Source organism: Heterodontus francisci, chromosome 11 (assembly GCF_036365525.1).
Source record: "Heterodontus francisci isolate sHetFra1 chromosome 11, sHetFra1.hap1, whole genome shotgun sequence".
In the NCBI taxonomy this organism is placed as follows: Eukaryota; Metazoa; Chordata; class Chondrichthyes; order Heterodontiformes; family Heterodontidae; genus Heterodontus; species Heterodontus francisci.
Window position 1 is genome coordinate 93,294,608 of NC_090381.1, and position 119,705 is coordinate 93,414,312.

At 42.7% G+C, this 119,705-nt stretch overlaps 1 protein-coding gene across 10 annotated transcripts; it reads right to left on the minus strand.

Moving 5' to 3' along the window:
- Positions 1-2,506: 2,506 nt before the first annotated feature.
- LOC137374927 (uncharacterized) lies at positions 2,507-114,786 on the minus strand. 10 transcript variants are annotated; one of them, XM_068041523.1, is made up of 12 exons: positions 114,522-114,786; positions 91,343-91,529; positions 81,745-81,897; positions 76,641-76,789; positions 75,009-75,107; positions 55,226-55,366; positions 32,256-32,401; positions 31,090-31,209; positions 19,166-19,295; positions 14,913-15,019; positions 12,121-12,230; positions 3,255-3,338 (listed from the first exon to the last, which is right to left on the minus strand). In XM_068041523.1, the coding sequence occupies exons 2-12, from the start codon at positions 91,502-91,504 to the stop codon at positions 3,327-3,329; spliced, it is 1,329 nt and encodes a 442-aa protein (XP_067897624.1). In that variant the 5' UTR covers positions 91,505-91,529; positions 114,522-114,786; the 3' UTR covers positions 3,255-3,326. The 10 variants fall into 10 exon arrangements, with proteins under 10 accessions (XP_067897621.1, XP_067897623.1, XP_067897620.1 ...); XM_068041524.1 differs by lacking the exon at positions 12,121-12,230 and adding an exon at positions 14,049-14,150 and having other exon boundaries at positions 3,257-3,338; XM_068041520.1 differs by lacking the exon at positions 12,121-12,230 and having other exon boundaries at positions 2,507-3,338; positions 114,570-114,786.
- Between the last annotated feature and the right edge of the window lie 4,919 nt (positions 114,787-119,705).

Below are 119,705 nucleotides of genomic sequence, written 5' to 3' on the forward strand. Positions count from 1 at the left end.
CAGGAGGACATAGACTTGTGAAATGGGAAGACACATGGCAGCTTAAATTTATCATGGAGAAGTGTGAAGTGCTACATTTGGTAGGAATAATGAGGAGAGACAATATGAACTAAATGATACAATTTTAAAGGGCTTGCAGGGACAGAGAGACCTGGGGCTATACATTTACAAGTCTTTGAAGGTGCCAGGGCAAGTAGAGAAGGCTGTTAAAACAGAATCCTTCGCTGTATTAACAGAGGAAGAGAGTATGAAAGCATGGAAGTTCTGCTAAACCTTTATAAAACACGGGTTGGACCCTGTGTTGTGTTCAATTCTGGGCACCACACTTATGCAGGTGTGTCAAGGCCTTACAGAGAATGCTGAAGAGACTTAAGAAAATGAATGGGACCAGGGATGAAGGATTTCAGTTATGTGGTGCGACAGGAGAAGGTGGATTGTTCTCCTTAGAGCAGAGTAGGTTAAGAGGAGATTTGATACAGGTGTTCAAAATCATGAATGGTTTTGATTGAGTAAAAAAGGAGAAACTATTTCAGTGGCAGAAAGGTTGCACAGATTTAAGATGATTGCCAAAAGAACCAGAAGTGACAGGAGGAAACCACAACGAGTTGTGATCTGGAATGCACTGCCTGAAACGCAGTGGAAGCAGATTCAATAGTAACATTCAAAAGAGAAGTGGATAAATACTTGAATGGAAAATATATACAGGGCTATGGGAAAAGAGCAGGAATTGGGACTAATTGGATAGCTTTACCAAAGAGCCAGCACAGGCATGATGGGCCAAATGGTCTCCTTCTGTGTTGTATGATTCTACCATATAAAAGTTAAGCATCCTGTAGTTGAGATGGGTTCAATTTTAAATTATCAGTAAGGACGCAAAAAGAGAGGTTCATCCAAATTTCTTTGTACAGCGAGTTGTTAGAGCATGGAATGCTTTGTCACAGGGAGCAGTCAAGTCAACTTTCAAAATAAATGTTAGATGAACATTTGAAACAGAGGCAAATATGGAACAATGGAGAAAGACCACAGCAGCAGGACTAGTTTTGTTCTTCTATCAATTCCCCAACCACTATAGTCTCCAAGTCTAAGCTATCAGTATGCTTTCTGGAAACCTAACAATATAAATTTAATTGAAAAACATTTTACTGAAAGTTTAACTGATCAAAAAATAACATGGGTATTTTGGGCTTATTTCAGACCCAGCTTTGTCTTTTTGTTGGCATTCAAAAGAAGGAATACAAACTATAATTGCAAAATCTACAGTATAAAGTCCTTGGAGAGTGGAAAAGAATGAAAGAGAGATCCTTTAAATTGCATTAAGATGCCAGTTTATATTATGGGCACATTTTAGAGCTCGTTTAATTAGGCTTTATTAAACTGCAGGAGTAGGCAAAGTTGCTGACAATGTCTCTAATGAAAGCATTTAACAGGGCATAAAATTGGCTTCATACAGCAATTTTGATGCTTGCACCAATGAACATAGCAAGTATACAAATAGCTAATAGTAGCATTTCCAATTGGTGAACTTCACATAGCCATTTAAAACAAACAGGTTAATGCCTGTGTAAAGCCAGCACACAGCAATATAAAGGGTGACCTGCCATCCTGGGTGAACTGCACTCACAGGGAATGTGGGCATGAGAGGGGACAACAACATTATAGTTGATTTTTCACATCACATGCCCAGTGAGCACGGTCCCTTGCATTCGTATATTAAATTTGCTGTTCAGAATTTCTACCCTTACATTTTCTTTGAAAGTGTTTGCAATTTCTTTCCCATACTTTCATCCATCTCATGAACTTACAATACCCCATGTGTTATATACAATAGAAAATGTATAAGAAACCCACAATAGTTTTAATGTATATACTTGGCATTCCCAAATTTAGATTTAACATTATTCTTTTCTTGTGATTATGTATAGGGAAGGGGTGGGGGCATGGCCTGCTTCAAATGTGCCTACATTTTTAACTAGCATAAAATGTATTTCATTATTTTGAGATCCAGAACAAATTCTCCACAAGTCTATATCGGGAAAATGCTTCAGCAATAATTGTATAGGAAGCTTTTTCTCACTACAGGATGTAGTGACAAATTTCATTTGTGCATGGCAATCCTGTGATGAAATTGACAAATGCATCTTCAATGATTTTCATACACTTCTTCAGGAAGACAAGTTCTCCTTTAAAGCACCCATTATCTGGTTTGACTTTAGATGAAAAAAATAATTAAAACTGTCTTATTTCCTAACTTCTCATTCGTTATGTAAAATTAAAGTGTGACCTCTCTAAGCTGAATAAAATGACATGTTAAATGATAAATCGTTTCATTCACTATTGTGAAAAACGTTGTTCTGGCGGAAGTCCAGTATTCTCAATTGAGAATTGAGTCCCTCTGCCCTTTGACACCACCTTACTTCCTACACTATTAAATATTGTTCTAAAATCAAGGAGAACTGCCCTACCAAAACCTATGAATTAATTCAAAAATTCATATTGTAGTTCCTATATACTTGCTTTTTATTTTGAGTGGTTTACAAAAATCGTGAAATATTTTTAATATTTCCTGTGGAAATGAAAAAGAAAACAAAAACATCAGTTTGTCTCAGTAAAACATTGAAAATCTCCTTTTGAAAGCTATGTGAATAATGAAGTGAGCCTATTGAAAAAATTGGTTCCATATTTGAAAAATCAGTCCTTTACCAATTTGGTTACATTATTCAGAGTAACTTACATAGTATGAACAGTTAATAAGAACAGTCAAAAGTGAATCGCTGTCTGTGGTAATAATCTCCAAAAGGTTTAATCCTTTCTTTCACAATTCTTTCTTTCACTTCTTGCATTAGAGTTTTTAGTCCACTTGGAAATGAGTTCTGAATGATTTGTTAAATTTGCTGTTACATGTAGCTCTCATAACCATCAGATGTTATTTGAGTATTTTATAAGCTAATATGGACTGCTTGTTAAATATACCGTATGATAATAGCACAAAAGGATTATTTACTTGGTCGTGGTCTAATTTTCTCCAGCATCGAACCAACATTGATCTGCTGCAAAAGGAATGCAAAATGTATCTAATGAACATCAGTTTTTTTTAAAAATGGGAACAGTGCTTCATTACCCCTATTCAAATATTTGTCACCAGTGTACAGAAACTTTCTGGAAACATTATGAAGGCCATGCACCATCCTACTAATGAGATCGAAGTATGTTTTCAAGATTGTGAGAATGTGTTTCGTCCACAAATTGAAAAAGAAACTGGACCTTGAAGCTCTGTGTAAAACTGGACCTGGTACTTCTGGAAGTCACTGATCCGTCAATCCATTTTATCACTTCTTTTTCTGTAAAACAAATTAGATAATCATTGAGATTTTTTTCTTACAATTTTCTCCCTTCCCCTCCTAAAAATATGGGATCCTTGTTGCAGTAAGTTTCCATGGGTGCTGGTTACCCTCTAGTCACCATTATTCAAGCATCACCCTTCAGTAAGTGATGGCATACTATTTAAAGCTGCCCCCAATCTTGTCCTCATCCAACATTCACACACGAGCACATCCAGGAAAGGTAACTAGAGTGTGAAGATTGGTCACTTTTTCCTCTTAATCCAGGGGTTCTGAGGCCAGTTGTAGCCATCCTGATTGTAGGGAAAAGAAAACCCATTCAGCCCCATTTTCCAGGTCCATTTCAGGACATCATGTAACCTTAAAATAAAACTATTTTACAAACTCAAATCCATACCCCTTCTTTGGTAAATCACAAACAATTTTTTGTGTAAATGTTTGAATGGAGGCTGTGTTGCGGTAGGTGGCAGTCATCTCCATAAAGTGATGAGCTAAAATAACTCCACAGATGCTAAGTTTGCAGTTTCCTCTTCATGTTCTCTGGTTCAAAAATCATGGTTTTACAAAATCACTGCTCTCCACTACCTTATCTATTCCCTTCATCACTTTAAAAATTTAGAGGATAGCCTCTTAAGCTTTTTTCTAAGGAGAATAGAATTAATTCCTTTAGCTACTTTTCAGGAATGGGGAGGCAGTTGTGTAGTGGTAATGTCACTGGACTAGCAATGCAGAGACCCAGGCTAATGCTCTAGCTGGTGGAATTTAAATTCAATTAATAAATCTGGAATGTTAAAAAAAGCTAGTCTCAGTAATGGTGACCATGAAACTATCATCAATTATCATAAAAACCCAACAGGTTCACTAATGTCCTTTAGGGAAGGAAGTCTGCTGTCCTTACCTGGTCTGGCCTACATGTGACTCCAGACCCACAGCAATATGGTTGACTCTTAAATGCCCTCTGAAATGGCTTAGCAAGCCACTCAGTTGTACCAAACTGCTAGAGAAAAGTCGGAAAGGAATGAAACTGGACATACCACCCAGCATCGACCTAGGCACCGGAAACGACAATGGCAAATTCTTCCTTGCCAACACCTGAGAACTTGTTCCAAAATTGGAACAGCTGTCCCACAGACTGGTCAAGCAACAGCCTGACATAGTCATACTCATGGAATCAGTGTCCCAGACACTGCCATCACCTTCCCTGGGTATGTCTGGTCTCGCCGACAGGACAGACACACCAGAGGTGCTGGCACAATGGTGTACAGTCAGGAGGCAGTTGCCCTGGGAGTCCTTAACATTGACTCTGGACCCCATGATGTCTCATGGCATCAGGTCAAACATGGGCACAGAAGCCTCCTGCTGATTACTACCCACCGCTCCCACCCTCAGCTGATGAATCAGTACACCTCCATGTTGAACACCATTTGGAAGAAGCACAGAGGGTAGCAAGGGCACAGAATGTACTCTGGGTGGGCGACTTCAATGTCAATCACCAAGAGTGGCTCGGTAGCACCACTACTGACTGAGCTGGCTGAGTCCTAAAGGACATAGCTGCCAGACTAGATCCGCAGCAGGTGGTGAGGGCACCAACAAGAGGGAAAAACCTACTTGAACTCGACCTCACTAATCGACCTGTCGCAGATGCATCTGTCCATGACTGTATTGGTAGGTATGACCACCACACAGCATTGTGTAGGCGAAGTCTCGTCTTCACATTGAGGATACAAACCATTCTGTTGTGTGGCACTACTACCGTGCTAAATGGGATAGATTTCGAACAGATCTAGAGACTCAAAACTGGGCATCCAAGAGGTGCTGTGGGCTAACAGCAACAGAATTGTATTCAACCACAATCTGTGACCTCATGACCCGGCATATCCCCCACTCTATCATTACCATAAAGACGGTGAATCAACTCTGGTTCAATGAAGAGTGCAGGAGGGCATGCCAGGAGCAGCAGCAGGCATACCTAAAAATTAGGTGTCAACCTAGTGAAGCTACAACATCGGACTACTTGCATGCCAAAACAGCTGAAGCAGCATGCAAAAGCCAGAGCTTAGCCAGCCCACAACCAATAGATCGAATCTAAGCTCTGCAGTCCTGCCACATCCAGTCATGAATGGTGGTGGACAAATAAACAACTAACAGGAGGAGGAGGCTCCACAATGATGGGGGAGCCCAGCACATCAGTGCAAAAGACAAGGCTGAAGCATGTGCATCCGTCTTCAGCCAGAAATGCCAAGTGGATGATTCATCTCACCTCCTCCTGAAGTCCCCAGTATCACAGATGCCAGTCTTCAGCCAATCCAATTCACTCAACGTGATATCAAGAAACAGCTGAAGACACTGGATACTGCAAAGGCTACGGGCCCCAACAACATTCCGGCAACAGTACGGAAGACGCTCCAAAACTTGCTGCGACCCTAGCCAAGCTGTTCCAGTGCAGCTACAACATTGGCATCAACTCAATGATGTGGAGCATTGCCCAGGTATGTCCTGTACACAAAAAGCAGGACAAATCCAACCCGGCCAACTATTGCCCCATCAGTCTCTCTCGATCATCAGCAAACTGATGGAAGGTGTTGTCGACAGTGCTATCAAGCTGCACTTGCTCAGCAATAACCTGCTCACTGATGCTCAGTTTGGGTTCCGCCAGGGCCACTTAGCTCCTGGCCTCATTACAGTCTTGGTCCAAACATGGACAAAAGAGCTGAACTCAAGAGGTGAGATGAGAGTGACTGCCCTTGGCATCAAGGCAGCATTTGACCAAGTTTGGCATCAAGGAGCCCCAGCAAAACTGAAGTCAATGGGAATAAGGGGGAAAACTCTCCACTGCTTGGAGTCATACCTAGCACAAAGGAAGAGGAAGAAGGTCATGGTTGTTGGTGGTCAATCATCTCAGTCCCAGGACATCTTCAGCTGCTTCATCAATGACCTTCCCCCCATCATAAGATCAGAAGTGGGGATGGATGTTCACTGATGATTGCACAATGTTCAGCATCATTCGTGACTCCTCAGATACTGAAGCAGTCCGTGTCCATATGCAGCAAGACCTGGACAACATCCAGGCTTGGGCTGATAAGTGGCAAGTTACATTCGCGCCACACAAGTGCCAGGCAATGACCATCTCCAACAAGACAGAATCCAATCCTCTGCTCTTGACATTCAATGGCATAACCATCGCTGAATCCCCCACTATCAACATCAGTGGGGGGGTTACCATCGACCAGGAACTGAACTTGACCAGCCATATATGTACTGTAGCTACAAGAGCAGGTGTTTTTTTTTCAGGAAGAATGCGGTGTGCCTTTAAGGCTGAAAAAGGAGCAGTACTGCTTTAAGAACCAGCAAGCCTCAGGAGTTATAGAAAGTGCATTTTGGTTGCCGTTAGATACAAGCATACGGAGAAGGGACCAACCAACTTCAAAGAATGCATCCTGGTTACCCGCAACAGCCATTCAGAGACCAAGGACCAGATGTACAATGTTGCAATTATCTTTTGAACTGGCTTTTTAGTTGAGACAGACTGTTCTAACTGAGAAACAGACAGACAGCTGTGTGTTAACACCTGAAAGGAGGGCTCTCAGACCATTTCAATTGAAGGAAGAGAATTTAGTCTGTTTATTTATTATTCTCTCTCAAAATTCTATAAAGTCAAGCCAAAACAGAGATCTCTGATAATTTAAACTGAAAGAAGGGAAGTTAGACCTTTTATCCCTCAAAAGATTCTAAAGCCAAATTGATTCATTAAAACGTGTTTGTAAGTTTTTAATTGTTGAAATTCATCGCTGGAGAAGGAGCAACAATTTTGACTTCTGAATTAGACTACGGACTGTTCTACTGTTGAAGAACCTTTTTTTCTCCATCGGACGGCTGTGAGGACTTCAAGCAACCTTGGACTGTTGCACATTCGGCAGGAGCATAAATCTGCAAGGACTCTAATTTTTTTTTCTATTTTAAATATTGTTTATATCATAGTAGTGTTTAAGAATTTCAGTTTTTCTAATTAAACAGTTAATTTGTTGATTTAAAGACACATGGTTTGGTTAGCCTCATTCAGGGGTTAATAGATGGTACAATTTGGCTGGGTCTTTCTTTAATTTGGAAAGTTTAAAATGATATGTTAGGCGATCTGTGGAGGGACGGGATTGAATTAACAGTGCGTTTCTCCCACCACAATCAGAATCGTATATTTTGATTAGGGGCTTTGACTGGAGCGGTGGGTTGTGGCATATCAATTGCGTTTCTCATCTGGGATTTAAATCATATCTTAATTGGGGGCTTGCTCAAGGTTGAATCATATTTAATTTGGTGGCTTGTGTCTGGGATCAGAATCAGACTAATTTGGAGGGCTCACATTTGGAATCATATTAATTACTTGTTTCTGAGATAACATATTTAAATTGGGGTCTTGCATTTGGCATCATATTTAATTTCTCTTGAGTCTAGGATCATAGCAATTGGAAACTTTATTGTTGGGATCTAAATCTAACGCCAATTACAAAGAAATTAAAAGAACCAATTCTCTTGTATAATAAGGTACCGTCTATATCATTGTTATGGCATTCGTGGTTGCAGCAGAGTTTTTGGGAAAGCAGAATGTTTCCCTGAGTGACTTGATTACTTTAACGAAGAACAAATTAAAAGAATTGGCAGCAATATTGGGGTTGGAATTGAAATCAGCGATAATTGACATAATAGCTGAACATCTGGAATTAGTAGAAGATGAATATGATGATGATATAGATGAAGAGCAATATGAGGAACAAGAAAGGGAATCCGAGAGACATGAAGGTAGTAGGTCCGAGAGTGATGCAGTGGTATTGGCTAGGATTCAGTTAGAAATGAAAAAACTTGAATTGGAGGAAAGGGAAAAAGAAAAAGCAATAGAATTAAGAAAACTTGAACTTGAACTTCAAAGAGAAAGTGAAAGAGAAGAGAGGTAATTTAGGCTAAAAGAGGCCAAAGCCTGTCCACCATCTACAAGGCACAAATCAGAAGTGTGATGGAATATTCCCCACTTGCCTTGTCACGTCCAAGGAGGGAGGAATGCACTGTTAATTCAGTCCCACTTCTCCACAGGTCACAACGTATATTTTAAATTTTCCCACTTACTAATACAGGCAATCTATTTTTCCCAGAATAGAACACACTAACCAGGTTTCTTTAATGAACAAAATTATCAGTTTATTATAAAGCAAGTCTTAACTAGTAATAAAGTAAAACACAGAGATTAAAACTTTTAATGTCCCAACATTAAATTTGAAAAGTTATTTTTTTTACCTTAGTCTCTTCACACTCACACACAGACACACATATACATACACTGGTTAACTGAAAAAATAAATGGGATTTCTATAAATTCAGAGCTCTGTTACAGACAAAAAAAACAGGCAGATTACTTGCTCATTTTTTGAAGAAAACAGCAGATCAGATATGTTGTTCCAAAACTGGCATACAGTCTAACTTCTGAGTACACGAAGACAGGTCACTAGGATCTTCCAGAACAGTTCTTTTCAGACGGTGTTAAAAAGTAATTTAGCAGGCTTTCTTCAAAGACAGGAAACAAGATGAATTGACAAAGTGGATTTCTCAGGGTCCTTCAGAGATATTGGAAAATGAAGCTGGGTTGTGGTCTTCTCTTCTTTCTTGACTTCTTCTTCAGACTTGACTTTATCGCACACACACACACACACACACTGACACACAACCTGAAAGCTTGTCAGTTTTCTGCCCTTCGAGGTGCTCTGCTGCTGCTGGGCGTGTCCAAACAAAAGGGCACTTGTCACTTCTCTGCCCCTGTTACCAGGGTTTCTGTTCCATTCCTAACCTGAGCCATGTGACAACCAACAACACTGTTGCCAATCCGGTGCCCTCAGCATCCACTTGATGGCTCTCTTTAAAAAAAAAACCTGTCCAACATTTATTCAGCTTAATCATAAATTAATTTAAAAATATTTTTTAACAAAACAGAATCACTTTCATAACAGCATGGATGAGTGTAGCTCCAACAACACTCAAGAAGCTTGACTCCATCCCGTACAAAGCAGTCCACTTGATTGGCACCCCATCCACCACCTTCAACATTCAATCCTACCACCACTAATGCACAGTGGGATCAGTGTGTCCCACCTACAAGATGCACAGCACCAACTCACCAAGGCTCCTTTGACAGCACCTTCCAAACCCACGATTTCTATCACCTGGGAAGAACAAGTGGAGCAGATACATGGGAACAACACCACTTGCAAGTTCCCCTCCAAGCCACACACCATCCTGACTTGGAACTATATTGTCGTTTCTTCACTGTACCTGGGTCAAAATCATGGATCTCCCTTCCTAATTGTACTTTGGGTGTACCTACACCACGTGGACTGCAGTGGTTCAAAGCAGCAGCTCACTACCACTTTCTGAAGGGCAATTAGGGATCGACAATAAATGCTGGCCTAGCCAGCGATGCCTCCATCCCGTGAATGATTTTTTAAAAATTCTTTCACTCTATAATTTTGAATCTTCATCATCCTTCTCCAAATTATTCCTCTGCCTCTCGCATTCTTTAAAGATAGAGCACACTGTGTTCCAAGCTTTCTTTGTATGGGCAGGGAGATTAGTAGAGTTGTTCTTTCACTAAAATAAAATAGATTTCTCATTGAAGGTAGTCTTCACTTTGTGAATTCTCCTTCATATGATGAAATATAAGTGAAGCTCATGTGGGTAATGTTCAAAATTTGAATAGTATACTGCAACATCCATGAAATGACAATCCCCTTTACACATTGTGCACCCCTCTTGTCTCCTTTTGACTCGTATTGTGGAAGTGAGCAGAAAGGCATGGCACTATGCTTAATGGGAAATATAGCCAAGTTAGGAATAGTAGCTTTGCTGAGCTTTGATTTTAAGTGGCAGAAACCACAATGAAATAGTTAAAAGTAAAGGCAGAGCGTGTGAGACTGTAAAGACTAGCCGACACTGGTAATTGCAAGGACATCTGTTCTTTATGGCCTGATTGTGTGACTCCCTGTGGTTTGGAACAAATGGACTCCTGTGAATCAAATGATGTCCATCCCTGTGTGAGTGATAAGGAGTGCTAGGCCCCTCTTATCTTCGTGAGCTGCCACTACTTGTAGCTGCAGACTGCACTCAGGAATGTAAACCTAATAGAGATAGCAGGATGCAGAACTCATGATCCATGTAGGGAGTGAGACCTGAATGGTTATTGATGATTCCTATGTTCTTGCTAATTAGCTTGCTTGTCCGCTTTGTTTTATCTTGCTGGTACAAAACAATATTTTATTAGTAACAAGTATGTATTGAGAATGGAGTGTATTGTAACCTCAGTAACAGATGTACTGCATGTCACCACGTGGGTGAAGTCGAATTGTACCGCACTGATTGGTTAAACAAGGGGGTGTAGCATGAATCGTAATGTATAAACAGTAGTACCTGTATCACAAACTTCACTTACTCTAGTGGACCAGACAGACTCTGGGTGGAGTCAGTGTCGTTGTATTGGAGTAAGTCAGCCGGCTAAATGCGCAAATAAAGTAATTGATTTTACCTACACATCCGACTCGGTATATTTACTGAACCAGACTGAAGGCAAAAAGAACTCAGATTTACAGTATTACCAAGTTAGCTCCCCTTCAATAATTATAGATATGACCCATGTATTTTTAAATTCTATGTTTTGTTCCTCAATGCTTCCTTTTTTTTGAGCTTCAAGGGAGCCCCAAACTTAAGATTTGTAGTCATGCACATTCATGCTGGAATACTACTAATATCCTTCAATCCCCTATTCAAGGCATCACAAGTGTTTCAGTACTGAAGTTTGGCTGTTTCCATACATATATTTTGATATATAATACATCTTGACCGTGGTTAACCCTAAATAGTTTTCTAGTAATTGAATAATAGTGTAACAGAAATTGAAGCATACTTTTTGAAATTGGCAACTGCATCTATATTTCTGTAAATTGTTGAACTGCGATTCTTTAATTGCCTTTGGATAATTACTTATTAGATAGAGGGCTAACAGACCAATCAGAAGGTAGACAAAGGTTTGATCAGTTAACTAAGGGGCTAAGGTGGTCAAAAAGCAAAATATATACAGTAAAAACTAAAGTGATTACAACAACAAAACAATAGTGTCCAATGACAAAGTTCGCTCAAATATTTAGAGAATATGACCTCCCTATCTGCAACAACTAAGCTGTTGCCAAGGTGTATGTAGTGGTGCCAGGGGCAGAAAACTGATGCAAATTAGTATTGAATGACAGAGCAGGTTCGAGGGGCTGTATGGCATACTCCTGCTCCTATTTCTTATGTTCTTGTATAGATTCAGGTACCTCCATAATGGAATGGTATAGGGCTATAGGTCCTGGAAGATGGAATAAATGTTGAGGGATGTGGTGATCCTCTGGTAGTACAGCATAGATGGTTGACTGTCTCTGCAGTTTTTCATGGATCACGTGGTATACCACAGACACAGCCTTCCTCGTTCACTGCAATTTGGTATGCTCAAATAGCTGACAATTGTCAGGATAGTACCAGCTACAAGCCATGCACTCCATACCTTCTGCACCCCAGAAAGCCCATTCCTCCTGCTGCTTCACTATGTCATGCCTGTCACTGACTACACTTATGCTCTCAGACAAAAGTTCCTATGTTTGTTTTTTTTACTGCTCTGATGATACTTTGTTTTTTTCTGTTAAGCTCACTAACTCTGGGTCTAAACTAGAATGAAATACTCAGCTGTATGCAGCTGTAACTTGCTTTGGTTTACCTTCTTTTTCTTTTTTGCTTTCTCGACCTTTTTAGAGTGTTTCAAAATGTTGCTAAAAGTTTCTGCATTCATTTGCGCTGTTACTTTGATTTTCAAACTCTGCAGCTTCGCTGGAAAGAAAAATTCACAAGTCACTCTCCCAAATAGTGTGATGACTATTCCGTGCCTTTAACTGTTGATTAATAAATAGGATGTTAGTGTCATAGAATCACAAAAAGTTTAAGGCACAGAAAGAGGCCACTTGGCCCATCATGTCTGTGCTAGCTGAAAAACAATTCACCTATTCTAACCCCAACTTCCAGCATTTGGTCTGTAGCCCTGCAGATTACGGCACTTGTGGTGCATATCCAAACTCCTTTTGAATGAGTTGAGGGTTTCTGCCTCTACTATCCTTTCAGCCCCCCACCACCCTCTGGGTGAAGAAGATTTTCGTCATCTCCCCTCTAATTTTTCTACCAATCACTTTAAATCTATGCCCCCTCATCACTGACTTCTCTGCTAAGGTGAATAGACCCTTCACATTCACGCCATCCAAATTTGTACAAAATTTTGTACATTTCAATCAGATCTCCCCACAGCCTGCTCTGTTCCAAGGAGAACAATCTTTCCTCATAGCTGCATTTTTCCAGTCCTGCCAACATCCTGGTAAATCTCCTCTGTACCCTCTCTAGTGCAATTACATCCTTTCTGTATTGAGGTGACCAGAACTTCACAGTACTCAAGCTGTGGCCTAACCAAAGAGTTCCAGCATAACCTCCCTGCTCTTATATTCTATACCTCAGCTAATAAAGGGAAGGATTCCAGATGCCTTCTTAACCACCTCATTGACCTGTCCTGCTACCTTCAGGGATCTGTGGGCATTCACTCCAAGGTCCCTCACTTCCTCTACACTTGTCAGTATTTTCCCATTAATCGTATATTCCCTTACCTTGTTTGACCTCCCCAAATGCATCACCTCACACTTCTCCAAATTGAATTCCATTTGCCACTTTTCTGCCCATCTGACCAGACCAGTAATATCTTTCTGCAGCCTAAGTTTTGTTAATGGATGTTAAATACCTAGTAGTTGAAGGTAATAGGGTGAACAGGTATTGGGTGTTGATTAGTTAATTGTACTCATGTGTACATATAAAGAGCTAGCCACTATTGGCTGGGAATTATTAGGAGTGGAGCAGTAAGCTCTGTGGCAAGCAATAAACAGTCTCCACCAAAGCATCCTAGTTACAGTGTCTTCTTCACAAACAGGCTTGGAAGTTTCTCTAACATAGCATGCAGGTTTATTCACAACTTCAACTGACAATGTTTCTTTCTGTTTTATTGACGGGCAATGTTGTATTGTGATTTGTTGGAATGTTAGGCATGTGAAATTCTACCAGAGTACTGCAGGCAAAAGCGTTAACCACTAAGAAATCCAATCTTCAGGGACGCCAAAGCAGAATAAATCGACTGCCTCAGTCACTATTTATAGAATCATACAGGTGGTGACCATTTGGCCATTGTGTCTATGCTGGCTCTTTGAAAGGGCAATTCATTAGTCCCACACCCTTGCTCCTCTCCCCATCCCGCCCCGTTAAAAGCAGAATTAGGTGGGTTGGGGTTGTGTTTGAAAGTTTTTAAATGTTATCTTCTCCCCTGACCCAAACAAAACCTGTTTTTGGTGTTAAAATTATTCCTATGTGTCTGTGGTGACCAGAATCTACAGAAAAGAGCCCCATCCTGATAGTAACATTCAAAAAAATCCTTTTAAATTGGTTACACTTGTCTTTAACAAATTTGTGCTGACTGTCTTTAATTAACCATACCTTTCTAAATGCTTACTATTTTCATCTCAAATACAGTATTCTAAGGGTTTTCCCACAGTAGCTCGACACTGACCCTGTAATAAAGATTAGCGTACCACCACAGTAGAAGAGCACCTATTCACCCACCAGGTAGTTGTGGGCACTGAACTCGTGGTACCCATCACCCAAGCCCAGCTACCACTGCTGAGAAAAATTTTGTTCTCTGAGTCCGTGACAATGCACTATATCCTGTGAACCAAGGAAGAATTGACATTACCAACTCATACTACTGCAAAAAAACTGTTTGCTGTATTAACATAACAGTTAAGGAGTTTATGATCTTGTGATCTTCAGCTACAGGAAACTACAGTGGTTGACAAATACTTTGAAAAAGAAAAAGAGAGAAAAGTGGCAATTTTAAGACTTATTAATTTTTTTTTAAAAAAGGATCATTGGAGTTCTGTGGAGAGACTAGAGGTGGGAGCAGATGACCAATGCACTCTCAGGAGGCCTGTTATTTGGTAAAAGATTTTAAGAAGACTAGGTGCCTCCATTTTTACAAGCTTTTGATATTTAACCCATTTTAGTCGGGTTTCCTGTGCCATAGGAAACCCAACAGGTGAAAGGAAGCAAAATGGGCCAGATCCATAAGGCAAGTTCATTTACAGCACTGCTTGTGGGCCAGTAGGAGCATGAGTGTTTCCACCCTCCAAATCACAACCCTCACCACCCACCCTCCCCCCACCCCCCACCATTCCACCACATCACCACCCACAACCAACACCCCCCAACCCCAACTGGCCCAACAAGTTAATATCTGCAGGATGTCTTGGAACCCCATGCTTCCGTGACTCCTGTCCAGAACTCGTTCCTCCAACCTCCCTCCTCGCTCTGCTATAAATATCGGGGCCAATATTCCAAATGACAGCCTCCTATGCTTTAAACTTCTATGTAGTGAATTTCTAAGTTGCAGATAAACCGATTAGCCAACAAAATAAATTTTGGAAGTACCTTCTTTCCTTTCTCTTAAGGCATCGAGTATCTCTTTTCCACACAGCTCACCTAGGCAATTATCATCTAAATCCAGCTCAGTCAAATGATCTGAAAACTTGATCAACCTGTGGGAAAAATTCCATTTAGAAGGCATAGAGAAAAAGGTGATAAATAGGATGGTTCAATCCTGAATATTAGGGGGATAAAAGGAACTGGCCCATAATTTGCTGTCGCATGGCAATAAATGGCATCCTCTGTTAATTAGACAGGCCTTTGCTTGTTTAATCTCGACAATAGTTTGTGCCACAAATTGCTGAAAGTGTGAGGTGATAACGTCGCAGCGAAGGAAACCAGGCATCCGGGAAGAGGGTAAGCAATGTGCACTACTTTTATCAATCAGATTAAAGGATTGTGAAATAAACAGCACAAGAACTGAGAAGGAAAGTGTAAATTAGAATGGGTGAATTCAAGGAAAATTCAGATACAGAACGAAAGATTGGATTGAGGGAGAGGAAAAAGCAACTGAAAGGAAAAGTTAAAAAAAAGTTTGAGTTTTAAATTTTTAAAATATATAACAATTAAAACCTAAAGGAATGAGACTCCACACTTGTAATTGTTAATTTTCAAACAGAAATGTTCGTTGGCAGTAATTAACATTTAGTGGATTGTTAAAAGAATCTATGACAGATAATCCAGGCTTAATTAAATATGCACGGACCTTAAATTGCTCCAAGACAAGCTCATGGCATCATGTCAGATCAGCTATTACTTTCTGTGCCGAAACAGCAACTTTATGACGTTTGATATATTTCAATGGTGAACCAGACAGCAAGATTCTGTTTTTGCGAAGTTAGTGACAGAGCAACACATTTCATAAAGCAACTTTTGGATTTCCATGTTTAATTGCGCATCTGCCCTCACCTGAAGTTGCTGTAGCATTTGTACATAAATAATATTCAGCACTACTGGTATCACTATTATTTTGACAGCAAATTATGGGCCATTATTATTTTATTCCAGTGTAATCCATATAAAATCAATGCAATAAACATTTCTGTCCTATCCTTCAACAAGTATTGTTCTTGCTTCATTCAAGTCAATAATAACTCAACATCACTTTTTGTCAAATCTCCTGGTTTGATAGTGGAGTTGCCATCTGCACCAATCTATACTGAGAAGAACCATAGTAAGGTTAAGAACTTCCAGAATCCTGAAGTGTGAAAGCTGTGAGAATAGCACACTATGGAAGGCATTCCAAAATAGTTACATGCCTCAGTCTTTCCTCACTTGGTTTATGATACCATCTCCTTGAGGTTATTACTATCTGCAAACATAATGGAAATTGCATGTTATTTAGCATATACCTCCAGTCAACTTCTAATGAATACATTTGTCTTCTACTTGTCATGTGGCTGAAGTTGCAGGCTCCAGCTATATGCACACAATATCAGGTACAGATGCTCTGTTGCAACATTGGATGTGTATGCGCGGCTCCGGTGGGGGATGGGGGAGGTAGGCTTGGCTCAGCCCTCATATAACTGTACATGAACAGAATTACTCAAACTTCTTCGTAGCAACAATCACTCCCCTCTACTTATAGCTCCATGCATTCTCCCACAAAGACCACTTGTCTTATCCCAACTGCAGGCAGCATTGTAGAATTTTAATAGTAGGCTGCTCATCAATAAATGCTTACACTTTCCAATTCAATTGCACAATTCTGAATCATGCAGAAGCTAGCATGTGCTCAGAGGCTTCGCCGTAACATCGAAGTGGTTTGAATATTGAAAAAGGTACAGTAAAAATTGTGATAACAAATAATCCAAATGTTTTTTTACAGCTAACCAAGCTTAAAGTCTTCGATCCAAGAACAATAAGTAATTTCCTCTGATACTTTCGTCTACGAGAGATGAATACCAAAACAATGAGTACCAAAACATGTCTTCAATGAGAATTTCAGGTCAAAGGTGCCTATGAACTCAAAGGAAGGGTGCATCAGTTTGTAAATCAGATGTAGGTAAGGAATGGAGACTTGATGCACTTAGTTCATTTCATAAATAAGAAGCAGGTCACTCCTATCTAGCGGAAGATGAGAAATATAGATAGCAGCAGTGCTAGCCAGAGCAGTCTATTCTGGATCAGTTCTCTAACTAGATGTTTGATCCGCATTAAGATTCGATGCAGCTGGCATATCCACATCAGTCTCTTTCTTATAAAATCTTCACTGCTGATATAGATGTAAAACAGCAACTATAATTTTACATTCAGGTGGTTAAGCCAGATACTTGCATCAGAAGTAGCAGAGTGTATCGTTGTGATGCCTCCTTCACATATGTGAATTGGGCATTGAATCGTTATATATTCCTTGGACTGTTCTGGGTGACCACAGTCGCACACAGGAGAGTTTTAATTTCCATTTGTGCATTAAGTATCTGCATCTGCCACGGTTTGTGCGGATGCAGTTGCCCATGAACTTTGTGGGAGATCGAAGCCAGGGATCTTCTATGTCGGGTCTTTCACGAGGTGTTTGTGACTTCTTGTGAGCTTCACTTGACTTTCCAAGCTTTATCAGGGTTTAAGTCGCACTGTCAAAGATTAAGTGCATGTGTCCAAAAAGACTTGTGGTGTTGAGGGACATTGTTGTGGTCCGGGTGGATGAGAAGGTCATTCATTTTCCTTAATATACTGGACTTCCTGGAGGGTTGTGGCATCTCAGTGAATGGATGGGGGAGTGATGTGCGACTGTTTGGGCAGCCAGGTGTTGGGGTTGACTTGAGGGTTTCAGTGATATACCACATTGCAGTTGGACATCAACAAGTCGAGTATGGCTACTTCTGGTCCATACCAGCGCACAGTACTTGACTATGGAATACACAAGGGCCATCACATTAGAGATGGCACCAAAGCGACCCTGGAGAGAAGAAACATCTAAATGATGGGTGTCTTTAGTTGGAAAAAGATGTCATTAGTAGAGATATGGTTTAATATTTTTAATCAAATACTTTGAAGAGAAAGCACTCCCACCAAACATTTCTTCTTTAACGATCTACAAGAGGCCTATGTCAGATGTCATGTACTCTAGAACATTTAAGTGCAAGGAAGAAAATAAGCAAAGTGTTCTTTAATATTTTAAAGGAGCTGTGCCTGGAGAAAAGCAAATGTTATAGTAATACTCAAAAATTGGTGAGGCACAAATGTGAAATTTATCGACCAATTGCCCTAACATCAGCAGTGGTAGAAAATCGAGAGCTTTATACAGAATGCTATAAATGCTCAGTTAGAGAAAACAAAGGTTATAAGAAACTAGAAGTACAAGATATACATCACTTAGCTGGAATTCTTTAAAGGGGTAACATTGGTTGATGAGGGTTATTCATTGAATACTAGGATTTTCAACAAAATTGCCAATAAGAAACTTAAATGTTTACAGAACTTTTTTACTATTCATTTATATATTAGCATCAATGGTAATGGCAGTAATTATTGCCCATCACTAACTGCCCTTCAGAATGTGGTAGTGAGCCACCTTCTTGAACCATTGCAGTCCATGTGCTGTAGGAACACCCACAGTGCTTTTAGGAAGGGAGTTCCAGGATTTGTACTGAGCAACAGTGAATGAATGGTGATATAGTTCCAAGTCAGGATCGTGTGCAACTTGGAGGGGAACTTGCAGGCGGTGGTGTTCCCAGGTGCATGCTGCACTTGTTCTTCCAGCTGGAAGAGGTTGTGGGTTTGGAAGGTGCTGTCAAGGGAGGCTTGGTGGGCTACTGCAGTGCATCTTGTATACAGTATACACTGCTGCCACCGTGCGCCAGAGGTGGAGGGAGTGAACGTTTAGGTGGTGGATGAGGTGCCGATCAAACGGGCTGCTTTGTCCTGGATGGTGTTGAGCCTTTTCAGTGTTGTTGGACCTCCACTCATCCAGACAAGTGGGGAGTATTCTACCACATACTTAACTTGTATCTTGTAGATGGTGGACAGGTTTTGGGGAGCTAGGAGTGAGTCAGTCACTGCAGAACTCCCAGCCTCTGACCTGCTCTTGTAGCTGCAGTATTTATGTGGCTAGTCCAATTAAGTTTCTGGTCAATGGTAACCCCCAAGATGTTGATAATTAATAGGAAAGTGAATCAATGGCCTCAAAATTGGCTTGGCAGTAAGAAGCAGAAGGTGTTGATAGGTGGGGGGAAGAAGTTGTTAAAACAGATTAAATACTTCCATGGATATGGTTAACATGTTCAGGCAGATTACAGGTAATTTTTAAAGATACTTACTGACACAACATTTCAGTAAACATCATTGGACCCATTCTGCTTTCGTTTCCTTTTCCATCTATGCCATTATCTGCAAGGTGCAATTTGGATAACCAGGGAGCAATTTGCGGGAGGTCCTTCTTTTTTTTCCCTTCAAACATTGAGAAGAAACATTTTGAAGACTGGTATAATTTCTCAGGCATCTTTATTACAATATTCCATATTGACAAATATTCCCAACATTCTTAGATTCGGTTGATTAGTTTGCTTGGGAAAAGATAAAATCACCCAGCCTGCTGGTAGCCTGTCTATGCTCCCCACAAGTCTCTGGCTTGGCTTAGTGTACTGTATCAGGAGTCACCAGAATTCCTGCCCCTGCCCCTGTCACACAAGATCAGAAAGCTACCGTTAACACTGGAACAGCATTCACAGTTCACAAGTCTAATATAAGTCAGACCCAGCCATCAAAATGGCTCAGTCCTTACACCAATAAAGTATGATGCCCTGGGATTAAAATGGACCCCACTGCAGTGTGCCATGTAGAATTAAACACTGGGATAATGGATTGTAATATTTGTGATTAAATGCACTGTGATTGATCCAGGGAAAGTCTCATATAAAACGTGGGCATTTGTTTGTTTTTTTCCTGAAAACGTTTTTGGAATTATAATGTCTATTTATATTTGCCACAGAATTTTTGTGTTCTTTTCCTTGGTGATAACCTAGTTTTTCTCTGTCTCATTTATTTCTGCAAGTGTTACACATTTTGACTCAAGTTGGGGACTATCCCCCCACCCCCAAGTGCAACTAGAAAAATAAATACCATAGACCAGTCAACCTGTTGTTCCTGAGGGTTGGCACACCAGGTACACACAATCGGCCCCTACTGAATAACATTGTATTCCATTCCATAAATAGTGTATGGCTGCTGACGCCTTTGTTGCTCTTTTTCAAGCAACATTTGGTCTGATTTTTTGAGGATTACAATCATCTTTGGACAGACTTTGTTTTTGCTTACCTCGATTTTTGCATCTTCATTCCATAGATTTCAGCTTTTTGTTGCTTTAATATTTTACAGCAGACTGTTTTTGGTAACATTTTTCTGGCGTGGTTTGATTTTTAAATGCTTGATTTTCACAGAGTAGGAGTTTTTTAATGATCTTTAAAACAAAAATCTCCATTTCTGTTTGAGTCCTCTTTTCCACACCCTTTCCCAGTACGGTGCGTTGCTTGTATCCTTAATGGGTTTAAGCTGCTTACTTTAGATTTCTATCGTCATGTTCTTTGGCCTTTTAGATCTGTGCTGTTGCATCCTGTGCATCAAAAAACTGTTCAGAAACAAATCCTTTTATGTTTACATGCTCTGGTGTATTGCTTGAAATGACCTCGGTAATTACATCAGGAGCAATGTTTTTGGTTCTGATGAAGGGTCATTGACCTGAAACGTTAACTCTGTTTCTCCCTCCACAGATACTGCCAGACCTGCTGAGTATTTTCAGCATTTTCTGTTCTGTTTTTCAGATTTCCAGCATCTGCAGTATTTTATTTTTGTTATGTTTTTGGAGTACCTTCATGTTACACAGGGTAGGCTTAAATTTTTTTATTCGTTCGGGGGATGTGGGAGGTCGCTGGTTAGGCCAGCATTTATTGCCCATCCCTAATTGCCCTTAAGAAGGTGGTGGCGGTGCTGCAGTCCATGGGGTGCATGGCAAGGTATGGTTTAAAAAAATACACAGACACCATCTACTTGTGAACTCTTCCAAGAAAGTCTAAAGTAATGGGAAAGAGCAAATTTCTTCCTCTGATTCCAGCACATTCAGAACAGTTAACAAGGCCCTTGCCCCTACCAATAAGCCTTACCTATAAAGACTGGACCAATAAAGCATTCCCAAAATGTAAAACCTAACCAGCAGCTTGATTCTGTAAATAACTATACTGTTCCTTTTTTAAATGAATGCACTGAAGGCCTAAAGGCTGACAGTCTCTAAGAAACATTTTAGATATACCAACCCATAGAAGAACCAATCATAGAACATCATGGTGACATCAATGTGAACTCAAACTACTCTGACCTTATCAAAGCAAACTGTGCTCCTTCAGGCGATTAGCAAAATGTACAAAAATCAAAGATCAGTTTATTGAGCATTTCTTACATTTTGACTCTGATCCGAGTAAAATTAAACATTTCTGTTAGTTTTAATTAAGGAAACTCCTTTTAGCTTCCAAGGTGAAGCTAGATATAGGAAGTCTGCAAAAAGTGAATAGGGTACTACCACTGACATGAACAAGATTAAGCTGCAACTTTAATCAGGGTTCATATGAGAGATTCAAGTAAGGCAGAAATTAATTATCGTTATCTGTTGATTTTCGTGCAGAGAAACCTGGCAGAGAAAGAAACACCAGGGACTGGATTTTACCGGCCCCTCGACGCTGCGTGTCACGGTGCAAGGGCCGGTAAAATGCTGTGGGGAGGGGCCCGTCTCAACCCATGAGGTCGAGAAGGGCTCGTTGCATATTATCGGCGGTGGCAGGACCTTGGTGTGGCCCCCCCCGCCACACGGCAGCAGCACCGCAGTTAGCATAAGGTAAGGAGTATTTACCTGTGCTGATTATGCAGCCTGCCGCCTCTCCACTGACACTTCCGGATTTTTTGCTGAAAGGGTGGCCATCATGAGCCATCCCGTTCACGATCTGAAAACCCAGCGGGTCTTCAGAAGCAGAAGTTGTCTGCAGCGAAGGTAAGCTATGTTATTCAGGGGTCTCACTCTGCATTCTGGAAGGGAGGGTGGATATGCAGGGGTCTAACTCTGCATTGGAAAGGAGGAGGGAGGGGGGATATGCAGGGGTCTCACTCTGCATTCTGAAAGGGAGGGTGTCTGGGATTACTGGAGGGAAAGCAGTGCTGGCACGAAGGGAGGTACCGTGTACCATCCCTCCGTTAACAGTGTACGCTCTGTGTTTGTGAAGGAGCAATGGTACACTAGGCACCCTGTGTGTGGGGAGGGTGCCAGAAAGGGCAGGAGCATTAAGGTTTTATGGATGGTGGGGGCAATCGATTCAGTTGGTAGGATCTTGATGTGATCATCCTCTGCCACTCTGAGTGTTGGTCAAGGTGGGCAATGCCATGGCACACCACATAGTTGATCCAGGAAAGCAGCTGATGTACCCGTCAACACCAATCGCTGCCCTGTTAGGAACCTTCGAATACATGCAGGGTTCAACTTCATTTAACATGGAAATAGGTATGGCTCATCCTACATTGTGTGATCCTCTGCACGTGAGGATCCGTAAGCGCCAGAGGCAATATCAACAGGCAGGTGCGATCCACATAGAGGCCCCCGTTCGTGAGCAGCAGTCCCCAAGGGGAGCCCGCCATTACGTTTGCCGAGCATCTACAGGCCCCACATGACATGCCATCGGATTGTCAGAGTACCAGTGTCAACGGAATTGTGCATATAGAGAGGGTGGTGACACGTCTCTGTGCCCTGCTCAAGGATGACTTGCAGCCCATGGGCTCCGGTGGACATCCCATGCCTTTGTTCCTCATAGTGGCAGCGGTTCTCAAGCCTGACGCCTTTGCAGCCTTTTAGGGGCCCACCAGAGACCTTTGTGGGGTCACACAGTCAGCAGTGCACCGCTGCATCAGGGAGATCAATGATGTCCTGCACTGGAGTGGGCCAGTGAGTTATGTCCACTTCAGGACAGACTCTCACAGCCAGGCCCAGAGGGCCATTGGTTCTGGCACCATTGCCAAAGAACCATAGGTTGTAATGTTCATAGACTGCACTCATGTGGCCATCAGGCCTACTGCCAGGCTACCACCTGCAGACATCACCATTAAAGGAGCCCTCTCAATCTAGGTGAAGCTGGTATGTGAACACCGCAGATGCTTCCTTCGAATGTGTGACCGCTTCTCAGGCAGCTGCAATGACACCTGGATCTTGCGCCAGTCCCGGCTGCCACCGCTGTTCACTGAACTGGCTCAGATGGAGGGGTGGCTTCTTGGAGATAAGGGCTATCCTTTGCAGACATGGCTCCTGACACCAGTGAGAGACTCCACCACTGCTGCAGAGGAGAGATACAACACCAGCCACTGAGCAACATGAGCCACCATTGAGCAGGAGATCGGCATGCTGAAAGGGCACCTCCAATGCCTGGATGGATAGGGTAATGCCCTGTACTACGGGCCGAAAAGGCCAGCTCCTTTCTTTGCTGCTCTGCACAATTACACACCCAAAAGGGGCCAGGCCTGGCATGATAAGGAGAGACGTCAGCAGGATTCCACCTCGGACTATGAGGACGCTGAGGACCTACAACATGAAAGATGCATGGGAGGGCAGATGGCACCCAGGCTCTGCACGCAGGGCTAGCAGTGAGGTAGGGATGTACTGAAGTGGCTTATCAGAGAAAGGCAGCCTGCTCCATAGGAATCGATATGAGCTCTGCAAGCCACACATCACCCTCGCTCACCTGCTCTGCACCAGTCCACATCTGCAGCATCCCTATGTAAACCATCAGAGGCAGCAGCTGACTGAGCCGATGTCCACGTCACTGAGTCTGGTGGAGACGCTCATGAGTAATGGTGGCATGGCAATGATGTTATTGCATACGTTGGCTCTCCTGAAGGGCCAATGGTGCAAAGGGATGTGACATTGGCGCTACATGCTGGCACACATCATTCACACAGAGAAAAGGATACACATGTTTGTGAGGAACATTTAGTGAAAGATGTATTTACATTGCTGTGACACCCATGCATTCTCATTTTTGTCAGTGTGTTCCCTGTAAACCTCTAATATCTCATGGTGTATTTACGTCTCACGTCCTGGAATGTGCAAAATTAAGATTATTCACCCAGGTGCAGCAAGTCTACAAGAAGGAATGTTACACTGGAGTGGGAGAAGAGGATTGCAACTTCACAGGACACTGGGACACAGCAGGGTAAGTATGTGGCAGCAAAGCAGAAAGTGCTGGGGAAACTCAGCAGGTCAGGCAGCATTTGTGGAGAGAGAAGCAGAGTTAACTTTCAGGTCTGTGAACTTGGACAAGTCAACATTGCTTCTCTCGCCACAGATGTTGCCTGACCTGCTGGATTTCTGCAGCACTTTCTGCTTTGCTGCCAGATTGACATCAGCCCCACTCTTCAGCAGTCAGGTAAGTATTTCTTTGACAGCTGTCAGGAAGCAGGTGCTGGAGCGCTTAAAATAGGGCCCTGGCACCTGCTGCACAGCTGTCAAAAACTCTCTCACTGCACCGAATGTCCCACCTCTCCCCACGTAATATTGGGAGGGCGGCTCGGTGCTGTGATTCTAATGAGCCTCCGCGATTAATATCGTGGGGGCTCGGTGGTGGCCGGCGAATAGCGGGCACCCCCAATAAAATTCAGCCCAGAAATATGAGCCAAAGGGTCTTGTTATCAGAAACTGCTGCTTTTGCTTCATTTAAAGGCAATTTTACATGTCAGCCAAGTTAATATTCTGAAAGAAGCTTGCAGAACTATAATGACTGAAGAGTGAAAACACTGAACTGTAGCAGTAATGGGATTCAACTTTGCTTTAAATGCTGAAGAGAGCACTAAATTTCTGCTGCACAGTAGGCTCTTTCAAAGTTCATGGAAACTAAACTATATTAAAAGTAAACATGAACTGTAAGCGTGAGATTTATTTTCGCCTTTTTTAAAATTTATTATTTCCTTTAGTTCATCTGTCTTTCATAACAGCTTGGCTCCATGCTGTTCTCTGATACTGAAGATCAGGTTACCATCTAGGCTTTACAAGTTTCTGTGAACTGCTGAAAACCTCTGTTCTCATAGGCATAGCCCCAAGATGGAGCACAGGAATGTACAACAACAACAACTTATAATTACATAGCACCATTACTGTAATAAACATTCCAAGGCACTTCACAGGAACACTGTAAAGCAAAATATGACACAGAGCCACATAAGGAGATATTAGGTCAGATGGCCAAAAGCTTGGTCTTAGAGGTAGGTTTTAAGGAGGAAAGTGAGATAGAGAGGCAGAGAGGTGTAGGGACAGAAGTGCAGGGCTTAGGGCCGAGACAATTGAAGGCACGACCACCAATAGTGGAGTGAATAAAACTGGGGATGCTCAAAAGGCCAGAATTAGAGGAGCGCAGATTAAAGGCCTGCTCCAGTCTGCAAAAAAAACCCCGACCCAAGCCCGACAGAACCACATCCGACGCGAGCCCGACCCGGCCCAAGTCCTTCCATTTCTTCCTGCACCTGACCCGACCATCAGTTAGCTTACCTTGCGTTTTTCACTTTCTTGCTGATCTGCACAAACTTAAAATAACTGTAACAAAGCCAACTTTCTAGTCCAAAAATTAAATTAACATTGGAGCCATTTACCTGTGATAGAGCGCGCCCGACCCGAGCCCGACCGCTGGACCTGGAAGTGCAACCCGACCCGACCCGAACCCAACACATGATGTTGGGTCCCGTCGGGTTCGGGTCGGGTAGCAGGCCTTTAGCGCAGATGTCTTGGAGGGTTGTGGGACTGGAGGAGATTACAGAGATCGGGAGGGGTGAGGCCAAGGAGGGATGTGAAAGCAAGGATGAGAATTTTAAAATCAAGACATTGCTTGACCAGGAACCAACAGAAGTCAGCAAACACAGGGGTGATGGGCGAACGGGACTTGGTGCGAGTTAAGACACGGGTGGTAGAGTTTTGGATGGCCTCAAGTTTATGGAGGGTAGAATGTGGGAGACCAAGAAGAAGTGCATTGAAATAGTCAAGTGTAGAGGTAACTAAGGCATGAATAAAGTTGTCAGCAGCAGTTGAGAGAGATGGTTATGAAGTAGCGCTGAGTGTCGTCAGCGTGCCTGGCAAAACTAAACACTGTGCTTTCAGATGATGTCACTGGGGGCGGTATGTAGATAGAACATAGAACATAGAACAGTACAGCACAGTACAGGCCCTTCGGCCCATGATGTTGTGCCGAACCTTTAACCTACTCTAAGATCAAACTAACTACCTACCCTTCATTCTACTATCATCCATGTACCTATCCAAGAGTCGCTTAAATGCCCCTAATGTATCTGCTTCTACTACCACCGCTGGCAGCGCATTCCACGCACCCACCACTCTCTGTGTAAGTAACCTACCTCTGACATCTCCCCGAAACGTTCCTCCAATCACCTTAAAATTATGCCCCCTGGTGATAGCCCTTTCCACCCTGGGAAAAAGTCTCTGACTATCCACTCTATCTATGCCTCTCATCATCTTGTACCCCTCTATCAAGTCACCTCTCATCCTTCTTCGCTCCAACGAGAAAAGCCCTAGCTCCCTCAATCTTTCTTCGTAGGACATGCCCTCCAGTCCAGGCAGCATCCTGGTAAATCTCCTCTGCACCCTCTCTAAAGCTTCCACATCCTTCCTATAATGAGGCGACCAGAACGAACACAATAATCCAAGTGTGGTCTAACCGGGGCCTTATAGAGCTGCAGCATAACCTCGCGGCTCTTAAACTCAATCCCCCTGTAAATGAAAGCGAACACACCATACGCCTTCTTAACAACCCTATCAACTTGGGTGGCAACTTTGAACGATCTATGGACATGGACCCCAAGATCCCTCTGTTCCTCCACACTACCAAGAATCCTGTCTTTAAGCCTGTATTCCACATTCAAATTCGACCTTCCAAAATGAATCACTTCACACTTTTCCAGGTTGAACTCCATCTGCCACTTCTCAGCACAGCTCTGCATCCTGTCAATGTCCCGTTGCAACCTACAACAGTCTTCCACACTATCCACAACTCCAGCAACCTTCGTGTCATCAGCAAACTTGCTAACCCAGCCTTCCACTTCCTCATCCAAGTCATTTATAAAAATCACAAAGAGCAGAGGTCCCAGAACAGATCCTTGTGGAACACCACTGGTCACCGAGCTCCATGCTGAATACTTTCCATCTACTACCACCCTCTGACTTCTATGGGCTAGCCAATTTTGTATCCAGACAGCCAACTTTCCCTGAATCCCATGCCTCCTTACTTTCTGAATGAGCCTACCATGGGGAACCTTATCAAATGCCTTGCTAAAATCCATATACACCACATCCACTGCTCTTCCTTCATCAATGTGTTTTGTCACATCTTCAAAGAATTCAATAAGGCTTGTGAGGCATGACCTGCCCCTCACAAAGCCATGCTGACTGTCTCTAATCAGACCATGCTTTTCCAAATAATCATAAATCCTGTCTCTCAGAATCCTCTCCAATAATTTGCCCACTACCGACGTAAGACTGACTGGTCTATAATTCCCAGGGTTATCCCTGGGGGGTGGCACAGTGGTGCAGTGGTTAGCACCGCAGCCTCACAGCTCCAGCGACCCAGGTTCAATTCTGGGTACTGCCTGTGTGGAGTTTGCAAGTTCTCCCTGTGTCTGCGTGGGTTTCCTTCGGGTGCTCCGGTTTCCTCCCACAGCCAAAAGACTTGCAGGTTGATAGGTAAATTGGCCATTATAAATTGCCCCTAGTATAGGTAGGTGGTAGGGGAATATCGAGACAGGTGAGGATGTGGTAGGAATATGGGATTAGTGTAGGATTAGTATAAATGGGTGGTTAATGGTCGGCACAGACTCGGTGGGCCGAAGGGCCTGTTTCAGTGCTGTATCTCTAAATCTAAAAAAAAATCCCTATTCTCTTTCTTGAACAAGGGAACAACATTTGCCACCCTCCAATCATCCGGTACTACTCCAGTGGACAGTGAAGACGCAAAGATCATCGCCAAAGGCGCAGCAATCTCGTCCCTCGCTTCCCGTAATATCCTTGGGTATATCCCGTCTGGTCCCGGGGACTTATCTGTCCTCATATCATTCAAAATTTCCAGCACATCCTCCCTCTTAACATCAACCTGTTCGAGCATATCAGCCTGTTCCACGCTGTCCTCACAAACGACCAGGTCCCTCTCACTAGTGAATACTGAAGCAAAGTATTCATTTAGGACCTCCCCTACCTCCACCGACTCCAGGCACAAGTTCCCTCCACTATCCCTGATCGGCCCTACCCTCACTCTGGCCATCCTCTTGTTCCTCACCTAAGTGTAGAACGCCTTGGGATTTTCCTTAATCCTACCTGCCAAGACTTTTTCATGTCCCCTTCTAGCTCTCCTAAGTCCATTCTTCAGTTCCTTCCTGGCTACCTTGTAACCCTCTAGAGCCCTGCCTGATCCTTGTTTCCTCAACCTTAAGTAAGCTTCCTTCTTCCTCTTGACTAGCTGTTCCACATCTCTTGTCAACCAAGGTTCCTTCACCCTACCATCCCTTCCCTGCCTCATCGGGACAAACCTATCCAGCAGTCGCAGCAAGTGCTCCCTAAACAACCTCCACATTTCTGTCATGCATTTCCCTGAGAACATCTGTTCCCAATTTATGCTCCCCAGTTCCTGCCTAATAGCATTGTAATTCCCCCTCCCCCAATTAAATATTTTCCCATCCCGTCTGCTCCTGTCCCTTTCCATGACTATAGTAAAGGTCAGGGAGTTGTGATCACTATCACCGAAATGCTCTTCCACCGGAAGATCTGCCACCTGGCTTGGTTCGTTGCCAAGCACCAAGTCCAACATAGTCTCCCCTCTTGTCGGCCTATCTACATATTGAGTCAGGAAACCTTCCTGGACACACCTGACAAAAACTGCTCCATCCAAACTATTTGCACTGAGGTTCCAATCAATATTAGGGAAGTTGAACTCACCCATGACAACAACCCTGTTACTTCTGCACCTTTCCAAAATCTGCCTCCCAATCTGTTCCTCCATGTCTCTGTTGCTATTGGGGGGTCTATAGAAAACTCCCAACAAAGTGACTGCTCCTTTCCTGTTTCTGACTTCCACCCATAATGACTCAGTAGACAAACCCTCCTCGACGACCTCCCTTTCTGCAGCTGTGATACTATCCCTGATTAACAATGCCACTCTCCCACCTCTTTTACCTCCCTCCCTATTCCTTTTGAAACATCTAAACCCCGGAACATCTAACATCCATTCCTGCCCCTGTGATATCCACGTCTCCGTAATGGCCACAACACAACCTTCCTCACAGACTCTCTGCACTCGGTATCTGCCTGTTCAACAGCTACCCCATCCACTGATCCGTGGCTCCGGTTCCCATTCCCCTGCCAAACTAGTTTAAATGATATACATCAATGAATATTTTTAATCTAAAGAAAAAAATACTTTCTATTACGATGACCGATTGACCTGTTTGATGGAAGATTTTACATTTGCGATTTAAGTTTGGATGTAAATCCGAACCATAATTTCACTTGTCATGGTCCTGTAGTTTTTTTCTCCGGGGAATATGTGGTTTGTCTTTAAGGTTTGCTGAGGATCAGTATTGCTTTAAGAACTGGCAACCGTCAGGAGTTATGGAAAGGTGCATTTTCAGTTGCCATTTGAAACAGCCATTTGGAGACTGCGATTCAAAGGGTGCATTCTCATTACCATAGATATAGCCACTGGGAGTGAGTCTGATGCGATACATTTGTTACAATTCAGTTTTGAACTGGCTGTTAGTGGAGACAGTTTGTTCTAACAGATCACTGAGACGCAGGACACAGCTGTGATGACAGCACCTGGAAAAAGAGCTCTCAACCATGAAGGAAGAGGATTTTAGTCTGTTTAATTATTATCTCCCAAACTTCTAAAAAAAAAAGTCAATCCAAAACAGAGATCTCTGGTAATTTAAATTGAAGAAAGGGTAATTAGATTATATTAGATTAGAGATACAGCACTGAAACAGGCCCTTCGGCCCACCGAGTCTGTGCCGAACATCAACCACCCATTTATACTAATCCTACACTAATCCCATATTCCTACCAAACATCCCCACCTGTTCCTATATTTCCCTACCACCTACCTATACTAGTGACAATTTATAATGGCCAATTTACCTATCAACCTGCAAGTCTTTTGGCTTGTGGGAGGAAATTAGACTGTGACAATCTTTTATCCCTCAAAAACTCGAAAGTCAGATTGATTCTGTTGAAAGTGTTTGCAAGTCATTAATTGTTGAAATTCGCTGCAGAAGGAAAGCAACATTCTGTGAGGACTTCAAGCAACATTGGACTGTAAATTTGCAAGGACTCTAATTTTTCTATTTGAAATGTTGTTTATATCTTCATAGTGTTTAAGAACTTAGTTCTTCTAATTAAAGAGTTAATTTATTGATTTAAAGATATCTGGTTTGGTTAGCCTCATTCGGGGGTTAATAGATGGTACAATCAGGTTGGGTTTTTCTTTAATTTGGAAAGTTTTTTTAAAATGATATGTGAGGCGATCTGTGGAGCGACGGGATTAAATTAACAGTGCATCTCTCCCACCACAAACAGAATCATATATTTTGAATGGGGGCTTTGACAGGAGCGGTTGGTCGTAACACACTTTGAAAAAACAGCGCAATTTACATCTGGATTTCCAATTGCTCCCAAAGTGGAAACTCTACCCCCTGATGTATACATTTAATTTGTGGTGGGGAACAGTGGAAGGCCAAATCTTATTCCACTCAGAAGGACGAACGTCATAATTGACTTGTGTAAGAGAATGCCATTAGGTATTGCTCACTTCTGGAATAAGATGGGAGTTCTATTCTTCCCCACTCAGTAAACTTTATTAACTATTGTTGCATCATTGCCTTGAAACAGTGATATCCCTTTAAGATCTTAGTATGCTAATGAGCTAAATACCAGGATGTAGTCATGTGACTCAAAGCCAGAGTAAGGTTCTGTAAATAGTTTGCTCTGTACTGTATATAATTGTTTAGCTGTAATAAAACTGTTTGAGATCTTCAACCAACTGGACTCCACACATCTCATTTATGTTGCATTTGACAACATAAAGAACTCATTCCAACTATTATCTTGTGTTATTCTTGACATCAGATTTTTTAAAAAGTGTGGCCTCTCTTTGCAAGATATTAGGATGATTACCTTTCTTTTTTTTCTTTGATTGAGTAACGTTACTGTTCATGACATCCTCACCATCAATGGCAACATTGTGTCCAATGCCCTGGCTCGACATGATTGACTGCAAAGCAGATGTTTCAGTTGCTGGTAAACCAGAAGGAAAAGCAAAGCAATAAATAATCAGAACACAGCTAAAGGTTGTGGAGAACTGTTGAAAACAAATAAAATAAACATCTTTCATAAAATTCTAAAACATTGATTTCCAGTCCTTTCTGTCTTGGTCCTAGTTATGTTTTTTATCTCTGGGGGAAATGTGGGAATATACCTTGATACAATCATAAACTTTACACGTGATATATTTATAAGTCGCTGTTATTATCCAGCTGATTGAACTGCATGCTTCTTGAATGTTGTTCTATTTAATTCTAAACGTATACTGACCACTAATAGCACAATAATTGGTAGCCCAAGAGAAGAATGAAATCAAAAATCATAATCTAATCAAAGTCAATACATTTTAAAATCTTTACTGCTAAATCTGTCGTATAAAACTTTTGAATACAAGACACTCCAAAAAATGTTTTCCTTTCACTTTGCATTTAACTCATTTGATTTGAAAACACAGCATTTTTGTACAGATTCAGAATTAAAGATGATACATGTATCTGTGACTGCTGTTGTATTCTTTGAATGTTCCCAACATACAGCGCAAGCAATTTATCCAATACGGCAGGTGGTGCACTTCCGGCCAAAATGTGCACACATTTCCTACCCACCACATTGGAGGCTTAGAAGGCCATTTAGCACCCCAAAAATGGGCACTGTGCAGCTGTATTTCTCGGCCATTGTTCCTTTCAGTTTATTCATAGAGCATATGGAATATAAAAATATGCTCTGACACTTCTTCGATGCAGAAAAGGCATAAAGGGAAGTAGCTGTCCTGGACTTGAGAGATATGATATAGAAGTAGTTGCAAGCAGATACAGGTATTAACTACCATTCTGTATCAGCTTTCCTCATAGTCTTCTTTCATTCCCATTTGAGAGACAGTATTTGTTCTTTAGCTAATTCTTCAGTTTGAATTGTTAATCATCCCTTTTCCTAAGTGATACCTTAGAGTCAGCAGGTATATGCTCGTTGTTGTAGTCATGATGCACTGTATAAGACATTTATATAATATCCTACTGCACCTTCCAGAAAGTTTGATGGGTCCTCCTCAGAATGTAAAGATGCACCAAATTTCTTCCTGGCTACGTTTTCTGCATAATCTGCAATAAACTTGATAAGCTCACAAGCTCCTTCACATTGTAAGTTGTTGCCATCCAAAAACAGATTTCTGCAATAAGGATAACTATATAATTTATCTTGCATGACCTATGTCATAAGTCAATAATCATACAATATCTTAGTACTAAATTTATATTGTTAACAATCCAATACATTATTCCCTGCCTGAGCAATGTTTGATCTTGAATTATATACTTCAAACCTGGAATAAGTTAGGTTTTATGATTTCACTTTGCCACAACATACATCAGCTGCAGATTCTAACCAATGTCCCCAGCTGTCTATAACTATTGTTACCACTGAGGCGGGAGCAACACAATTCAGTCCCATCACTCCAAAGGTCGCAGCATATTATCAAACTTTTCCCATCCAACTTGAAAAGCAGCCAAATTAAACCCTCTCGTAACCCCTAGAATAAAACAGAACAAACCAGGTATCTTTAGACAACAACAAATTAACTATATATTAAACAGTAAATCTTAAACACTATTAAGATAAACCTATGTCTAAAGACCTTATAACTTCTTATTTTAACCTAACTCCCACATTCACACACGTACACTCAAAAATCATGGTTAACCGGTTTCTTTTTTAAAAAAAATGTTTTTAAAAATTAGCTATTTCTTAAGAATAAATAACTAAGCAAGTCTTTGTGGGTTACATTCATGATGGGTGAGGTATCCTATTTTAAAAATAATCAAATGCTACTCGAAGTCTACAAAGGTATGTGATGACATTTTTAAAAATTCATTCATGGGATGTGGGCATTGCTGACTAGGACAGCATTTATTGCCCATCCCTAATTGCCTTTCAGAAGGTGGTGGTGAGCTACCTTCTTGAACCGCTGCAGTCCATGTAGTGTAGTTACACCCACAGTGCAGTGAGGAAGGGAGTTCCAGGATTTTGGCCTAGTGACAGTGAAGGAACAGTGATATAGTTCCAAGTCAGGATGGTGTGTGGCTTGGAGGGGAACTTGCAGATGACGGTCATAGAGAGATACAGCACTGAAACAGGCCCTTCAGCCCAACAAGTCCATGCCAACCGTCAACCATCCATTTATCATAATCCTACATTAATCCCATTTTTCCTCTCACATCCCCACCTTCCCTCAATTCTCCTACCACCTACCTACACTAGGGGCAATTTTTACAATGGCCAATTTACCTGTCAACCCACAAGTCTTTTGGCATGTGGGAGGAAACCTGATCACCCGGAGGAAACCCAGGCAATCACAGGGAGAACTTGCAAACTCCACACAGGCAGTACCCAGAACCAAACCCAAGTCGCTGAAGCTGTGAGGCTGCGGTGCCAGCCGCTGCGCCATTGTTCCGCCATGGTGTTCCTATGCATTCGCTGCCCATGTCTTTCTAGGTGATAGAGGTCACGGGTTTGGAAGGTGCTGTCTAAGGGGCTTTGGTGTGTTGCTGCAGTGCATCTTGGCAGACATATACTTCGAAATGTTTGACAGCCAGCAAAATTTCTAATGTCTCTTTTCCCACAGTCGAATACTTTTTTTTGATGGCAATTTAGTTTTCTTGAAAAGTACCCTACTGGCATCTCTATGCCCAATTCATCATCCTGTAATAGGACTGCACCAACCCCCAGGTCGCTAGCATCGATCGCTATTTTAAAGGGTTTAGTAAAATTTGGAGCAGCCAACACTGGTTCATTAGTTAAGATTGGCTTTAGCTTTTCAAAAGCTGCCTGGCATTCATCTGACCATACTACTTTGTTTTTATTTTTTAGTAGCAAATTGCTTAATGGAGCAGCCACAGTACTAAAATTCCGTACAAATTCCCTGTAAACACCGCATATCCCTAAAAACCTCATTATTTCCCATTTAGATTTAGGGATAGGGAACTCTACTAAGGCTTATACCTTTGCCATTTTTGGCAATACCTGTCCTTGCCCCACTCTGTGTCCGAGATAATTTGCTCTAGCCTTTCCAGTTCGCTTTTTGCCAGATTTATCACTAAGTCTACTGATTGTAATTTTTTGAACAGAATTTTTAGCTGCTTTAAGTGTTCTTGCCACGTGTTACTGTATATTAGTACATAATCGAGATACACTACACAGTTGGGAACACTGGCTACCACCTGATTCATTAATCTTTGAAAAGTGGCTGGAGCATTTATTAGCCCGAATGGCATCACCTGGCATTGATAAAGACCGTCCGCTGTTACAAAAGCTGATATCTCTTTGGCACGAGGAGTCAAAGGAACTTGCCAGTATCCCTTTAACAAGTCGATCTTGGTAAGAAACCTAGCATTGCCCACTCCATCGATACAGTCTTCTAAACACGGAATTGGGTTGGAGTCTGCCTTCGTTACTGCATTGACTTTTCTGTAGTCTCTATAAAATCGAGTTGACCCGTCAGGTTTAGGTATTAGAACTACTGGTGAACTCCAGCTACTTTGACTAGGTTTGATCAAATTGTTTTTCAGCATGTATTAGATTTCTGCTTTCACTTGGGCCTGTTTGTCCGGACTCAAGTGGTAAGGACGGTGTTTTAAAGGAACGGTTCCCCCTATATCCACATCATGTGTAGCTAAGGTTGTGCATCCCAGCTTATCCCTACAAACTGTTTTAAATGTTGTGTAAAGCCTGGTTAGGTCTTCATGTTGTTTTGCCTCTAATTGCAATAAGAACAAAGAACAAAGAACAGTACAGCACAGGAACAGGCCATTCGGCCCTCCAAGCCTGCGCCGATCTTGTTGCCTGTCTCAACTAAAACCTTCTGCACTTCCGGGGACCGTATCCCTCTATTCCCATCCTATTCATGTATTTGTCAAGATGCCTCTTAAACGTTGCCATCGTACCTGCTTCCACCACCTCCCCCGGCAGCAAGTTCCAGGCACTCACCACCCTCTGTGTAAAGAACTTGCCTCGCACATCCCCTCTAAACTTTGCCCCTCGCACTTTAAACCTATGTCCCCTAGTAACTGACTCTTCCACCCTGGGAAAAAGCTTCTGACTATCCATTCTGTCCATGCCACTCATAACTTTGTAAACCTCTATCATGTCGCCCCTCCACCTCCGTCGTTCCAGTGAAAACAATCCGAGTTTATCCAACCTCTCCTCATAGCTAATGCCCTCCAGACCAGGCAACATCCTGGTAAACCTCTTCTGTACCCTCTCCAAAGCCTCCACATCCTTCTGGTAGTGTGGCGACCAGAATTGCACGCAATATTCTAAGTGTGGCCGAACTAAAGTTCTGTACAGCTGCAGCATGACTTGCCAATTTTTATACTCTATGCCCCGACTGATGAAGGCAAGCATGCCGTATGCCTTCTTGACTACCTTATCCACCTGCGGTGCCACTTTCAGTGACCTGTGGACCTTTATGCCCAGATCTCTCTGCCTGTCAATACTCCTAAGGGTTCTGCCATTTACTGTATACTTCCCAACTGTATTACATCTTCCAAAATGCATTACCTCACATTTGTCCGGATTAAACTCCATCTGCCATTTCTCCACCTAAGTCTCCAACCGATCTATATCCTGCTGTATCCTCTGACAATCCTCATCACTATCTGCAACTCCACCAACCTTCGTGTTGTCCGCAAACTTACTAATCAGACCAGCTACATTTTCCTCCAAATCATTTATATATAATGCAAACAGCAAAGGTCCCAGCACTGATCCCTGTGGAATACCACTAGTCACAGCCGTCCATTCAGATAAGCACCCTTCCACTGCTACCCTCTGCTTCTATGACCGAGCCAGTTCTGTATCCATCTTGTCAACTCACCTCTGATCCCGTGTGACTTCACCTTTTGTACCAGTCTGCCATGAGGGACCTTGTCAAAGGCTTTACTGAAGTCCATATAGACAACATCCACTGCCCTTCCTTCATCAATCATCTTCGTCATTTCCTCAAAAAACTCAATCAAGTTAGTGAGACACGACCTCCCCTTCACAAAACCATGCTGCCTCTCGCTAACAAGTTCATTTGTTTCCAAATGGGAGTAAATCCTGTCCTGAAGAATCCTCTCTAATAATTTCCCTACCACTGACGTAAGGCTCACCGGCCTATAATTTCCTGGATTATCCTTGCTACCCTTCTTAAACAAAGGAACAACATTGGCTATTCTCCAGTCCTCTGGGACCTCACCTGTAGCCAATGAGGATACACAGATTTCTGTCAAGGCCCCAACAATTTCTTCCCTTGCCTCCCTCAGTATTCTGGGGTAGATCCCATCAGGCCCTGGGGACTTATCTACCTTAATTCTTTGCAAGACGCCCAACACCTCCTCCTTTTTGGTAACGACATGACCCAGACTATCTACACTCCCTTCCCTAGCCAATGTTCCTAGCCATTCTGTATTTGCTAATCTGATAGTTGGAGGTTCAATCTGAGAATTGTCTAGGCCCCTTTCTGCCTCATTCTCTCTATATTTTTCCTTCTCAACAGTCCCGATTACCTGACATACTTGTACTGGCTTATCCTCCTCCCTGCGATAATATTGCTTTAACGTATTGATGTGACACAACTGGTTCTTTTTCCAGCTATTGGGGTGTCAATCAAGTAATCTATCTTACCCACTCTTTTGATCACTCTGTATGGACCATTGAACTGTGCTTTCAATAGTTCCCCTTGTGACGGTAACAACACCAATACTTCATCCCATGGTTGAAAATTATGGGTTTTTGCATTCTTGTCAGCCCATTTTTCCATATTGGCCTGGGATGCTTTAAGGTGTTCCTGGGCCACACCACAAGCATTTGTGAGCCTCTCCCAGACCACAGATACATAATTCAGTATCGAAGATTTGTTCTTTTGTCCCAAAAATTTGTCTTTTATGAGTTTTGGAGGACCTCTTCATGTCGATAAACCAATTAGAAAGGACTAAAACCTGTAGACTCATTCGGTGAGTCTCTGGTGGCAAATAAAAGAAAGTCTAGCTCTTTATCCCAGTCATGCGGATATTCGTGACGGTACGTTCTAATCACTGTTTTGAGAGTCTGGTGGTATCGCTCTAAAGCTCTCTGTGACTGTGGGTGATATGCTGAAGAGTTCAACTGTCTAATGCCCAAATTTCCCATGACTTCTTGAAATATCTTAGATGTGAAATTAGAACCTTGATCTGATTGAACTTCAATGGGTAACCCATATCATGTAAAGAATTGGGTTAACTTTTCTACGACTATTTTAGCAGTAATTGTCCTCAAAGGAATGGCCTCTGGAAATCGAGTAGCCATATCCATGATAGTAAGTATATATTGATGCCCCGCTTTTGTTTTTGGCAAGCGTCCTACACAGTCTACCAATACCCTGCTAAATGGCTCCTCAATCACTGGTAAGGGAACAATTGGTGCCAGTTTTATGGTAGATTGTTGTTTTCCCACCATTTGGCATGTATGGCATGTCCTACAAAATTGTCTCATATCCTTTGTAAGACCTGGCCAGTAATAATGTTGGCTTATAAGTGATTTGGTCTTCCGAATTCCCCGTGTCCTGCAAAAGGAATGCCATGTTGTCTTAATAATCCCTGGCAATATTTAGGTGGTACCACTATCTGTTCAACAACTGTCCAGTCTTTGTCTGCAGGTCTATGAGGCGGTCTCCATTTCCTCCCCCAAATCCCATTTGCCATATGACAGCCTTCTGGAACTCCTTTCGCTTCGCTTCAGCTTCTGTCAGAGCCATCTGTGCTATTCAGTATAACTCTGGATCAGCTTGTGGTGCTGCAATTATAGAAGATCTGTTAAACGTTTCATTTGGATTATCTAAATCCCCAAATAAGGTTTCAGATACTTGGTTAACTGTTAGTGGTGCCACTTTTATCTCCGATAAAGGATTCTGTCTACCATTGCTCAGGTGACTACACACGCAAGAAATATTCCCGGGACTTGTTCCTGCAATTGTTCCGTTTCCCTAACTTCACTTGGTTCCTCTGTAATTATAGGAGAAACTGATACTTTTGATCCAGCCAAATCATTTCCTAGGAGTAGATCAATTCCCTCTACTGGCAAACTGTGGACAACTCCTACAGTTACAATCCCAGATATTAAGTCACTCTCTAGGCATACTTTATATAAAGGTACAGGTATATACTTCCTGCCAACTCCATTAACTAAAACTTTAGCGTTCAAGGCACTCTCTGCTGGAAACATTATATCTTTCCCCAGCAACAGTGTTTGGGTTGCTCCTGTATCCCTGAGTATAACAATAGGTTTTCCTGCCTCACTTACAGAATATGGAGTTACTTTCCCCTTGGATAAAAATTCATTATAACTTTCAGGTATTTTATTTTTAACCTCTACACTCACTTTATTTTTTGTATTTGGTTTTATAGCTGCCGTTAAAACGATAGCCTGGTCTGCTATACTCTCAGTCAGAGGCTTTTCCTCTGCACTATCTTTGTGTACCCCAACAGGTCCTATGGGTTTACCTTGCAATTTCCAGCGTTCCAAATGAAGATGACCCGTTTTGTGGCAATGTTAACATTTCAGCTTGTGAACCTCACTTTTACCCTCAGCACCTTCCTTTCTGGCCTGAGGAAGTGATCCTAGGGCATTCCCACCTGTTCCTTCTCATCCCCGGCTATTTGTCTTCCTTTCACCCTCCCACTTTCTATCCTTCTTGGGTTTATGGGGGTGACAAGACAAAAGGTTTTGGCTTTAGATTAGAGATACAGCACTGAAACAGGCCCTTCGGCCCACCGAGTCTGTGCCGAACATCAACCACCCATTTATACCAATCCTACACTAATCCCATATTCCTACCAAACATCCCCACCTGTCCCTATATTTCCCTACCACCTACCTATACTAGTGACAATTTATAATGGCCAATTTACCTATCAACCTGCAAGTCTTTTGGCTTGTGGGAGGAAACCGGAGCACCCGGAGAAAACCCACGCAGACACAGGGAGAACTTGCAAACTCCACACAGGCAGTACCCGGTACCCGGAATCGAACCCGGGTCCCTGGAGCTGTGAGGCTGCGGTGCTAACCACTGCGCCACTGTGCCGCCCTTATTCACAAGCTCAAAATCATCAGTAATTTCCACTGCTTGCCTAGCTTTCAAAACTTTCAGGTTATCAACATGAGTTATCACTACGGAAGGAACGGAGTTTTTAAACTCTTCCAAGAGAACCAATTCTCAAAGGTTCTCATATGGGATTTCCATCTTTAATGCCCATATCCAACGGTCAAACCTAATTTGCTTCACCTTCTCAAATTCTACATAAGTCTGCCCAACCAATCTCCATAAGTTCCCAAACTTCTGACTGTAAGCTTCAGGGACAAACTCATATGCAGCAAAAGTAGCCTTTTTTGCCTCCTCATAACCTGCAGAAGTCTCTTCAGGAAGCATAGTATAAACTCATAAGCTCTGCCTATCAACCTTCTTTGCATAAGCAGTGTCCAACTTTCCTTTAGCCATTTCATCTGTTTGGTTGTTTTCTCAAAAGATATGAAAAATGCCTCTACATCCCTTTCCTCAAACTTAGGAAGAGCTTATATAAATTTAAATAGCTTTTCGCTGGGTCCTGGGCTGAATTCAGATTGTTCCTGATCCATATTTTCCCTGGTGTCAAAACTACCCCTTTGTCTTAGTTCCATCTTGCTTAATCTAAATTCCCTCTTTCTCCCTTTCCTCTTTTTCAAGTTCAAGTTTTCTTAATTCTTTTTCAGCCTCAAGTTTTCTTATTGCTATTTCTTTTTTTGTTCAAGTTCCAGTTTTTTCATTTCTACCTGAATCTTAGCCAATTCCACTGCATTCCACTCTCTGACTTACTAACTTCTTGTTCCTCGGCTTCTTCTTCTAATTTGAAATGTTGGACTATTACATCAATTATCACTGCTTTTTTGGCACCTGATTTCAATTCTAACACCAATTGTGCCACCAATTCTTTCAGTTTATTCTTAGTTAAAGTTATCATGTCACTGAGTGAAACATTCTCCTTTCCCAGAAACTCTGCTGCAACTGTTAATGCTATTCTGATACCTTATTGCACATGAAACCTGATTTCTTTTTTCGTAATTGGTGTTCCTACACTCGAGTCTCTAATTAATATGATCCCAAATGCGAGAGCAATTAATATGATGCCAGACACAAGACACTAATCTATGTGTTCTCCCAGAGATGAGCAATGAATATGATGCCAAACGTGAGCCCCCCAATTAATTGGATCCCGGACGAGATGCCCAAATAAAATATGTTAATACTGAGGCGGGAGCAGCACACTGTCAATTCAGTCCCATCACTCCACAGGTCGCAGCATATTATTAAAGTTTTCCCACCCAACTGGAAAAACAGCCAAATTAAACCCTCTAATAACCCCTAGAATAAAACAGAACAAACCAGGTATCTATAGACAACAACACATTAACTATTTATTAAACACTAAATCTTAAACACTATTAAAATAAACTTATGTCTAAAGACCTTATAACTTCTTATTTTAACCTAACTCCCCCATTCACATACATACACTCAAAAATCATGGTTAATTGGTTTCTTTTTTTAAATAATGTTTTTTTAAAAATTAGCTGTTTCTTAAGAATAAATAAATATGTAAATCTTTGGAGTTACATTCCTGATGGGTGAGGTATCCTAGTGTGAAAATAATCAAATGCTACTCGAAGTCTTCACATGGAATTGATGAAATAGTCTGTTCTTGATAGGCACTCAAAACACTTTGGCTGCAGCAGGCATCAAACAGTTCCTTCAACAATGAGCACAGCAATAAATCAACTTGAATTTCAAAACCGACAGTCTCTCGGTTGAAACGTTACTTCAGTCATATAAACGGTCTCTTCAAAGGGTTATTTCCTCCTTAGGCAATTAACTTGGCCTGTAGCTCCTTGTAGGATTTTTGCAAAGAGAAAACAGACAGCTCTCCTCTTCAGTAGCACGCTTTGCTGGTGAGTCTCAAAACTGGTTTCAGTCAGTTTTACACACAGTCAAATCAAAACATTATATCATGTGACCTCTCTCTCCTGCTGTGACCTAGGTAACAGGTGCAGCTGGCATACTGAGCCTCAGAAATCCAAAAGTTTCTCTCTCTGTCTTAAAGGTGCACTGTTTTTAATCCGAGGAGAAAATAAATACAGATTTGTGACACCAACTCTAGAGGTAATTCCGCAAACCTCTCACTGGAGGTATTTTCAAATTAGATTGGGAACAAAATGTATGTATTTAAATAACAGGAAGAACTTGAATTTGAATTTAAGGCTGATATCAAATGATTTAATGCTAGTCTAGTTGGGAAGAACATTTCAGATCTGGAACTGCTTAAAGTCCACAACACTGGAAGCAGCCTTGTCATTGTACATCTGGTGGAATCACTTTCCCTTCTCCTATTCTATGCTCCAAGGTTCCTTGACACAGCACTGGAGGCCTTGGTGTAGAAGATCGACAGGAGAAGAGAGCTCCTATTTTCTGCAGAGGGCCAGGAAGCTCTCCAGACAGGTGCTACAATACAGTGGCAGCAAACAGCCATTGTGGAGAATGCCAGCAGTCTAGCCACGAGGACATGGAAGCAGTGTTGCAAGAAGTTTAATAACCTCACATGAGTTGTCAAGTTCAGTGAATACATCTTCAAATGCCATATCCTTACAAATGAACCACCAGCCTCACACACTTCTCAATTCAACATGCCCTCATCATTCACAAGAACACCAGAAATAGGAGCCGGAGTAGACCATATGGCCCATCAAGGCTGTTCCGCCATTCAATACGATCATGGCTGATCATAGGCTTCAACTCCACTTTCCCACCTGCTCGCCATATCCCTTGACTCCGAGAGACCAAAAATCTTTCTATCCCAGCCTTAAATATATTCAACGATGGACCATCCACAAACCTTTGAGTTAGAGAATTCCAAAGATTCACAACCCTTTGTGTGAAGTAATTTTTCCTCACCTCAGTCCGAAATGATCGGCCCCTTATACTGAGACTGTGCCCCTGTGTTTTAGATTCCCTGACCAGTGGAAACAATGTCTCAGTGTCTACCCTATCCAGCCCCTTCAGAATCGTGTATGTTTCAATGAGTTTGCCTCTCATTCTTCTAAACTCCAGAGAATATGGGCTCAATTTACTCAGCCTCTCATTATGGGACAATCCACTCATCCCAGGAAACAATTTAGTGAACCTTTGCTGCACTGCCTCCAGTTCAAGTACATCCTTTTTAAATGTCGAGACCAAAACTGCACACAGTACTCCAGATGTGGTCTCTCCAAAACCCTGTACAACTGTAGCAAGACATCTGTATTCCTGTTCTCCAATCCCCTTGCAATGAAGGCCAACATGCCATTTGTCTTCCTAATTGCTTCCTGCACCTGCATGCTAACTTTCTGCGTTCCTTGTACAAGCACACCCAAATCTCTTTGAACAGCAACACTTACAAGTTTCACACTTTTAAAAAAATATTCTACTTTTCTATTCTTATGGCCAAAGTGAATAACTTCACACTTCCCTACATTATACTCCATCTGCCATCTTGTTGTCCACTCACTTAACCTGTCTACATTTCTTTGCAACTTCTGTGTCCTCCCCACAATTTTTAACAACCATGACTCGTACCTCACATTCATAGCTTGCCCTCAATCTTACAAACATAAGACTCTTGCAAACCTCACAACCACATCTTGCAGCTTGCACACAGTGCCAGCTATTCAACTATGACAGGCATGACACTCTATGACACAATTCTCTCTCTTTTGCAGGACAAGGTGGTGCAGAATCTAACCAGCAGGAGACAGGCACTGCTGCTATGTTCTCATCTCCATGGAAGAGACAGTGCTGACCATCATAGGAATGACCACCTGTGAAGCCGTGGCCAGTGACACAGTTGGAATCATTGAAGATGATGTTCCTACCTAACCCACCTTCTCACATCCCATTTCTTCCACATCCCACTATTTCTTCTGATTTATAAGCTGAAGACAGTGTAAACAGGCTCCTATAGCCTTCCCCAGACTCCACCCCCAGCCATCCTTCCCTCCCCACAATCTTACCCTTATGCCTTTCTCCTTTCAGATACCTGAGAACTGCCACCTGGCCAGGCATTGATGCAGGAGGGCCAGGCACAAGAAGAGACTGATGATGATGAAACACCGCCACTTTATCTCTCACTCTCAGCCACCAGCTCAGATACTGCCAGTGCACGTACTTCAGAAGATAGTACAGAGGCAGGATCTACACAAGGTTAGTCACCGGCATGAGTGGGTTGCAGCCTGGGCAAAAAGGGTAGTGCAGGTGCCAACCCTCCGGAGGGCGAGCTCGTACATGAGTTCTGCTGCAGCGGATTCAGAAGAGTACTTTGATAGGACAATGTTTAGAAAAAGGCTGATGGGCATGCACAATAAAATGCTTAGTGTATTGGCAGGCCTGCCAGAAAGCCTGCTGTCACTGCCACAGAGCATAGAGGAATTCAGCTCCAACTTGACACAGGGCTTTACACAAAGCTTGGAGCCCATCCTCTCCAGCGTAGAAGTGGTGACCAACTCCATGAAAATATTTGCCGACCCAACTGTGATGCAACTTTTGAAAGGCAATGTCTCAGCTTCCATTGCAGCGCAGGCAGAAGCTGCCCAATATTTGAGTACTGCAGTGGAAGCTCAGACTGAAGTCATGCAAACTCAGCTTGTTGCCATGAAAGTACAGCTTTCTGCCATGCAGGTTTAGACTGCTGCCTCACGGCTGCGGATATCAGTGTTCAAAGGGGCTTGCAGGGTGTCACAGCAGTCCAGCAATCTGTCCTCCAACACATTTCTAGGATTGCTCAGGCGCACCTGGGGGAGCTGCAGTGGCTCCATGTAGCATGAACCTGCTGTCCTCTCTCAGAATGACAGCATTCGTCCTCCCACTACTGCCACTGCACTAGTGCCCCTGCTGTTGTCTATCAACCAGCCAACCCAGACTGCTGCCGCTCATGCCAAGATGCCATGATCGGTTTGGGTGGAGATGAGGAATAATAGGGGATAGAGGTCACTAGTGGGAGTGGTCTACAGGCCCCCTAACAGTAACCATAACGTAGGACGTAGTATACAAGAAGAAATATTGGGTGCTTGTGATAATGGGATGGCAGTAATCATGGGTGATTTTAATCTACATATAAACTGGAAAAATCGGATCAGCAATAGTAGCCTGGATGAGGAGTTCATAGAATTCTTTTGAGAGAGTTTCTTAGAGCAGTGCGTTCTGGAACCAACCAGACAGCATGTTATATAAGACTTGTGTTACAACCGAGGTGGGAGAAATGCACCATCAATTCGGTCCCATCACTCCACAGGTCACAGCATATTATTAAAGTTTTCCCACCCAACTGGAAAACAGCCAAAAACGATACGATTCGTGACACTTGGTATTGTGTAATGTGACAGAATTAATTAATGACCTCAGAGTAAAGGCACCTCTAGGTAGCAGCGACCACAATATGATTGAATTTTACATCCAGTTTGAAAGAGAGAAGAGCGAGTCTAATACTAGTATTTTAAACTTAAATAAGGGCAACTATGTGGGAATGAAAGCTGAGCTAGCTGAAGTGAACTGGGTTACTTGGCTAGGAGATAGATCAATAGAGAAGAAGTGGCAGACATTTAAGGGGATATTTCAGAATACTCAGGATAAGTATATTCCTACTATAAACAAAAATTCTAAGGGGAGGACCCACCATCCGTGGTTAACTAAAGAAGTTAAGGAAAGCATAAAACTTAAGGAAAAAGCATATCATTGCGCAAAGATGAGTGGCAGGTCAGATGATTGGTCAGAATGTAAAGAATGGCAGAGAATGACTAAAAGTTAATCAGGAGAAAGAAATTAGAGTATGATAGGAAGCTAGCTAGAAATGTAAAAACAGACGGCAAGAGTTTCGACAGGTATTTAAAAAGGAAAAGAGTAAGTGAAGTAAGTGTTGGTCCTCTGGAGAGTGAGAATGGGGAGTTAATAGTAGATAATAAGGAAATGGCGGATGAAATTAAATATTTTGCTTCTATCTTCACTATAGAGGATACAAAAATAATTCCCGTAATAGCTATAAATCAGGAGGTGGAAGGAAGAGAGGAATCTGGTGAAATTACAATCACCAGGGAAGCAGTACTGACCAAACTGATGGAACTGTGGACTGACACGTCCCCGAGTCCTGATGGAATTCATCCTAGGGTCGTAAAAGATGTGGCTAATGAGGTAGTAGATATGTTGGTGTTAATTTTTCAAAACGCGCTAGCTTCTGGAAAGGTTTCATCAGACTGGAAAATAGCAAATATAACCCCTCTATTCAAAAAGGGGTGGGGGGAGACAGAAAACAGGTAACTATAGGCCAGTTAGCTTGATGTCTGTCATGGGGAAGGTGTTAGAATTGATCATTAAGGAGGCGATAGCTGGCATTTAGAAAAACTCAAGGTAATCAGGAATAGTCATTTGTGAAAGGGAGATCGTGTTTAACCAATTTATTGGACTTCTTTGAAGGAGTAACGTGCCGTGAATAAAGGGGAGCCCGTTGACGTACTGTACTTGAATTTCCAGAAGGCATTTGACAAGGTGCCATATAAAAAGTTATTGCGCACAGTAGGAGCTCATGGGGTAGGGGGTAACATATTAGCATGGACAGAAGATTGGCTGCCTGGCAAAAAACAGAGAGTATGCATAAATGGGTCTTTTTTTGATTGGCAGGATGTGACAAGTGGAGTCCCGCAGGGGTCTGTGCTGGGGCTTCGACTTTTTACAATTTATATCAATGACTTAGATAAGGGGAGTGAATGCGTGGTAGCTAAATTTGCAGATGACACAAAGATAGGTAGGAAAGTATATTGTGAAAAAGACATAAGGAGGTTGCAGACCGATGTAGTTAGGTTGAGTGAGTGGGCAAAAATCTGACAGATGTGAAGTTGTTCACTTTGGCAGGAAGAATAAAAAAGCACAGTATTACTTAAACGGAGAACGACTGTACAACTCCGAGTTGCAGAGGGATCTAAGTATTCTTGTGCATGAGTCACAAAAAGTTAGTACGCAGGTACAGCAAGTAATAAAGAAGGCTAATGGAATGCTATCCTTTATTACAAGAGGAATTGAAAATAAAAGTAAGGATGTTATGTTTCAGTTATACAGGGCATTGGTGAGACCACATCTCGAATACTGTGTGCAGTTTTGGTCTCCTTATTTCAGGAAGGATGTGAATGCATTGGAGGTGGTTCAGAGGAGGTTTACTAGATTGTTACCTGGAATGAGCGGGATGTCGCATAAGGAAAGGTTGGACAGACCGGGCTTGTTTTCACTGGAGTTTAGAAGAGTGAGGGGAGACTTGATTGAAGTACATAGGATTCTGAATGGTCTTGACAAGTTGGATGTGGAAAGGATGGTTCCTTTTGTGGGGGAGTTCAGAACTAGGGGGCACTGCTTTAAAATTAGGGGTCACCCTTTTAGGACAGAGACAAGGAGAAATTTTTTCTCTCAGAGGGTTGTGCGACTTTGGAACTCTCAGCCTCAGAAGGTGGTGGTTATTGAATATTTTTAAGGCAGAGGTAGATAGATTCTTGTTAGGCACGTAATCAAAGGTTATCGGGGGTAGATGGGAGTGTGGAATTCGAGCCACAAACAGATCAGCCATGATCTTGTTGAATGGCAGAGCAGGCTAGAGAGGCCGAATGGCCTACTTCTGCTGCTAATTCCTAGCTCGTATGTTAGTATGACAGTGCAGTCTGAAGCCGGGCCTTTTAGAACCAGAGCTAATCAAGGGTGTCCTGCAAGGATATCTGCAGACTCCATTATGCAGTCAGCAGCCTTGTACCACCATGCTGCAGCTACTGGGGTAGTTCAGCATTGTTCTACTAGGACAGGAAAAGGCACCACACAACAGACACAAAGGTGATTATTTGACTTTTGTATGGAATATTGGATGATTTGTTTGACAAAGTTGGTTTATAATGGTTGTTTTGTGTGGCTTTTATTTTTGCATTGTGGCCAAGAGGGCATTGCGGTGATCAGTGACAAAGGGAGGGGAAGGGAAAGACTGCTGTAGAATGGGGAATTGTGGTAGTGTTCACTGGAACTGTAAGCGGATGAGCTGATCACAGACAGCCTGGTCAGAAAGGGGATGTGTTGGTTGCCTGCTCCTCAGCTGCTCTCTATATACCTGTGGCAAGGGATGTGCCCTCATGATGGCGCAGTTACACAGAATACAGCAGACCATGATGAATCATGACACACGCTCTGGCGAGTACAACAGGGCTTCTCCAGAGCATTCTAGGCAGCAGAAGTGTTGCTTCAGCACCCCAATGGACTGCTCAATGATGTTTCATGTGACAGCCGGCATATTGGCTATTGTGCGTATGCGGTTGGATTATGCAGTGCAGCTATGAGCCAGGTGCAAAGCAGCTGGACCTTGTCCCTCAACAGCCACCCTCTGGTTTGATGTGGTGGCTAAAATAGTGATGGAACAGGAGGGATCATGACTGCCACCAGGATACTGTACATGGTCGCACAACAACTGTACATTCAGAGAGCGGAAGCCTTTGCAGTCGTGGTACCTCTCTGCATTGAGCTGCGGTGCCTGCAAAGCCACATGTGCAGTCATTGGCACCCTACACCACAGGGAAGCCCACTGTCCTGGGAAAGCCACATGCACGCTCCGGCTGCTTCTTTTTGGCCAGAAAGAACATGATGTACTGTCCTCTCCTGGCATAAACAGCTTCAGTCATCTCCCTTAGGCAATGGTGAATGACAAAAAGCATATGTTACAGAAGTCTCCTGCTCCAGCTTGGAAGGACCTGACGCAAAGACTACAGTGACCTTACAGTCACTGGCAGTGAGTTCTTGCCCTGCTGTGAGGGTGTAAGTCTGCCTGCAAGAGGTGGCAGATTTCAGTGAGGACCTTCTGCATAAATTACAGATATCGCAAACACTGCTCCTAACTCAGGTTGAGGCAAGAGAATTGCTCATGGAAGATTCTAGGAGGATAAGGCCTCCTGCTGAGAGCCCATATCACTCCTCCTCCTTCTCCCTTTATGAGCAGCTTGTCCTCCTCAGTGTTGCCTTTGCTCCATCTCCTTGTTATACTGAAGGCCCAAGGGGATGGTCACTGCAGTGCCCATGACTACTATCAAGTGGTCTGACCAAAAGCTTTCAGTTGAAAAGCAAGTCCTCACCATGTACAACTGCACTCCTTGTTGAATTCACCAACTTTAAATAGCACTAGAAAATTCACAACACTTCTACAAACTGACAGAGTTAATCGAAGTCAAATCATCAACTAACCTGAAAGTAATTGATGATTGCTTTAAATAGCACTGATGGGAAGGGCTTTCCAGCTGCTGAATGCACGTTCAACTGTGTGTGTTTAAGAGAGGGCATTATCTGGAGACACAAGGTCAAAAATGGCAGCACTGGTGTCAAATCAGTATTACATGCTGAGTTGCATCACAATCTGCCTACTCTACATTCTTGCAGCACATGCTCCTAAGCTAAGACTAAATCAATTACTTATTCCAAATTTTCCCAACCATTTTTGTTCTTTTATGACAATCGTAGTTAATGCCAAGAATAAAATATTTGCAAATGCTTTTATATAATGCAGCCACTGATTATTGTTCTTCAGGTTCTGCCAAAAAAGCCCACATTTCCCATTAACAGTTTACTGTTGACAAATGCCTCCAGATGTTCTATGGTAGAATCTTATCAAAATAATATATTCCCAAGAGAGCCCATGAAATGATGGAGCACAAACAATTCCACAAGTGAAGTGTAACTTGCATGTGCTGGTGAGCATAGATATTGAAAAACAGACATTGTTATATCTCATAGCTGTAATGAAACTATCGGCTGTACTTTTACGAAACAGGACTATTTAAATCAACCATCATCCAGCTACGTGGTGCACAAACAAGGAACATTGCAGAGTTTAAAAGGTGAACTGAAATATCTATGGCATTCAATAATATATTCAGAATAGATTCAAACAACTGAAGCAATTCACTTTTTTTGGCAGTCATAAAGGTTAATGCCTCATATCTAACAACAGCATAGCATCACAATGGAAGCAAAATGAGCATTCTGACAACAGCGGGACCGATTCAGCAATTTTACTGGAGACCGCCTCCTAATTGGCCGCCTCCGAGCTCGCTGTCCACTTAAGGACAGTGGGTGGGATGCAGATGCTGCTGGCCCACTCAATGGCTGGTAGCTCTTGAGCCTCAGTAGCCCCACCAGGAGAGGTGAGACAGGTGGGAGATCTGGAGGTGGGAAAGACAAGTTTTAAATTAAAATTCCAAGGGGTCAATAAGGCAGGCCCCTCCAGATGGCCCATTGGGGCGTGGGAGGTGGTGAGGGGGGTGCGTGGCCGGTGGCCTTCCCGGCCCGCAGCCCCTCTTTCAGCCATGACACATCCAGCTCTGATGGTCCTCCGCAGGGAAGCTGCCTCCATGAAGCAGGACGCCGGCGGGCCTGAGGTATTGACTCTAAGTGTTAATTATTTAAATTGGCCACCCACTGAACACAGGCGGGCAGCCACTTCCACATCTGGTCCCACCGCTGGGAAACTTCTCCTGTGGCAGGACTGCGTCAGGGAGCTATCCTGATGTGGCTCTATTCTATTTTCCTGGTGCCGCACCCCCACTCCCCCCCACCCCCACTCTGTCCGCCACCCCGAGTCAGGAAAATCCTGCCGCTGATCCTTACAAATTGGACAATAAAACATCGTGTACCATAGGAATGGAACTGTTCAACGGCAATGGCTGAAGATGTACAACTGATAGAAACAAACAGTTCATTTGCAAAGTGCCATGTTTTCTTAAGGAGGAAAATATGGTAAATTAAATGTAAGGACCTCTCTTTTTAAGTAAGAGATATCATTTCCTGCTATCTTGGCCAACATTTATCCCTCAAACAACACATAAACCAATTAATTTGGTCATTTATTTGTGTGCTGTTTGTGTGACCTTGCTGTGTGCAAATTGGCTGCAGTGTTTCCTAAACAGTGGCTCCACCGCAAAAGTAGTTCATTGGTTGTAAAATGCTTTAGGATGTCCTGAGGTCATGAAAGGCACTACATATATGCAAATCTTTTTATCTTTATGACTTTCTCTAGTTGCAACTGGTCAAAGTTGATAGTGGGATGAAAGGTATTTTGGAAGTGGGTGGACATACCTTCCCTCCACTTGACTTTCACAGAAGTGGTTGGTTAGTTGGCTCCCTCCAGAGAGTGGATGCATAGGACAGATTCTACAATAGAACTAATTATACATCATCTGTGGAGTGTTACGGCCGAGGTGAGAGGAGTAAACTGTCTTTCCCAGTTCCACTTCTCCACAGGTCACAACATATATTTTTTAAATTGTTTACCCAGTTACCGAAGTGGTCAATCATATACTCTACTCTTTATCCCAGAATAAAATACACCAAGCAGGTTTCTTTAATAAACAACTAAATTATCAGTTTATTATAAAACAAGACTTAACCAGTAATGAAGCACAGATTGAAATATGCAAGTTCCCCTTTTTAAATTCCCCAAACACAAACTCACACACACGGAGAAAATACAGAAATTCACTCTGCGGAGGTCTTTTACAAAAAAAAAAGAATACTTTGGCCAAATACTTGCTAATTCTTGAGAAAAAAAGAGAATATATGGAAAGATGTCAGTTGTCCCTTTTTGCTCTGGCACCCCAAGTATGCATTTTTATGCTTCACTTGATTTTTCCGTGACTACTGGAGAAGCTACTACCTTCGCTTCAGCCAAATCATTCCCCAGGAGTAGTTCAACTCCGTCTTCTGGCAAACTATGGACAACTCCGACAGTTACCATTCCAGACATCTGGTCACACTCTAGGTGCACCCAATACAAAGGTACAAGCATATACTTCCTGCCAATACCATTCATTAATTCCTTGACATTCAGTGTATTCTCTAGTGAAGGTAGAGGTCCTACTAAGTCTACCAACACCCTACTAAATGGTTCCCTAAAAACTGGCATGAGAATTAGAGGTGCCAGTTTTATGACAGGTTGTGGTTTTCCCCCAATCTGATATGTATGGCACATTTTACAAATCTGCACCACGTCCTTGGAAAGACCTGGCCAGTAAAAATGTTCACCTATACATGGTCGGGTCTTCTGGATCCCCACATGTCCCTTTATAGGAATTTCATGGGCTATCCTTAATATTTCCTGGCGATACTTGGGCGGTACCATTATCTGATGAACAACCATCCATTCTTTATCCGCAGGTCTGTGAGGAGGTCTCCACTTCCTCATCAGAATTCCATTTTTAATATACTAGCTTTCTGGAACTCCCTTTGCTTCAGCTTCAGTTAGAGTCGGTTGTGCCACTTTATTTAACTCTGGATCGGCTTGCTGAGCCTTGATCAGAGAAGAATTACTGAACATTTCCTTTGGATTATCCAAATCCCCAAAGAGAGTTTCATATATTCGGCTATCTGTCCTCAGTGCCAATTTTTCCTCCAACGCTGGAACTTGTTTAGCCATTGCTCAAGTCACTACACATGAAGGAAAATTTCCTGGAATCTTTTCCTGCAACTGTTCTATCTCTTTAACTTCACTTGATTTTTCCGTGACTACTGGAGAAGCTACTACCTTCGCTCCAGCCAAATCATTCCCCAGGAGTAGGTCAACTCCGTCTTCTGGCAAACTATGGACAATTCTTACAGTTAACAGACATTTGGTCACACTCTAGGTGCACCCGATACAAAGGTACAGGCATATACTTCCCGCCAATACCATTCACTAATTCCTTGGCATTCAGTGTGCGCTCTGGTGAGAAGGTTATGCCTTTTCCCACCAAAAGAGTTTGGGTGGCTCCTGTATCCCTCAGTATAACTATAGGTTTACCTACCACACTTGAGGGATAAGGAGTTATTTTTCCTTTTGACAATAATTCCCCAGAACCCTTAGGTACCTTGTTCATGTCCCCCGCACTCACAGTAGTTTTTGTAATTGGCCTTACAGCTGCAATCAGAGCTACAGCCTGATCTGTTGTACATTGGCCTTGTGTACCCCAATACGTCCCATGGGTTTTTCCTGCAATTTCCTGCATTCTGCACAAAGGTGTCCCACCTTGTGACAATGGTAACACTTAAGCTTGTGGGCCTCACTTCCACCCTCAGCACCTTCCTTTTGGCCTGAGGAGGAGTTCCCAACTGTCCCTTCTTGTCTCCGGCTAGTTGCCTTCCTTTCACCCTTCCACCTTCTATCCTTCTCGGGTTTGTGGGGGACACAAGGTTTGGGATTGTAAACAAGCTCGTAATCATCAGAGATTTCCACTGCCTGTCTCTCTGTTGAAATCTTTTGGTTCTCGACATGGGTTGTTACAAAAGGAGAGAGTAAATTCATCCAGGAGAATTAGTTCCCTAAAGTTCTCAAACGTGGCCTCTACCTTTAGTGCCCGCATCCAACAATCAAAATTATTTTGCCTTACCCTCTCAAATTCTATATAAGTCGGCCCAGGCTGTCTCCAGAGGTTCCGAAATTTCTGACGGTATGCTTCAGGGTCCAACCCATAAGCAGTGAGAATAAACTTTTTTGCCACCTCATAATCTGCAGAAGCTCCGCCAGAAAGCATGGTGTAAACATCATGAGCTCTGCTCATCAACCTGCTATACATAAGCAGTGTCCAGCTTTCCTTTGGCCACTTCATCTGTTTGGCTATCTTTTCAAAAGAAATGAAAAATGCCTCTACGTCCCTTTCCTCAAACATCGGGAGGGCTTTTACAAATTTAAACAGCTCTTCACTAGGGCCTGTGCTGGAGTCGGATCTTTCCTCGCCAGAGCTTTTACTGGAGTTAAGATCACCCCTTTTTCTTAGTTCCATCTTTTTAAATTCGCATTCCCTTCCTTCTCTTTCTCTTTGAAATTGTAGTTCAAGTTTTTCATCTCTTTTTCTTGTCCAAGCTTAAGCTGCTTCATCCGTAACTGAATTTTAGCTAATTCAACTACACTATCACTGGGTTCGCCTTTTTCTTCTTCCAATTTCAAATGGTGTGCTATTACTGCAATTATGTCTGCTTTCTTAGCCCCTGGTTTTAACTGTAACACCAAAGTTCTGCCAAATCCTTTAGCTTAGCCTTGGCTAAGTTTCTCAAATCACTCAGGGATGCATCCTCCTTCCCCAGAAAGGTCATAGCAACCGACAAAGTTCCAGTAGTGTAAACTTTACTCTAATGCACAAAAAACTTGGTTTTTCTACTGTTTCTCTTTTCAATTATTATTATGCCACTTACAATTATATGTCATCAGTGTTGGGTTATCCCGCACAGAGCCCCCAACTATATGTTACGACCGATACGGGAGGAGTGCACTGTCTTTTCTAGTTCCACTTCTCCACAGGTCACAACATATAGTTTTTAAATTGTTTACCCAGTTACCGAGGCGGTCAATCATATACTCTACTCTTTATCCCAGAATAAAATACACCAAGCAGGTTTCTTTAATAAATAACAAAATTATCAGATTATTATAAAACAAGACTTAACCAGTAATGAAGCAAAGCACTAACACACAGATTGAAATATGCAAGTTCCCCTTTTTAAATTCCCCACACACAAACACACACACACAGAAAAATACAGACATTCTCTCTGCAGAGGTCTGTTACAAAAAAAGACAAAAAAGAATACTTTGGCCAAATACTTGCTAATTCTTGAAGAAAAAAAGAAAACATATGCAAAGAGTCCGTTGTCCCTTTTTACTTTGGCATTCCAAATATGCATAGACGGCTGTCACTGGGATCTTTCTCGAGTAGTTCTTTTCAGGTGACATTGAGGATCAGTTTGGCAGGATTTACAAGAAAAATACAGCTTCAGGATTTTCTGGCAGGCTTTTCAGGAGAAATGCAGCATTAGTTTGTCTATTTCTTACACTTGATTCTCAGGAAGTTCTCAAAGAGATGCAAGAGGGTGAACTGATGGTGGCTGCTCTCTTGGCTGGTTTACTCTAACTGTCTTAAAAGCAATTCAAACCCCAACACACTGTCCAAAGCAAAACCAAAAACAATATTTCAACAGTCAAGCTTCCTGACCCCTATACATCTTGACCAGTCACTTCTTTGTAAACATCTTCCGCAGGTCAGCAAGGTTTCTGTTGTTTTTTGCTTAAAGCACATGACTTCCAGCAAGGTTGTAATTAAAGTAAATTAGGCCTATATTCTCTGAAGTTTAGAGGAATGAGAGGCGATCTAATTAAGACATAAAAGATTCTGAAAGGGCTTGATAGGGTAGGAGCTGAGAGATTGTTCCCACTGGTCAGGGAATCTAGAACACAGGAACACAGTCTCAGGATAAAGGATCAATCATTCAGAACTGAGATGATGAGAAATCACTCAAAGGGTTGTGAATCTTTGGAATTCTCTACCCCAGAGAGTTGTGGATGCTCTATCATTGAATACATTTATGGCTGGGATTGACAGAGTTTTGGTCACGCAGGGAATCAAGGGATATGGGGAACAAGCAGGAAAGTGGAATTGAAGCCCAAGATCAGCCATGATCGTTTTGAATGGCAGACCAGGCTCGATGGGCCATATGGTCTACTTCTGCTCCTATTTCTTGTGTTCTTGTGTTGTTTTTAAACATCTGAGTGTCCTTTCAATTAACTGAAATCTTCAGCCTTCCAATGAATCCATCTCGACAATTTAAACATAAGCACGCAAAAATATATACTTAACAAAAAAATATACAAGCACTTTCATAACAGGAGGCAATGAATGGGATGAATGCCTTCCCCTCCACATCCCCCCCACCCACATTCCATATTTTTGCACTCTGATGAATTGTCAAAATGCTACAAATGCCTCTATTTTGTAAATTGTGCCTAAAGCAATAGCTACAGTTATGCTACTGTCATTTATAAAATACTTCTGTTGCCAAAGCCTAATATAGGACATATATAAGGCACACAACTCCCAGAGAAATTTAGATTACCTAATGGCAGTTATGGCAACAAGATCTCCCAATAATGATCCACTTGGAGGTCCCAAATTACAGTAACACATGCTTAGCGTTAATAGCTGACCATTCTCCTTTAGTCCATGGCACAGGCCTCTGAGCCCTTCATCAAGAAGCCTGAAAATAGTAGGCATGTTATTAATTTATTAGACAGGAAACATTTTTGTACTAATATTTGTGTGATCATTTAATGGTTAGGGAAAATAGTTGGATACTCCAAATATTTAGTTTGATTTAATATCAAGATTTAATTTTAGTTAAACAAATCTAGAAATCAAAATTAAATTTATAGTAAGCATGCTTCTTCTTTTGCTACTGAGTTCTATATTGAGGATCAAAATACTCCAGATTGACAATGGCATTCTAATGTGTACAGCATACGCTAAGTCATATAAAGATGATTCTTTGGCCCATTCAATCTCAATACTCTATAAAATAAGGGGATGGGGAGGTTATTGGTAATGTTTCTGGACTAGTAATCCAGAGGCCCTGACAATGCTCTGGAGACACGAGTTCAAATCCCACCACAGCAGCTGGTGAAATTTAAATTCAATTAATGAATAAATATGGAATTAAAAGCTGGTCTCAGGAATTTTGACTATGAAACTGCTGGATTGTTGTAAAAACCCATCTGGTTCACTAATGTTGTTCAGGGAAGGAAATCTGCCGTCCTTACCGGTCTGGCCTACATGTGACACCAGACCCACAGCAATGTGATTGACTCTTAACTGCCCTCTGAAATGGCCTAGCAAGCCACACAGTTGTACCAAACCGTTATAGAAAAGTTGAAACTGAACAAAACTGGATGGCCCACATGGCATTGACCTCGGCACTGGAAACAAAAATGGCACATTCTGCCCAGTCGACCCTGCAAAGTCTTCCTTGCTAATATGTGGGGATTTGTACCAAAATTGGGAGAGATCAAGAAACAGCTGACTGCACTTCATACAGGAAAGGCTATTGGCCCTGACAACACTCTGGCTGTAGTATTGAAGACTTGTGCTCCTGAACTAACTGTGCCCTAGCCAAGCTGTTCCAGTACATTTATCCGACAATGTGGAAAGTTGCCCTGGTATGTCCTGTCCACAAAAAGCAAGACAAATCCAATCAGGCCAATTACCGCCTCATCTGTCTACTCACAATCATCAGCAAAATGAAGGAAGGTGTTGTCGACAGTGCTATCAAGTGGCATTTACACAGCAATAACCCCTGGTCACCGATGTTCAATTTCGGTTCTGTCAGGGCCACTCGGCTCCAGACCTCATTACAGCCTTGGTTCAAACATGGACCAAAGAGCCAAATTCAAGAGGTGAGGTGAGAGTGACTGCCCTTGACATCAAGGCAGCATTTGACTGAGTGTGGCATCAAGGAGCCTTAGCAAAACTGAAGTCAATGGGAATCAGGGGAAAATGCCACACTGGTTGGAGTCTTACCTAGCACAAAGGAAGATGGTTGTGGTTGTTGGAGGCCAAACATCACAGCCACAGGGTATTGTTGCAGGAACTTCATCAATGACCTTCCCTCCAACATAATATCAGAGGTGGGAATGTTTGCTGATGATTGCACTGTGTTCAGAACCATCTGCAAGTCCTTGGATACTGAAGCAGTCTGTGCCCATATGCAGTAAGACCTGGACAACATTCAGGCTTGGGCTGATAAGTGGCAAGTGACATTCATGCCACACAAGTGCCAGGCAATGACCATCTCCAACAAGAGAGAATCTGACCATCTCCCCATGACATTCAAAAGCATTACCAGTGCTGAATCCTCCATCATCAATATCCTGGGGATTACCATTGACCAGAAACTTAACTGGATCAGCCATATAAATATTGTGGATACAACAGGTCAGAGGCTGGGAATTCTGCAGCAACTAACTCATCTCCTGACTCCCAAAGTCTGTCCACCATCTACAAGGCACAAATCAGGAGTGTAATGGAAGACTCTCCACTTGCCTGGATGTGTGCAGCTCCAACAACACTGAAGGAGCTCGACACCATCCCAGACAAAGCAGCCCGCTTGATTGGCACGCCATCCACCACCACCAGTGTCCTGGCCAATCACATAACTAGGGCTGTGGACAGGGCTGTAAACTAACAGAGGCGGAGAGGGTTTGGGTAAAGAGAAATATTGAAATCCAAAGAGAGAGGTCAGAGCATTGGAGCAGAATAGTGATGCGGGTAACTTGCATCAGACAACATAAAAAGAACTCATTACACGGTGGCAGCTGTAGTGAGAAGAAAAAGTATAAGATGAAGACCACAGGGAAAACAGCTTTAAAAAGTACCTTCCTACAGCAAAAAGTTAAAAAAAATACTGGCCCAAACAGGGAAAGAAGAAAACACTTACCTCCAGCCATAGAAGACAGAGTGCTGAACGACAAGCTGCAAATTAATCACTGCAATCAGGTGAGTCATTGTCCCAACGGTTCAGGAATCCCCACTGAAAAAAAGCTTTGAGGTGCTTGCAAAGTTGATTTTTTTTTAAAGGCTCAGTGAAAGAAAAAAAAAAGGAAAACCCAATCCCTATTTCAGGCTGATCAACTGTTTTCAAAGGCTCCCCCAAGCTGATCAAGGTTGGCACCATTACAGGAGCGCCCGACAACAAAAAGCACAGGAATCCTCCATTCATGCTGCCCACAGCTAAAGCTTTAAAAAAAATCCTTAAAAGCACCCAAGCATGAAGAATTGCCTACTGAACGGCTATATAAACAAACTCTAGCAACGAAAAAAGCACTTGAAATGCCTATTGAACAGCTGTATAAACAGAGAGACTAGAGTGCTGGAAGCTAGATAAACAGACAAGCACAGCCAAACAACTGCTCCTCTCAATCAAAGCAGCCAAGAGAGTTTTTTTTTTAAGAGAAAGCATTACAGAGTCTGAAAGCAAGTTTTAAGCAAAATAACAGCAGGAAGATGGATATCAAATTTCCCAACATGAACTAGAAGACCATGGATATCCTATCCGAGTTCCAACTTTTCAAACAAAGAATGCAGCTATGCTTTACAGACTGAGTAATTGTAGAACCAGAGAAACAGGCTGTAAAAATATTAATAGCAGTTGGAATTGAGGGTTTACACAGAATCAATACCTCAGGCTTATCTAAAGAGGATCAGAAAGATCCTGCAAAGGTATAGAAAGTGCTCGAAGATCAACTGAGATTAACAGCAAATTTTAGAATTCACCACCTGGAATTGATGTCCTATAGGCAACAGCCACAGGAATCAATAGACCAGTTCATCAGTAGATGGTGTAGTAAGGGCAACGAATGTGATTTCTCAGAAACTGAGATGTCAGAGCGACTAATGGAGCTGGTGATCGTATCAACACCCATCGAAGCATTTCAGAAAGACCTCATGGGGAAAAAGAAAGATCACAGCATTGATGCACTGCTGGAAGATGGCAGGAAATAAGAAGCCATTGCAGCTGGATATCAGCACCTGCAAGCTCTAGATACAGCCAACAGTATCAGCATGATTACCAAGTCAAAAAAAGCAATCAAGCTATGTGGTCCCCTCATGGCAAAGTTGTCCTGCATTTCGAGACCTGTGAAAGGTGTGCAGTGCAAAAGGACACTGGGCCAGCCTATGCAAGAAATCTGGTGCCAAAGATGCAGCCAGAAGCTATGGCAGAATTCAAGCAAACAGAAAACAGGGCAACAGCAGCAAGGGAAGCGCCAGAGACCTGCATAAATGCAAGCCGTCACATAAAGTCACCAGCCAAACAGACCTGAGACAAGACTCAGAGAGAAGCAATTCTTAGTCAAAAGATGAACAGGCATTCCACATTGTGAACCTGACATGTCACATTGATGAAGTTAAACAACTGGAAGCTTTCACCACTATTAACATCATGTGCCCAAAGAAAACTGGCAAACATACACTCAAGGTAAAGACGGACATCGGCGCTAGTACAAATATGCTACCAGTCCAAATCCTCAATGATATGAACCGGAGCCATTGGAAATCAATGATACAACCGACAAATGCAAAGTTATCTGCATGTAATGGATCACACATCCCTTGCAGTGGCACATTAACAATGCAATGCAGATACGGCAATTTGGCATGGAAACCACAAACATTCTACCGAGTAAACATGAGCAGACCAGCAGTGGCAGGACTACCAGTGTGTACGAACCTCATCATCATAGCTATTCACAACAGCAATGCCAAGGGGAAATTTGAAAGGACCACAACCCACTCGCAGAGTCTGGCCAGCATCAAACGGTGCTGTCTGGAAACCCAGCAACAACAGAACTATGCCACGTTTCACTTCTGCTCTCTCGAGAACCGCCAGCACCACAATGAGCCAAAACGGACAAGTACTGCCAGAAGGCCAGGTACTGTTCCCCCATCAAGTCCTCAACCTTGAGCCCCGGGCCTTCAGATGCAGAGGATGAGGAGAGGCGAAGGACATGCTATGTCCTGAGGAGGCAGAGATCTTGGCCATGAGGTGCTGGAAGTTTCCAAGAATGACAAGGCCTCAAAGGTAGTCATGCTGAGCAAAACAACAGAGTATGTTAGCAGGCTGGAGGCAGAGCAACAGAAAATAAATGCAGAGAGGGAGAAACGTAGAAAGAACAGCAACAGATGAGATGCATACTCTGAGCAAGATTTGTCAAAGCATCAAGATGATGTCTGGACTTTTGAGCCTCTATATTTGTAAATTTCATAATCTCTATACCTGTGTAAATAATTTTGATGTTATCTAATTTTATGTGTTTTTTTACTTTTAGCATAGGAGACTTAGCTTTGGAAAGAAGGGGGATGTTGTAAGAGTGATGTCCCTTTAAGGTCTTAGTATGCTAATAAGCCAAGTATCAGGACTCAGTCATGTGACTCAGAGCCAGCGATACCCTGCACTGTAACATCTAGAGGCAAGTTCTATAAATAGTTTTGTACTGTATAATAGTTTAGCTGCAATAAACCTGTTTTGAGATCTTCAACCAACTGGACTCCACGCATCTCATTTATGTTGCATCAGACAACATAAAAGAACTCATTACAGTCTCGTCCCAGATCTCCTCCCTAGTGCTATACAGTTGAAAGTGCCATCTTTTAGATGAGATATTAAACAGAGGCTCTGACTACCCTTTCGATGGATGTAACTGATTCTCTGGCGTTGGACGGCTTTCCTGTTCTACTTTCTTTCATTACTTTAAACATAGACATCAATTTTAATAACCGCAGAATCAGATTTATATCGTTAAAGAGCTCATGTTATATGATCCATCATGAATACTCAGTCAAATCATACAATACGATTCCATATGATTATTTGATTCTTCACTACGAAGTTCACAATTCACTATAGGAACTCAGGTAACATGCTATACAATTCCATCCTGACTACAGCAAACAGGGGTTTACTCAAAACACTTGTACCAATTCTACCTCTGATCTCTACATTTCATACATATTAATACTAAACTACAATATACCAAAAGACAAACACTGCAGACTTCAGATAACATGGAGCCAAGAGATACACTCACGCTCATCTGCTGCTGCTGCTCGTAGGTACTCCTACCAGGAGATCTGCTGCCATGTTATGTCATGCTCTTCTATCTTGTGCCACCCTCACACATCTACTGTAGCTCATCTGCAAGCACTCTGTGATGGCCATCATCCAACTATGCCTAGGTCGACCCCTCTTTCTGCTGCCCTTCACTTTGCCGTCTAGGAGAAATCTCAGTAGCTTTTCAACTATATGGGTGAAATACTGTCATTTTCTTTTCTGGATGTCACTTTTTAGAGATCTTTTTTCTGGTGCAATTTTAAGCACCTCCTCATTTGTCTTATGGTCTGTATAAGCATCCACATTTCAAAAGCCTCTATTTCCTTATACAGGTCTTTACTTTTTGTCCAGATTTCTGAGGCATACAGGAATGTGGATAGGATGTAACATTGTGTAAGTTTTCCCCTTGTTAAAAGCTTGAGCTTTCTTGTTGTTAACAGATCCTTCATCTTCACAAATTTACTTCTGGCTATCTCTATCCTTCTGACTTTGGCATTGCATCTACCATCATCTGTTACCATTTGTCCTAAATAGACAAACTTATCTACTTGTTCCAGTGTGACACCATCCACTTTAATCTTCACTCTGGTTTTTTCTAATGGATTTCTTCTAACGATCATTATTTTTGTCTTTTTGGTGTTCATACTCAATCCATATTCCAATCTTATAGATTTTACTTGATCTAGGATATTTTGTAGGGCCTCTTCTGATTCTGCAAGTAGCGCTGCGTCATCAGCGAACTGCAAGTTTGTTATGTTCATGCCTCCTGGAAGTTCATCTAACTCTCTGAATATTTGTTCTGTGTACAGATTGAATAATTTTGGCGACAGCACACAACGTTGTCGTATTCCTCTCTTCACTTGAAACAAATCTAACTGTTCATCTTCTACCTGATGCTCACTATTTGTTCCCAATAGAGGCTCTAGATAAATGTCACATCTTTACTGTCAATGTTACATTTCAGAAACACATCTAATAGCTTTTGGTGATAAACACGATTGAACGCTTTTTCATTATCTATAAAACATATGTAAATGCTCCTGTTTACTTCTCGATATTTATCAAAGCTGGTTCTTAAGTTAAATATTCCCTCTCTTGTTCCTACTCCAGGTCTAAATTAAGACCGCATTTCACCAATTTCTGCTTCAAATGGGTTATTTCTTTCTATTATGGTTTTCAAAATCACTTTACTGAGATGACTCATTAAGCTTATAGTTCTAAACTGATAGCACTCCATTGCTTTAGGTTTCTTAGGTATCTTAACGAATAAGGAATGTCTCAGTCACTTGTAATTTTTCCTTTGGTAATTAGTTGATCACAAATTTCTGTTATCACTTCTAATTCTGTTTCTCCAAGGGCTTTTCGATGTTCTGTTGTTACTTCATCTATGTCTGGAGCTTTTCCCTGTACTCATCAATTTCAAAGCATTCTTTACCTCTGTTATCATAATGTTTGGTTCTTCCTTTGTCTCGATATCTTAAGGACTCCCTTGATTTGGATCATCATACAATTCACGTACATTCTATCCTTTTGCTACTGCATCTCTATCAAACAATATTTACCATCTTTGTCTTTTATGCACCCACTATCTGTTGTTATCCCTTTCTATCTGTCAAAGATTTCAACTTCTGGTACATAACTCTCATTTTATGATTTCTTTCCAATACTTCATCACAGATTTCATTACACGATTTCTCTTTAGCCTACATGCATTCTCTTTCCCCTTTCTATCATCATTGCTAACATCTCATCTGTCATCCACTCCTTAGGCTTGGTTTTGTTGCGCTCCTGACGTCAGACTCTGTGGCAGGATGGGAAGTGGGAGGGGCTGGAAGAATGCACCGGCAGCGGCCCACCATGGATCCCGACGCTGAGATTGCCAGGCCTGATCTTCCCGATGCCGGCGAGGCTCCGTGGTACCCCGCCCCCATTCGGCGATGGGATCCGATTTAAATTTTTTAAATAAAGGAAATGCATACATTTAAATCCAATTCTCTGCAATCTTACCAGCTGCCTGGGATCTGCCATGGAGCGGTCAGTACTCACGCACCTTTCCCATTTAGGGAAAGCTGGCAACACCGAAGTGGGGAAGGAGGATCTTAGGATTTTTAGTGTAGTGGGGTGGGGGGGGGAAGGAAAGGGGTAGGGAAAGGGGTCAAATCTGCATTTGCAGTGTTGGGAAGGAAGGGGTGACCTCTGTACTTTGTACAGTTTTGGGGAGGAAGGGGGGTGGGGTGGGTTGAAAGAGGTCAACTCGGCAGTTTAAATATTTTGGCAGGGCAACTATGCAATGTAAGTGTTTTAGGGGGAAGGGGAGACATTTTATTTGTGGTGTTATTGGTGGGGGGGAAATACGGGGTTCAACTTTGCACTTATTGTGGCAGGTCTGGTAGCTCTTCAAAAATGGCACCACGCCTGTACAGAAGTAGCTGACGCCAGTTCCGGAGTCGCTGAGGCCGCCCCGACCACATGACTGGGGGGGGGGGGGGGGGGAGGAGGTGGGGGGAAGCCACCCAGCATATTAAATGAGCTGCCACGCGCTACATCGTGGAAGCATGGTAGCACAGCCCGCACCCTGGCGGCAGGAGAATAACATTCAGCCCCTTCTCTCTTTTTCTTTTCCTTTTTGTTAATATTTCCTTTGCAGTCTGTTGTATACTCTCACATTTTGCCATTTTTTTTCTATTTCTTGTTCTGAGACCTGTGCTTGTTCTGTTTCCTCAATCCTGAGACATTCATACTTGTTTTATACTTCAAGAGTGAATGCCTCTCTGATATTCTTATTCTTCAGCATGTCAAAGTCTAAGTGGTCGCACATGTTTTTCTTCTTTGACCGACTTTAGTGTTTAAGTCACTCATGAGAATTACATCAGTTGATTTGACTTGATCATAACACTTTAGGATATCACCATAAAATGCCTCTATTTCCTGCTCACTGTGATAGAAACATAGAAAAATAGGAGCAGGAGTAAGCCATTCGGCCCTTTGAGCCTGCTCCGCCACTCAATATGATCATGGCTGATCATCCAAACTCAGTAACCTGTTCCCGCTTTCTGCCCATATCCCTTGATTCCATTAGCCCTAACAACTATATCTAACTCTTCCGTGAATATATTTAGTGATTTGGCCTCAACTGCTTTCTGTAGTAGGGAAGTCCGCAGGTTCACCACTCTCTGGGTGAAGAAATCTCTCCTCATCTCAGTCTGAAATGGCTTACCCCTTATCCTTAGACTGTTACCCCTGGTCCTGGACTCCCCCGCCATCGGGAACATCCTTCCTGTATCTAGTTTGTCCAGTCCTGTTAGAATTTTATAGGTTTCTATGAGATCCCCTCTCATTCTTCTAAACTCTAGCGAATACAAGCCTAATCGACCCAATCACTCTTCATATGTCAGTCCTGCCATCCCAGGAATCAGTCTGGTGAACCTTCGCTGCATTCCCTCCAAAGAAAAAACATCCCCCCTCAGATAAGGAGACCAAAACGGCACACAATACTGCAGATGTGGTCTCACCAAGGCCTTGTATAATTGCAGCAAGACATCCTTGCTCCTGTACTCGAATCCTCTTGCTATGAAGACCAACATACCATTTGCCTTCTTAACTGCCTGCTGCCCCTCATGCTTACTTTCAGCGACTGGTGCACAAGGACACCCAGGTCTTGCTGCACCTCCCCCTTTCCCAATCTATCACCGTTCAGATAATAATCTGCCTTTCTTTTTTGCCACCAAAGTGGATAACCTCACATTTATCCACATTATATTGCATCTGCCATGTATTTTCCCACTCACTCAACCTGTCCAAATCACACTGAAGCTTCTCTGCATCCTCCTCACAGCTCACACTCCCACCCAGCTTTGTGTCGTCTGCAAACTTGGATATATTACATTTAATTCCCTCATCTATCACATTAATATATATTGTGAATAGCTGGGGTCCTAGCACTGATCCCTGCGGTACCCCACTAGTCACTGCCTGCCACTCGGAAAAAGACCCGTTTATTCCTACTCTTTGTTTCCTGCCTGCCAACCAGTTCTCTATCAACGTCAGTACCTTACCCCCAATCCCATGTGCTTTAACTTTGCATGCTAATCTCTTATGTGGGACCTTATCTAAAGCCTTCTGGAAGTCCAAATACACCACATCCACTGGTTCTCCCCTATCTATTCTACTAGTTACATCCTCAAAAAATTCCAGTAGATTTGTCAAGCATGATTTCCCTTTCGTAAGTCCATGTTGACTTTGTCCGATCATGTCATTGTTTTCCAAGTGCTCGGCTATTACATCTTTTATCATGGGCTCTAGCATTTTCCCCACTACTGATGTCAGGCTAACCGGTCTATAATTCCCTGTTTTCTCTCTACCTCTCTTTTAAATCCATTGGAACTGTTCCAGAGTCTATAGAATTTTGAAAAATTACCAGCAATGCATCTACTATTTCTAGGGCCACTTCCTTAAGTACTCTGGGATGTAGATTATCAGGCCCTGGGGATTTATCAGCCTTCAATTCGATCAATTCCCCTAACACCATTTCCCTACTAATACTGATTTCATATAGTCCCTCTTCTCACTAGACCCTATCTTCCCCAACATTTCTGGGAAGTAATTTGTGTCCTCCTTTGTGAAGCCAGAACTAAAGTATGTATTTAATTGGTCTGCCATTTCTTTGTTCCCCATAATAAATTCCCTCATTTCTGACTGTACGGGACCCACATTTGTCTTCACTAATCTTTTTCTCTTCACATATCTATAGAAGCTTTTACAGTCAGTTTTTATGTTCTCTGCAAGCTTACTCTCAGACTCTATTTTCCCCTTCTTAACCAATCCTTTTGTCCTCCTTTGCTGAATTTTAAACTGCTACCAATCCTCAGGTTTGCTGCTTGTTCTGGCCATTTTATATTTCTCCTCCTTGGATCTAATACTATCCCTAATTTCTTTTGTAAGTCACGGTTGAGCCACCTTTCCTGTTTTATTTTTGCAACCTGACAGAAATGAACAATTGTTATAATTCATCCACGTGCTCTTTAAATGCTAGCCATTGCCTATCCACTGTCAACCCTTTAAGTAAAGTTCCCCAATCTAGCATAGCCAACACGCGCCTCATACCTTCATAGTTTCCTTTTTTTTGATTCAGGACCCTGGTCTCGGAATCAACTCTCTCACTCTCCATCTTAATGAAGAATTCTATCATGTTATGATCGATCTTCCCCAAGGGACCCAGCACAAGAAGACTGTTAACTAATCGTTCCTCATTACATAATACCCAGTCTCGGATGACCTGGTCTCTAGTTGGTTCCTCAACATATTGGTCCAAAAAACCATTACGTACGCACTCCAGGAATTCCTCCTCTACAATATTATTGCTAATTTGGTTTGCCCAATCTATATGTAGATTAAAGTCACCCATAATTACAGTTGCACCCTTACTGCATGCGTCTCTAATTTCCTGTTTAATGCCATCCTCTACATCACCACTGCTGTTTGGGGGTCTATATACAACCCCCACCAACATTTTCTGCCCCTAGGTGTTTCTTAGCTCCACCCATACAGATTCCACATCAGGATTCTCTGAGCTAATATCCTTCCTCACCATTGTATTGATTTCCTCTTTTACTAACAACGCTACTCCACCTCCTTTCCCTTTTTGCCTGTCCTTCCTAAATATTGAATACCCTTGGATATTCAGTTCCCACCCTTGGTCACCCTGCAGTCATGTCTCCGTAATCGCAACTATATCGTATCCATTTACATCTATGCGTGGTTAATTCGCCTACCTTATTGTGAATACTACACGCATTGAGACACAATGCCTTTACGTTTGTCTTGTTAATATTCTTGGTCATCTTAGCATTATTTTGCATTATGGCCCTATTTGTTTCTTGCCCTTGATTTCTATGCCTTCTATTTTGCCTTTTTGATTCCTGTCTTTTGTTTCTATCCTTGTTCCATCCCCCTGCCATTCTAGCTTAAATCCTCCCCAATAGCACCAGCAAACGCCCCGTGAGGATATCGGTTCTGGTCCTGCCTGGGTGTAACCCGTCCCACTTGTACAGGTCCCACCTTCCCCAGAAATGGTCCTGATGTCCCAGGAATCTAAACCCTCCCTCCTGCACCATTTCTCCAGCAACGCATTCATCTGGTCTATTCTGCTGTTCCTATACTCACTAACATGTGGCACAGGAAGTAATCCTGAGATTACTACCTTTGAGGTCCTGCTTTTTAATTTAGCTCCTAACTGCTTAAATTCATCTTGCAGGACCTCATCCCTTTCTCTACCTATGTCATTGGTACCGACATGTACCACGACCACTGGCTGTTCACCCTCCCCCTTCAGAATGTCCTGCAGCCGCTCTGAGACATCCTTGACCCCAGCACCAGGGAGGCAACATATCATCCTGAAGTCTTGTTTGCAGCCACAGAAATGCCTGTCTGTTCCCCTTACAATTTAATCTCCTATCACTATGGCTCTCCCAGTCTTTTTCCTCCCCTGCTGTGCAGCAGAGCCATCCATGGTGCCACAATCTTGGCTGTTGCTGCTTTCCCCTGTGAGGCCAACTCCCCAACAGTATCCAAAGCGGTATATCTGTTTGAGAGGGGGATGGCCACAGGGGACTCCTGCACTACCTGCCTGTGCCTACTACTCCACCTGGAAATGGAAAAATCACTGCCCTTACTGGAGAACCTCGAGAAAGTAGCTGGACAGAACCAAGCAGAGGCGTGGAAAAGCTTGATAATTGCATACAGGTAATGGATAGACACTGTATTGACTTACTAGGAATTGCAGAAATAAGATAGTTAGATTTACTAGGTAACGTACTGCATCAGAAGCCAGAGAAGGAGCAGGTTAGTACGTTATTGTATGCCATTGGGGAGTCTGCGGACGACATCCTTATAACACATGGATCAGGCATCAGAACAGACCCTCAAAAGACAAATGTCATCAAAGATTTCAGTGAGCCTAAAAAATCACAGAATTGCAAAGGTACATGGTCCTGGTCATGGTCAATCAGGTGGGAATGTTTTGCTGAATGTGGCTATGATAAACAAACCACTGCAATAGTTTTAAAGAATGACAAGGCCTGGTGTTGGAGTGAGGTCCGACAAGAAGCTTTTGAAAAAAATCAAGCAGAAACTTCTTTCTTCAGAAGTACTAATACATTATGGCCCAAAGTTATCAACCATTATAGCAGCAGACACATTAGCAACAGGGCTAGGTGCAGTCTTGTTTCAGGTACAAAGTGATGGGAATTACAAACCTTTGTATTTTGCATCTCGTTCTTTGACAGAAACTGAGAAATGCGTTCATCAAGAAGGAAGTGCAGGCAACGACTTGGGCATATGAGAAATTCTCTGACTGTGTGCTAGGTCTTCAATTTAAGATTGAAACAGATCACAAACTATTACTTACTCTGCTAAACACAAAAGAACTAGCAAAGTTGCCTCCAAGAGTATGGAGGTTTTGATTGAGATTAATGAGATTCGACGCTGAAACCAAATATGTTCCTGGGAAACAGCAAATAACAGCAGATGCATTATCATGCATTACATCAGCAAGGAATTATAAGTGTTTGCTCGAACAACTACAGAGTATTTACCTGCTACAAATCAGAAGTTGAGTGAAATCAAGAAGGCTCAAAAAGATGAAGTATGTCCAGCAATTAGAGATTATTGTTTGCATGGATGGCCAGCATGTACGCCACACAACCCAGTATTAAGGCAATATTATGAGCATGAGGTCATTTGAGTATTGTTGACGATTTGTTGATATTTGACGAGATATTAGTCACCCCCCAGGATGCCAAGATTAGAGATCATAGAAAGATTACACCAAGGACATTTAGGAAAAACAAAATGCAGTGCCAGGGCAAGACAGTTAGTTTGCTGGCCTGATATATCGAAAGAGATCAAAGAGATGATATCAAGATTTATCACAAGTACTGTCAATTGTCATGAGATGAAGGAGCCACTAACGTCATCATCTTTCCATCTAGACCATGGGAACGTCTAGGTATGGATCTTTTCCAGCATAAGAATAAGATATTCTTAATCGTTGGTGATTACTATTCGAGGTAGGCCAAAGGGAAGCAGCTAAAAGGTCAGAGCTCAGAAGGTGTAATCAGAGATAAGAGAAATCTTTGCTACGCAAGGGATCCCAGACATGGTGATATCCGACAATGGGCCACATTGCGCGAACGAATGTTTCAAAGAATTTACAGAAGCATATAGCTTTACACACATCACTAGTATCCTCAGGCAAATGGCAAGGTGCAAGGACCGTGAAATCCTTATTGAAGAAGAATGAAGATTTTCTATTAGCATTTTTAAGCTACAGAGCAACACCACTTCAGAATGGTTTGGCCCCATGTCAATTGTTGATGGGATGAAGGTTAAGAATACAATTCCTATACTTCCAAGAACCACAAATGAGTGCAGAAGACTTGAAAAAAATGAGAGCGAGGATAATCCAAGAATTATGACAAATGTCACAGAACCAAAAACTTAACAGACAACAACCTGGAGAATCAGTTTGGGTTAGAGATGAGAGAAGGTATAGAACAATCACCATATCCATGATAATACATTGTCCAAACTGACTAAGGGGTGATTAAAAAGAAACAGTAGTGGCGATATCAAAGAAGCAGCAAATACAAGAGGAACGTTCATTTCAAGAAGTTGATGAGTCTACAGAGCTGCAAGCAGCCTTCAACCCAGAGGACAACTCGACTGAAGAACTTGAGTCATCAAATAGTTCTACTGAAGTACAAAAGAATGAGAAGGAAGCACTAAAAGACTCGAAACTCCAGACATCTTCTAAAGAGAGAAGAATAGGTTATGAGAGACTTGTAAAAGTCTCACAGAGGTTGACGTTCTGAGAAGTGAAGTCAGAAACTTGGGGGGAGATGTAGCATAATGTAATATAGGATTGTTACTGGACAGAATAGGTAAATAGTCTGTGTGTTATCACAGGAAGTGATGTAACAGAACTTGTAAAGAACTTTGTGTAGAGTGAAAATGGAAGCCATAGAAGTCAGATGCCTGTAAATAAACTCCTGTTCCTGTAACTGACAATCTCTCAAATATTCTGTTGTAAGATTAACTAGCATCGGAATATTACATTCAGCAGAACTGAAAGTTGTTGTAACTCATCGTGTGTTGATCCCACAAACAAGAAGATAGCCTGAGATACATGGTGTGAACTCACATTCTCACACCTTGCACTATTTGAAAAACAGCAGGGTAATTTTCCCTGGTGTGCTGCCAACATTTATCCCTCAACTAACACCATTAAAATAGATTATCTAGACATTTATCTCATTGCTGTTTGAGAGCTGTGTGCAAATTGACTGTTCATTTGTATATATTAGAGCAGTGACTTCAAAAGTAATCCAGTGGCTGTGAAGTGCTTTGGGATGTTCTGAAGATGTGAAAGGCTCAATCTAAGTATAAATTTGTTCTTTTGTTATCTATAATCCAATTTGTATGACTCCCACTACTTAATATTCATTTCCTTGACTTTTAAAAAATATTTTTGCTTGGCCTTTAAGTTATTTTTAATCTCATTGTGTTGCTGTTCATACCATATTACACCTTCACTGCAATACATGTTTTCTTCTTTATTTTCAGCTTGCACTTCCCACCTAATTCTTTTATTCTTCTGTTGGAACAGAATTAGTTCCACTTGGTGTAGCAGTACAAAGACTAAATTTTTAAAGAAGGCTATGGGTATTTATCTGGCTAGGCATTCTAATTTATAGGGGTCTGTTATCCAGTTTCAATTTCTGGTCTGTCTAGCCCAATTAAATGGCTCAGGTGGAGCATCAATGGACATATTTCTATTTGCAGGAAGGCTAACACATTTGATTCTATCAATGTGACTTGCATGTGGCCCAATCTGAGGAACCAAATACAGATTACCTGGGATGAGAGGATTGTCTGATGAGGAAAGATTAGGTAGAATTGGCTGTATTCTCTGCAATTTAGAAGAATGAGAGGGGATCTCATTGAAATATATAAAATTCTTAGATGGCTTGGAGAGTAGACGCTGAGAGGCTGTTTCCCTTGGCTGGAAAGTCTAGAACTAGGGGTCATAGTCTCAGGATAAGGGAACGGCCATTTGTGACTGGAATCAGGAAACATTTCTTCACTCAGAGGATTGTGAATATTTGGAAATCTCTACCCCAGAAGGCTGTTAGATGCTAAATTGTTAAGTATATTCAAGAATGAGATTAATAGATTTTTGGACACTCAGGGAATCAAGGGATATTGGAATAGGGCAGGAAAGTGGAGTATTATTCACTCATGAGATCTTGGTGTCACTGGCAAGACCAGCATTTATTGTCCATCCCTATGCCCTCAAAAAGGCGGTGGTGAGCTACCTTCTTGAACTGCTGCAGTAAGTATGATGTAGGTACAACCACAGTGCTGTTAGAGAGAGAGTTCCAGAATTTTGACCCAGTGACAGTGAAGACCTGGGATGGCGGGATTGTCTTATTGTCTTATAAGGAGAGATTGGGGAAACTGGGCCTGTATTCTCTAGAGTTTTGAAGAATGAGAGGTGATCTCATTGAAACTTATAAAATTCTTACAAAGTATGACAGGGTAGATGTAGATAGGATGTTTCCTCTGGCTGCTGAGTCTAGAACAAGGGGACACAGTCTCAGAATAAGAGGCAGGCCATTTAAAACTGAGATGAGGCAGAATTTCTTTACTCAGAGGGTTGTGAATCTGTGGAATTCTCTACTCCAGAGGGCTGTGGAAGCTCAATCATTGAGCATGTTCAAGATAGAAATCAATAGATTTCGGAATACTAACGACATCAAGGGATATGGGGATAGTGGGGAAAAATGGCATTGAGGTGGATGATCAGCCATGATCTGTTTGAATGATGGAGCAGGCCTGATGGGCCGAATGGCCTAGTCCTGCTCCTATTTCCTATGAGCTTACTCCTTAGTGTCAAGGGAAAGGCTTTCGGTAGGGTCATACTTAAAAGACTCCATTTACTTGCGTACCAAGAGTACAGGGAAGCACAGTGCAATTTCCATGCCAGCAGCTCTACTGTGGATATGATCTTCTCCATACGCCAGCTACAAGAAAAGTGTAGGGAACAAATTAAACCCCTTTCCCTTACTTTTCGTAGATGCCACTAAGGTAATCGACACCATCAGCAAAGCAGGGCTCTACAAGATTCTGGAAAAAATTGGCTGTTCACCGAAGCTCCTCAGTCTCATCTGCTCCTTCCATGACAACATGCACTGCACTATACTTCTGACAGTTTCAGAGTGAAGAATGGAGTGAAACAGGGTTGTGTCCTAGCCCTCAGTCTGTTTGGCATCTTCTTCTCCATGTTCCTGACCTGTGCCTTTCATGCAGATATGGAAGGAGTCTACTTACACACTAGGTCAGATGGCAAATTCTACAATCTATCAAGGCTGAAAGTGAAGACAAAAACACATCATGTCCTGATCAGAGAACTCCTATATGCTGATGATGCTGCGCTAGTCTCACACACGGAAAATGAGCTACAAAGTCATGATTGTCTCTCCCATGCCTGTAACTTGTTCTCCTTTACTATAAGTGCCAAGAAAACTGTGGTCATGGGTCGAAGTATTGCATCTCCGCCCCAATCACACTAAATAACACCCCAATGGAAGTGGTTAGCAAATTCTGCTACCTTGGGCCAATCTGTCCCTTGATGCAGAGCTCTGTACACGCATAGGGAAAACAGCTAACACCATTGGCTGACTCACAAAATATGCATGAGATGACATCAAGCTGACGCTTAGGATCAAGCTGACGGCTTATAAGGCCTGTGTTCTCAGCACCTTGCTGTATGGCTGTGAAATATGGGCAACTTGGACCAACCAGGAAAAGAAGTTCAATAATTTCCATCCTCACTGTCTGTGGCATATTATGGGTATATCCTGGCAGGACAAAATCACAAATATGGCTGTCCTCTGAAAGGCAGAGCTCCCAAACGCGTTGTCATTAATCAAACAGAGGCGGCTTCGGTGGATCAGAAACGTCCACAGAATCCTTACATCGGTAGTGGGGAAAATGCTAGAGTCTATTATAAAGGATGTGATAGCAGAACACCTGGAAAGCATAAACGGGATTGGACTAAGTCAGAATGGGTTTACGAAAGGAAAATCATGCTTAATAAATCTCCTGGAGTTTTTTGAGGATGTAACTAGTAGAATAGATAAGGGAGAACCAGTGGATGCGGTGAATATAAAAACTTTTTTTTTTAAATTTGGATTTTCAAAAGGCTTTTGATAAGGTCCCACATAAGAGGTTAGTATGCAAATTAAAGCACATGGGATTGGGGGTAATATACTGGCATGGATTGAGAATTGGTTGACAGACAGGAAACAGAGAGTAGGAATAAACGGGTCTTTTTCCGGGTGGCAGGTAGTGTCTTGTGGGGTACCGCAGGGATCAGTGCTTGGGCCCCAGCTATTCACAATATACACATGGGTGAGGGAACTAAAGGTAACATTTCCAAGTTTGCAGACGACACAAAGCTGGGGGGAATGTGAGCTGTGAGGAGGATGCAAAGAGGCTCCAATGTGATTTGGACAAGTTGGGTGAGTGGGCAAATGCATGGCAGATGCAGTATAACATGAATAAAACCAAAATCCACTTTGGTTGCAAAAACAGAAAGGCAGATTATTATCTGAATGGTGATAGATTGGGAAAGGGGAAGGTGCAACGAGACCTGGATGTCCTTGTACACCAGTCGCTGAAAGCAAGCATTCAGGTGCAGCAAGCAGTTAGGAAGGCGAATGGTATGTTGGCCTTCATTGCAAGAGGATTTAAGTACAGGTAAAGGATGTCTTACTGCAGTTATACAGGGTCTTGGTGAGGCCACATCTGGAGTACTGTGTGCAGTTTTGGTCTCCGTATCTGAGGAAGGATGTTCTTGCCATGGAGGGGGTGCAGAGAAGATTTACTAGGCTGATTCCTGGGATGGCAGGATTGACTTATGAGGAGAGATTGGGTCGACTAGGCCTATATTCACTAGAGTTTAGAAGAATGAGAGGGGATCTCACAGAAACCTGTAAAATTCTAAGAGGACTAGACAGACTAGATGCAGGGAGGATGTTCCCGATGGCTGGGGAGTCAGAACCAGGGGTCACAGTCTCAGGATCTGGGGTATGCCATTGCAAACTGAGATGAGGAGAAATATTTTCACTCAGAGGATGGTGAACCTGTGGAATTCTCTACTGCAGAGGGCAGTGGAAGTCAAGTCATTAAATATATTCAAGAAGGAGATAGATATATTTCTCAATGCCAAAGGGATCAAGGGATATGGGGAGAAAGCGGGAACAGGGTACTGAATTAGACTAAAAGCAAAATACTGCGGATGCTGGAAATCTGAAATAAAAACAAGCAATGCTGGAACCACTCAGCAGGTCTGGCAGCATCTGTGAAAAGAGAAGCAGAGTTAACGTTTTGGGTCAGTGACCCTTCTTCGGAATTAGACGATCAGCCATGATCTTTTTTGAATGGCGAAGCAGGCCCGAAGGGCCGAATGGCCTGCTCCTGCTCCTATTTTCTATGTTTTCTTTTCTATTTCCATCCCTAATGGACATTAGTGAATCAAATGGGTTTTTACAACAATCACTGATAGTTTCATGGCACCATTACTGCACATGAAGCTGTCAAGTGAGCCTTCAACTGAATGTATTAATTCATTGAATGTAAATTCTACCAGCTGCCATGGTGGGATTTGAACCCGTGTTTCCAGGGCATTTGCCTGGGCCTCTGGATTACTAGTTCAATGACATTAACACTATGCCATCATCTCCCCCCCCACCCCGCTCCCCCCCCGTGGACTGGCATGCACTGCCATGATGGCCAGTGGCTACAGTAGCTTGATGCCAACACCGAAAACAACAACAACTCACAGCGTCACTTGGCAGCTTCACATGCAGCACTTGTGGCAGAACCTGCCTCTCCAGGATAGGCCTTCACAGCCATCAGCAGAGGTGCACCAAGAGAAGACATCCCACCTAAATGGATTGTTTGCTGCGTGTCCATCATCTTTCATAGATGGAAGGATGGAAACAAACGGGGCTTTACTTTTCTCTGTGCTTCAGAAGTAGTACTAACTTTACTTGTTCTCAAGGATAATAATTTAAAATGAAATGTGCTGATTTATTTCCTGCATCACTTTATTTTTCCCATTTAAAACTGGCAGTAAAGGAGTTAGTGATGCTCCAGTGTAAAGAGCAGGAAATACCTTCTAAAGAAGCAGCATTTCAGTATGCTTTCATGTTGTATCAAGTCAGTCAACAGTGAGTACTTTTTGGGAGGAGCAACAGCAGGTACTTCGCCCGGCCTGAAATGTGCAAGTACACTAGACATTGACAGTCGGGAATCAGTACTCGCACTACATGAAGTAACACCATCAATATGTCACATACATGGAACCTCATGAAGGAAGAAGTAAAAGGAGGCTGCACCTCGACAGGAATGTGATTTGAAACCTGCACTACCTTTTGAAAAGACACCTACAGTCATGAATCAACATGAAGATGACATTTGCAGAGACAATAAAGGTAATCACTGCATTCAATTTCTATGCCTCTTTTTGCTTTCAGGAATATGACACCAAGGTCAATATATAATTCATTGATGTACTATAGCAACATGCTGTCAAACTGAACAGTAGAATGCAGCATTGACTGGAGAGGTAGTCGTTTGTATTCATCACATTATACTCACATCTACTTTCTCGGTAAAATTAGTAAACAGAGGAAATCAAGCCCTTAATGCTAAAGTGATACCCTAGTGTAAAGCTCTTGTACACAGGTCTTACTGATGGGAAAATACCCACTGTATAAATTGTGAAGAAAATAAGGTAGCTGGACCCTTGATGGGACCCAACACCTGAATGTAGTGAGCGCGTGTCTGTGTGTGTGCATGAGTTAGCGCGTGTCTGTGTGTGTGCCCGTGTCTGTGTGTGTGCATGAGTTAGCCCGTGTCTGTGTGTGCGTGCATGGTGTGTTTTCCAATAAAATGTCCTGAAAATACATATGCATTGTAACTTAAATCAAGCTGTGATGTATAAAGGTGTACATACATATATATATTTTGAAAAGTCATTGTTTAATTCATTGCACATTGACACACACACATACAGTGTGCATTCCAATATTTATTTTAGAAAGCCAGTTCACACCCTGATTGGATGATGCCTGTGGGAAAATTGCATCGCGACACATTCAGACTTCTTGCCATCACAGTGTCTGCAATGAGAACAGAGTGAGTTGAAGCACTTTCTTTGGTCTTGGATTCAAGGGGTCAGTTAGGTCTGACAACAGGGGAGGGGATTCATGGCAATGCTCCTTATGGCTACTGGCTGTACTATGCGACAGGGGCAATTTGGACAGATTGAGTCTTTTAAGATTGAACCCCACCTTGTTTGGCATTCCTTCAGTTCCAGCAAAGGCCGAGTGCCACCGCATCTCATTAGCACATATCCCACAGGTTTATTGCAGGGATAAATGCCCTCCACCAAGCTGGGAGTGGCGAATCTTCTTGCAGTTAGTAATGAGTGTGCTAACCTGCTTGTTGTCGGGTGGCAGTTTGGGGGCTTTTCTCTCCAATGGGCAGAACAAGTAAGAACAGAGCTGGCTGCTCAGGGATTGTATGACCAGCCAAGTGCCTAGTGGTCTAATGCAACATTCCAAGCATTTCTGCACTCAACCTCACAAAAACAGTAAGGTGATGGACACATTTGAGGGCCAGTCATGATGTTATGAGCCTTTTCCGATTATCACAAACAACTAGATGGGAATATAAAACAGTTTAAACAAAATTACCAAAGCTTAAAATCAAACAATTTCTGAACTGCAGGCCATATACTTACTCATTATAATCCAGAACAATGCAAGTCAACGCACTGAAACTGACAGCTTTCCCAAGCCTTTCTATTGACCATGTATCTATCCCACAATCCACCAGCTCTATTTTGGAAAATGGATAGGACGTTCGCCCACGAAGTTCTAGAACTATTGCCTATTTAATTAACAAACAGGGGGAGAAAAAGCAAACTGTTAACAATTACTTTTAAATGTTATTTCTGATTTTACACACTTCACTTATTAAAACATACGAAGGTTTCAGAATTCCCACAAAATGCCCGGTCAAGTAAGATTAAGAGAGAATTATTTTAATAAATTAAAAAGTATAAATATAAGATACAGGGTTCCCATTAATTTTAAAAAAGATCAATAATTAATACAAACATATGAAAGTGACAGACATGAAAAGACCAGCTGGGTCACTAAGCCTGCCCCACACTCATGATGGCTAGAGTATCATGAATAGCCACATCCTACCCCCTCCGCAGCTTTTTAAAGTTCATGGTTAATAATGGAAAAGACACTGGAAAATTTCTCTCTGCTCCCCTTGGCAATCAAAACCAGTCCAGAAGATGCACAATATATTTGTTATCTGCTAATCCATTTACTTCTATATGACGTAATCACTGACCCAGTCAAGGCACAGCTCCCTCTTAAATCAATTAGAATTTTTTAAAAAATATTAAATAAAATTAAGAATCTATGTCTCCTTTAATATAAAGGAAAAAAGACTTACTCCTAAATCTTTCCTTTATCATTTTGGAGCAGGCAGCCTTCATGACCAACAACTGCTTCCGGAGCTCGACAACTTTACTGTGAAACCAGCTACCATGAAATGTGCAAGAGTAAGAATGAAATCAGAAACTTCCAATAAGGGAAATCAGAAGTACAGACCCAGCAAACAATATTCCTTTTGTTAGCATTTTGTGATATGGACATTCCCCTAGCACCAAATCATCAGGCATTGCATGGACCAGTGGAGGACCTGGGGACTTTGCAGTCGACACCTGCCTCATTGATAAAAAATATAGAAGACATGCAAAGAGAGACAAACAGCCTTACACACAAAGCTAGAAAAGTTTGGTTATATCTCAACAGTACAAAGACTCAGGCGATGAAAAGTTATGAAAGTTTGTCCCTGGCAAAAATACATGTGGACTACAAACTGCATCCTATCACCGACTTAGGCAGTACCATGCAAGAAGATGATGACTGCCTGAGTAATATCTTGAAGTTAGTTCATCAGACTGGACGACAGAACAGGAGTGACCATTTAAACATGTTTGGAAATATTTTGTACCTTGGAATCTCAAATTTCTGATGTGTAGTTGAGAAATAGAATTGAAGTGACAACCTAACAAAGCAGCAGATTATGGCTGTGCTGGAAGTTTTTATAAACATTTTTTTGATGAAGTATTGGTTATAAATGTTGCCTTTAAGAGTGATGTCCCTTTAAGGTTTTAGTATGCTAATGAGTTCAGTACCAGGATGCAGTCATGTGACTTGAAGCAAGAGTCACTCTGCAACTGTAACACCTAGAGGACGGTTCTGTAAATAGTTTGTTCTGTACTGTATATAATAGTTCAGCTATAATAAACCTATTTGAGATCTTCAACCAACTAGACTGCACGCATCTCATTTATGTTGCATAAGACAGCATTAAGAGCCCATTACAATAAGTATTAACAATTTTAACATGAAAATACTGCCATCAGAATTCTAAATTGAGTTAAATGTTTTAAAAGGCACCACTAGCTTTTGTGATGCAGGTGAACTGACATGTAGTCACCATCATCTTGCACAACATTGCCTGAGTAGGTGATTGGCTGCACAGTTTGCCGCCAGAGGTAACAATAACTTTCATAGTCTGGGTTTTTGTACCATTCATATATAACCAAACCTTTCTGACTGTATCTGGAAGATCATTTGTCTTTCTTTGCATGTCTTCTATATATTTATTAATGAGGCAGATGTTGTCTGTAAAATCCCCAAGTTTTCCACTGCTCCATGCAATGCCTGATTTGATGCTAGGGGAATGTCTCATTAATCACAATGCCAAAAAAGAATAGGGGACAAGATACAAACATACGAATTAGGAGCAGGAGTAGGCCACTCGACCCTTCGAGCTTGCTCCTCCATTCAATACGTTCATGGCTGATCTGATTGCTCCACATACCCGCCTACCCCCTTGCTTATCAAGAATCTACCTACCTCTGCCTTAAAAATATTCAAGGACTCTGCTTCCAATGCCTTTTGAGGAAGGAAGTTCCAAAGATTCATGACCCTCTGAGAGAAAACATTTCTCCTCATCTCTGTCTTAAATGAGCAACCCCATATTTTTCAACAGTGACCCCTAGTTCTAGATTCTCCCACAAGGAGAAATATCCTTTCGGCATCCACCCTATCAAGACTCCTCAGGATCTTATATGGTTCAATCAAGTCGCCTCTTACTCTTCTAAATTCCAGCAGATACATGCCTAGCCTGTCCAATCTTTCCTCATAAGACAAGCTTAAAAATAATTTCTTTTGCCCAAACCTTTGCTGTTACTTCTTTTTCCACTCAAGTTTCCAAATCCACTTTCTCTGAGTAATTTTGCACAATTTTGATCCTGTGTGTGACTTACTCTTTACGTTAGCTACAGCTAACTAAGTACTCTGTGCAATTTTTTTCCAATAAAGCTCAGGAGACTTATTTATTTTCACCATGTGCATGAGTTGAACTTGCGAAAGTAACATTTGCACCACACAAGTGCCAGGCAATAACCACTTCCAGCAAGACAGAATCTAACCATCTCCCCATGACACTACCATCACTGAACCCCCCCACTAACAACATCCTGGGGGCTGCCATAGGCCAGAAACTGAACTGGAGCAGCCAAATAAATACCGTGGCTAGAAAAGTAGGTCAGAGAATGGGAATTCTGAAGCGAATAACTTGTGACGGAAACCACACCTGCCAAAATCAGATATATTAATTTCGTCATGTGGAACATTATTATTTGAGCGCTTAGTGGACATTGAACATAACTTGTTTTAAAAGACCACAGAACAGTGGCTGAAAACATGGCTGCACATTTGCATTCTAAAAGACAGTGGCATGGAGAGACAATGGGAGTACCCCCGGATTCAATTAGCTAGATGTTTTTTGTCAATAATGATGATCAAGAGTCATTGAATGTGTAACAGCCAGCATTCGACCCCCCCACTGAGAGTGTCTGGTAAGCTATGAGGAATTCACAAGCCTCGCAGGCGAGACTGTCTCAAGCAAAAAGCTAGTCACATGACTAACCTGCTGGGCAACCTGGAGTTAATTGATTTGTGCTCACAGAACAGTTTTTAGGACAAACTGTAATTGAACTTCAAGAAGAAAGCACTCCCTCTCTCTCTCGCTCTCTCTCTCTTACGCAAAGTTCCAGAGACCCGCGGAAGTAACTCAAACCTCAAGACAGAAGAATCTTGCAGCCTTCTGGTACCAGCTGAACAAGTTTGAAAGTGTGCATTGGGCCCCAACGAGAACGGCAAGACTTAACTTCAATCAAAGACTTTACATCCAACTCAGAACCAGTAACTGAATTCCATATATTAATTAAAACATTTCCCCCTTAATTCTTTCTCTATTTGTGTGTGTGTTCATTGCATGTGTATGCTAACCTGGTCATGTCACGTATTCTTAGTAGTTTTAACTGAGAGTTTTACGGTTAATAAACTTACACCTTTCTTATTTAAATCTGAGAAAACCTGTCTGGTTGATTTCTTTGCAATTACAATTTGAGAGGAGTGAGCAAGGACTCACTGAGGGGAAGCTAAAAACACTGTGTTTTAAAAGTTAAACCCTGTTATGGCCAAACCAGGAAAAGGCTGAGAGTGGAGCCCTAGGCCCCTTCCTCACCTGGTCATAACAAACTCATCTCCTCATCTCCCCATTGTCTGTCCACCATTAACAAGGTACAAGTCAGCAGTGCAGTGGAATACTCTCCACTTGCTTAGATGAGTGTAGCTCCAACAACACTCAAGAATCTCAATGCTAACCAAAACAAAGCAGTGCACTTGATCACCATCCCATCAACTACCTTAAGCATTCACTCCCTCCACCATGGCACACAGTGGCAGCAGTGTGTACCATCTAAAAGATGCACTGCAGCAACTTGCCAAGCTTCCTTTGACAGCACCTTCCAAACCCGCAATCTCTACCAGCTAAAAAGGACGAGGGCTGCTGACGCATGGAAACACCAGTACCTGCAAGCTCCCCTCCAAGCCACACACCATCCTGACTTGGAACTATATCGCCATTCCTTCACTGTCACTGAGTCAAAAACCTGGAACGCCCTTCCTAACAGCACTGTGAGTGTACCTACACCACATGAACTGCAGCGGTTCAAGGTGACATCTCACCAACACCTTCTCAAGGGCAATTAGGGATGCGCAATAAATGCTGACCTTTCCAGCAATGCTCACATTCCAAAGGCTAACATGTATAAAATTTACTGAAGACTTCAGATTGGCAAGTTCACTGCACAACATTGCAAAGGATGCTTGAACATCAGACCAAATCACTGGTAAAACTGAAATCTAGACACACATTTTTTGTGAATTATTACTGATAATGCAGGAGTTGTTGCCTGACTGGACCATTTGGCAATAACTTCCTGCCCCTAAATGTGGGAAATGAAGGGCAACAGTCAGACTTTTTGTTCTGTCAGGAGATAAAGTCAAAAGTGTAGAAAGATGACAAAAATGTTGAAATTCACAAAAGTGCCAAAATCCCAAAGTTCAGTACTCGTTCAAGTCTATGGCATCATGACCCCTCCCCACAAAACAGTGGCTTCAATATTAAAAGCAATTTACAAGCTGGCATGCCGAAATTAGGAGAACTGTAGTTTATGAGTTGTGGAAGTTACCATCGTGAGAGTACTTCTGTTTGTGGGTGATAAAATTACTTTTATACTGCTGCATTAGGTACCCATTCTCCAAGGATTGGATTTAATTATATCACATATATAAACATCTAATCTTGCAACGGAGTCTGAAATATGATCTATTGAGTCAATTTCTCAAAACTGCGCACTCTATGTGGTCTAGAATAGAGTTTAAATTAATAAAATTACTTACTAAATTTGCTACATCCTGGTTGTCAAGAGCAATGCGCCAGACACACAATTCTTTTCCATACATGTACCGTTCATCTCGGATTGTCATTAGCAATGGTTTCAGAATGACTGGTGGCAAATCATCTGCAGTTGCCTCAGGACGAGCAAGTATCAACTAGAACACAAGTGAAAAAATTATTACAGTAACTTGTACTACTGCACTTAAAGCTTATGTACCCTACCTGGGCAATTATTAAAAATTATCCACTTAATTATTTTGGTGTTTTTACAATTAACCTACTTTGCTAGTTATCTTCATCCAGTTTTATGATCTATATTAAGTTCAGAGGCAGAACATTGTTATCATACTATTACAGCCAGGTGGTAAGATGTGTGGATGGTTCCTACTGTTCACCTCCCAACTGACCTCAGCAAGTGTTCTTTGTTACTGGGGTTTAACCCCTTGTGTTTTATTTGTCAAATAAACAGACAGCGACAAGTTTTCTTGTAGGTTTAAAACAGAAGATTAATTATTTATTGAGCAATATTCATTTTTTTATTCATTTGTGGGATGTGGGCGTTGCTGGCAAGGCCAGCATTTGTTGCCCATCCCGCATTGCCCTTGACAACTAATTGGTTTGCTAGGCCATTTCAGAGGGCATTTTAAGAGTCAACCACATTGCTATGGGTCTGGAGTCACATGTAGGCCAGACCAGGTAAGGATGGCAGATTTCCTTCCCTAAAGGACATTAATGAACCAGACGGGCTTTTACAACAATCGACAATGGTTTCATGGTCACCATTAGACTAGCTTTTATTTCCAGATTTATTAATTGAATTCAAATTTCACCATCTGCCATGGTGGGATTCGAACCTATATCCCCAGAACATTAGCCTGGGCTCTGGATTACTAGTTCAGTGACATTACCACTACACCACCGCCTCCCCCATTCCCAAAATTGTTGCAAACACACACACATGACTAGACAGATAGAGAGGAAAAGGGTAAGTAGTTTGAAGTGAAGTCTGTGTTCGGGGTTCACGGTAAACCTGTTGAATCTTTTTGGAGGACAATTTCTCTTTTAAAGTTGCAGGCCTGGGTTGTTTGTAGATTTTCCTGGTGGCTGAGACTTCAGTCTGGAGGCGGTGATCACTTTCAGTTCTCTGCTGCAACAAGCTAACTGTAGAGTTCACAACAGGGCTACTTCTTTGGTTTTTGCTGGATCTCTCACAGCTCTCAGCTGGACAGGCTTCTGTACATACATGCGAACATTCGAATTAAGAGCAGGAGTAGGCCACGCAGCCACTTAAGCCTGCTCCGCCATTCAATAAGATCACGGCTGATTTGATTGTAACCTCAACTCCACATTCCTGCCTACCGCCGGTAACCTTTCACCCCCTTGCTTATCAAGAGCCTATATAACTCTGCCTTAAAAATATTGCTTCACAATATGTAAAGACTCTGCTTCCACTGCCTTTTGAGGAAGAGAGTTTCAAAGACTCACGACCCTCTGAGAGAAAACATTTCTCCTCATCTCTGTCTTAAATGGGCAAACAATTATTTTAAAATAGTGACCCCTAGTTCTAGATTCTCTCACAAGAGGAAACATCCTTTCTACATCCACCCTGTCTAGACCCCTCCAGATCTTATATGTTTCAATAAAGTCACCTCTTGCTCTTCTAAACTCCAGCAGATACAAGCCTAGCCTGTCCAACCTTTCCTCATAAGACAACCTGCTCATTCCAGGAATTAGTCTAGTAAACCTTCTCTGAACTGCTTCCAAAGCATTTACATCCTTCCTTAAATAAGGAGACCAATCGTGTACACAGTACTCAGGTATGGTCTCACTAATGCCATGTATAACTGAAGCATAACCTCCCTACTTTTGTATTCAATTCCCCTCACAATAAACAATAACATTCTATTAGCTTTCCTAATTACTTGTTGAACCTGCATACTAACCTTTTGCAATTTATGCACTAGGACACCAGATCTCTCTGCATCTCAGAGCTCTGCAATCTCTCTCCATTTAGATAATATGCTTCTTTTTATTCTTCCTGCCAAAATGGACAATTTCACATTTTTCCACATTATACTCCATTTGCCAGCTCTTTGCCCACTCACTTAACCTATCTATATCCCTTTGTAGCCTCCTTATGTCCACCTCACAACTTACTATCTATCTTTGTGTCATCAGCAAATTTAGCAACCATACCTTTGGTCCCTTCATCGAAGTCATTTATATAAATTGTAAAAAGTTGAGGCCCCAGCACTGATCCCTGCAGCACACCACTTGTTATATCTTGCCAACCAGAAAATGACCCATTTATGTCTACTCTCTGTTTCCTGTCAGCTAGCCAATCTTCTATCCATGCTAATATGTTACCCTCCTATACCATGAGCTTTTATTTTCCACAATAACCTTTGATATGACACCTTATCAAATGCCTTCTGGAAATCTAAGTACAGTATATCCACCAGATCCCCCTTATCCACAGCACATGTTACTTCTCCAATAAATTGGTTAAACATGATTTCCCTTTCACAAAAACATTCTGACTCTGCCTGATTACCTTGAATTTTTCTAAGTGCCCTGCTATAACGTCTTTAAGAACAGCTTCTAACATTTTCTCCAAAACAGATGTTAAGCTAACTAACCTGAAGTTTCTTGCTTTCTGTCTCCCTCCCTTTTTGAATAAAGGAGTTACATTTGCTATTTTCCACTCGAATGGAGCCTTCCCCGAATCTTGGGAATTTTGGAAAATTAAAACCAACACATTAACTATCTCAATAATATAAAAGCAAAATACTGCGGATGCTGGAAATCTGAAACAAAAACAAGAAATGCTGGAATCACTCAGCAGGTCTGGCAGCATCTGTGGAAAGAGAAGCAGAGTTAACGTTTCGGGTCAGTGACCCTTCTTCGGAAATGACAAATATTAGAAAAGTCACAGATTATAAGCAAGTGAGGTGGGGGTGGGGCAAGAGATAACAAAGGAGAAGGTGCAGATTGGACCAGGCCACATAGCTGACCAAAAGGTCACGGAGCAAAGGCAAACAATATGTTAATGGTGTGTTGAAAGACAAAGCATTAGTACAGACTAGGTGTGAATACACTGAATATTGAACAGCAGCAAGTGCAAACCTGAAAAAAACCCTGAAAAAAACAGTGGGTAAGCAAACTGAACAAACTAAGATGAAATGAAATAAATGCAAAAAGATAGTAAAAAATGTAAAAAAGAATGTAAAAAAAAGGAAGAAAAAATAACTAAAAATGAAAGTAAAATGGGGGGCTGTCATGCTCTGAAATTATTGAACTCAATGTTCAGTCCGGCAGGCTGTAGTGTGCCTAATCGGTAGATGAGATGCTGTTCCTCGAGCTTGCGTTGATGTTCACTGGAACACTGCAGCAATCCCAGGACAGAGATGTGAGCATGAGAGCAGGGGGGAGTGTTGAAATGGCAAGCAACCGGAAGCTCAGGGTCCTGCTTGCGGACTGAGCGGAGATGTTCTGCAAAGCGGTCACCCAGTCTGCGCTTGGTCTCCCCAATGTAGAGGAGACCACACTGTGAGCAACGAATACAGTATACTACATTGAAAGAAGTACAAGTAAATCGCTGCTTCACCTGAAAGGAGTTTTTGGGGCCTGGGATAGTGAGGAGAGGGGAAGTAAATGGGCAGGTATTACACCTCCTGCGATTGCAGGGGAAGGTGCCCTGGGACGGGGACGAGGTGGTGGGGGTAATGGAGGAGTGGACCAGGGTGTCGCGGAGGGAACGATCCCTTCGGAATGCTGACAGGGGAAGGGAGGGGAAGATGCGACTGGTACTGGCATCACGCTGGAGGTGGCGAAAATGGCGGAGGATGATCCTTTGGATATGGAGGCTGGTGGGATGAAAAGTGAGGACAAGGGGAACCCTGTCACGGTTCTGGGAGGGAGGGGAAGGGGTGAGGGTAGAGGTGCGGGGAATGGGTCGGACACGGTTGAGGGCCCTGTCAACCACAGTGGGGGGAAATCCTCGGTTGAGGAAAAAGGAGGTCATATCAGAAGCACCGTCATGGAAGGTAGCATCATCAGAGCAGATGCGTCGGAGACGGAGAAACTGGGAGAATGGAATGGAGTCCTTACAGGAGGTAGGGTGTGAAGAAGTGTAGTCGAGGTAGCTGTGGGAGTCGGTGGGCTTATAATGGATATTGGTAGACAACCTATCCCCAGAGATGGAGACAGAGAAGTCGAGGAAGGGAAGGGAAGTGTCAGAGATGGACCATGTAAAGGTGAGAGAAGGGTGGAAATTGGAAGCAAAGTTGATAAAGTTTTCTAGTTCGGGGCAGGAGCAGGAAACGGCACCGATACAGTCATCAATGTACCGGAAAAAGAGTTGGGGGAGGGGGCCTGAGTAGGACTGGAACAAAGAATGCTCGACATATCCCACAAAAAGACAGGCATAACTAGGACCCATGCGGGTACCCATAGCGACACCTTTTACTTGACTATCTCACTGGCCACTTCGTTTAGGACCTTAGGATGAAGTCCATCAGGACCCGGGGACTTGTCAGCCCGCAGCTCCAACAATTTGCTCAGTACCACTTCCCTGGTGATAGTAATTTTCTTGAGTTCCTCCCTCCCTTCTATTTCCTGATTTACAGCTATTTCTGGGATGTTACTTGTATCCTCTATAGTGAAGACTGATGCAAAATACCTGTTCAATTCATCTGACATCCCCTTATTTTCCATTATTATTTCTCTACTCACTTTCTAAAGGACCAATGCTCACTTTGTTAAGTCTTTTATTTTTTAAGTATCTATAGAAACTCTTACTAGCTGTTTTTATATTTCTAGCTAGCTTTCTTTCGTACTCTAACATTTCCCTCCTTATCAATCGTTTAGCCATTATTTGCTGTGTGTTTATATTCTGTGCAATCTTCTGACCAGCCACCCACCTTTGTGCAACTATATGCTTTTTCTTTAAGTTTGATACTGTCTTTAACTTTTTTAGTGAACCAGTGATGGCGAGTCCTCCCCTTGGAATTTTTCTTTCTCATTGGACGGTATCTAGCCTCTGTATTCTGAAATATCCCCTTAAATGTCTGCCAAAGCATCTCTAGTGACCTATCCATTAACCTAATTTGCCAGTTCACTTTAGCTAGCTCTGCTTTCATGCCCTCATAATTGCCCTTATTTAAGTTTAAAATACTAGTCTTGGACCCATTCTTCTCTCCCTCAAACTGAATGTAAAATTCAATTATATTATGATTGCTGCTACCTCGGGGCACCTTCATTTTGAGGTCATCAGTTAATCCTATCTCGTTGTGATGTTGTTTTGATTCTCTCTTGCTCTCTCTCTCCAGAGGGCTACTTTTGAAGGTTAAAAATCTCTCACATATTGTTTCTGTTAGGAGATACAGAGTCCCCGTCATGCGGTGATGAACAATGGACCAGGATGTGGTTACTTCACACCTTCTTTGTTTCCAAAGAATCCATTCAGTTCAAAAATGTCTCCTGATGGATTCAGGATGGGTGTAATTGACACCTCTTAGCTTGGAATGTATCCTTTTGTCCTTAACAGAAAGTAAGGCTGTTTGAATGTACAGGAACAGGTCGTTTGACCTTTGGTGGCCATTTTGGAGCACCTTGTCCACTTTTTTTAATACAGGAAAAGTCATTTTTTATAACTCTTCAGTTTGGGTTCTCTATTTTCATCACTGCACTTCTTGTGAGTGTGACAATACTAACTTTTTCTATATTTTGACTGATCACAGCTGGTAATCTCCCCCCCAAACAGGTCAAACATGTTTAATATTTGACCCCTTGAAATTCACCTCCTGACTCCCCAAAGCCTATCCACCATCTACAAGGCACAAGTCAGGAGTGTGATGGAATAATCTCCACTTGCCTGGATGGGTGCAGCTCCAACAACACTCAAGAAGCTCGACACCATCCAGGACAAAGCATCCCGCTTGATTGGCACCCCATCTACAAACATTCACTCCTTCCACCACCAACGCACAGTGGCAGCAGGATGCACTACAAGATGCACTGCAGCAACGCACCAAGGCTCCTTAGACAGCACCTTCCAAACCCGTGACCTCTACCAACTAGAAGGACAAGGGTAGCAAATACATGGGAACACCACCACCTGCAAGTTCCCCTCCAAGTCACACTCCATCCTGACTTGGAACTATATCGCTGTTCCTTCACTGTCGCTGGGTCAAAATCCTGGAACTCCCTTACTAACAGCACTGTGGGTGTACCTACCCCACATGGACTGCAGTGGTTCACCACCACCTTCTCAAGGGCAATTAGGGATGGGCAATAAATGCTGGCCTAGCCAGCGACGCTTACATCTCATGAATGAATAAAAAAACTGCTGAAGTAAGGGAAAGAAGAAACAAGAAAACAATAACAAGTCACAATAGTGGATAGATCTTACTTTTTGGGATAATGCAAAACAGATGATAGCGAGTCAGCAGCCAATTTCATATCTCTCCCAATTTTTATTTAGATGGATTTTCACGCTCGCAAAAAGTCTAGATCTACCCTCAGGTCTCTGAACAGCCCGCTTCCATTGACACAAATGTCATGGAGCACATGCCACCCAAGTGGATGCATCCATTAGACATCATATCTGCTTGACAGTTTACAGAGAATAATGAATAAATGGTGAGGTCTACAAAGACCATCCCTATATTGTGGTTGATTACAGTAATTATTGCAGCCCCAAAACCAGCACATTAAATGTTACAAGTGTTTAATTTTTGGTTTGCTGTGATATGAAATAACTATCATGTAAGGTTTTCCCATTTCTTAGGGTTCTTTTTATAACATGCTCTAAACATTTGTTCTTCCAAATGTTTTGCATTTTATTTCAGATTTGGAAAACATATAAATGTATTGTTTCCAGAGATACGGAGTTTTCAGGACATATCGAATCCAACCAATTATCACCTCATCAGTCTACTCTCGAGCACCAGCAAAGTGATGGATCGTGTCTTCAACAGTGCTATCAAACGGCACTTACACAGCAATAAACTGCTCACCGATGCTCAGTTTGGGTTCCGCCAGGGCCACTCGGTTCCTGACCTCATTACAGCCTTTGTCCAAATGTGGACACAAGAACTGAATTCATGTGGTGAGGTGAGAGTGACATCAAGGCAGCATTTGATCAAGTATGGCATCAAGGAGCCCTGGCAAAATTGAAGTCAATGGGAATCAGGGGGGAAAATCTCCACTGGTCGGAATCGTACCTAGCACAAAAGAAGATGATTGTGGCTGTTGAAGGCCAATCATCTCAGCCCTAGGACATCGCTGCAGGAGTTCTTCAGGTTAGTGTCCAAGGCCCAACCATCTTCAGCTGCTGCCCTCCATCATAAGGTGAGAAGTGGGGATGGTCGCTCATGATGCACAATGTTCAGTACCATTCACAACTCCTTAGACACTGAAGCAGTCCGTGTTCACATGCACAAAGACCCAGACAGCATCTAGGCTTGGGCTGATAAGTGGCAAGTAACTTTCATACCATACATATTCCAGGCAATGACAAGAGAGAATCTAACCATCTCCACTTGACATTCAACACCATTACCATCGCTGAATCCTCCATCATCAACATCCTGGGGGTTACCATTGACCAGAAACTTAATTGGACCAGCCATATAAGTACTGTGGCTACAAGAGCAGGTCAGAGGCTAGGAATCCTGCAATGAGTAACTCACCTCCTGACTACCCAAAGCCTGTCCACGATCTACAAGGCACAAGTCAGGAGTGTGATGGAATACCCTCTACTTGCCAGGGTGAGTGCAGCTCCAACACCACTCAGGAAGCTCGACAGCATCCAGGACAGAGCAGCCCGCTTGATCAGCACCCAATCCACCACCTTAAACATCATTCCCTTCAGAACCGGCGCACAGTGGCACCAGTGTATACCATACACAAGATACACTGCAACCAGTCATGAAGCCACCTTCAACAGCGCCTTCAAAACCCACGACCTCTACCAATTAAAGGACAAGGGCAGCAGACACATGGGAACACACCTGCAAGTTCCCCTCCAAGTCACACATCATCCTGACTTGCAACTATATCGCCATTCCTTCACTGTCACTGAGTCAAAAGCGTGGAACTCCCTTCCTAACAGCACTGTGGATGTACCTAGACTGCAGCAGTTCAAGAAGGTGGTTCAACTCCACTTTCTCAAGGACAATTAGGGATGGGCAACAAATGCTGGCCTTGCCAGCGACACTCATATCCTATGAAAGAATAAAAAAAGTAAGAGTTTCACATGTCAATTGTTAACTTTTTAAACTGAGTCAGCATGAGTGGATGTTGATTGTGTGGCTGTGAGCGAGAGACAGAAATATAGTTCTCTTTTTCTTTTTCATACAAATGGATTGAATTTTGAAAGCTTATCAGGCAAACACAAAGGCTTCAAATATGGTCATCTGTATTTTTTGGATATTAGAAAATCTAAATAGTCTAATTTTCATATGTATACCTAGTGCAGTATGTGAACAAAAATAATCTTTTCCCCAAATCTCCATAATACCATTAGCTACAATGCCTGTTTCCCCAACTATTCACTTCCCCCAAAAGTATAGAGATGGTGCACCGTGAGAATGGACGTGTCAGGTGACCAATGGCGGGGGTGTGGGGGTGGAGTTGTTGGAGATGGGAGGGGGGGGTCATGTGATGAAACCTCCAGGAATTCATCCAATGTTGGCAACCATATACCTATTGCCTACCTCCATTCATTCCCCTGTAACGACTCACTAAAACCCATACTCAGCACATGCCGTCCCAAAATATAATTGCTGTCTCTTCAACACTCACTACCTCTACACGTTCACCTACCAACCCAAATTCTCAACATTCCCCACCCCCCGTTTACTCAATATTCCAATCTTCTAAATACTTTCTACCCCCTCAACTGTTCATTGGCCCTCCCTTTCTCTTTACTACTCACTCTTCCTCCCAAAATACATCACTACCCCAAAATCCTTATTACTTATTCCAACTACTTACTACTCTGTCCAAACTACTCACCATTTCCTCCATAACTACTCACCATTTCCCCCACCCACTGAACAATTCCTACACCCCTTTCCAAATTCTTTAAAACAGAGCACACCTCCTGCAAACGATATATTCACTCACTTACCTTAAACATTGCTACAGAACATCAACTGCCTTATAAAACACCATATCCAGTAATTTCCCATTTACAGTCTTATATACCAGCTAGTGTTATATTTTTAAAAAGTATGCTGACACTCCAGCTATTACAAAAAAGTTAAATACTGCAGATGCCACAAATTTGAAATAAAAACTGAAATATTGGCAACACTCAGCAGGTTAGTCACGAAAGGAAAAAAGGTAAGCATTTCAGGTTTTGTGGCCCTTCATTTGAGAAAGGGTCACAAGACATGGAACTTCAACCATTTTACTTTCTCTGCAGATGCTGCCTGACTCCAGCCTTTTTTGTTTTACTCCAGATAGCACACTTTATAAAACAATCTCAAACTGCTTTGTGCTTCTCAACAGCAACCAGAAACTGGCAGGCATATTTGAGTCTCTAAAGTTTCCTGACCAATATTGGAATTGTAAAATTTAAAAAAAAGTTACCTTTGTTAGGATTTCTTCATTTTCAATGCATTTCTGCAGGTTATGTACAAGCATTGAGCTGACTGCACTAAGAGTCTGAGCACAGTGTCGTTCATAACTTTTCAAAAACCTTTGAATGATGATTGAAACATCTTGTTTCTTTTCCTTCTTCAATTTCCGCATCCTTCTTGTTCCTCCCTCAACTATACTGGAAAATGACATAAGAGAAACAACTTACTGTTTGGTTCAAGCATCTATCTCCAAGAGCATTTTGTTTGATTGAAGTAAATAAAAATGCCTCCCAGAAACCACTCCAAGGTGATAGGGGTAATGAAAACCATGAAACTATCATTGCTTTTTTGTGTGGCGAATGAAACTAGTTATGAATAAGAACTTATAACAGATTGTTATGGTCAGGTGAGGAGGGGGTCTCAGTCTACCCTCTAGCCCTTCCTCTTATTTGACCACAACAGGATTTATTCCTTTTAAACAGAGATTGTGCTTCCCACCTCTGTGAGTGTTTTACCTTTTTACCTTTACTGTGATCATGAAAGAACCAATCGGACAAGCTTTCTTGAGTTTAAACAAGAAAGAGATAAGTTTATTATGCTCAACACTCTAACCCCGATTTAAGAATACTAAAAGAAAAATACGCTGCACACACACACACACACACACACACACACACACACACACACACACACACACACACACACACACACACACACACACACACACACACACACACACACACACACACACACACACACACACACACACACACACACACACACAATAGATTTGGTGGTTGGATTAAAGTCCAGAATAAATGGAAGTTAAATTCACAGTCTGTGAAGTGGATGATCCAGTAGTCCACGGCTGAAGCTGTATTCTTGAAGTCCTTGCTGGTCATAGTGTACTTTGTGGTTGGCCTGCTTTGCTCAGGGTTTTCTTGGAGGCAGAATTGTAGTTGTCTCTCTTCCCCTGCTCTCTGGCTGTAGCAGTTTGTCTTCTTGGAGGGTCCACAGTCGCTGACGGTTTTCAAACTTGATGTTTTCTGTGAGGGGGGGGGAAAGAGAGACAGAGAGAAAGAAAGAGAGAGAGAGAAAGGGAAGCACACAGCTTTCTCTGCTGCTACCCACTCAGTTACTGCTTGTCTTCCGTGAGTGTGACAAAACTCCTGTTTTTTTCCAGAGATGGACCGATGATCACATGGTTCTCTCAATCCCCTTTGTTTTTAATGAGATACAAGGTTCAGAATTGGCTCCACAGATTCCAGGATGCCAATATTTACACTCGGAGAGGTTTGCTCTTTCAAAGTCAATGTGTCAGGGTGGCCTTGACTGCTGTGCTAATGAAGCAATCCTAGGTAATTCAATTACTTAGAGAAAGCCATTGTTCTGGGTACAAGGCTTCTCAGACTTCTGTTTTCAGTGGGCCTTTGAATGTGCAAAGGTATTTCAGATGCAAATTGAGGTAGCCATCTTGGATGCCAGTGTTCTTTTTAAAGTTACCGTACAATTTTTTAAAATTAAAAGTCGAATGCAAGTTTCCAACCAATGAATTAATATTTCTCTTTTGGCATATCGTGTTTTCCTGGCAAGATAAAGCAGACAGATATAATGCACAGGAAGCATCGCAAATAAAAAAGAGAATAATTAGTAAAATAAATCACCTGCTTTTGCCATGTTTTGCTTTCTTTGCCCTTTAACTTAGTTGCATGATCCTCCATAGCACCTGGCTGTGGTACCTTGGAAAAACACAATACCATTTTTCCACAGAGATACTTGCAACATCCACAAGCCAACTGCTGCCATTTTACAATCACTCAACCCTAGAAACCAACATAAACACAAAGCACAACCATCTCTGTACAATGAATGTTCAGACACTAGGAGGATTCAATGCAAACTAATTACACAGCAAATCAACAACTCATATCTTTGGTATCTCTTTTTGACTCACTACATATATGATGGGCAAGCCCCAAACTGATTTATTTTGACCTTGTTTTCTGCTTAAATTTCAGAGTTTGGTAAACTGGCATACAACGAAAAATTTACACACCTCATGGATTTGACACAACAACCTGAATTTCTGCAGCACAACATCATTTTTGAAAAGGTGGATGCAAAATTGGAAAAGGAAGATAGGGAAAGAAAAAGGGGATAAAGGGAGGTTGCAAAGCACATTCAAAGAAGAGGGTTTTAATGAGGTTTTTGAAAGCAGGAAAGAATGTGGTGTGGGGTTGGATACTGTCATAGTACTGAAGGAATGGCCATCAAATGGTGAAGCAGAGGGGGCAGCAAATGAAGAGGAAACTAGTCCTAAGCAGTGTAGAGTGCCTGTGTGTGTTCCAAATACTGTACGAATGACGTATCGCCTTAGATCTAAGTAGCTTCCTTCATTCAAACCTCAGGCATGTATATACTTGCCTCAAAATGAATTGTTTCAGATTCATACTGTAGTAAAGTTTCTTTGTTCTCACTCTTCAACCTGAGATTGGCAGTGAAATCCATGGAATGTTCTCTTCTAATTTAATACTAATTCCATTCAGAGAAGTTAATACAAGAGTTTTCTACTGGAATTTCAAAAATGGCAATTATACATGTTCACATGTTTAAGTGTTCATCCATGCTGGATCTCCTACTAGCAAAATCAGACAACAATCTATTAATTTCTTTTAGCACATTTATGTCTCACTGGGGGTGGGGGAGGTGCGGAATGGAGGCAGGTGGGTGATGAAAATTGCAGCGGCAGCCTACATACCAGTTTCCTGTTGCCATTCCTACTGTCGATGAGTTTCATCAGGGTAGGGGAAAGCCAGCCCGAGAACCCGCCTGATTCAGCAAATAGTCCATTATGGTTGTTAAAGAGCTCACTGAGAGCTCGCAGAGGGCCATGTTGAGATTTTTTTTGGTTGGGGGAGGGGCGGTGGTGCGACGCACAGGCTGCACACTGGGTCAGGGGCAGATCAGGTGCATGGAGGTGGCAACACAAGTGGGGAGCCAGTTATGGCTGCCCCAAGGAATAAGGAATTAGGGCTCATACAGTTATAGCTGCCCCAAGGAATAAGGAATTAGGGCTCACACAAGTGCCATCAGATGTGCACAGGTTGCGGGGAGAGTGGTCACCAACTGCTTGAGCAGGGCAGGGGGTCATCATCCTTCCGGCATCGTGGGAGCATAAGAGGAGGGGGCAAGGCTTCCAGACACAATTGGGAGGTCACCTGAGCGCAAGGCAATAGCTGGCAATGGGAGTATGACATTTGGATTTCAGCTCCAATGGCAATGAGGAGCCGCATCCTCCACAGGAAGGGCAGAGCCCCAGGCATTAGGATGGCAGACGAGAAAGATGAGAGGCAGGAAGGCCACAGAGCGGCACAGTGGATCAGTGGTTAGCACCGCAGCCTCACAGCTCCAGGGACCCGGGTTCGATTCCGGGTACTGCCTGTGTGGAGTTTGCAAGTTCTCCCTGTGTCTGCGTGGGTTTTCTCCGGGTGCTCCGGTTTCCTCCCACAAGCCAAAAGACTTGCAGGTTGATAGGTAAATTGGCCATTATAAATTGTCACTAGTATAGGTAGGTGGTAGGGAAATATAGGGACAGGTGGGGATGTTTGGTAGGAATATGGGATTAGCGTAGGATTAGCATAAATGGGTGGTTGATGTTCGGCACAGACTCGGTGGGCCGAAGGGCCTGTTTCAGTGCTGTATCTCTAATCTAATCTAATCTAATATACCTCAACATAGGATGTACTGCCGAAACTGGAACTACCTTGAGATGTCGGAGAAGCAATGCCACAGGAAACTGCGACTCTCCAGACAGATGGTCACAGAGATTTGTGCCCTTGTCGCAGAAGACCTCACACCTCAAAGCACCGCTCACTATGCCTTGCCAGTAGCCATCAAAGTCACTATAGGCCTGAACTTCTTTGCCTCTGGCTCCTTTCAATGATCAGCTGTGAACCTTGTGGCATCTCTCAAATGGCTGGCTGTACACCATTGCATCTCGCAGGTTACTGATGCCCTTTTTGCAGACAGATGGGGCCTCAGACACAAAGGGCAGTGTGTTTGGCCACCATCACTGGATTTCCCCAATGATGGGCATCATTGCTTGCACCCATGGGGCATCAAGGCATCAAGTGACCAGCCAGTGAGGTTCATCAAAAGGAAGGGCTTCCACTCCCTCAATGTTCAGCTGGTCTGCGACCACAACAAGAGTTTCCTCCATGTGTGCGCTCACTTTCCTGGCAGCTGCCATGACTCCTTCATCCTCCAGCAGTCCAGGCTACTGCAGCTCTTCATTCCACCCTCCAAACTACTTGGTTGTATTCCAGAAGACAAGGGTTATCCCTTGAAGAGATGGCTGCTCACTCCTTTAAAAAAACCCAAGACAGATCCACAGAGGCGCTACATAACAGAAGCCATCGGCTCACAAGGACCTCCACTGAGCAGGCCATCAGGCTTCTGAAGATACGGTTCCACGTCCTGGACTGGTCGGGTGGCTCCCTGCAATACACACTTGCAAAGTTTTGTGCCTTGTGGTAGTCTGCTGCACGCTCCATAACATGGCCCTCCAGAGAGGTGTGGACCTTGAAGAGCATGAGGTCCTGGTAAGACACAGGTCATCAGAGGAAGAGGAGGATTAAGAGGAGGAGGAGGAAGACACAGGACACAGAGGTGCCCCAACTGCACAGGGTGGTGGCCGGGGCCAGTGCAGAAGTTGCGGGTCTCATCAGGATGCTGTCAATGTCAGGCATCATCTGATTCAGGAACATTTCAGTTGAGCCGTTCCAACCCGGTAGGACAGCATGGCCTAGAATTTTGAGTTGCCTGTGAGAACTGTTATGACCGAGGAGGGAGGAGTGCACTGTTTATTCTAGTTCCACTTCTCCACGGGTCACTCGAAATATTTAAATTATTTCCCACTTACTGATACGGTCAATCATAGAATCTATTTTTATCCCAGAATAAAACAGACCAGGTTTCTTTAATAAACAACAATATTATTAGTTTATTATAAAACAAGTCTTAACCAGTAATGAAGCATAAACACATAGATTGAAATATTAAAATTCCCTTTTAACCTTAGCCCCTCACACTCACACACATACACCAATTAATTGGAAAAATAAAGGGATTTGCGCGTTAGAGCTCTATTACAAAAAAAAGACCAAAAAAAATCACTTTGGTAAATACTTGCCAATTCTTGAAGAAGAAAGAGAAGATATGGAAAGATGTCCTTTGTTTTAGTTTGGCGTTCCAAATGCGCATAGACGGCTGTCGCTGGAATCTTCCTAGAATAGTTCTTTCCAGGCGATGTTGAAGATCAGTTTGGGTAGGTTTTCCATGAAATACAGCAACAGAGGTTTCAGTTCCCACACGTTCAATACGCAGGGTTTCTTCAAATACAGGAGGAAAGAGGAGACTAACACACTGGATATGCTGGGTTTCTTTCCAAGAGAGAGCAAGAGATGAGCTGGGTTTCCTTGGCAGGCAAAAACCAATGGTCTTCCAAGCAGTTTACACTCTAACTCACTGTTCAAAAAAAAAAACAATGTCACAGGAATCAAGCCTCCTGACCCCTACAAATTTCGACCTGTCACTTCTCTGTAAACATCTCCTCCAAGTCAAAACAACAAACTGGTATTTTATTTGAAAGCAGGTGCCTTCCAGTAAGGGCCTGTTTACAAGCTAAGTCCAGGAACCTTCTGGTGACCTCTTTAAAAAAAACAAAGTTCAGCATCTCTTCAAGCTTCCAGATGAATCAATGTCCATAATTCCACCATAAGTCCTTAGAAACATATTTTATTTTAAAAAAAAGCACACTCATCACAAATACTTCTATTGAAGACACAGCCTAGAAAAGATCCACTCTTACCACCGATGAAGGATGCACATCTGTCCACATCTGGCAAGGAAACCCAGCTCATTTCTTGCTTTCTCTCGGAAAGAAACTCTGCATATCCAATGTGTCAGTCTCCTCTTTCCTCCTGTATTTGAAGAAAACCTGCACATTGAATGTGTGGGAACTGAAACCACTGTTGCTGTATTTCATGGAAAACCTACCCAAACTGATCTTCAACATCGCCTGGAAAGAACTATTCTAGGAAGATCCCAGCAACAGCCGCCTATATGCATTTGGAACACCAAATTAAAACAAAGGACATCTTTCCATAACTTTTCTTTCTTCTTCAAAAATTAGCAAGTATTTAACCAAAGTGTTTTTTTGTCTCTTTATTTGTAATAGAGCTCTAAAGCGCAAATCCCTTAATGTTTCCAATTAACCTGTGTATGTGTGTGTGAATGTGAGGGGCTAAGGTAAAAAGGGAATTTTAATATTTCAATCTGTGTGTTTATGCTTCATTACTGGTTAAGACTTGTTTCATAATAAACTAATAATGTTGTTGTTTATTAAAGAAACCTGTTGCGTTTTCACTGTTCCTGCTCATGGACCCTTGCTCCCCTTCACCACTTCATCCCTCCTTTCTTGTGCCACCATTAATAAATGGGAGCTTACATGTCAGGCAGCATGCATCAATACTTACATATTGTTGAAAAATAGGAAAAGTGCACAAGTACAGATAAAACAAACCCACTCTCAGCCACCTCTATGCGGTGCTCCCCTTGTGGCTTCGGATGAGGTGGAGGCAGCCTGCTCGCTTGTCTCTGCTTGCAGCTGTTGCACGTGGTGGTCATCCTTGTCGTGGAGGTGCCAGCAGGGACATAGCCAGAGGCTACTGCACTGGTGTCATTGCGGGGGCAGCCTCCATCATGGGGCCCTGCTGCACAGATGGTCCTTCAGTCAGAGGGGCCATGGAGGCTGATGATGACAATGGCATCCCATGAGGGGTGGCACCTTTATCCTCCTCGATAACTGCCTCAGCCCTTGGCTGACACTCCGGATGGCTGGAGGGGACCATGACTCCAAATACCTCTGTGCCACCAGCACCACCAGTGTGGACAGTTCCTGCATGCGCTCCAAGTGCTGCCACATATGGCTCTCCGTGGGGTTGATCATTCTCTCAATGGAGGAGCTTATGCTTTCAAAGCCCTGCACCATTGTGGTGTACATGAGATGAATGAATTCATCCATTCTCAGCTCATGTGACCCCACACTGCCTCAGGGAACTCCAACATGTGGAGCACTTCTGCTTCTGCTTGTCTAAATAGAGCCTCCTTTCGTGTGACTCCCAAGGCCCTGCATCTGTGCCCAGCTAAGCAAGGCTGTGTCTGGCCTCCATCCTCTGAGGGGGACTGCCCACAGCTGCTTCTGTCACCTCCTCCTGCTCACTCGTGATGTGCTCATCATCACCCAGTGCCCTCTAGCTATGGGTGCAAGGATCCACTGAGGTGACTGTATTTGAGCAGGTGGAGGGTGTGCTTGTATGATGTGATGGTGCTTGCTCTGATGGCAGTGTCTGGTCTGGTGCAGATACAAGAATTATTCCTTTCCCTGTGACATCTGAACCTGTGGGAGTTAGCCACCCTGTCAATCTCCATTTCTCCCTCCTCCTTGGCAGTGACGATGTGGAGGAAGGGAACCCCTCCTGTAATATGCTCCATTTTTCAGGCATTATGTTCTCATTTTTCCTGCAAGGACAAAAGAAAGAGAGATGAGGCACTGCTGGCCTTTATGGCCTTGCCAACCATTCACTGACATAAGAAGCTGCATGTATCAGTACTGGCAAGTCCTCAACAGTACTATGGTTGTAAGCTTTGCTGAGGGGTCAGTCAGTAAGTAAGTAAGGTCAGGAGCAGCATGTGCCCTCAGGCTCCTCATCTGGAGTGCCTGCTGGAGGTTGACGCCTGTCATGAGGGTCTGGCATTGTACTCACCTTGCCAGAGCAAATAGCTTATTAAACCTTCACCTGCATTGCACCCTGTTCCTCCTGACCACACTCCATCTGCTCACGTTCTCAGCCACCTCTACCCTGGCTTTCTTGCTTTTGGAGGGTAGCCCTCTCCTACCACCCTCTGGAAAGAGGACCTATCGACGCACCCTTACTACCTCAAGGAGGACCTCCAGGTTGGTGGCTGCAAAGCAAGGGGCAGCTCTGCCTGGGTTCTAGCACTCTGCCTTTCCTGCTATGACTGATACTGCAATTAATTCAGTGAAATTTCTGTTGAAATCAGGCCTGCAGTCTTTCAGCATGCCTCCATTCATGCCCCCCACGCTCTCTAATTGGCTACCCAAACTACCCTCCAGCCAATCAACAGGCCACCACTGTGAAAATTAACATCCATTTCCAGACCCCAGAAGGAAAATCAGGCCCTTATTGAGGGTCGTGGCGGGGGGCGCGGTGGTGGGGGTGGGGGGTGGGGAACGGGGGGAAACTGAAAAATGCCTCTGGGAGAGAACTGCCATGCTCCTCGACGTCAAGAGGGCCCGGCCCAATATTAACGGCGGTGGCGAGACCTCATGGCTGCCCCCTGCCACTCGGCGACGGGACCGCTATTTAAATATATTAAAATCAACGAATTAATTACACTTGCGCTCCCGCCATCTGTCCCAATGCAATCTTCATGCTGCTGGCCGGCACTCCCGCGCATTTGGATCCCCATCTGGGGAAATGAGGCAGAACACTGGTTGGGAGGGGGGAGGAGTTAAGTCTCAGTGCGGGAGGGGGGAAACGGGGTCAAAGAAACATCACTGGGGTAGAGGATGGTGCGAAGGTTTTAGGTTAGAGTTTATGCACTTTGGTGGCGGAGGGGGGAAGGTCAGGTGGTCAAGGTAAGTATTTTGGGGGATGGGGAGAGGGCAAGTAATGAATTTTATGGTTATTGGGGGGGCGAGGAGCAAAGTAACGTATTACATTTTTTTATGAAGGGACAGCCAGCTCCCCCAACTCCACATGATCTGGGGGGGGGGGGGGAGGGGGAAGGGGGCGGAGGGGGAAGGGGGCACCCCGGCTATTTAAATGAGGCATCCCACTTTAATATCGTGGCATGCAGCCTGTGCGGGCGGGCTGCCATTGTTTTCGCCCATTCAACCCATTATTATAAAGAAATTATTTTACTATCCTGAAGTGAAACAATGTTTGCCTATTTTATGGACAATGCACACTCTACCCTAAACCTTAAAGAAATTAGGAAGAAGTTTACATCATAGTTTAGCCTTTCATAGGAACAGGAGTAGACCATTCATCCCTTGGAGCCTGTTTGCCATTCAATGAAAACATGGCTGATCTGTATCTTAACTCCATCCATTTGTCTTGGCTCCATATCCTTTAAACCCTTGTCTAGCAAATGTATATCCAGCTCAGATTTAAAGTTATTAATTGAGTTATCATCTCCTGCTTTTTGTGGGAAGAGAGTTCCACACTTCCACCACCCTTTATGTGAAGAAGTGTCTTCTAACTTCTCCCCTGAATGACTTGGCTCCAATTTTAAAGTTATATCCCCTTGTCCTAGACGCCCACACCATCAGAAAATGTTTCTCTCTATCATTTCCTTTCAAAATCCTAAAAACCTCAACCAAATCACCACCTAGCCTCTACATTCCAGGGAATACCAGCCTAGTTTATGCAATGTCTCTTCACATTTAACTCTTGGAGCCCTAACAGCAGTCTGGTGAATCTGACCCTGCACTCCTTCCAAGGCCAATGCAACCTTTCCAAGGTGTAGTGCCCAGAACTGTACAAGTACTTCAGAAGTAGTCTAACCAGGGCTTTGTATCACTCTAGCAAAACTTCCTCCCCTTTATATTCTACCCCTCCAGTGATAAAGGCTAACATCTTTTGGGTTTTTTTTGTACCTGACTACATTTTAGAAACCTATATGGACCCCTAAATCTCTTTGGTCGTCCACTGTTCCTATCTTTTCACCATTTAGATAATATTTAATAATAAATCGTTTTTTGGTCCAAAATGCATGATCTCATACTTACCTGTGTTGAAATCCATCTGTCACAGTTCCACTCGTTCACTTAATCTATCACTGTCTCTTTGTAATTTTATACTCCTGTACATATTAATTACTATACCACTAATCTTTGTGTCATTCATAAACTTAGGCAACATAGATAGCCATATATCCAACTCATTAATTATAGTGAATACTTGAGGCCCCAGCACAGATCTTTATCGGAGACTACAAATCACTTAATTCCAATGAGAGTACATATCATTATCCCTACTCTATGTTTTTTATAGTCTCACAAATCTCCTAACTAGGTCAAAAGAAGGTGGAATCTTATCATTGCCACAGTGTTCCCAACGGCGGCACCAGAAGTTGTCATAACGTCTGCTCCCAGTTCAAATCCCATTTCTTACGCAATTTTGTATTTAAATTAGCCATGTGGCGATGGGCACCAGGAACATGTGGAAACATGTGGGATAATGGTGAAAGCTTTCACTTAAATCAAAATGTTTTTGCTTCCTTTATTTTGTGAAAGTCACCAACAACTTCATATCATTTATTTGCCCAATAGCCAAAGTGAATCAAATGGCAGCCAGCAGGCAGTGTCCCGCCCATAGGTTAAGTGATGAATCCCTGCAGGTTCACCTGCAGGCCATCAGAGAAAGGCGGGAGGTCCTCTTCCCTGCAGATGGAGTCAGAAGACCCTCCCACCTCACCAAGGAAGGGGATAGTGGAGGAGGTCTCAAACCTTGGGATACTTCTTAGAACATGGGTGCAGTGCCTCAAGCACAATGACTTGCTCAGATCAATGAGGGTAAGTGGTCCTGGCGAGGCTGCTCCATTGATTTCTTCCATGGCTCTGTGTTTTTAAGGCAGAGGGTACACAAGGAATACAGTCAAATGTGTGAGCAGCCTTGGTGCCATCCACTAAATGAAGATTGGCATTGTTTAATGTGATTGCATATGTCAGCCAATGCAGAAGGGATGATATTGATGCATGTATGTATTGGTTGTGATGAATCATTTTCCATGTCATTAAATCTGCACTGTCTGTTGCAGGAGAAACGGAGCCACAGCCAGCGCAAATGTGCTAAGATGGGAGGAGGGGTTCCTGACAATCAGGCTGCTGGCCATGGCTAAGGAGGAGGCCTCTAAAATCGTGAGAGAGGAGGGAGGCAGGGTGAGTGGAGACGTCGAGGTAGGAGCCACAAGGCGAAAGGATGAAGTGTCATCTCTGCTCTTGCAACCTTATATGGAAACTGAAGGAAATTATGTGAACTCATGTGAAGCACATGCTTAAAGTGCCTCTGCATGTGTCTCCACTGCAGGTGCCTGCATTCGAGTAGCAGAACGCTGCAAAACTCAGGAAACCTCGTCTGGGGAGCAAAAAAATAGCCAATGCCCCAAACGGTGCAGCGTCACCTGCCTCTTCTTCCACCTCCACCAGTGCAGCCACATCCACAAGGTCCGTGGGAGGTTTAAGATTAGAATCTGGATCACAAGCTGGTGTGAACGACACAGACATGTCCCAACAGCTGAGGGAGCATGTGTCTGCCGGGTCCCCTGACAATCAGAGGGCAGCTGGGGACTAGGCCCCTGCTCAGCCCCACCTTCATGATGATCCTCTGTTTGTTGCTATGAGAAGTCTGCTGGATGTACAGCAAAGCCATGTGGAAAATATGTCAGAGATGCCCGAGGTCATGCAAGGCTTTGTGTGTGCCATGGAGGAGTCCATGCAAGTCATGACATCAGCCATGTCAGTAGAGAGAGTCTGGTGAGCTCCGTGGCGAGTTTGGTTGAGCACTCGAGCCATATACGATCTGACTTGCAATCCATCGCTGTTGCTGTGGCTCCATGCAGAAAAGTCTAAGCGAGAGGGCAACGAGGAACCTGGACCTCCTTCCAGGTGCTCCTTCCCCTCAGGGAGATAGGCAGGTGCCAATATGCACACAGATGGAGGAGTTGTGCGTGCCAGCTGCCCCAAGGCCTTCCTGTCAGGACGCCTCCAGAGAAAGCAGTGTCTCGTCCTCCACACCGACATTGACCCCCTTACCTCCAGCAGGTGAGCACACGGGGGATACTCAAGCACCATGGCTGCAGACGCCCAGTAGCATGGAGCCATCAAGGCCCCGTTCCTCCAGAGGACGCCCGCCACGGTCATCCACAGCAACTTGGCACTGCACTTGGACTTCCTCCACCTCAGCTGCTAATGTCGGGGTAGACCTAGACGTAGTGGAAGAAAAAGAAATTTGAAACAGTTTTGAGCACGATGGTGACATGGGTGATGTACAAATTATTAAGATTACAAAGATGTATTGAAACATTTTTATTTCATGCAAAATTTCATCCACTCTCAGTAGAGTTGCTTGCTTACAGATGGATACAAAGAAGTTTTTTGGCAGCCTATGGCAGGAATGCAATTATGCTTGCAAAGCATTTCAGAAAATGTCCAGTGTCCAAATCTCATTGGAATTTGAGCCTTCATTCTATAATGATGGCTGTTTTCCTGTTGACGATTATTAACTTTTTCCATACAGTCATGCCTTATTTTTGTTTTCTACGGTCATAACTTAACGCTGCTTGCAGTGGTGTGTAGTCGCATTCATCATAGCCTTTAGATGATTTCAAATGCCAACCACATGAAAGTGCAGCCATGCTTTGTTAAGATTGCAGGGATGAATAAGACCTTAAGTAAAAGGGAATTCCTGTGGTGAATTGTTATGTGTCTCCTCCCAACGTTCCTTGATGCTGTGGCTTGTTGTTGGCTGAAAAGTGCATAAATGAGGTTCTCCCTGATGTCACTCGCATGTCTCTCCATGACCCTCATATCAATGACAGCATCGTTCTCGTTGTTGTCTTGCTCCTTACCCTCTTCATAGTTATTCTCATCTGAGGAGAACTGGTGTTCCTCCTGTTCCTCCGCCTGCAGAATGTTGCCGTGTCTAATTGCAAGGTTGTGCAAGGCACAGCAGACAACGATTATTCGTGACACCTCTATGACATGTACTGAAGAGCCCCTCCAGATCGGTCAAGGCAACAGGATTGTATTCTCAGAATTGCCAATGATGCGCTCAATGATGGCTCTGGTGGATGCATGTTTAGCATTGTACCTCTCTTCAGCAGCGCTTTGGGGATGGCATACTGGTGTCATCAATCTTGTACAAAGTGGGTGACCCTTGTCAGCCAGGATCTATCTGTCCACTTCAGCTGGTTCTTCAAAAACTGCTGGCAGTTGGGAGTTCCTCAAAATGTAGGAGTCATGACAGGTCCCTGGGAAACATGTGCAAATATGCATGATTATTCTCCCGCAGTCACAAACCAGTTGCACATTTAAAGAGTGGAAGCCTTTGTGATTCACAAAGACAGCAGGCTGGTCCCAGGAAGCTCTAATGGCTACATGAGTACAGTCGATTACCCCTTATATTCTAGGGAAGCCAGCGATGGCGCCAAAGGCTGCAGACCTTGTTGCCTGGCTATCCTCTTCTACAGGTAAGTATTGGCACGTCGAAAAAGGGCATTGGTTACCTCTTTGATGTACCTGTGGGTTGCAGATTGCGAGATAGGAACATAGGAAATAGGAACAGGAGTAGGCCATTCGGCCCCTCAAGCCTGCTCCGCCATTCAATTAGATCATGGCTGATCTTCTACCTCAGCACCATTTTCCCGCACTATTGCCATATCCCTTGATGCCTTTAATATCTAGAAATCTATCGATCTCTGTTTTGAATATACTCAATGACTGTGCCTTCACAGCCCTCTGGGGCAGACAATTCCAAAGATTCACCACCCTTCGAGTGAAGAAATTCCTCCTCAGCTCAGTCCTAAATGGCCTACCTCTTTTTCTGATACTGTGTCCCCAGTTCTAGACCCCAGCCAGGGGAAGCTTCCTTCTTGCATCCACCCGGTCAAGCCCTGCAAGAATTTTGTAGGATGAGTCAAAATTAATTGTCAGGCTATTGCCGTGGTGGCAGTGATTTTATCTCCACAACCCCTTGAATGAATCAGATTATTTCATAAACTCCCAATTTCCATGGATTTTTGTTCAGAACAATATTGGGGAAGAAAACAAATGAAATTGTAACTTTGCTATTCAACTGTTTACATGAGACCCATGGCATGCGATAGGGAACGGCACATATTGCAGGAAAATAAATTCTGCATCGCTATAAAAAGGTAGGTGATATACAAATTTATTAATTTTCATCTATTAAAAACAGGGTTTGTTTTTTTTATATTGCTAAGTAAAGGCTGTTGGCGAGACATTAATTTAATGTAAACAATGTGAAGATGGAATTTCTTACTTGTTACCTCATACAAGATCTTAAGTAGGTTCATTTCAAAGAAACTAAGGCACATTTATGTGTTTCCAGAAGTGTTATTCAGCCTATATGTTTGGACAACAAATTCTGCAAGACCAACATCTCCATCTTTCAGTACAAATGAAGGATCATGCATAAAGTGCCTATTTGTGCAATCATTTTCTACTTACAGCATAAGTGACAACGTCATGTCTGTAATAATGAGGAGTATAAATTGATCAGATTCATTACACATTGGCAATGCATCATGATGGACTAATTTCAGAGTGTTTTCACTCATCAAAACTACATCTGACCAAATCATAAATAATTAAGGAGGCAGGGTTCACCCCACAGGGCATTTTAGGATATTATTTAAGGAATTCCCACTAGAACTCATTCTCTAGAGTGTTTCATTTTAAATCAACATTGCTTATTTCATTACCAAAATAAATACATTTGCACTTTTTCCCTAAAATTTTCATTTTCATTCCCTTGAAATCCATTGAGCCAGCATATTCACATTTTTGGTTTTTTGGATGTTGCCCATGTGAATTTTTCTAATTGTTATGACTTATTCGGAATACACACAGCCTCCATTAAATTAGTTGGGTTGCTCATACAATACACTGCACAGTTCTAATTGAGACCTCAATAAATATGAGGAGTGTAACACATTTGTTGCAGTCAATATTGTATTACTTCTTTGTTTCCGAGTTAAATCAATTTCAAATTTTATACATCAAAACATTTTTGGTATTTTATAGGCAAGGTAATGTATGATGAGAGAGTCAGAATTAATGCAACTAGTTTTAAATGAAATTATCTTGAAGGTATTCTACACATTTAAAAGAAGTGTAATGACTTACAGCAAGAGATCATATAAAAACGATGTTACGACTGAGGCAGGAGGAGTGCACTGTTTTCCTAGTTCCATTTCTTCACAGATGACAACATATATTTAAATTTTTTCACAGTTACCGATATGGTCAATCATCCGGTTAACCAAAAAAAAAAGCGATTATCTCTTTAGTGCTCTATTACAAAAAAAACAGGCTAAAGAAATGCTTTGGTCAAATACTTGCTAATTCTTGAAAGAAAACGCAAAGATATGGAAAAATTTTAGCTGTCCTTTGTTTTGGTTTGGCATACCAAATACGCGTAGATGGCTGTCACTGGGATCTTTCTAGAACAGTGCTTTTCAGGTGATGTTGAAGAGCAGTTTTGGTAGGCTTTCCAGGAAAAATGCAGCAACAGGGGTTTCAGGCAGTTTCTTATACTTGCTTCTCAGAGCTTCTCAAAGAGATGGAAAACTGGCAGCTTTTCAAAGAGCTGGGACAGGTTGAGTTGGAGTTAGTCCTTGGCAGGTTGATTCTTTGACTCCTTTTCAAACCATTATCCCTATCCCAACTGCCAAAATCTTTCCAAATCGAAACCAAAAACACCTCAGGAGTCAAGCCTCCTGACCCCTATAAATCTTGACCTGTCACTTCTCTGTAAACATCTTCCCCAAGTCAAAAAGCCCCTTGCTGGGTATTTATCTGAAAACAGGTGCTTTCTAGTTACCGTCGTTTACAAACTAAGTCCAAAGACCTTCTGATGACCTTTTTTTAATAAACAAAACACAAATTCCAGCATCGATGGAATCTTTTTTCAGTTTATTTTATTTTTTTTATTTAGAGATACAGCACTGAAACAGGCCCTTCGGCCCACCGAGTCTGTGCCGACCAACAACCACCCATTTATACTAATCCTACATTAACCCCATATTCTCTACCACATCCCCACCATTCTCCTACCACCTACCTACACTAAGGGCAATTTTACAATGGTCAATTTACCCATCAACCTGCAAGTCTTTGGAGGTGGGAGGAAACCGGAGCACCCAGCGGAAATCCACGCAGACACAGGGAGAACTTGCAAACTCTGCACAGGCAGTACCCAGAACTGAACCTGGGTCGCTAGAGCTGTGAGGCTGCGGTGCTAACCACTGCGCCACTGTGCCGCCCATTGTGTTTGAAAACACAAGTTCTCAAAATTTAACAAAATAATGGAAGCACACATAACACCTACCATATATGTCGCCGTTGATCCCTGGTAGCAAAGAAATTAAGTGCAATAGTAACCTTGAGGATATGTAGCATGGGGTTCCAAACGAAAACAAGCGGCTGCAGGTAATGCTGAAGGATCGGACACATTTCTGTCGCCATTGCAAGTCACACCCTCATGCTTCTCTGGCATTGCCTCTCAGACATCTGAAGATAATGTGTCCTTGTTCTGAGGATGTGATGACATGCCAGTGCCCGTCTTCGATAACGCCTTTCCTGGATGGCTTCATTCTGAGCAGCCTCACCCTCTTGTGCTACCTGCTGCTCCTGTTGAGGCATCATCCGTTGATCACCAAGATCCCTCCTCAGTCTCTCCCTCTGCAATTGTTCACGTGTTAGAGAACAAATTGCATGTATGAAGCTCATGTCTTTGCAGCTTTTCAATTGTTGCGATGAGAAGAGTGTTGTAAAACCCTCCTCCTTCTGCCATTCAGCAGAACCATAAAAGTTATGAGCAGATCGCTGTTATGTGCCTTACATCTGCATGTAGCAGGAGATCCCACCCACCATCATTTGTCTCCTCCTAATCAACTTGCATGCCTTGATTGGACACGTGGTTTGCAATCTTCTTCCAAAAAATGTTGCGTCTGCGATACCAGGCACGTTTGTCCATCTTCCAACCTCCTCCTGCCACCTTTCAGCCTGCACCCATCACCCTTGGCCCACCAAACTTAACCTTCACCCTGTTACCATAGAACCTCCCCTCATTACTATGACCCAGCTCATCATCAATTTATACATGTCATTCCCTCCCCCCTGTCACCATTCAACTGCTGACTCTCACCCCTGAACCTCCAAGAATCCAGCTTGATATAGTTACAGATTCCCAATCCCTTCCCTATGATGACCCTGAATACCCAACCCTAAGTCTGATCTCCACCCCCCCCCCCCACCCCACCCCACCATATACAATTGCCCCTGTGACTGTGACCGTCAGTCAGTATCCTGATGTGGACACAAAGGGCTAGGACATTGACAGCAATCTTCCCTCTTTTTAGGCCTCGCATGACCATCAGTTTATTGAGATGAATGTATCAACCCACCACCCTCTGCAACTGCACACAACCAGCCTCATCGTCAAAAGCAGCCACTACACACCCTCGATGCTTCCCTCCTCCCTCCCCTGTTCCTCCATGCACCTGAGACCCCACTTTGTCCTCCCTGACTACCCTCCCCTGCTCCTCCATGTAACTCCTGCCCATGCCGTCACCGCCATCCCCTGAGATGATTCACCCTTGCTGTTGCTGAGCCTGGAGGCAAACATCCATTCCAATGCTGGGGTTAATTTAGCAGATGAGTTAAAGAGAGAAGAGCACAGTCCTGAGACTCAACTGCACAAATCCAACTGATGCATGCCACATTGAAACATTCGTGAACTGGGTGACATGGGAATAATTGCTTGCCATTCACTTAATCTGGCAGGTGGGACTAAATTGTAACTATGCAGAGGGAATGAATATTCATGTTATTTAAATGAATGCAAAGCTGCAATCCGCACCGCGCTGGGGGAACCCTGGAATGCCGCAAACAGCTGCTGACATAGTTCCTCTAAAATATCCCGCTGTCGGGAATCTGAAAAAATGCCTCCTGCCTAATTATATCACCCCATACGCCACCAAATCCGCCATGACGACCGCATAAAATTCCCCCCAAAATTTTTAAAACTTTATTTTAAGATTAGGGCAACAGCAATAGTTCTGTACATGTGTGAACAACAGAATCCAGAGCTGTGAGAAATCCAGTAATTTCAATGTTGGATGATGATAATGACTTACCTTTCATCCATGTCAGAAGTCATTAAAATCCACTATGTCGGACAGTTTTTTGATTTGCTGCTTCAAGCAAACAATATCCTGGTGCAGAGACCTAACCAGAACACTTTTTTAAAATTCATTCATGGGATGTGAGCATTGATGGCAACAGCAGCACTTACTGCCCATCACTAATTGCTCGAGAAGGTGGTGATAAACCGCCTTCTTGAACTGCTGCAGTCCATATAGTGCAGGAACACCCAGTGCTGTTAGGAAGGGAGTTCCAGGTTTTTAACCCAGCGACAGTGAAGGAACAGCAATATAGTTCCAAGTCAGGATAGTGAGTGACCGGAGGGGGATTTGCAGGATGTGGTTATCCCATGCACCTGCTGCCCTTGTTCTTCGAGGCCGGTAGTCAGCAACCTGCGGCTTATTAAGGACTTGTGCAGCTCCCGACCTTGATAGATCAATTGAACCCATTTCGATGGTAATTAAATGGCTTGTTTCATTTCTCTGAACTTTTAAAAACATTGTGCTTCTGAGAAAGTATCATTCAATTAACAACTGTTTTGAAAAACCTTGAAAATGTTGTTGAAATGTTTTTCATTATTATTGGCATTTGAGTAACAGCATTGTGGCTCTTAAGATACTGCATTTTTGACTAAATTTTAAAAATGGCTCTTCCTGTTATTAAGGTTGCTGACTCCTGTTCTACGTGGCAGAGGTTGTGGGGTTGGAAGGTGCTGTTCAAAGAAGCCTTGGAGAGTTGCTGCAGTACATTTTGTAGACAGTGCTGTCACTGTGTGTCGGTGGTGGAGGGAGTGAATGTTTAAGGTGGTGGATCAAGCAGACTGCTTTGTCTTGGTTGGTTTCGAACTTCTTGAGTGTTGTTGGAGCTGCACTCATCCAGGCAAGTGGAGAGTATTCCACCAAACTCCTGACTTGCGCCTTGCAGACAGTGGACATGATGTCTGACCTACATGTGATTCCACACGCACTGCAATGTGGTTGACTCATAACTGCCCTCTGAAATGGCCTAGCAAGCCACTCAGTTGTCAAGGGCAATTAGGGATGGGCAACAAATGAGGGCGTTACCAGAGACACCCATATCCCATGAAAGAATAAAAAAAGTCAGGAATGAGTTGCTCGCCACAGAATTCCCAGCTTCTCACCTGCTCTTGTAACCACTGTATATATACGGCTTGTCCAGTTAGGCTTCTGGTCAATGGTAACCCCCAGGATGTTGATGGTGGGGATTCAGCAATTGTAATGCTGTTGAATGTCAAGTGGGTTGGTTAGATTCTCTCTTGTTGGAGATGGTCACTGCCTGGCACTTGTGTAATGCCAATGTTACTTGCCACTTATCAGCACAAGCCTGAATGTTGTCTAGGTCTTGCTGCATGTGGGCACAGACTGCTTCGGTATCTGAGGAGTTGTGAATGGTACTCAACACTGTGCGATCATCAGTGAACATCCCACTTCTGACCTTATGTTGGAGGGAAGGTCACTGTTGAAGCAGCTGAAGATGGTTGGCAAAGAACACTACTCTGAGGAACTCCTGCAGCGACGACCTGGGGCTGAGATGATTGGCCTCCAACCACCATCTTCCGGTGTGCTAGGTATAGCTCCAACGAGTGGAGAGTTTTCCCCTGTTTTCCATTGATTTCAATTCTGCTAGAGCTCCTTGATGCCACATTCAGTCAAATAATGCCTTGAAGATAGGTTCACCCCACCTCTTGAATTCAGCTCTTTTGTCCATGTTTGGACCAAGGCTGTAATGAGGTCTGGAACCAAGTGGCTCTGGCAGAACCCAAATTGAGCATCAGTTGCTGTGTAAGTTCCGCTTTATAGCACTGCCAATGACACCTTCCATCACTTTGCAGCTGATTGAGAGTAGACTGATGGAGTTCTAATTGGGTGGATTGGATTTGTCCTGCTTTTTGTGGAGAGCACATACCTGGGCAATTTTCCACATTATCGGAACAGCTTGGCTAGGGGCATGGCTAGTTCTGGAGTGTAACAGCTGTGATGTTGTCGAGGCCCATAGCCTTTGCTGTATCCAGTGCCTTCAGCCATTTCTTGATATCATGTGGAGTTAATTGAATTGGCTGAAAACTGGCATCTGTGATGATGGGTCCTCAGGAGAAAGCTGCGATGGATCATCCACTCAGTAATTCTAGTTTAAGATGGTTGCAAATGCTTCATCCTAATTTTTTGCACTAACATGTGGGGCTTTGCCATCATTCAGGATGGGCATGTTCGTTGATCCTCCGTCTCCCTTCAGTTGTTAAATTGTCCACCACCATTCATGACTCGATGTGGCAGGAATGCAGAGCTTTGATCTGGTCCGTTGGTTGTGGGATTGCTTAACTGTGTCTATAGCATGCTTCTTCCACTGGTTAGCAAGCATGAAGTCCTATGTTGTAGCTTTACCAGGTTAGCACCTCATTTTTGGGTATGCCTGGTGCTGCTCCTGGCATGCTCCCCTACACTCCTCATTGAATCAGTGTTGATCTCCTGGCTTGATGGTAATGATAGAGTTAGGGATATGCCAGGCCATGCAGTTCCAGATTGTGGTGGAATATAATTCCGCTGCTGCTGATGGTTCACAGCGCCTCATGGACGCCCAGTTTTGAGCTGCTAGATCTACTCTGAATCGATCTCATTTAGCAGGGTGGTAGTGTCACACCACATGATGGAGGGCATCTTCAGTGTGAAGACAGGACTCTGTCTCCACAAGGACTGTGCTGTGGCCACTCCTACCAATACTGTCATTGACAGATGCATCTGTCACCAGTAGGCTGATGAGGATGAGATCAAGTAAGTTTTTCTCTCATATTGGTTCTCTCACCACCTGCTGCAGGCCCAGTCTGGCAGATACGTCCTTCAGGACTTGGCCAGCTCAGTCAGTAGTGAAAGCTCCACAATGCTTAAACCCAAAGTCGTCTATTCCAATGTTACCTTAAGACTGTACGTGGAACACATCTCTCATTGTATTCACTCTCCCTTCCTTTATAAGACCCTTGTTGGCTGTCATATTTGCTTAATTGACAACAGAGAGATACTTTAAAATTCACATCATTAGCTGTGAATGGTCACATTATTTTAAATAAATTTACAGTAATAACTGTTGATAAAAGAAAAATCCATCAATAGATGATCAAATGTTCAGCAGAACACCATGCTTGCAGTCCTCTCGGAATCATGAAATTGTCATCTCTGCATTGAATAATGCAGACTGTAACCATACATTGCACCTTGTTTGGAGTCGGGGGGGTGCTCAGGAAGAATTTTCATTAAGTTTTACATGTGGTTGCTTGTCCTTTCAGTTAAGTTTTAGCATGTAAATTCCATAGGTTCTTTAGAAAGAGCAGGCTTGATGAGTCCAATAACATCTTGTAATCTGAATTTCATGTTATTGTTAAAATACTACCCTCCACAAGTAAGTCAGTGATTCAGCACAAAATCTAAACTTACACTGAGAACTCAAATTCACAGAAGATAAAATTCTGGACCTGACTCCACACGATTGCTGCATTCCAAAATATAATATTCAAACAGATCTAAAAGCAGCATCTAGTAGGGTTGACAGCACTGTCAATTTCAAAATGTTGGATTTGTCATTTTGTTCCCATCTTTGACACAGACCCAGTAAGCCTCAAATGACAGAATCACTATTTTCTTGCACTAATTGTGAGCAGCACAGTTAATCCTAATAATCAATCTCAATATAATTTAGGATCCAACGCTGTAAAATATTTTCAAATCCTAAAGAATATGAATCAGAATTGGAATTGGACATATGTTAAAGAATTATGGATTGGAAGGGCATCATTAATATACAATCTAACAAGGTTCAACACAAAAGCATGGTTTTATTACACACGTTCACAGTGCTCCTGGGCTTGCAGCTTTCAGTAGCTGAATGAAAATCTTAGCTACAACTCCCAAAGTATATACACAATAATTTTTAAAAGGTGCTGTTAATCTGAATTTCAGAGAAGCAACCTAACTGTAGAAACTTTCAGATCCAAAATTAGAATTCCTTCAAATACACATACCTGCCTTTGAACATTACAAATACATGAATACTATATAACTTATGAAACAGTGTAGAATATTTGGAATTTAAAACAGATGTAAAGTTTTAATTGTTCTCTCTCTCTGATATTTCCAACCACAAAATATGCAGGATGTGGTCAGTGTTGTGCTCCATGCTGGCATTTATTTTGTTTTCCATTTATATAAATGATACGCTTCAGAGGAACAATAATGATGTGTGCTGATGACACCAAGTTAGGAAATTGGCATACTGCAAAGAAGAACTGAGGAACTGGAAGAACCCAAAGGGAGTGGACAGAAGGGGGCACAGAATGGGGAGAAGGGTGAAACAGTACATTTTAGAAAAAACAAAGTGAATGGACATATATCCCAAACAGTAAGATTCCTAACAGAATGCATAAACAGATCAATGATGTAGATGCATAGTTTTTTTAAAAGGTAGAAGTGCAGATAAATGCCATATTGAATACAGATGCTGAATTGAGACAAGATATGTGTTAGGTTGAGTTAAAGTTGGAGTGTTGCATGCACCCTGGGCATTGCATCATAGAAAAGCTACAAAGATTCACTACAATTATAACAGGAATGAGGAATTGCAGTTATGATTTTTTTTTTCAAAACTCTGAAACAGAGAAGGTGGAAAGGGTAACTAATAAATGTTTTCAAAATAATGGAAGATTTTTGATAAGATAAATAATGGAAGATTGTTTCCACTAATTGGCAGATCAGTAACAAAAGAACATAATTTTAGGATACCACAAACAAAATGAAGAAATTTAGAAGACTTTTTTTCCACAGAAATTTCTTACAACATGAAGCCCTAAAGGCTATCGAGTCAGAGACTCACTTGGACACGTATTTGGAAAAAGGAAATGAACAAGAGTTAGATTGCGCCAGTTGAGGCACCTGCACCAACACAACCTACCAAATGCCCTGTGGCCAAACTCTATCATTCTCTCTTTGTCCTTCTGCAACCCCTTCAAATTGAGTTCCAAAAGGCATTTTTACACATTAAAAAAATAGTTTTGACCAGTATTTCAGTCATTTGAACCTTGCAACAAAGTTACACGTGGACAAAAATTGTCCCTGCTTTTTATGCTGTTAATTCAAACCTTCCTGACACACACTGCAGCCGCTGTAAATTAATCCAGTCTGTGATCACCCCTCACCACCAGCCTTCTGTTTAATGAAAATCAGAGACATCCACAGCCGTTAGTTGCAATAGTTATCGATCAAGTTGACAGTCCATTGAGCCAAATATAATTTATGTTTCGTTTTATATTTTAAACTCAGTGCGACCGTTTTTAAAAGCACGGCTCGCCTGAGAATTGTAAAAGATTTATTTGTTGCTGGTTATGTCTTCTGTTTACAGTCTGTTGCGACGCAATAACCCATTGTGCCGCGACTGGGCGGAACCAGTAAGGGCTTTCCGATTTTGTTAGCGGAGCTGAGCTTTTGTAAATAATTAATGTCTGATTTAAATGTAAATTTGCTGTGTTCGACTTCCTTTTGATGATGCTTTTAAAAAATATAACTTTTTAATAGCTCAAAAATTCAAAGTAAACCAAAAGATCACCCTAAACAATGGAAACAATAGCAAGCCTTAATTTTCTTTGCAGAAAATCATCGTGGTATTCATGAGTCTCTAATTCAAGTTACTGAGAAATCTACGCCCACCACTAGGGTCCCTGCCTCGACAACCTCCCTTATATATTTCTTACCAGGTAGCCTGTTCTTCTGACTCTGGTCTGTTCCACAGCTGCCCTCCCGTCCTTAGCACAGATCTTCAGCTGTCTCTGACCTAATTTTTTTAAATTCATTCATGGGATATGGGTGTCGCTGGTTAGGCCAGCATTTATTGCCCATCCCTAATTGCCCTTGAGAAGGTGAGCTGCCTTCTTGAACCATTGCAGTCCATGGGAGGTAGGTACACCCACAGCACTGTTAGGAAGGGAGTTCCAGGATTTTGATCCAGCGACAGTGAAGGAACGGCGATATAGTTCCAAGTCAGGAAGGTGTGTGACTTGCTGCTCTTGTCCTTCTTATTGGTCGAGGTCGCGGGTTTGAAAGGTGCTGTCTAAGGAGCCTTAGTGCGTTGCTGCAGTGCATCTTGTAGATGGTACACACAGCTGCCACTGTGCGTTGGTGGTGGAGGGAGTGAATGTGGATGTGGTGCCAATCAAGGGGGCTGCTTTGTCCTGGATGGTGTCGAACTTCGTGAGTGTTGTTGGCGCTGCACTCATCCAGGCAAGTGGAGAGTATTCCATCACACTCCTGACTTGTGCCTTGAAATGATATTTGACTCAATGGACTGTCAACTTGATCAAAACTATAGCAACTAATGGTTGAGTGAGTTGAAGCACTTGTGGATGAGTCTGATTTTCATTAAACAGAAGGCTGGTGTGAGGGGTGATCACAGACTGTGGACAGGCATTGGGGAGTCAGGAGATGAGTTATTCGCCACAGGATTCCTAGCCTCTGACCTACTCTTGTAGCCACGGTATTTATATAGCTACTCCAGTTCAGTTTCTGGTCAATGGTAGCCCCTAGGATGTTGATAGTGGGGGATTCAGCGATGGTAATGCCATTGAATATCAAGGGGAGATGATTAGATTCTCTCTTGTTGGAGATGGTGATTACCTGGCACTTGTGTGGTGCGAATGTTACTTGCCACTTATCAGCCCAAGCCTGGATATTGTCCAGGTTTTGCTGCATTTCTACACAGACTGCTTCAGTATCTGAGGAGTGGTAAATGGTGCTGAACATTGTGCAATCATCAGCGAACATCCCCACTTCTGACCTTATGTTTGAAGGAAGGTCATTGATGAAGCAGCTGAAGATGGTTGGGCCTAGGGCATTCCTTCCCTATCATTCCTTCCCTAAATTCCTTGGTCACTCTTTCTAAAAGCCATTTTTGATCAAGCTTTTGATCATCTCTCCTAATCTCGCCTTTTCCTGACCTTCATTTTCCACAGGCCCATCTTGTGTTGCTAAATCTGGTTTGAGGTATTCCTGGAGATTTGATCATTGACATTTGATCCATGGCATTCAATCACGTGCCATATTTCATCTGATGATTTGATCACATGACATTTGGCCACTGTGTGCCAATGTTATTGGCCTGCATTTTCTGGTCAGCAGAGAAGGAATGGCACTCGCCATTCATTATGCTTATTGTTCTGCCCACTGATTTTTTTTGTGGGCTTTTGAGTGGCACCTTACGGTTACTATAGATTCTTTTCAGTGTGGCACCTTCTACAGGGGTTTTGTGGTATGTGTGAGCAGGACAAGTAATAGCATGTCTCTTCAACCAGATTGAAAATTCTCACAGACATGTAGACGGGCAAAATTGGGCTTGGTAGCACCTATTTTTTGGGCACTACAAGGCCCCATAAGCATCCCAAATGGCATCCAAGGTGTACACGTACACTTCTAACTGGAAGTTTGCTGGACGCCATATTTGTAAAGGGGTTAGTGTGTGCACACCTAACAGGCCAACATGAATTCTCCCTTGTTCCAGTTTGCATTTCTCTTCCCCTCGGTTTATTCCTCACTTGTGTTTCACTTTCCCCCTTCCCCTCCTTCAGTTTGTTTTCTTTATTCCTCAGTTTGTGTTCTCTCCCCCTCCTTCCCTCCCTCAGTCTGTATTGCTCTCACCCTCCTTCCCCCAGTTTGTGTTTCTCCCTCTCCCAGATGCTCTATCGGGACCCATGGCAGTCCTAGGTGATTTTCGTTGGCCCCAATGCTGCCATCATCACAAGCAGTAAGGAAATGGCATTTTCTGAATAGTGGGATTTGGTAACACTATTTGGTTGCAAGTCACGACAGTCGGGCTACCATGCATAAGTTTAGTTTAGTTTAGTTTAGAGATACAGCACTGAAACAGGCCCTTCGGCCCACTGAGTCTGTGCCGACCATCAACCACCCATTTATACTCGGCCTACCCTAATTCCATATTCCTGCCACATCCCCACCTGTCCCTATGTTTCCCTACCACCTACCTATACTAGCGGCAATTTATAATGGCCAATTAACCTATCACCCTGCAAGTCTTTGGCATATGGGAGGAAACCGGAGCACCCGGAGGAAACCCACGCAGACACAGGGAGAACTTGCAAACTCCACACAGGCAGTACCCAGAATTGAACCCGGGTCGCTGGAGCTATGAGGCTGCAGTGCTAACCACTGCGCCACTGTGCCGCCCCAAAGCAGCCCATATCTCCCAAGTCGCCAGCAGCAGTGCCGGGGAAGCCAGTCCCTCATTTCAATCTACAATACGAAACCCTATCAAACATAACAATTAATTAAAGAGGGTGTAACTCCACATATAGGATCTTCAAATACTTGTTGATAAAAACAAATGTATATTGGTAAGTGATACGTAATAGCATTTACAGAAGATTCTCAAAAATGAATATTTTCTAGCACCTAACTTAATAAACTTATATAAATTTTAAATTGTAAGAACTCTGGGATGTATACCCTAACATGAATATTTACGAAATGCACAGATGAATCCTCAGTCCTTCATCTTAACGTGCAGATGATACAAAAATAGCAACAAAGTTGGTTTCAACCATCCAATCATCTCATCATCAAACAATATAGGCATCTAGAATTTATCTGGATAAGTCAATCAAACAAAAAAGACCTCCCTTGCACAAGCAGCATCCAGCCCAACATTGATTTCTTTAATAGAATCATAGATTGGTTACAGCACAGAAGGGGGCCATTCGGCCCTCGTTCATGCCGGGTCTCTGCAAGAACAACTCACCTAGTCCCATCACCCCAAGTATAGCCCAGCAATTTTTTTCTCTTCAGATGATTGTCCAATTCTCTTTTGAAAGCCACAATTGAATCTGCCTCCACCACGCTGTCAGGCCTAGCCACTTGCTGTGTTAAAATGTTATTTCATGTCGCTGTTACTTCTTTTGCCAATCAACTTAAATTGGTGCCCGACCCTTCCATCAATGGGAACAGTTTCTCCCCATCTCCTCTGTCCAGAACTCTCATGATTTTGAACACCTCTATCAAAGCTCCCTTTTTCCAAGGAGAACAGCCCCAGCTTCTCCAACCTATCCATGACTGGAGGGAAAAAGTAATGAGCTGAGTATGCTACCCAAAATGTCGAGGCCTGCCAGTTCTTCTATGAACTCCTTTTTCAAGGAAACAACTCCTTTTTTCAGAGCAAATTTGCATGGCGTAAAACCGTAAAATCATCTTACTCAATCTTCAATAATCCTCTGCTCCTTCACCCCCTTAAGAATTGCACCCTTTATTTTATATTGCCTCTCCTTGTTCTTTCTACCAAAATGAATCACTTCACAGTTACTTGCATTAAATTTCATAGTCCACTTGTCCACCCATTCCACCAGCCTGTTTATGTCCTCTTGAAGTTTATCACTATCCTCCTCACTGTTCACAATACTTCTAAGTTTTGTGTCTTCCTCAAATTTTGAAATTGTGCCCTGTACACCCAAGTCTGGGACATTAATATATATTAGGAAAATCAGGGGTCCTAACACTGACCCAGGGGGAACCCCACTATATACCTTCCTCCAGTCCAAGAAACAACCTTTCACTATTACTTTCTGTTTCCTGTCACTCAGCCAATTTTGTATCCATGCTGCTACTGTCCCTTTTATTCCATGGGCTGTAACTTTGCCACCAAGCCTGTTATGTGGCACTGTATCAAATGCCTTTTGGATGTCCATGTACACTACATCAGCAACATTGCCCTCATCAACCCTCTCTGTTACCTCATCAAAAACTCAAGCAAGTTAGTTAAACACAATTTGCCCTGAACAAGAACACTAAAACCAGTTGTAGCACCCCATTGTTGCCTCAGCTGACATCAGCCAGTACAAAAAAAAATTAAATATTTATGACCTGTCACAAAATGGCATGCACCATATTGATAAAATATGATTCTGGTCATATCTGAATTTAGCCCATGTCTACTTAATAAAGTATGAAAAACAGTAAGAGTGATTTTTTTCGAGTGTTATTTTATATATAGGGTCAAAGCCATCTAGAATTGTGTCTGTATTAGCTAGAGTTTGGGACAGCTGTGATAGTTTGTTGATTATCCTGCCAAAAGAGTTGCAATGCAAATTGATAGATTAAGTGAGTGTGCAAAACTATGGCAGATGGAGTTTAATGTGGAAAAATGTGATGACTTCGAACTAAGAAAGTAGATCAGAGTATTTCCTAAATGCCAAGAAGCTAGGCTGAGCGATTTAGAGCTCCAACAGAAATCACTAAAAGTTAGTGGATAGGTTAGTGGACAAAAGAAATTAAAAAGC

Excerpts from the sequence above, each read along its gene's own strand:
- LOC137374927 (XM_068041520.1), bottom strand. The coding sequence starts at position 91,504 with ATGCGGAAATTGAAGAAGGAAAAGAAACAAGATGTTTCAATCATCATT. Across the intron at positions 32,402-55,225 it reads GTTGCCATAACTGCCATTAG|AAATCTGTTTTTGGATGGCA; the intron begins GTAATCTAAATT and ends TCCTTATTGCAG. Across the intron at positions 15,020-19,165 it reads TTTACTGAAATGTTGTGTCA|GTTGATCAAGTTTTCAGATC; the intron begins GTAAGTATCTTT and ends TTTTTCCCACAG.